At 44.4% G+C, this 115,798-nt stretch overlaps 2 protein-coding genes and 1 long non-coding RNA gene across 6 annotated transcripts; all 3 read right to left on the reverse strand.

The window, feature by feature from the left end:
• Positions 1-9,972: 9,972 nt before the first annotated feature.
• Positions 9,973-16,005, reverse strand: LOC139604578 (M-phase inducer phosphatase 2-like). The gene is made up of 14 exons (XM_071455707.1): positions 14,802-16,005; positions 14,514-14,626; positions 14,168-14,213; positions 13,915-13,956; positions 13,448-13,484; positions 13,244-13,333; positions 13,046-13,165; positions 12,695-12,784; positions 12,163-12,537; positions 11,761-11,823; positions 11,567-11,665; positions 11,003-11,136; positions 10,796-10,907; positions 9,973-10,639 (listed from the first exon to the last, which is right to left on the reverse strand). The coding sequence occupies exons 1-14, from the start codon at positions 14,903-14,905 to the stop codon at positions 10,526-10,528; spliced, it is 1,539 nt and encodes a 512-aa protein (XP_071311808.1). The 5' UTR covers positions 14,906-16,005; the 3' UTR covers positions 9,973-10,525.
• Positions 16,006-17,037: 1,032 nt separating this feature from the next.
• Positions 17,038-69,413, reverse strand: CAST (calpastatin). 4 transcript variants are annotated; one of them, XM_071455702.1, is made up of 30 exons: positions 69,203-69,413; positions 64,118-64,183; positions 56,502-56,573; positions 40,753-40,812; positions 36,398-36,448; positions 36,067-36,123; positions 35,720-35,836; positions 34,584-34,676; positions 33,945-34,046; positions 33,312-33,392; positions 33,168-33,221; positions 32,449-32,544; positions 32,208-32,303; positions 31,408-31,506; positions 30,175-30,258; positions 29,433-29,480; positions 27,275-27,379; positions 26,883-26,978; positions 26,346-26,447; positions 25,260-25,343; positions 24,725-24,772; positions 24,471-24,566; positions 23,845-23,943; positions 23,006-23,107; positions 21,873-21,965; positions 21,384-21,437; positions 20,865-20,954; positions 19,929-20,008; positions 18,737-18,803; positions 17,038-18,238 (listed from the first exon to the last, which is right to left on the reverse strand). In XM_071455702.1, exons 1-29 carry the CDS (start codon positions 69,236-69,238, stop codon positions 18,746-18,748), a joined length of 2,319 nt encoding a protein of 772 aa, XP_071311803.1. In that variant the 5' UTR covers positions 69,239-69,413; the 3' UTR covers positions 17,038-18,238; positions 18,737-18,745. The 4 variants fall into 4 exon arrangements, with proteins under 4 accessions (XP_071311803.1, XP_071311804.1, XP_071311805.1 ...); XM_071455703.1 differs by lacking the exon at positions 69,203-69,413 and adding an exon at positions 68,957-69,088; XM_071455704.1 differs by lacking the exons at positions 56,502-56,573; positions 64,118-64,183; positions 69,203-69,413 and adding an exon at positions 51,272-51,407.
• A 12,691-nt stretch (positions 69,414-82,104) lies between these two features.
• LOC139604604 (uncharacterized) lies at positions 82,105-89,867 on the reverse strand. The gene is made up of 2 exons (XR_011684021.1): positions 88,938-89,867; positions 82,105-83,325 (listed from the first exon to the last, which is right to left on the reverse strand). It is a non-coding gene; the product is annotated as an uncharacterized lncRNA (long non-coding RNA).
• Positions 89,868-115,798: the final 25,931 nt, after the last annotated feature.

Consider the following 115,798-nt stretch of genomic DNA (forward strand, 5'->3'; position numbering starts at 1 on the left):
AAACAAAGGAAAGTAAAATGTGTTCTGAGACTTGAGCAGCTGATTTTTCTCCCCTAGAATTCCCATTGAAATCCACTGCCTTTCTAGTTTAACATACATATTGTGGTTTTAACCCCACCTGGCAACCAGCCATCACACATGAGGAGAGAAAATCATGAGCCACACACTGACTGCCCCACCAGCTGGATGGGGGAGAGAATCGGAAGCATAAAAAGTGAGAACACTTGTGGGATGAGACAAAAAAAACCCACAAAGTCTGAGATTTGAACTGCTCTTCACTTAGTCCTCCCTTCATTCCCAGTATAAATACGGTGTCAAATGAGGGTTTGAATCTTTAAAAATAGTATTCTTAACATTTAAACCACTGTAAGTCAGTGGTGAAGCTGTCTCCAGTGGAACTGCAAGCAGGGAGGAAAAGAATTTAGTGAGATTGATGTAAAACCCACAGTCATCACTTAGTACATCATGAATCAGGATAGGTGGGATGAAATTTTTTTGTCCTCAACTCCAGCTCCACATCATCAACGTGACAGAAAAACTTGGGAGCCTGAGCCCTTTAAGGACACATCCTGTACCAGGTAGCAGAGTGGCTGTCCTAGCTCTCTCCCCAGCTGCTTCCTGCAGCCTGGAGTTCAAACTTTGGATATTTCTGAGGGAAAGAAAAAAAACCCAAAAAACAAACCAACCAACCAACCAAACAAAAACCAAAAAAAAAAAAAAAAAAAAAAAGAAAAAAAAAAGAAAAAAGAAAAAAAAAAACACCCCCTCAAAAAGAAAAACACCACAAAAAACCAACAAAACAAAAACCAACCAAAAAAAAAACCCAAAAAAACCAAAAACAAACAAACAAACAAAAAAACACAAAAAAAACCCACAAAAAACCAAATGTGGCATGGAGCACTTCCTTTGTCAGTCACAGCACTTGGGTTTGGAAATTTTGCTGTTTGCCTGGGTAGCAGCCTGATTCCGGCAAGCACAGTTAGCTGGACAGACAGTGGATGCAGGAGAGGCTGCCCCAGAGGGGCCCTGTAGCTCCTGGAGGAGAGAATTTCTGACCTGGTGTTGAACCACAGCCTCTTCCAGAGGACATAAACATCCCGCCCCTTGCAGGTTAATTTTGTGGGTTTTTGTTGAAAACACCTGTACATGCTCCTGGTACTCCTTATGCTCTTACAAATTGTTCTTACAATTAAAAATATTCCAGAAGAAATGACAGAGTTTAGATAGCTAAACTAATCAGTTAGACACCTTGTGCTCTGCAGAGCACATTTTACTGTTAAATTCCAGATTCCTTTTCTCTCCCACTTCCCTGGGTTTCACACTCTGGATATTGCCACCGTGCATGACTTTCCCTTGAGCACCACACACCATTTCACATCTGGTTTTTAGGACAGCTCCTTTGTCAGGGCCTGGTCCCCTTTAGAGACAAACTTCTGCCATGGCACCGGAGGTGTCACAGAGCCCCTCAGAGCTGTGCCTGGGTCACAGTCCTGTTCAGAGCACTAGGGTGCTAACAAAAACTGCATGTGGCTGCAGGGGAAATTGGTGCTGCTCATTTTGGGGACATCCAAGCCTGCAGGTAACAACCTTTCAGTGCCACAGGTTGGTACAGAGCTCATGATAGCCAGGACTGAAAGAAAATAGACATTCCCCATCCTTGAAAATTGGCCTGGCATTAAATCTCATGAGCTGTGGGGATAAAAGGGGATATCCAAGCCCAGTAAAATCAGTTCTGCTCATGCCATGCATTGCCCTGTGCTGCTGTGGTATCACAGCAGAGCCTTGACAAGGCCTGTGCCATGGCTGGGACACTGCCCTGCTGTGAATTTCATTTTCCTACTAATGATTCCATTGGGTGAGTTTCCAAAGGGACCTGGCTCGGTCGAGTTTGGCCTTCAATTTCACTTAACTACTGTGGGTTTCTTTCTTTTCTGGCCTCTCTCACTGTGTGCTCTGAAACAGCTTCAGTCCCAGCAGTCAAAGACTTGGGTACTGGGAGTGTGGCTCATCCCAGAGAGTCTGAGTAAAAATATTTGTATAAATATTTCCTCTATAAATAGGATGTACCTATTTCCTGTATAACTCGAATTAAGCAGAGCCAGAGGAGTTCATGAAAGCTGCTGGAAAGGAACAAAAAGACTCATTCCATGGACACTGGTCAGGAGCCACCCACCCGTGAAGCCGAAGTTTGAGTCCTTCAAATCGCATCATTTTGTCAGTTTCTGAAGCTTTATTTTGCTCTCATGCCAAAGCACCTCTTGGAATAAGCTTTGACCCACCTCAGAGGACAGGGAATAAGTGCATTTTCCTAGCCACTGCCTGTGAAGGCTTGGCTCAGAGCCACACAGTCAGAAAGTCACTTTACATTTTAAAACCAGGTTTGAGAAGCCCTGCAGCCAGCCAGCAGCAGAAAGACGACAGGCAGTGAGGAGATAAACTGCAGAGGAGCAGAGGTAACACAAAGAGGGGAAAAGAAGAGAAAGGGAGGTTTTTTTTTTTTCACCTGGCAAGCACACCGGGGGAAAAGGGTCTGCAGCTGCCTGGTTTTTTCATGTAGCAGAAGGCAAGAAGAGAAGAGAAAATAAGAGCTCTCCCCTTCAGGGAGAGATGTGCTGGCATACTCCAGTGGAGAGGCCAGTTGTGGTTTGGAAGACAAGGAGCATAATTAATGATGTTTCCAAGGCTGTCTGCACTTTTTGCTGGGCTATACACTCAGCTGCACTCCTCTGGCCATTAAGAATTAAGGAATACTGTTTCTCCAGCTTGTCACATGGACCTCCCATTTACTTTTCAGAGGTCCCAAAGCAAATTGTGGGCAGAAGCTTTTGCCTCCATGGCACACAGCTGCTAGGGCCAGGGCCACCACTGATGCCACTGATTGAACCCTGCCCAACAACTGCTCACTCACTGTCCCTGCCACAGGACTGGGGAGAGAATTAGAAGGGTAAAAGTGATAAAACTCATGGGACAAGATAAATACAGTTTAAGTTTAAAGAAGTTCAAAAGTTTAAAAAAAAAAAGTTAAAAAGTTTAAGATAAATACAGATTTTTTTTTTCTCCCCTGGAATTCCCATTAAAATCCATTTCCTTTCTAGTTTTATAGACATATTGTAGTTTCAACCCCACTTGGCAACCAACCATCACACAGCCATGTACCCACTGTCCCACCAGCTGGATGGGGGGAGAGAATCAAAAGTGTGAAAGTGAGAAAACTTGTGGGATGAGACAAAAACCCCACAAACCCTGAGATTTGATTTCCTCTTCACTTAGTCCTACCTTCATTCCCAGTATAAATATGGTGTCAAATGAGGATTTGAATCTTTAAAAATACACACAAGGAAAGCAAAACAAGGAATTCATTCACCATGGGCAGGGAGGTGCTTGGCCATGCCCGGGAAAGCCAGGCTCCATCAAGGTGCCTTGGGAAGACAAAGGCCATCCCTCCAAACACAGCCCCTTCCTCCTTCTCCCCCCAGCTCTGCCTGCTGACCCCGACGCCATATGGTCTGGAATATCCCTCTGGTCAGATGGGATCAGCTCTCCCAGCTGTGCCTCCTCCCAAATCCCTGTGCAACCCCCCCGTTGGCAAGCAGGAAAGGACCTGATGCTGTGCAAGTTCTCTTCAGCAGTAACAAATGGATCCCTGGGGATCCCCCTGATGGGGAGACCCCTAAAAAGTTCTGTGCCAGGACTGAGAGACGGATGGGACTTTTGGTTTTTTTTGGTCTCCGGGTTGTTGTTTATTTTTTCACTTATCAAGAGTTCAGCACTCCATCTGCACACCAGACTTAGTGTACAAAGAGAAAGGCACCAAAAGTCACAAGACACACAGGTTCAAGGTCTTTTAAAACTATTTTGTCCAATTAACTCTTAGAATATATTTTTTTTCTGCCTTTCTACCAATAACTAATTATTTCTCTGTTCATGCAACATTTGCATTGCGGCTCTTTCTAAGTAATAATTCTGTGCTCCCAACACAGCATAAAATGGAGTACATGAAGAATCTCGAGGTCTCTCGCTGGTCAGAGTGACCCCAAGATGAGTTAGAAAGTCTCTTTTCCCTGCCTGGCAGTCAAACAAAGAGCCAGAGCTCCTCATTTCTCATTCTCAAGGTTGTTTATTGTATCTTATCTATAAAATTCTTTCTCCTGTCCTGCCGAGATCCACTCAGCAAGACAGTCCAAGGCACTCTGCCTGCCCTGGGGTGGTGTTATCTTTTTATACTAAAATCTACATGTGGGCATTATTTACCATCACTTTCCAATACCTATCACCCATGTTAGACAGTGAGCCTCTACTCTAAACCAATCTAAAAGTGCCAACATCACAGCAGAAGATGGAGGCCAAGAAGAAGAAGGAGAAAGGCTGAACACGCCCAGATTCCCCAGTCTTGCCTCCTGAACCCCCATTCCAAAAACCCCCAAAATCTATTTTTCACCCTGTGATAAATTCACTATCATTCTACTTAAACTGTCATGGCTTGTAATTCTTCATACAAGGTTGGTAATGGTTTTTCCCAAGGTTAAAATCAAAGGCACAGGGGTCTTGGGCTCTGGGCCAAGGTCTCTGAGCTCCCTGACAGGGTCTCGAGTCTTCCAGGGCAGCCAGAGGAATTTCCTGAATTCCCACAGAAAAACAAGAAGGAGATCAGACAACACCCAAAATCCTCCATCCTGTCTTCTATCTACGTCCATATTAAAACCCCAAAGCTCTAAGTTTCTTCACCCTGTGATAACCTATACCACAATCTACTTCACACCCTCATAGATTTCAATTTATCCCAAAGTCTTGGAAGCTTTCTCCATGGATTATGGTTAAAAACAGTGTTCACCTGGGGATCAGGACTTCTCAGGACAGGCAAAGAAACGTTCCCTGTGCCCTGGTGTTCCAACACCCGGGCTATCAAGACTGTTTCCAGCACAGAGCCAAAACCAGCCCTGCCCAGCAGCCTAGAAGAAAATTAACTCAATCCCAGCCCAGACCAGGTAATAAATGCTGGTGCACCTTGCAGGACACAAGGTCCCTAAAGCTCCTTGCAGCAAGGATTAGCTGCTGTCCTCTTAACGGGCTCAGGAGCCGCTAATCCTGGTTTTGTGCTGGCTTGCCCTCCTCACCCAGGGCGGGCACAGGCTCTGCGTGTGCTGCTGTGTGTGCAAGGAGCTTCTCCAGGGAGGGGCGAGCTCCTGCCACCCTTCCTGGCTGGCAAAGCGCTTGGATGGTGGCTGCCAGCGCCCAGCTGATGGCACTGTGTCCCTTCGGTGGGCCCGGCCCGTGGAGAAGGCGATGGCAGCTTTTTCCCCTGGCTGGAAAAGCCGGCACGCCTTTTGCTGGCCGAACGAGTCGCAGGGTTTAATTCATCCGCCGGGCATTTTATTTTTAAAAGTGTTTTTACCCCATTCTCCTGGGGGCGTGTGTGGCTGCAGCGCTCTTCGCAAGAGAATTGCTGAGTCCTGAAACGGAGAACTGCTAAGGAAAGTTACTAACAACTGTTGGAAATTAATCAGGTGTGACAGTATTCAATTAACGGGTGCTATTGAGAAAATTTCTGGAATGCCTTGGCCACAGCCTTTAATTCAACGTACTCGGGGCCTGGCTTGTGGCCTTCCAGTACTCTGAGCTCTTCTGAAGCAGCTGCAGTTTTGCTCAGGCCAATAGAAGTTGTTGGGCACGTTTGGACAACTTTGTCAAAGGTCTGAGGAGCAAAGACCAGCCAGAAAGGTGGAGGGTGTCAATTTGCCAGCACTTCTGCTGGCTTTGACATGGCCTGCACCATCCCAGGGCTGCTGCCACATCACCACAAGACCTGAGTCTGGGTCTTGCCTCTGGGTGAAACAAAGTGCTGCTTCTATTTGTGTTTTTTGTTGTCTTGTGGAGAATGAAGTGCTAACAAGGGACCCTGCATCTTCCACTTCCACCTTACTGGTACCTAAGAGTGAAGTTCAAACCCACCCTACATAAGAGTTCCTTGTTTAATTAATTTTAAGGTGAGATGGTTAAAACTACTTGAAAGTGCCTTTCTGCCCTCCCCTTTATTTGCTGAGGGGGTCAGAGCCAAGAGCAGTTGAAAATCCCAACAAGACATTTTATGGAGTGGCACCCCTGGTTTCCTCCACAGAGAGAGGAACTGGAGCAGGGATGTTAAGGAAGTAGCAACACACCCACTTTAACTGTTGCCAGCAGAAAGCAAGGAGATTAAAGCTTAAAATAGCTGCAGAGCAGGTATTTTATCGTTTAAAACAACTGCAGAACAGGTCATCGACTGATCTCATAAAAGGCAGGACAGAGATTTCAATACATTTCCCCATCAGGGCAAGCCAGAGTTGGAGACAGCTTCCATTCTTTTTTCCCTTCTCTCAGGTGATGTTTAATCTGTGAGACAGATTTTATATCTGGCTTGACAAATGGCAGAGAGAAAGAGGGAGAGGTGCAAAGGGAGGAACTTTATCCCAGGTTTCAGGAGCAGAGTTGGGGTGTGCTGTGTGACACCTCAGGTCTGAGATGGAGGAGAAGTGACCTGGAGGGAAGGTCTGGGTGGAGGAGTGTCAGAACCCAGGAAATTCCTCTGGCTGCTCTAGAGGACTGCAGACCCTGTCAGGGAGCTCAGAGACCTTGGCCCAGAGCCCAAGACCCCTGTGCCTTTGATTTTCCCCTTGGAAAAAACCATTACTTAACCTTGTATGAGGAATTACAAGCCATGACAGTTTAAGTAGAATGATAGTGAATTTATCACAGGGTGAAAAATAGATATTTTGGGGGTTTTTGGAATGGGGGCTCAGGAGGCAAGACTGGGGAATCTGGGCGTGTCCAGCCTTTCTCCTTCTTCTTCTTGGCCTCCATCTTCTGCTGTGGTGTTGGCACTTTTAGATTGGTTTACAGTAGAAACTCACTGTCTAACATGGGTGATAGGTATTGGGAAGTGATGGTAAATAATCCACACACGTAGATTTTAGTATAAAAAGATAACACTGCCCAGGTGCAGGCAGAGTGCCTTGGACTGTCTTGCTGAGTGGATCTCGGCAGGACAGGAGAAAGAATTTTATAGATAAGATACAATAAACAACCTTGAGACCGAGAAATGAAGAGCTCTGACTCTTTGTTTGACTGCCAGGCTGGGAAAAGAGACTTTCTAACTCATCTCGGGGTCACTCTGACCAGCAGAGACCCCAAGAGAGGAGAGGTGTGGATCATATGTGGTGTGCAAGGCTGGGGCCATGGACTTGGTCTTGAGAATGATGGGCCAGCCAAAAAGAGAGGGAGGCACAACCAGCAGAGAGTGTGGGCGAGAGAAGGGGCTTAAGGCAGATGATGGAGAAGGAAACTGTCAGCAGAAGGCCAGGCTGAGTTTTTCATGTGGCATGAAGACCTCCTGTGTGTTCAAAGAAAAGAAAAAATTAGGACTACACTGATTGAGGTAAGGTACAAAGCGAAATGCAGGGTGTGTGAGCCTGGGGGACAATAAGAGGATTACAAAAAGGTTGAAAGTTGCATTTCTGCACCTCTGCAAAGGCAGTGTTGTGTGTTCTTGTGTGCCCTCTTAGAAGAGGAGCAGTGAATGATGGACCTGACCCCTCAGCTTCCCAGATCCTGAAGGGTTAAAGATTGGCAGCAAGAAGAAAACTCCACAGTATGGTTTGGGCATGATAAGGTAACACAAATCTGGGGAGCAGGAAATGGGTGTTCTGACCCTGTCCTACTCTTTATGTAAATGAAACAGGAAGAAGATGAGCTTTGTGCCAAAGGCTGATCCTCTGCCACCTCTTGGAGAGCAGGAGCCTCAATTTTGTCACACAGGAGCCTGGAGAGATCATCTCCTGACTCTGGAATAGCTGAGAAACAAACTTCTCTTCTATTCTTCCTATTTCTGGCAGCACTCCTGTATTGGAATTGATTACCAATATAGCCAGAAGGGACGTGCCTGGGCTCGCCTGGCCCTTGCTGCTTGACCAAAAGGAAGCAACTGTGGTGTTTTCACCTCAGACACACCTTTGGCTAAGCTGGATGCTGCAGCTGGGCACTAGAGACAACTTCAGACATGCAGGAGCTCAGGTTTTGCTTGGCAGAGAAGCTCTAAGGCGAGGATGAAGGAAAGGAGTCGGGTTCTGCTAGAGGTTTTCAATCCAGAGCTTTATTCCTGGCCCACAGGCCTCTGAATGCAGTAACAGCTCTAACAGAACCTGTCAAACCGCGTGGTTGCTGTTCCTTTTAACCCCGGGGAGAGGGGGAGGAAAGGGGTAGGGTTCCCACCAACCAGGTGCAGGGGGAGAAGTCTCAGGGGTCAAATGACACCAGGATGGCCCAATGTCCTCCAGGGGTGCAAGGCATCTTTTGAACTCTGCCAATCACTCAATGCCCTTCTGGAATGCCAAGATTGATGGACAGCAGTCAGCAGGGGGCAAGGGAGGGGAAGGGTGGGGGCACACCTGGGGAAAAGAACCGGGATACCTGAGAGAGGCTATTGCATCACACAGCAACGCTCCTGGGCTGCCTGCATACCGGGCACGCTGAGTCACACAGCCCAGCTCACTCAGAACAGGGCTGTCCCCAGCAGGAGCTGCTCCAGGAAATGCCTTTGGAGACTGGAGACTGATTATTGGGATTATTTTTTTGGTCAAAGATATCATGTCATGGGCTCTCAGGGCACCGACTGCCCTTTGCTGGTTTGTTAGAGGCCTAGAACAGATGTAAGAAAGAGCGGTGTGCTCTGGCAGGGGGAACCAGAGGAGGGAAAAAATGCCACCATTTCCTTTCAGAGAGTTGTACTCAGCCTACAGTTAGAATAGTGGGAGCAGCTGTGGGGCTTCCAAATCCAGGGACTGCTGTGTGTCCATGCATGCTGTGGGAAGCAGTTGTACACTGCCAGGAGGTTAAATTAGATTCACTAATGAGCTCTGAGCTGCTAGCAAGATCCAGCAGTCCCAGAAAACTCAATTTGCAAGGATCTACAGCAAAATGAGCAGGTCTGGTTTGGTTTCCTGATCATGCATAGGGTAAAGAGCAGGCCAGGAGTGTCCCAGAATAATAAGCATGGGTCAAAGGCAATTATTTATGGAGGATTTTACAGAGCTGAGCCTAACACTGGGTGGCTGCAGGTCCATGAGGGGAGCTGTGGGCAGCCTAAAACCTCTGCAGGTGGCTTTTATAGCCGTGCCATCCTGGCTGTGCAGGGACAAGGGTACCACACAGAAAGTTTACTCTTCATCACTGGTCTGAGCACAGCACCCTGCAGGGAAATCCCTCTTGCTGGCAGCCCACGATGAAAATTCCTTCCTGGCTTCTTTGTGACGCTGCTCAGATAAACACTCAGTGAGTTTCAGGGAATATGCATTTGCTGTCATGCTGTTTCCATGTCAAAGTTACTCAGCAGCCTGTTTAAAACGGGGTTATGATGAAGCATTATCATACTCATTGGTTTTACTTGCTATTCAGCCGTTGTTTCACAGCCACGTCACAACGAGTGGCAGTGTAGATTATATTTCCCATTTCGTGTGGTGTTAAATTCCTCTCTGTAATGAAAAATTACTTAGTGATATAATATTATGATCATTATTTTATGGTAGCTGGGGAGCACCAAAGCCCACTGAAGCTTTAGCTTCCTGGAGAACGAATCAGGCTTGGTGTTTTGTTACTATGACACAGATCCATAGCAAAGCAGGTACCATGGATACCAGCGGGCCTATGAGACTGTAAAGAGAAGAAGGCCAGCCTTTTAGCATTTCAAGGGAAATATAAAAGATATCAGCAATTAAATAAATAGTCCTTCATATTTACAAGTGAGGAAATGCATTGTGTGACAGGCAAACTGTTGCGGCAACCCTTTATATAAAGTTAATTTGCTTTGATATTATCTTTCCCCTCCCTCCCCCCAGCATATTTTAACAGGTCATTGGGAATTGTTTCTCTGAATTTGAGGGGTTGATGCTCCCGAGTGCCCCAATGAGCCCTGACCCCAAACTGGAGAGCTCAGGAGCCGCGTTTGTTCTCCTGCAAGAGGAGTTTATTAACAGAGACTGGAACAAACGGCCCCAACAACAGACAAACACAAAAATATTCATAACAGTCAACACAAAAGTGTTTATAATGAACAAACAAACAAATAAGCAAATATACCAATAACCAAAAATCAATATATCAATATACCAAATATATGAATATGCCAATAACCAAAATTTCATAGCAATAAACACAAAAATATTTATAACAAGTAACACAAAAATATTTATAACAACAAACAAACAATTATACCAACAACCAAAAAAAAGCGTAACAACAAACACAAAAATATTTATAACAATAGACAAAAATATTTATAACAATAAACAATTATACTAACAACCAAAAAATCATAACAACAAACACAAAAATATTTATAGCAATAAACAAACGCAAACCCAATCCTAACACTATATACCCAAACCTAACACTAAGTAACACCCCAAACTCATTGATAAGCCGGCCCAAGCTGAGGTGCATCCCCATCCAAGGGAGCCCTTCCCACAATCCCAGCTCCGGCGTTCTCCCGGGGCGCTCAGAGGATGGAGAGCGCCCGCCGCCCGCGCCGGCTCTGCCCGCGGAACTTGCGCAGCTCCTCCTTGAACGCCGGGTGCTCCATGGGCCGATAGTCCCGGGGCTCGCAGTGGCCCTGCAACCCACGGCTCCATCAGCGCCAAGATCCCCTCCCATGGCAGGGAAGATGCTCAGGGCCAGAGCCGCCCCTCCCCGCTGCCCTGCTGCCCCCCATCCATCCCCTCCCAATTCCTGCCCTCCTGGCACCGCGGGGGCACCGGCAGGAACTCACCGGGAACTGGGAGAAGAACTCGCGGTACCCCCCCTTCAAGACGTAGAGCTCGGGGTAGTGCAGCCGCGGGTACTCGTGGCAGGAGCGATCTCTCTCCCGCAGGAATTTGCACCTGTGGCCCGGCAAAGCCCACGGCATCAGCCCCGGCCGGGGCTCCGGGGGGCTGGCAGGCACACCCCTGTGCGCCCCCCGTGAGCCCTCACTCACATTTTGGGCCCCCGCTCAACAGAGAACTCGCAGTGGAAGATGAGGATCACCCTCTTGCCGCCCTCCTGGGGCACGATGGGGCGCTCCAGCAGGAATTCCTCCACGTCCCGCTGCAGCGGCAGGTTGACAGCGCCCTGGGGAGGGACACCAGGCGCCTTTTTCCCCTCTGCCTCCAACATCATTTTCTCCAGGGACCCAAGAACAACATTGCCCCCAGCCTCCCCCACCGTCATGCTCCTCTTTCCACTTGGGAATCAACCCTTTCTAGAGCGGCTTGGCGCTTTTCAGGGGCTGTTCCACCCCTCTGGGTGGCTCAGGACCCTTCACAGGGGGCTGCTCAACCCCTCCAGGGGCTCTGGAGAGGCTGCTTCACTCCCCTCTGAGAGCTCAGCATCTTTGGAGGGGCTGCTTAATCTCTCAGAGGTTACTCAACAGATCCCGGGGCATCCTGAATCCCTGTTTTCTCCACACTTCCCAGGGTGGGCTCAGCACCTCTGGGGCTGGTTGGGGCTCGGACACCCCCCTTTCCTCCCAGCCCCGGGGCCACGGTGAGGGCGTTCTGACCTTGACGTGGCCTCCCTCGTACTCGTAGGGGTACCGGCAATCCACAACGACGCTGCTCCCGATGAAGCTGCTGTAGCTCCCCGACAGCACCGCCACCAGCTGCAGGGGGAGCGGGTCACCAAGAGGGGACACACGGGGCCGGGAACAGGCAGGCAGCCCCTCGGGGGGCTGCGGAAGGGCCGCTGTCCTCTTACCGTCTCCGGGGAGATGTACTTCAGGCCCGGGTCCTTGCCCTCCACCGTGGGCAGCAGGTGAGGCTGGAGGAGACAAACCCTGGGCTCAGCTCTGTCCCGGGGGCACCTCCCGGGGCTGGTGGCACTGTCCCCCCAGCCCAGGAGCCCCCCGTGGCCAGTTCTGCTGCCCCGGGCAGGGAAGGGACAGACAAACGTGCCTGAGGCACGGGCACGGAGCAGAGGAGCAGTGATGGGGGCTCTTCACCCCCTGCAAGGTCACAGCCCCAAGGCCCCATGTGCCCAAGCAAGGGCCACCAGCTCGCTTTGGGCTCTCTTTGGTGGCACTGCGGGGCTCTGATGATGGTCCCTGCTCAGAACAACGGGGGCAGCGCCCTCAGAGCTGCCCCATCCTGGTGGCCCTACCTTGGAGAAGTCCCCAATGAGCTCCTGGTCATCGTTGGCCAGCAGGTTCTCGATCTCCTGGAGCTGGGCAGACCTGCAGGGCTCCAGCCACGCTCCCTGCGGAGGCACCGACCAGAAAGACCCCCAGATGTCAGCAGGGGCTCTGGCACAGTCCCGCCAGGGACAGGCTGGCTCTGCCCCCACACCTTCCCCATCACCCACCGGCTCCAGCGCCGCCTCCTGCTCAGGGCTACCGGCCATCCTGCTCTGCCGCTGGGCATTGGCAGGGCTGTCCCCGTCCGAGCGGAGCCCTCGCTTCGGGAGGCGCTCGGCGACACTGCCGGGCACCGAGGGCGAGCGGAAGAGCTGCCGGCCCTGGCCGCGCTTGCCTGGACGCTGTGGGGAGAGCCCGCGCTGCTGCCTGGGGGTTTGGCAAGCCTCCAGCTCCAGGGCTGGGGCTGCTCACCAAGCTGTCCCCAGCCCAGGGACCCCCCTTCGGAGCCCCCAGGAGAGGACTTTGGAGCTCCATCCACTGCCAAAGGTGGCCACGTACCAGCTTTGCCTCCTCCTTCTTTATCACTGGCGTGGTCACCGGCTTCTCCATGCCCTGGGGCACGGTGGCATCGCTCTGCCACAGCGGCAGCTGGGGGAACCGGGGAGAGGCAGAGGAGATCGTGAAGGGGATTCCAGCTGCTTCCCACCCTTCAGGCAGGGTCGGGTCCGGTACCTAAAGGTCCATCCACCTCCCAGTGCCTCGCAGCTTTGGAATCAGGGTGTCCCCAGGACTCCCCAGCCCGCCCATCTCCCACAGGCACACGCCTCCAGGGCAGGCTGGAGTGGCGGATGCCACTTTGCCCATGATCACCCATCCGTGGCTTCTCCTGATCGCTCCAGCCTCTCTCACCAGCAGCTCTGGGGCGCCGCTGGGGCTCTTGGCAAGGAGGTCCCTCCTGGCAGCCCCGTGGCCGGCGGGCAGGCGGCTCCGCTGGCCCAGCCTCTGCAGCTTCTTGGGGACAAAACCCTCCTGCAGCGGGGGGGACACGGCGTCAGCACCCCTGTGTCCCCTCCCTGACCCCCCCCCAGGTGTCACCGCGCCCCTCACCTCATCCTCGGGCTCGCTCTGCCGCACTCTGTCCCTGCGCACCTGGAGCTGGGAGATGTCCTTCAGCACCGGGCTGGCTTCCAGCTGGCCCTGCTGCGGGACAGCCAGGGGGTGAGCGGTGCTGCACAGCCCTGCCCTCTCTCCCGGCTCCATCCTCCTCGTCCCGGCTCGGCCGGACACCCGGCAGGATCCTGGAGCACTCACCGGCAAGGAGCTGATCCTCTGGCGAAGGAGCTTCCTGCTGCAAGAGCCGGGAAAGGAAAGCATCGAATGACTGCAGGTGTCCCCGACCGCTGTGTCCCACCCCTCTGCCATTGTCACCTCCGTCCCCCATGTCCTGAGGGTGGGGTAAGACCCCCCCAGGGCTGTCACAGCTTCCCAAAGGGACCTGGGGCAACAGCACTTCCAGGCAATGAGCGAACACCAATGGCCTGAGTGGGACCCCAGGAGGGACACGGGGACAGCCTGACTTTTAGGACAGGGACAGCCTGGACACGGGGACAGACTGGCTTTTGGGACAGGGACAGCCCAGACACGGGGACAGCCGGGCTTTTGGGACAGGGACAGGGACAGGGACAGCCCGAGTTCGAGGACAGCCTGGTTTTTGGGACAACGTGGGCACGGGGACAGCTGGCATTCATGTCCTGCAGGGACAGAGCCCCCTGACGTACTCTTTGAGAGCTCTCCCAAACTCCGCGATGGTTTTCTGGAAGCTGTGGGGAGAGCAGAGATGGGATTTAGGGGGCGTCCACCCGCGTCCCCCCCAAGCAGCCCAGGTTGTCACCCCCAGACACAGACTGGGGGTCACAGCCGGATGCGCAGCCCCCAGCCAGGCTGAGACCGGGCCCTGCTGCTCCGGAGAGGCGAGGCAGGGACAGCGGCTGTCTGTCTGTCCCCGGGGGACACAGGGATGGGGCCACTCACTCTTCCTGCGCGGGGCTCTGCTGCGTGTGGGAGTCCGGCCCCGATCCTGCGGGGGAACAAGGGACAGGGTGTGGGGATGGGGTCGCGGGCAGGATGAGGCCGGGCCGGGAGCCGCGGGTGGCAGCGCCGTTGGGAGCAGCGGTGCCGCACGGAATGTCGCGCGTCACCCTGCGCGGTGTCCCCGGCCGAGCGGCTCCCGCCTGAGCCCCAGGCACGGGCTCCTTGCCCAACGCTCCCCAGAAGCTGCCCCGCCACCACCCCCTCGGCCAAGCCCTGCCGAGACACCCCCGACACCCTCGGTGGGACTTTGGGGACGGCTGTGGGGCGGAGCGGCCGCATCCCTCACCTGCATCTCTGGGCTGCCAGGACACCGAGTGCCGGGGACGGTCCGAGGCCAGCGGCTCCGGGGCCAGGGGGTGCCACAGCCGCCCGCGTCCCCTCCTCGGGGTGTCCCGGTACCTGCGGGCGGTCGGGACGGGGAAGGGTCAGTGCCCCGCGTGCCCCGAGCCCCCTCCCCGGGGGCAGGAGGTGAACGGGAGCATCCCAAAAGCGCCCTCGGGCACTCTTGTGTCCCTTGTCCCATCCGGGGTGTCCCTGGACAAAGCCAGCCCAGTCCCCCCGGCCACCCCCTCACCTGTCCGGGCTCTCAGCGCCGTCCGGCGGCAGCGGCGTGAGCGGGGCCGTGCCCGGGGAGGGCAGCGGGGACACGGGCAGCCCGCGGCCGCCGCGCAGGGACATGGCCCGGACGAGCGAGGGTCGAGCTCCGGCAAGCGAGCGGCGACAAGGGACAAGGAGGTGACGAGGAGTGAGAGGTGAAAAGAGGTGACGGGCGAGAGGTGGGGGGGTGGTGAGAGGCGATAAGAGGCGATAAAAGGTGACCAGCGGTGACCAAAGATGGCCAGAGGTGACCAGCGGTGATCAGAAGTGACCAGAGGCGACCAAAGGTGCCCACACCTGACCAAAGGTGACCAAAGGTGACCAAAGGTGGCCAGAGGTGGCCAGAGCTGACCAGCGGTGACCAGAGCTGACCAGCGGTGACCAGAGGTGGCCAGAGGTGACCAAAGGTGACCAGAGGTGACCAAAGGTGACAGGTGACACCGCTCCGCTCCTGTTTACAGCAGTAACAGCAATAACAACAACAGCGGCACCCGCAGCCAATGGGAGGCCGCGGCGGGCACGAGGCGGTACCGCCGGCCAATGGGAGGTGCGCGGAGCGCTTGGGGGCGGAGCCGCAGCCGAGGGGGGCGGTTTCGGAGCGGAAAGGGGGCGTGGTCACGCGAGGGAGGCGGGGCCAGCGGGGAAAGGGGCGTGGCCAGGGCGTGCCACTGCAGGGGTCGCTCGGCCAATCCTGGTGGCTCTCGTGTGTCACCTGCAGGGCCATGGAATGCTGCCCATCCCTGACAGCCAGTGCCATATCCAGTCCCAAGAAAGCAAGGTTGAAACCCTGGAGGTTGAGTTTTTATTGGTGGAGTTTCTGTTTTTCAAGGCACCAGTGAGTGGCCTGCTCCGTTTTCCTGCTGAAAACTCTTATTTTTCTATTAAACTTAACCCAAATCTGTTAATTGGCACTTGCGCTTGAGGGCACTTGATTTCCTTGCTCTTGCAAATGCGCCCTTGAGATTGAGTCCCTGGTGTTTATTTCCTGTGTGGTTCCAGCCTGTCTCAGTTTCCTCATGGATGTGCCCAAACAGCTGGAATTTTAACAGAGGTAGAGACCGAAGAGGGAAAAAAAATATCATAATCTAGAAATAGTCCCAAGCATTTGACTTGACCATGCCTCCCTTTTCCCCCACCTGGAGATCAAGCCTGCCCAAGGAGTCCAAACCCTCTCCATGGGACTTTGGAAGGCACCCGGCTGCTCTGCTGAGAGCCAGCAGCTCTGACAAAACCCTGCAGAAAGCAACACTTCCTCCTGCTCACGTCAAATTCCATGTATTTTTAAATAGATACAGATATTTATATGTAAATCAGGAATTCTGAGAAAGCTCTGCGTCATGCCAGTGACATTTTGTGCTATTCAAGTATTGTCAACTGCTGCTTTTAAAACATCTTAAGAGCCTAATGGTGAATTTCACAGAAACTCAAATTGCAGGTGATTTTTCTGCAAGGTATTTTTTTGGTCCCCTTTTGTGCAGTCATTTCTTTTGTGAGCAGTAAATGGCATTTCTGCTTTCTGCTTTTAAATTCTCAGTTCTGAGGGCAAAATTAGGTGGCCTTCCTGGAACTCCAGTAACTCCCTCCCCACCCTTTAATTTTGGATGTGCCTGTTCTCCCAGGTGCACTGCAGCCCTCCTGCAGAAGAGATGGGACCTCACACACAGGTATTTCAGGACCTGTCAATTTACCGGGGCACAAACAACTTCAGTGAATTGCATCTTGCTCTTCCAGCTGCCTCCCAGCACAGCAGCAGCCAAAAAGTTAGATTTGCTCTCGGTCAGCTACGATGCAGCTTTGAAATACAAAGGGGCAAAAAAAAAAAATGTAGCAGGGTCACACTGAGCTTGTGAAGGCTTTCCTGGAGTCACCAACATGGGAAGTGTCACCAACATGTAAAGAAAGATGGATTGGGCAGTGGAAGGGGCTGTCCAGGGAGGTGGTGGAGTTGCAGGAGGTGATTAGGAAAAGGCTGGATGTGGCACCAAGTGCCATGGTGTGGTTGACAAGCTGGTGTTCAGTCATAGCTTGGACCCCATGATCTCAAAGGTCTTTCCCAACCTAGCTGATTCTGCAATTCTGTATTTTGCGGGGTTTTTTGAAACATTAGATTCAATTTTAATATGCCAATGTTTGTGTGGTTTTTAAAAAATTATTTCTAGGCTTTCTCCTGCCTGAGAGCAGCGGTGATAAATGAAAAGCCAGGAAGGGCACAGTGCATCCTTAAAAACTTTATTGGAGTGGCACGGTGCAGACTGCGAGTACAGTCACGAGTCTAAATATCCCCAACTTCAGTCCCTGCGCTGTCCCTGCCCGCAGAGCCCGGGCTCTGCTGCCAGTGGCCTCCCTTTGCCAGCCCAGGGCAGAGCCGTGCACGTGTCAGGATGAGCAGAAGGACATTCTGCAGGGCAGGGAGGCGGAGGAGAGCCCACGGAGGCCCGAGAGAGGTGCCTGGCCGTGCCTGTCCTCGCAGGGAACAGCAGGAATGGGGCTTTGCTCCCTGCAGCAACACCTTCAGCCCCTTCCCTGCGTTCCCTGCTGGAGTGCCAGGAACAGGAGGACTGGAAACAGTGCAAAATAAGATAAAAAGGAGCCTGACCCTGGACCTGAGCTTTGATCGCTGCTGGGGCTCACGTCCCTCCTTTCATTCCCCACCCTCTGTGTTACATTTGTGATTTGTCCAGTCCAGGAGACTCCTGAAATTATGAGATAACAGTACAGATACAATTGGAAATAATGGTAATAATAATAATTAAAAAAAAAAAAAAAGAAGTCCTGCCCTAGTGTGTTTTAACTACTGCTAAAGGCAGCATCCCAAATACCTGCTTGATGTCCAGACGTGCTGGAAGAAGCGGCTAATCCCCAATTTTCTCACTCTTTAGCCACCCCACAGCTGGCCTGCAGGTTCCCACCAGGAACTGGCCTGAGCAGATGGCTGCACAGCCCAGCTGAGGGTAACTAAAGCTTGCTATGTTCCAGAATACTTAATGCATCCACTGCAACATTAAAAAATGCTAGCACATATGAACTCTTCAGAGATTTACAGGCACTATGTGAAGATTATGTGCAAAAGTTTGCAGATATTTTTTCTCCTCTTTTTTTTTTTTTTTTTTTTTTGGCATAGCTCTTCATTGATGCAATATATTTCCTGCAAATAGAAAGCATTCTTTCCCCCTGAATGCTGAAGGAAATGACAAAAAAGTCAGACTATGTGAGTCCTAATAAACTGAATTGCTGGGGGAAAGAAACAAACCTGAGTCTACTACTGGGAAAAAAGAAAAGATGAGGAAAAGTCCAGCAAGTATCGCTGTACAAAAACCACCCAGAATAACTATGTGCTTTTGCCATCAGCTTTTGTTCTTCAGGAATAATCATCCACCCACAGAAAGGAGACATTTTACACAATGCAGCAGGATCCTGGTGCGGGGAGAAAACAAAACAAAAAAAATAAAGTCAGAGTGCTCATCTTCTGTTAATTGGAAATAAAACTCACAACATAAATCTGGGAAGAATTATGGGAACCAAGCCTCCAGATGGGTCCAGAGTAGAGGTAATGACACAAGGCCAAAATCCTAAAGATCAAAACCCCCAGCTGAGATGTGCTTGATCCTCATTACTCTGTGAAAATGTCTTAGGGAAGCAGCATGTTACACCTTGGAATGCTTGGAATTCCACCAGCCTAAAGGAGTTTAGCTACATGAAGTAGTTCTGTACATACTGAATGGATAAAGGGTGTGAAAAAACTTTCCTGCCTGGGAATCCTGAAGTGCAAAGTCATCCCAAGCATTTTGATTTAGCAGCAGTTTTAACCAAGTCTTGGTTTTGTTCAAGGACTGCCAGCAAAACTCAGCTTTAATTCACGAGCATGAAATTGTCTTTGTGGTAGCCGAGGGAGCAGGGAAGAAGAAATCTCACCTGGTAAGGCTAACGTTTAGCTTGTTTTCTGCTTCTCAGATTTGCTGCTGGAGGACTGTCCCTTTGCCTAAAGAGAGGATGAGACAATGAGAAACTGAACCAAACTAATACTCGAAATCAGGCTTTAGCAGACTCCTCAGAGTCACAGTTCAGACATAAATACAAACTGCACCTGAAATAGTTTAGCAAGAGTATTGGTGACTCCTGCTGTGTACAGATATTTTCACCTTTTCACCATCAATTGCTTTCTTTCAGACAGAGTGGGTTGTGCCTGACCTCATCATTCCCTGTTCCTAAACACCCTTTTACCCACACCAGTGATCAGGCCCAGCTCAGAACATCCTCCTGAAGAGGAGATAAAGACACCCCTCAGTTTTACACTGAGAGCTGCAAGTCAGTTCTGGGGTCTCAAAAAAGGCACCTGTGGTGATTTAATAATAACAACAACAACCAGAAATCCCATCACTGACATGTGAAATGTAAAACTCCCAGAGCAGATGCAATCGCCTGATTCAGGCATCTACTGCATATACCCTCTGTGAGAACAACATGATGGAACGAGCTTCCCCCTGACCTGAATCAATTTTCTCTCCTTCTGGATAAAAAAAGCCAAACAAGCCTTTTTACCTTCCCCTTCTCCCTCCCTGCCCCCTTTTTTTTCCCTTTTTCTTGAATATAGAAACAGCTGCTTGCCTTTCCCCACCCTGTTCATTCATACTCTTTTTATGAAAGTATGTAGGCCTTCATTAATTTAAAAAAATAATTTATGATTATGACTTGGAACCTGGCTGTGGTTGTTGGAGTACTTTTTTAATCATTTTTGAGATGCTGTTACTCAAAACTGTCAAGAAATGAGAGAAGTGGTGGGGATTCTGCCTGAGGCAGCTACAGGAATGCAAAGTGGGACTATTAGATCTACAAATCTGGGAAGGAGAAGCCTGTGGAGCACTGAACAGCCCCCTCTGAGGACAATACTCTGTCTGAAATATACATATACTTTTGCCCCTGTTTATTTCCCTTGAAATAGAAAGGGGCCTTTCTCCTATGTGCATGTTTACAAAAATGGATCAAATTCAACATATTGATGTAAAACTCCCCCCAAAATAACAACCCTGTAACATTAAGTCCAAAATCCAGCTGCCCCCCTGCCCCTCTTGTATGCCTGTCCATACTTCAATAAATGTGTTTGTACCGTTTTAGGGTCTCTGGGCTTTCCTTTATCCTTTGAGCTTGGTTTAGTGGTCGTAGATTCCTTCCCACTTTTGTCCTACACTCCAAATAAAAAAAAATAAATTACAGTTACAAGGAGAATAGAGCACTGGCGGCTCCTGCTTTGACATCTGCCAAAACACAATCTTTTGAGTGGGTCTGGCAGCAGCACAGGCCGTGCTGACAGGAGGCTGCATCAGAAAAACCTGGTAGAGACAGGGAGATTTTGTATTTACCACCGAGCAATAATGCTGCAGCAGCAGATTTAGCCCTGGATTTCACAAGCAGATGAAGCAGGACTTGAAACACCAGTGGTCCTGCCTTCAGCTGCCTGAGGGAAGCACTGCAGTGGCCAGCAAAGCTCTTTGGAAACAGCTCTTTCCTCCCAGGAATTCAGCTGGTTTGAACCTCAGTTTCAAAGCTGCTGCTCCTTTTCTCATTTGCAGGGCCTCTCCAGTCCATTCCTTCTCCTTTCTTCTTGTCAACTCTACTGTTTTCCCTAACACATCTGAAAGTCTTTGCTGCTCCCTGCTTTTCTCCCTACAAAACCCTCTGGGGCTGTGTCTCAGCTCCAGCCAACAACCATTGTTACACAGTGCCTGCTATCATTGAGCAAAGCTTTCTCTGCCTCTCTGCAGTTTATGAACACTCTTAAAAACTGTTACCACATTTCTCTGCTCAGCTTGCTTCTCCAAGCCTGTCTGAAAGGCTCTAATTGCCACAAACATTCCTTCTTCCAAATATTTAGTACACAAAAATACATTCAACAATATTTAGTACACAGCAAAGTACATCCAACTTCCACTGCAGAAGTGAGACAATCCCTGCATCTGGACAGGCTTCCTGTAAACCTAAAATGAGCTACTGCAAGGAGTGAAAACCTGTTTATTTTGCAAGTTATTAGCAGAAAATGTCCTACCTTTGAGTGCTGGGGTGTAGCAGGAGCCTTTGCACAAGTATCAAAGTCACCTGATAAGGCATCAATGGCTGCACTGTCATCCGTAGGTTTCTGCAATAATTTTAATTTTGAAGTCACAAAATGTGCAACCCAGCTTCCCACAGTCAAAATAGTGGTTCAGGAATGTATGTCTGCTTTAATTAATTATCCCTTTTCTTAAAGAAAAGCACAACTGAACTCCACACATATGTTAGAGACATCTATTTGAGGTTCCCAAGAGGCATGATTTCCTGACCATTCATAATGCAGTTGTACATAAAAACTGCATTTATTGCGAAGAGTTACTCCTCAAAAAAGTTTTACTGTCCACTACTGTTCCTGTTACTGGCTTCATTTATGAGTATTTGCAATTAATCACCCCTTAACCCTACAGTGAGGCAACTTTGAAACAAAATTAGAGCTCACAGCATGAAAAAACCCCACAGAATAAATACCATAAATATAAAAAAAGCACTCAATAAACCCCATCATAAATGTTACCTTCTTTCCTTTGTGTTTCACATCATCCTTTGCTGTTGGTTTTGCTGGTTTACTCTTGGGAAGAAAAAAAAGCAGATCCTCACTCGTTTTGAACCAGACAGATTAGTTTTAAAATACAAGTATTTACATATGGCACTACTGGGTGTTCAGAGATTGCCAATAAACCTGCACCATTCTGAATGGATTTCTTCAGTAGTTTAAAGTGATTTATTAGTTCAGACTGCCCAGGTGAAAAAGAAAAAAAAAAACCAACAAAACAAGATCAAAGATCAAAACTTCTTTTTTTTTTTTTTGTTTGTTTTGTTTTGTTTTTTTACTTATAAGCATGTGAGGATAGAGCTACTCTCACTGAAGGATATTTACATGTTTTTTACCATAATTCAGTACAGACACTCACTTATTCCACTTGTAATCCCAAAGAGGACAGACTGGCTCAAATAGACTCAATTTCCACTGTTGCAAATAAAAACCAGGAAAGTTTTTCCTTACCTGCTCACCTGACTCCAGAAGTTTCCGATAGTCAGGTGGGATTGTTTCATCCCTCTCTCCAAGCTTGTCTCTGTGTTCAGATTTAGCCTTTTCCTGAAAGTATTTAATTTAAAAAAAACTTTATTACCCATGTTAGAAATATTAGCAATCAACAAGGCAGAGGGCATATCAGACTCAGGACAGATATCCTTTTTCACTTTAAAATTTTAAAACTACTGAGAAAACCCCCATGTATTCATTTTACTATGAAACATGTTTCATACCTGAAAGTTTTTAAAATTACATTTATTTTTCAAGTTATGCTGCTCTGATTTTTGGCAGCATACCAGGAAGATGCCACACAGAACACCACAAGGAGGTTTTTAAGCAGACTGCTGAAGAGCATTTTTGTCATTCTTAATGCAGACATTTTAGTATGTCTTTTTTCTTTTTTCTCCAACTAAGATTCCAACCTAAACTTATTGATAGGCAGCATATGGTCATTTTGATTTTTCCCAGTAATGTACTTTACCTTAGCTATTTCAAATTACAATTTATTACTACTATTACTACTATAATGCAGAATTTTATTTTCTTGTTAGCAGAAGGGCCTTTATGGGATTTTATGAAAGACTAAATGAAGACAAAACCAGCAGAAACAAGGAAGTTTAAAAAGGTGCCCGATTAAGTGAACTTGTGGTTATAAAAGTCAAAGCTTGACAAAAAGAGGGCCAGAAAATCAATTTTAGAAACTGAGGCCCAAGAAGACACCTGAAAGATGATAAGAATAATGGCAATGAAAGGCAGTGAACTAAAATTATTTCAAATCTCCCATAACATTTCAACGCTTGCCCTCAAGTGGCTGAAGTATATTAACTAAATTATAATTTATATATATATAATATACAGAACACACAGGTAATCCAGATGACTGAAAAGTGCTTGATATACCTATATGTAAGAGCATGGATTTTTTTCTCCAGTGACCTTACTCTTACAACATCTAAAATCCCAATGCCATATACTCCTGTGAGCATATGGGAACCATTGCAGATTCTGGTTTTTGTTTTTTGTTGTTGTTGTTGGTTTGGTTTATTCCCTCCCACCCCTTCCTTCTTCCCAAACTGCTTAAGTTTCATAACGCCTTTTGTTACCTTCACTTTATCCACAACTGGTTTGTTCTCATCAGGGTCAGGTTCCCTCTGTCCCAGGGAATCAGACAGGAGATCCAAGGCTTCATCCATCTCTTTTCCTCCCTAACAAAGCAGAAACGCGTTTGTGAAAGCACATCTGCTGCAAAAATTATGTAATTCATCAATCTGCTGTAAGTACTGGCTAATGAGCTGTAGAACTTGAGTGAACAAAGAGCACTCCTGTTGTACTTGCAGTGTAGCACAATAGCTGGGGAAAAATACAGAATATTTCTGACCTGCAGAAAACATAATTTCAAGAAGGGCTTCTGGAATTATCTCGAATGGTTTTCTTTTTTTTATATAATAAGCCTAGCTGCTGTAATGAGAACAGATCTCTGAAATAACAGGCAATTGTGTGGCAATTATTGTTTGGCAGTTACCATGGATTTTGCAATTATATACAGAAGCTGGATAGAAAAAAAAAGCCCTTAAAGCCAACACAGGCAAGAGGAGCTTTATATTCCCCTCCCAAGCCAGCCTGGGAGCACTAGGGGAAGATCCCTCAGCATGGATCTACATTAAAATAAAAACCAGGATGGAAAGTTCCCCTGATATTCAAAGGGGCTCATGGTACTGCCTGTGGAACTCTGTTGAAAATGGAGTGTCCACTCATTCTTTTTTTCTCCATTTTTTTTTTCCCCAGGGGAACATTTTCCTTCTCTGCAGTAGCCATTTTTAGCAATTAATTATTAAATTCTGCAACAGTCCACACTGGTCACACTGTCCAGATCACGATGCTGCCTCTCCTCACTACTCAGCCCCTTGTTTTGGGGTAAGAACCTACAGGAGAGGTTTCTTACAGTGGCAGAAGGTGCAGGGGCTGCTGAGTGCACTGAGGAAACCGTAGCAGCAGAGATCACATCCGAGGAACTCGCGGGCTTGGCACCACCCTTGGATTTCTGGAAGAACAAGGCACACACGGGAACCAGAGAAAAACACTCATTAGACCCAAAACCACATCCAAAACACAGCACCCACACAGCTGATTTCTAGGATTTAATTTTCTCGAGGAGCTTTGCTTATTTCAGATTGAAACACACCCCCCCACACATTGCAACTGTTCCTCATCTCAGTTTGTTCTTCCATCTCAACCACTGGGTTAAACCTCACCACAGCTGAAGTTTAAACAGGTTTAACATGACTCCAAAAGAACTAAGATTTCACCAAGCCATCTAATATTCCCAAAGTACACTCAGCTGGAAAGCAGTACTCATGCAAGCAATTGGTAAAAAGGTCACATAACTAGTTTTTTGTTTGTTTGTTTGTTTTTTAAAGTCCTGCTCTTTTATTAACTTACTACAAGAAGGACTTTAAATTTTTAGTTATTGGGTTTCATTTAAGGAACTTTATATAAAAAAAACATAGATAATGTCATGATTATTCAAACAATTTGAAAATAAAACCAGATTTCAGAAATCTAACATACCTTTACTACAGTTGATGTAGGTAATGGTGCAGGTGGTGATGGAGAACAGGAGAATCCTTCTGTCAAACCCTCTAAAAGATCATTTTCACTCATAGGCTGTCATTGGAAAGAAAAAGAAGATTATAAGTCTCTTTATCTCTTAAAAAGTAAGCAGGTAACATAGCCCATTTTTCAACTGAACACTGGTAGCCCTGCTGACATTTGGTAAGTAAGTCATGAATGAAACAGTTATTTGAAGCAATCACTTTTTTTACCTGTGACTTCTCTTCTGGTTTTGGTAGGAGTGGTTTTCCATCTTTATCCTATAAAGAAAAAAATTCCCTTGTGTTAACCCTTAAACAGCCATGCAATTCAAGCATCCTGGGAGCATTCTCTGAGCAACAGAAAGTGTTACAGGGGACAGGGACATAACCAACAGCCTCTAGAGCATCTACTGCTGCTACTCAGAAATGCCACTTAAGACATCCAGGTCCTTAGGGTTTTCTTAACAGCTTTAACCAATCACAATGTATTTATTTCTAAAGTACCAGAAGCTACAGAAAGACTCCAGTGGACTAATCTCAGAATTATTAATCTGCAGGTACCTGCATCTAAACCACTTCCATGCCCATGCAGGCGTCCAATGATAGATGACAGATATTTGTGGGAACTACAAACCAGAATTTCTAGATATTATAAAAATGGCTGAACCAAAACATCAGCATTTCAAAATGAAATGGGAGTCTCAGTTTCACCCACAAATTCTGAGGAATGAAAGGGAAGTAAGACCAAGCACATTAAATAAATTACTTTGGTTTCTGTTAATCTGTACTCTGGAGGAATTGTTTCTTCTTCTTCACCCAGTTTTTTGTGTTGTTTCTTTTTGCTTTTCTCCTGTGAAGGAAAAGTAGGAATCACAGTAAGAAAAACAACTACCCATAGAAATTCACATGAGCAAGCTTCCAGCCTTCAGTCCTCTGATTCTAATTAGTCTTTCTCATTCAATCCAACCACCAGATACAACTCTCACAAAAGTTAAAAAAAAGCATTTTCTCATTCCCCTGCCTGTTTCTTCCTCTGTGTATTAAAAGTAGCTCTACCTATTTCAGTGAAGCTAGCGGAGGTAAGTGAATAGGCAAGGGTCAACCAAAATCAAAAGTACCTCTGAGTCTTAATTCTTGACACTTTTGCAAATTCACTCAACAGCTGTCTGGGCTGCATGCAAAGGAAGGCTGAAGAGAGAAATCAGTGGCCCACTTAAAAAATTATTATCCCCATTACAAGTTATGCTGGGAAAATGCCAACTAAGAGAAAGGACTAAAACCTACTTTGGGAACTTCTGCTAGACAGAATTCCAGCCTCTAGAGGGGCTGTTTCTGACTCCAGCCAATTCCATCTGGTTTAGGGCGGAACATGGGGGCATTCAGTCTGTGCCTATGAACAGCATTCCCTTGGACAGGATTTCAGTGACTTATTTATGGCTCCCTATTTAAATATATAAACCCTAAAATTTTTATGCATAATTCCTAATTTAAACCCCTCATCATGAAGTTGGTTCCTTCAGAAAAAGGACCATACTGTGTGCTACCCCTGATGTGCATCTTAATTCTGCTTCAGTTCAGCAGGACACAACAAACACAGTGTTCAGAAACTGAGGGAACTACTGCACTGCAATAGTCAGAATTATTAGGAAAGTGTACTCATTGTGCTGAAATCCTTCTAGTACTTCCTAAGCAGAACAGAACCACTTTCTGTTGTACTTTACAACAGTACATTTTGTTTGTAAAAAAAGTGAAAATGTAACATCTACTGTGTTTGTGACCTGAGGAAATGCAGTAGTGCTGAAGGTAATTACATTAACAGTCTATTTTTGGAGGTCTGTTTTTTTTTCTCTACCTTAACTTTGTCCACAGCAGGTTTTTTCTCATCTGGATCAGGCTCTCTCTTTCCTAGGCTACTGGACAAGGCTTCCAGTGCTTCATCTGACACAGGACCAACCTGCATAGGTGTTGATATAGGAAAAAACAATTTTTAGTTTGAAGAAACCTGGTTTTGTCTTCTCCTGCAGTCCCTATTAGGTTCACAAACAGCATCCCCTTTAGGGCAGTAAGAGCACAGGGCACCACAGAACTATCAGTTTGGCTTCCTCTCTGGGGAAGACCACTGACCATTCAGTTTGTGCTTGACTTTTTTTTTTTTTTTTTTGAGGTTTTGGTTTTTTGTTTGTTTGTTTGTTTTGGATTTTTTTGGTGAATTTTTTTGTTTTGTTTTGGTTTTGGTTTTATTTTGTGAACCACTCAGCCTTTGTGGCATACCACGATGGAGGAAGAACATGCAATACTGAAATGAGGATCCTGACAACATGCTCTACCATTTCATAAATAAAACACTGAATTTTGCTTCAGCTCCAGCTGAAGGGGCTCCACTACTTACTGAAGGCACAGGAGCTGCAGACTGCACAGTGCAAGCTGTGGCACGGGGTACCACCTTATCCTCAGTGGCTTTTGCAGAAACAGAACCTGATTGCTTCTGAAACAGAACAATTTAGACTGTATTTTAGTGAATATGCTTAGAAAACATAAATGTGCCCATTAAACGGTTAATTTTTTTCTAAATACAGTACTATATGAGAAAGAAAAGTCTAAATTTAAAGGCTGAAGATGCTCAATGAAGAGCTTAGTGCCAATACTCCTGTTCCACTAAAGGCAATGGGAAGGGTAAAGCAGGAAGAGAAGAAAATTGGTTTTTTTTGAAAGAACACAACCAATACCCAATCTTAGCAAAACTGCCAGTGTCAGCTTCTCCAGTGAACCAGAAAGACTTACTTTGGATATGTTGCTGGGCTTTGGTGCTTTGGGTTGTACTGCAGGCTGTGCAGGGCAGGCAAAGTCCTTTGAAAATTCATCAACAAGATCAGATTCACTCATAGGCTGCAGAAAAAAAAACCAACCAAAAAAAAAAAAAAACCAAACAAAAAACATGAGAGGCAGGTGACTCACTGCCTCTTTTTAATTTACTTTTTCAAGAACTCTATTACAGCTACTCATAAAGCAGGAAAACATCTGTAGTTTACTCTGAAATAACCTTTCACAATTATGTGCAACAAAACAGAATTAATTTTGCAGGGCATAAAATTAAGAAAAACACACTTCAGAATAAGTTTCTTTGTTATCATAAGTCAATATAATGTAGAGAATTGTACTTATAATATAAGACATAATATAGAGAACCAGATATATAATGTTCAAGACAGGGCTTGAACAGGAAAATGCAACCCCTTAATTAGGAAGAAAGTGCTAATATTTACTAGCAGAATTAGAGCTCCATGAAGGTTCCCTTAGCCGGTCCACTGACTGCTGAAACTCAGTTCTTTTCACTATGTGTGTTTTGGTGAATTAAAATTCAGTTTTAGTTTCCTGCTGTTTGTGATATATTACAATCTACTGATGCTATGTGAACTAGGCCTCTGCAATCCATGTATCTCTACATCCATACACCTGAAGTTCCTGGGATCCTCCAAATTGCTGTTCAAACCTAAATGTTTAAACCTTTGCTAGCAGTGATGGCCTGATTCACTTGCTACATGGAACTTAACAGCTTAAGGACAGACTCATAATGCATAAAAAGACATTTCTGAGAGAGAAATCCCTCCCTCATTCCCTTTCCCTAATTCTTTATCAAGTGTCTCAGACTTGATAAAGTCTGAGACACTTGATAAAGACATAAGGCCCTACTTGATAAAGACATAAGGCCCCACTTTTCATATTGCCTGAAATCCTCCTTCAGATACTGAATAAGAAAAGGCATTTAGGCAGTAAATTTTATTCACTAAGAGCAATGTCACTGCTTAAGGCTACACAGAGTGGAGGCCCAAAAAAAGAAAGACCAGCTGAACTCCTGAAGGAAGGAATTTGCCTTCACCAGAAATCATGGAAAAACAGCAAGTGGCTGGTGGTTCCCAGCTATTAGCACAGCTTTTAACACTGCTATTAACACAGCTTTTGGAATTTTGCTGACTTTGATTCACTGATCTCAGTATTAGTGGTGATCCCCTGGCAGCAGGGCCTAGTTCCCCCCACAGCACAGCTGCTCCCTTTTCCTCCTCATGACAGGCCCAACAGGAGTTCCCTTCTGTCCAGCTCTCAAACATCCACCACTCATGACAATCACATGTCTGAGACCTGAAATAACAATTTTTAGAGACCAGAAGTCTTTTTTTTCCAGCACTTTGCCCACACTTTAACTCCGAACTTCAGATTTCTGCCCAGAAGGGACTTGAACTGGTCCTGACCTTCACCCTCATTTCAGGGGAGCAGAGATTTCCTTTGCTTTTCCAAATTTTGGCAGGACTCCTCAGCTCTCAAAGTGAAGCCCTCAGTTTCTTCAGTGCACAGTTCCTTTGCTTTCTTCCTGTGCCTTTAAAACTAGTCTCTTTCAGTATTTTAATCCTCTCTTGCACTTTCTAGCCACGATGGATACTCTTTGCAAAGTCCAGGTTGTTCGTGATTAGGAAAATGTCCACAGCAGCTTTTTTTCCTTCTTTCCAGGAGGAAATATTCCTTTATATAAAGGAATATTCCTTTATTCCCTTATATTTGATCACTAGCAAGAGGAAACTGCCAGGAAAACAAAAGATTTTCCTGCTTCACCTCTCTCTATCCTTAACAGCTCCAACAGACCTCTAAAGAAGACTTTATACTAACTCCCCACACAGCCTTTTTTTGAGTCAGCAATAATTTTTGTAAATCTCTCCTGTCTTGAACTCTCTAAACCTTTTCCTTATATGAGCTCTTCAATCACAGGCAAGTGAATTTCAATAAAACCAACTTCCACCTGATGCTTCTCACCAGCAGGTTTTGTGCAAGGAAGTAAAACACACAAGCAGACCAAGAGACTTACATCATGGTACAGAGAGAAGTGATGACAGAGAGGGAGAAAACAGGATATCTAGCCACACTCCTACAATATTGTCAGTTTTCTAACCTTTGGTTTTTCTTCAGGCTTCGGCAATATTGGTTTTCCATCTTTATCCTAGAAGGAAATTAAGTATTATTTACATTTTTCTCTTGTTACAAGAAGCGCCATACTCTGTAATCACCAGCAAAATAAAGTAAAGTAAATTACATATTCAAGAATTAATCAGTGACAGGAATTCCCCTAACTGGGGAATTTTTACATGGCCAGATATGTAGATCAAAAAAAGCAAATGGGATGTCAGCACATTAAAAAGAGACCAAAAAGTGTTCTGCTGTTGTTTTGGTTAACTTTGAATCAATCTCCATCACTTTGGGTGACAATCCAAAAAACAAAACAAAAGAAAACAAAAAAAGTGCAAATTTCCCACCATTTTACATCAGTGTTTCAAGGTTACATTGCAAAGTGATACCAAAGAGCACTCCTGCAAAAGGATGGATTTTACAAGGCTGAGATTTAATGTCAGAAACACAAAATGTCACTCTTGGAGAAGGAATGGGTGGTTTTGCCATTTGACATTACTCACTCATCTCATGGATAAAATGAGATCTTTGCCCAGAGTGCCTGGAAAACACAGTGATACCCACAAAGGGAGACGAGAAAATAAGAAGTACAGGAATCACCAAGGAGAAAGCCATTGATTAAATACTAGTTTAATTTGTTTTCCCCATGTTCTTTCCCTCTCTGTAATGAAAGAAAGTGTCAGGCAGAGTGCCCTGCCTGCAAAGCAATGGAGATATGAAAAACTTACCAACTCTGGTGTTAACCTGTACTCTGGAGGTATTGTATCATCACGTTCTCCAGCCTTTTGTTCCTTTTTCTCTTTGGCTTTTGCCTTGAAAAGAAACAACATTAAAAAACTAAAACCACTGAAAGAAATTAAAATAAAAGCTCCCTTTACACAACTCCACTATCAGGATTCTCCTGCCTACTGTGTACAAAAGGACTGGCATCAGATGAAATTATTCTGTGTAGTAAGATACTAAAATCCCTCAATTTATTCCAATCAAATGTCTGTAGCAATATCATAATGGTTTAAGATTCAATGCCATATGTGAAAACAACTAAATTATTTTAAATCCTAAAAAACTCTGGACAGTATTCAGAGCTCTTTGTGGCAGGCACTTTTAGAATTTTTTTGTGTACAAAATTGTCAGGTTTTCTTGCACTTCAGCACTCTGATTACAGAACCCATAATTCTGTGTCTTTTTCCATCACTGCCACCAAAACAGTTTTTAATTCTCTGGGCCTCATTAATGAAGAAATGCATCTGCTAAGTTATCTGAAGGCCCAGAGTGACTAAATCTGCAACACAAGAAGCTCTTTTTTAGTCAAAATTTGGCTCAGCAACAGAAGATTTTTTTACTATTTCCCCATTGCTTGCTTGGTCTGAGCTATAAGTGAAGACAGGAAAAAACCTTCTCTAACTATTGTTATAGACAGAGTTTGCAAAATTAAACCAAAAAGTTAAAGCTTAACATGCAAACACAGGGCAACTGTTTAAATTCTATCTGTTGTGGAAAAACAAAACTCCCAAAAGATAGTGAAGGCAAGACTCAAATTAGAAAGATAATGGAGTTGAAGGAAAAAGGAGCACACACACTGGAAGTCAAAAATCAAACAGCAAATATGTGCAAAATGAAAGCTTGCTATAAATTGTACAGAGTGCAGGGAAAAAAAAAACCTAAAACAGAGCTGTATCTACCCATGAATGTATGTATGTATATATGTATGTTTGCTTGTTTAAGCAAACAAATTACATGATCATAATTTTCCAGACCACCTTACTATGTTCAACTCCACCTGTATCCACTTGGCATTCTGAATGTCTTAGATTTTCTTAATCACTGAAGGCTCACACATTCCTTAGGCCTTTGACATCAAAGTCCCTTTCTTGTTATTTTGCATATTTGTCCAGTCTAAGAAACTCAGGATTCCACAGCCAGAGCCTGGAAGCCAGGGTAAAAAAGGAGTGAGGTGTTACCTCTGACACCTCTACAATAGGGGTAGGATCTTCTTCAGGTTCAGGTTCAGGGCCTCCAAGAGTATCAAGAAGAGCATCCATTGCATCATTGTTCATTTCCTGTATTTTGAGAAAATGTTTAAACTACTTTGTAATTTCTTTAAACTGGCACGGGTTTTTACCTCAAGTATTTTTATGTTGTATATGAAGAAAACAGGCAGCACTAGATTGGTCATTTTAGTTTGGCTTTACCCAATTCACTTAACACCAAATTACGTGACAGAATTAGCACAACTTTAGTCAGACACAAGGCTTTTCTTAAGGAAAGAATGAAAAAGAAAAAGGAAATAAAAACCCCCCCCAAAAACCACAGTGTCACATGTTATCTAACACAATTCTCATATGCTTTGACTTGGCAAACTGAAAAAGTGCAAGGTCACACTTGCTCTGTTCAGAGGGAAAAAACAGAAGGTTCATAAACCATGAGAAAGTTACATCATATCCAAGTTTTAAACACAGATCACAGAGCTAAGAAAATTTTCCTACAAATATTTCTACTCTACTTCTTCTAGTGAGAAGAACCAAAGTTATTCCTCAGAATCCAGAAGGAAAATCATCTGATACACTAAAGTAAGATCTTTAAGGCACAATGGAATCTGGGCAATGGCTTTTCTTGTTATTCCTATATTTTCTATAACAAAGAGGATTTACAATTGCAAATGGGAATCTTCAAGATTTTACAAGAACAAAAACACATAAGAGCAGCATATGCCTGTAAATTTTAATTATAAGGTAACCAGTGAAAGAAGGATTATGCATACCTCTTTTGATTTTGTTTTCTTCTCCTTAGGAGGAACTGAAGTCTTAACTGAACTTGCTGCTTGTGCTTCCACAATTTCTTCTTCTTTATTTGGTTTCTGCAAGTGAGATGAAATTATAGGCAAATTTGCAAATATAGAAAAGAAGCAGGAAATTTTACCTACTTTAATATGAAATATTATGATGGCAGTGTCAATTTTTCCACACAATAAATGCATGCAGTGGCAAGGAAAGTGTCAGTACCTCTGTCAGATTTGTCTTCTTCTCCTGAGCAGAATCAGCACTGCAGGTGAAGTCAGATGACAGGGCCTCTGCAAGCTCATCATCCGTCATTGGCTTCTGAGCAAGGAATTGCAAACCAAGTTATGACCACAAGAAACTTCAAATATCATCATGGGCCAAGCTCAGTTTACAGCCTGAGTGTGTCCCACAATTACTCACACAGTGACCTCACTGGCACAAGTTCCTGACACAACAGAAAATAAAGGTGCTCGCCTCCACTGGTTGATTCATTCTCAGATAAGCTTTTATTTTTAGTATGTCAGACTTCCCAACCAGCAAAATTATGCTGGCTGACAGAAATCTCTGGCCAAGTGTAGAAATACAAGTAGTCTTTGCTGAAGTCATTAAGAGAGACTCCTCTTGCAGGAGTATCTCCCCTTTGTTATTTTAGGCCCAATATTTCTTTGTTATTTTATGCCCAATATTTCTGTAAACATTTATTTGACTCATTTCAGCTTCAGCATTGTGAAAATTCCTACAGCTTTATTAAAAACATCTGTGCCAAGCTCTATTTATTTTTATCAGTAGCTAGGTTATTTGGCATCCCACATCCCCCTGTCATTGCCTGAGACCTTTGGAGAACAGGCAACGTTTATATTTTCCTAGGAATTCAGTGATAACTGGGTTATTTTCACCTGGATTACTTTCACCTTCCAGTATATTAAAAAAAAAAGTCTTACTTCATCTTGCTCATTCGGTTTCGGTGGGACCACGTCTTTGCCATATCCTTTGCTCTAAAGTGAGAATTAATTTTGTAGTAAGTGGGAAGCAGAAATATCCAATATTACAGAAACACGTGAAGAATGTATTACTATTTAACTCACCTTCAACAGTTTAACATACTCTGGAGGGAGACTACCTTCCCGTTTGCCCAATTCTTCCAAGTATCTTGAATATATATCTTCCTGTGAAAATAATTCCCACATTAACGTTTGTGTACTGCTCTTTATCAGATATAAATTTTCTGATAGAGCCACCTACAGCGATACCACCAAAAAGAAAATGCAAACATTGACTGGGACACTATAGTGTCTTTCAGTACCTACTGTCATGCACATGCCTCCTCACCTGCTTCAACAGAGCTCATCATCCAGCAGAACATTCCCAGATTCCTAATTTAAGCTATTTCAGTGTCTCAGACCATAGGATGTATTGCTGAACCTAGACTGCTTTTTAAATATTTATGTATTCCAACATTTTTGCCATGTTTTACTGAGCCACTAAGCTTGTAATCTAATCCTTTTTATATGATTGTCCCATTCAGACTCAGAAAGTTATGCATTCTTCGACAAATTCCCTAAACTGTGTCATTTCTATATTTACAAAACCAACATTAATACGTAACTGTGCACACTCAGTTTTAACCCTTCACAGATCCTGGATCAACACAGTAAAGAGCAACTACAGATGTAATTTAGGGATGAATCTTCTAAGAAATAAGAAGAAGTGTAAAATACCGTAATTTCTGGGCCAGTGTAAACAGGAGTAGTAGGCACATCTTCCTCAGGTCCACCAAGGGTATCTATTAGGCTATCAAGTGCTGACTCATCCATACCAGGCTAAAAAAATAAGCAAACCATTACAGAGGTTACAAAGGTACACAGGGGAAAAAAAAAAAAACTGAAGCATTTGGTGAATCTGTAGAATACTCCTAGAAACAAACCTAAAAGCTTTCTTTCAGCAGGATGTGTACTTGCCAAATTTTTCAGTGAGAATGGTTCTAAACTCAGTTCTCCAGTGTCATTAACAAGGTGTTTTATTTATTTATTTTATTTATATTTTTATTTGTGTATCAGTGGATACACATATATATTCAAATATAACTGAAATAGGTAGTAACTGATTTTAAGCTTGTATAATTTTAAGGTAGCTTTTAAAGAAGTCCTATTTAACAAAACACAAATAACATACCAGTTGTTTTTCACTTCTTCCTGCAGATGGCTCTCCACCATCACACATAAACTGAGGATGTATCAGTACTTCAGCAGTTACCCACTCTTTTTATTTTTTCCCAAAATTGAAGTATTTCAGAGAGAAAAGCACCCTCTGAGACATTATTACAGGGGAACCCTTTGTCTGGGGCTATGTGTACTAACCTCAGTACTTGATTTGTCAGCAGCAGCAACCACACTTGCACCAGCTGTGCCTGTCCCAGCAGCTGCACCGGCCACCGTGGACATCTCCTTGGACTTTTGCCGGAGAAGAAAAAGAGAAAAATTAAGAGAATAGCTTATAACAGTGTTAAAAGAGAGACAAAACAGAATAAAACATCCAATGCTGAGGCTGTGCACAGTCAGTGTTTCTGACTCAGGAACTGGCTGGTTCTAATGCACAGCACCCAGATGTTTGGGTAGAGTGAGCTACCACCATAAAACCTCTGTTTCCAATGAGATTCTGCTATGGGAAAGAAAGCTTCCTATTTTAAGCACTCTACCTCCTTCTTTTATTCTGCCAGTGAAAGAAATCTGCAGGGCAGGAAAGACTTTGAGGCCCCTTCCAAGTCTCTTTGGAAAGCTGTCATTTACTTCTGGTAGCTCTCAGTGCACCATTAAACCCCAGCAGCCAAAGGTGCTCAAGCAAGTGGGGTGAAAACTGCTGCAGGCAGGGAGGTGGAGGGGCAACACCAGCACACAAAATGCAGACTTCTGCATTATGGACACTGCCATTTACTGCTAAAAATATGGGTGTTTTAGCAGAGCTGCAGGAGCCCTTGTGTTACCCCAGCCTTGACACGGGAAGTGTGCACACTAGAAGACCAAAACATCCACATCCTGATGCCACCACATGCTTTTCCTTCACATTTTCTCTTCATTTACCCTGTGGAAATGACCCCTCCTCAGCTTTTTCCCCCAGCCTTCCTCACTTTAATTTTTTCCAGAGTCTTGCATTCAGGGCTGACCTGCTAAATTTGGAGCCAACATTGCAGTGAGGGGGCAAGGGAAGAGCCTGACAAAGAACCAGTGACAGCTGTGAAGCTACAAGGAGCTTAAAAAAAAAGCTGAGAGAAAAACAGAAGAGCCCCAAACACGCAGAAACAGGCCTAAAACTGTGATGTTCTTACTGTTATTTCCTTGGCCAAAAGCTTAAGCTCACTGTGATTTTTGGGGGCCCAAAAGTCTCACTTGACAATACTCAGCTAAACAATCCATAGTGATGTGGATTCCTAACACTCCCTCAATAAAATATTAAAAATTAACTTAAATAATAAAAACTGGTTGTGTTTCTACAATACCTTTGCTGTTTCTGTGGAGGTTGCTGCTGGAGGCTGGCCAGCCTGAGTTGTAATTACTTTTCCTGTGTTATTTGGTTTAGAAGCTGTTGACACAGTAGGTGTGGTTTGGTTTTTTCCCTGTGTAAGAGATAAACTATTATCACTGGATACGGAGGACTAGCTTTTTGTTTTTTCAAACTTTTTTTTTTTTTTAATGAAAGACAGAAGTAAAGTACCAGAAGAAACCCTTATTAAAAGTAAGATTAAAATGCCAGAAGAAATGCTCATTAAAAAATTCAAAGAGAGATAGAAATACAGAGATACAGACAGAGAGAGACAGAGAGGAAGGTCGAAATTATACCACTTACATCACTGGGTTCCTTTTGCTTCTCTTCAGACAGCTGTTTATTTTGAGAGTCTGCTGGCTGTCATAAAATAAAGTATTGAGATAATTTACCATTTCCACCACTCAGTGCTAAAGAACATGACCCATGCTAGTCCAAACAAGCACAAGACAGATCTAACAAGATGGTTAAGAGGACACTTCTTGGGCTGTTCTGAAGTTTATGCACAGATATGTCACTGGTCATACACCAGTTTCATGTGACACAGAAATAGCCAAGAGTTAGGCCTCTTTTTTCAAAGTCAGTAAAAGACCAAAGTGCAGCAGTTCTGCAAAGGTGAAAGGTAGGTATTTACCTTGTCTGACTGGGTGTTTTTTTCAGTTCCCGCTTGGGTTGTCGGTGCAGACTGAAACATAAACATCATTTATGCAGAGATTAATATGCATGGTTATTTGCAGAGGATCAGATTATGTAAAGGAGAAGATCAGACAGGTTCACACTTGTCAGCACACATGCTGCCTAACTACTACACACTAATCTTGCAGTTCACAACATCCTAACATAGGCCACCAGTGATTTAAGAGCACTCAGATGTGTGCAAACATCCACATCCACCAACACACTCATTCCTCAGACAGGGGAAGATGTTAAAATACAATAACCAGTTTGAAACCAAACCCAAATTGCCAATAGCAATTTCTGAAATAGCCTCAAATATTATTTAGATTCTATGGATTAAATGCATTATTTTTCACTAATTTATCAATAAAATAATTATAATTGCAAAGTATGTAGTTATAAAAATACATGTAGTCTTGATGGAAAAGACATTAATTACTTAGATTCAACAGCACATACACAGGGTGAGGTATGTTCAGTTAATATCCTTATATTATACAGCCGAAATTTTGTATTTTTTCTTTCCTCTGTAACCTCCTCATGCTCTTATTTTACAACAGAGCTGGACAGCCTGGCTAGGATAATATTACACGACTGCACTTCCAGGGTTTACACCTGAAAACCTTCTGCAGCCATGCCACAGAACCAATTCCTGTGATTAATCCAGTCAAAGTACAGCAAGCAATAAATTACAACAGTAAGAAGTGAAAAAGAAAAATTATGGAATTGTTATGTCTGCTGAGAAGGGAGAAACCCAGCATCCTCATCATATTTTTCTCCCTATTTTTTCTTGCTGCTTCAGCTGCACGATGAGCAAGACAGAAAGAGCCTTTCATCTGCCAAACATTCATTACTACTTAGAATCACCCAGCTTCCGCTTTCTGGCTGACCACACAGAGAAATTTGCTAAGTTTGTTTACATTTTGTTACGCAAGTATTCACACCCCCACACTGAACTGCAGACACTTGGCTGGGAAACCCTGAGCACACATTAAATGCAGATGCCTGGGCATAATCCTGGCAAAGGTCTTGAAGCTTTGAGGGACACACCTCCACACACAAAAGGGGAAACATTGATGGAGAGGGAGAAGCAAAAATTCTCAAAGTGAGAAAAAGATATTAAAGGTAAATATTTCACTTAAGGTGACAGATTCCCACCTTCTCCCTAAATTCCCTGCTTTATATTTTGTCTCGATGCCTAAAGCCTGATTAAAGCACAGTAACTCCGGTTCAGTCATGCTTTATATGCTCCCATTTGTGTGTCCTTATTAATGACAACTGCTAACTCAAAGACACACATCCATGTTTGTACCTGTACAAGAAATAATCCTGTAATGAAAAGATAATCCAAAATTTTCGTAGTTTATAAGATAAATTAAGGTTGGGTGTGTTTCTGTAACATGTATAGCAAAGACTCAATCAGACACAAGGTGTCCTTCAGCAGCAAGATGCAAAAAATGTGACAGAAGTGCAGAGATGAAGCACAAAAAATACAGAGTTTGACTCTTCTTGCTCTGTGACTACTGTTTGCTCAGGATTCTAAGCACCCTGATGTCAGAGTACAAATTCGGGTTTTCTTATCTCCCTTTCAGAAGAAAACTAAATGCACCTTATTTTTGCAGGACCATAAAATACATGTACTTGCACTTCTGCCCACACCCAACAACACCTGTACAGAACATCGAATACAAAATCTCAACTTGCCAAACCGGTTATGAACAACTGTGAGTCTTCTTTTGAATACTGTAAATATTATTTTACTGAATACTTTATGCACGTTCTGTGTGAGGTATGCATCATTCACTATCCTTTTGTAATAAATTTTAAAATATGCAGAATTAACCATACTATAAATTTATGTTTGGTGAAGCTGAAGAATAAACAGACCCATATGGGCAAGGATTTGATTCAAGTCTTGCACACAAAAGCTGAGGCCACAATAAAACACATTATTATAAACACCTGCTCACACAAAGAGGCACATCAATTTAGATACACTTTTAGCAATCACAAAGTTCAAATATAATTTTTTAAAAAATCAGACTAAAAAACAGGTAATCAAACCAACAATTTTAGTATGAGACTATCCATTCAGAGGAATTGTTCAGCCATCCTTTAAACAGAGTCAGCTGTGAGCAGCCACAGACTGAAGCCATGGCATCAGCTGTTGGCGTGCACTGAATTCCTGTGGAGAAAAAGATGTTTTTCTCTGCCTTCAACTGCCTACTTCCACCTGCACTGTGCCAGGATCCAGCAGGATGCATTTCAAACTGACTGAAATGGTCTGGAAATGAAAAACAACAATTTTTTCACTGGTTCCCTGGTTCACAGTGCAGTTGCACAAACGTGTGCGAAAGGAAGGCAGCTGAAGGGGACGTGATGGTGACAGTGGCAGTGGCAGCACCCTGTTTGCTCCAACCCACTCTGCCAAATCCACAGAGTGCTGGCTCTACTCCCTGGTCCTCCAAAATGTCCACCTAACCTCAGGCTTTGCCCACAGAACAAGAAATTCCACATTCCTTCCCCTGCCACAGTGAACTCAGGGCTTTCTCAGAGAGGGCACAATTCTGAGGGTTCACTGGAGGCAAAGGATACACACACAGAGAGAACTGAAGGTTAAGGAGGGATCCAGAGCATGTTTAAGAGCAGTGGCACACTGGAGAGACTTCAGGAAGGACAAATGAGATGTGGTTATAGCAGGCAATTGGGAAAGATCTGTTAATTTGCAAGAAGTTTAGGACTAGAAAATTGAAGTGACTCAGCAACCTTACTTGTTTTGAAAGAAGTCTACTGTCAAAAATGCAAATGACTTGTTTAATCCAGCAGGAGAAAGACATTAATAATGCAACAGACATTAAGAGAAAACATTAATTATGTTACACATGCAAATGCAGGCCACTGTTTCAAAGGGATTTGTGTTTACCAGCCTTACAGTGCTGAAGCATGCCTCTGCTACTCTATTTTTGGCTCATTTACCACATTCTTCTGAGAGTTGTTTTAAATTTCAAGTAGGGAAAGACCATAGCTGTCTGGGTTAGACCATATGGAGAACCACAGCAGTAATGAACATGACACAAATGAGTTTGCCCACAAACACAACAGGGAGGAGAAACCAGATGTTGGCAGATGCCTTCATTTGTGAGTAATGATGATGGTGCACAAATGGAAAATTTGTTTAATTGCCATTCAGCTCTGAGATGTACGTGTGCATGGAGGAAAAGGGTTTTAAAAGGCTGAGTGAAATGTAATGGCTAATGCAGAGATGGGGATGCAGGCCAGAATGAACAAGAGGAAAAGGTTATCACAAAGAAACTTCCCATTTGACAAATGAAAAAAAAAAATCATCACTGTGAAGGTAACCAGACCTCAGCTCTGACTGTGCCAACACGCTGTAGATGCCCAAAAGGTGCCTGGCAGGGCCTCCAGCAGGGCCATTTACCTGCAGAGCTGTCTCTGCCTGCACCAGAGCACCCACAGGGACCTCTCCCACCCTCACCCCTCTATGCACCCCTTTTCTGGCATTTACACAAGGTTCAGGCAGCCCGAGCCTTTTCCACCACACAAGTCCCTGCTGGCCTGCTCTGGCATCCAGCTTTTGTTGGTTCTGCAGTTATGGCTGTGGAAAATGGAAGAGGTGGGGGGAGAAGCATTAATCATTTGTTTGAACAACACAGGTAACTCCTGTTAGGCAACGTGAGGACGATGACTCTCTCCTAACAAGCAAAGGACAGGACTGATGACACAGCCCTGACACTGAGGAAGCCCCAGTCACAAAACAAGACAGAACAAGCGTGAAGGGCAAAGGCAGGGGAGCTGTCAGACAGAGAAACACAGGAGATTAACGAGAAGATGCAACTCTACGTACAGAGAAAGCTGAGGCTCATCCTGGCTTGGTTGAGTATGTGAAAAATCATCACCAGGTAAATGACCCAGCAGTTACACTGGGGGGAGCTATACACATGTCACAAAACTGACAGAGCTAAAATTTAACATTGCAATTAATTTTCTTTTTATTGCTGTTGTAAAAACCTCTGGTTGCTTTGAATAGCACTTTTTTTAGGTTTGAGGTTTTTTTGTGGTTTTTTTTGGTTTTTTTTTTTTTTTTGGCAGATGAAACTAAGCTATGATAAGAAATATGGGTAAAGTTACTCAGTATCAAAGTGTTAAAAGTTAAATTTCATATGAAGCCATTCCATGGCATAAATTTAAGTTTGGTGGTGCTGAAGAATAAATAGACCCACATGTTAAAAATTAAATGCCATGGCTTTACACATGTGCCATGCAAGCATGATTCCCTCCTGAAATTCTTACCCTAGTTTCAGATGGCTTCATAATTTGTGGTTTTGATGCATCCACAGAAGGAGACTGCTTCTAAGAGGAAAATAAAAAAAAACAAACTTTACTTTTGTAATAAATACTTGTAGCAAGCAAGCATAAAGACTCTGAATTCACTTGTTATCTGGATGAAAATTAAGAACAAATTATTTCTGAAAATGAGAGTTATTATTTGAGATGTTTTGCCTGACCTGTATTTCTACAATACATCCATGTAGAACTTTGCTGATGCCCACAGACCTTCTTTAAACATTATATTTTCTCCTCTGACATGCACTGACAGCAAATTTTCTAGCAAGTACCAAGACAAACTCAAATCCTGCTCTCACACTGAAGCACATCTACTTACTTTGCAGGATTCATCCACACTTCCTTTTAAATTTTTTTAAACAAAAGTTGTGCCTTTGGATTTACTGTTTTCTTACAGAAAACATTTAATACATTTAAAGTATCAAACTCAGATATGTCAAGACAAAAAGGAGTAGTCAATATGTGAGCAGCACACATCCCCCTCAGTGTTCCTATATATCACCTGACCTTTTTGGAACCCCACAGAGGATATGGTCTGTTCTCCTGCCTTCAGGGATGCCAATCCAAAACCACCATGGTGTGTTGCTGTTGTGGCTGTATCAAACTTCAAAGCCCAGAACATTCCAGCTGTCTCATCAATACTTTATAAAGAAGTAACACTACTCCTCTATCCCTGCTTCATGCTCCTCTGCTTAAAGGTGTATTTTGTATTTTTGCATGTGCTCAAAGCTGTATTCTATGATTCTGTGATTTGCCATCTCTGTGACAGTAACACATTAATAGGTTTAATAGGTCACATTTAAATTTACAGCACAATTTATCAATTTTTTTAACTTTTTCTCTTTTCTATCCATTTTTTTACATTGTCTCTGTTTACTGTGCTACTTGAAGTATGAAAACACACACACACAGTTTGAATTAACAGAAGCCATATTACTACTCCTAGACCCCAGGGTGGCCCTTACTTCCATATGGAAAATTTTTTAATTTCCCTAATTTTTTGCAGCACAAGGATTTCTCAGCAATAAGAGAAAAGCTGTACAGAATTTAAAATACACACTATGATGACAACAGCATGGTCTCCCCACCAGCTTAGCTGGTGTTTCACACACCTCAGTAAGAGGTTTGATTGTTCCAAATATATATTATAGAGAATCTGCAGTTGTCACACTGCAGAAAAGTAAAGAAATAATTGCTGCTTCCCTATACCTACAGATTGACTACTTTTAAATGGGTGGAGATGAACATAGGAATGTAAAGAGCCTCCTACATCAGGGCAGAAAAATGAAGTTTTTAATAACCATTTAACCTATTTACACTACCACCATCAGGTATTTTTTCTTAATTTTCTCTTTAACAGTTTTCCTCTCCTTTTCTTTCCTCAGCAAGAAATTAATCTGAATTCCTTCTGCATGACTAACAAGTAGGTATCTGTTCTACACCTTCTTATTAGTCACCATAGTCCCTGTCTGTTTAATAATGAAAACATTTATCTGAGCCCTTCCCCCTTCCAGCCCTCAGAAAACTCCTACCAAGCCACTGTCTTAAAATGCACTGAAAAATTCTTTTTCCACATGTCCCAGCACAGTAGCATCACCACAACCTGCAAGGATGAATGAAAACTTCCCAAAATCCCATCTGCTTCTTCCTGCCCTGTCCAGCTGGAGGGCAGTGACCAGCAGAAGCAAAGAGGTGAAGAAGGGAGGTACTCATGGAGGAAGAGGAGCAGCCTGAAAATAGAAAGCAGCTCAATGCACAGCTGCTGACCAGGGGCTGTGGAGGACACCAAGCCACCCTCCCTGGGGACAATCTGGGGAACAAAGCCCTGAGGAGCCAGAGGAAAGCAGGACAGGTGGGAAGAGCACAGGGACCACCACAGAGCACGTTGCTTCACTTCCCCCACTATCCTACAATAAAGACCCACAATTTCCCACTCTCTCCCCAAAAAGAGCCACTCCAGGGAAGAAGCAGGGTCCTTGTTTAGCCAGCCCTTCAGCCAGCAGGGTTTGCAGCCAGACTGACAATGCCAAGAGCTCCAAGCCCTCTGTCTGGTGTGGTCACCACTGTGCAACCTTGTCACCACCAGCCTGGCTCTGGGATCAACCTCTTACCCCACGTTGCTCTGGTGCTCCTGTCCCCAGGACCCTGCTCTGCCACCAGCTGTGCCCAGATGTTTCTGCCACAGCTGCCCAGAGGGACTGCAGGAGGCGTGAAGCAACACCAGGACGTGTGTCAGCCGTGCAGGTAAATAGTGAAGTGCTGCCTGGCAACCTGGCAACAAAACCCTCCTGAGGCAGGAGGAGGTTTTTGTTGTGTGGCTGTGGCACACCCTGCTCGCACCCTGGCGTGCTCAGCCCCTCACAGCAAGGCTGGGGGGTCAAACAGTGAGGGTTTAACCAGAGCAGGAGGCAGAGAATGTCAGGAGATGCTGCAAAGGGAGAGTGGGGTGCCCTCTGAGCTGTCAGAGGAGGGGAGAACCAGCATAATCAGTGCTGGTTCCTCTCTTCCTGCAGCTGCTCCCCCCGTGGGTGATGCCTGAAACCAGGCATGGGTTCTGGATTCTCTTGCTGTTGTTAGTTGCTGCCCTGAGATGTGCAGGATGTCTCTGCTTCGGCCCACACCACTCAAGAACGAGTCTGGACTCTTCACTTTTCAGTCTTGATGTTGTTTATCAATTGTTACCTATAAAATTTTCTCTCTGCCCAGCCAAGATCTGCTCAGCAGGGCAGCCACAGGCACTCTGACTGCCCCTGAGGCGGTGTTGTCCTTTTATACTACAAACTACGTGTAACATATTTACACTCAATTCCCAATACCTATCACCTGTGTTAGACAGTGCACTTCTACTCTAAACCAATCCCAAAGTGCCAGCATCACTGCAGAAAATGGAGACCAAGAAGAAAGGCTGGACATGCCCAAGTTCCTCCATCTTGTCCCCATAACCCCCATACCAAAAATCCTAAAATCTACATTTTCACCCTGTGATCATTTTATTATTATACTAGTCAAACCGCTGTGACTTTCAGATCCTCATACAAAGTTGGCAACTTGCTCCAGGGGTCAAAATCAAATCCCCAGGTGTCCTGGGCTGCGTGCCAGGGTCTCTGAGCCCCCCGGCGGGGTCCTCAGCAGCTCTGGACACCCGGAGGGATGCACTGAGTTCTGACACTGGAGGGTGCTGTGCCAGCCCTGGTGCCCTTTGAGTGAGGTGCAGGAGGGATCCCAGCCTGGGGGACGGCTAACACACAGCTCTTGTGTCAGAACCCAGGAAATTCCTCTGGCTGCCCTGGAGGACTCCAGACCCTGGCAGGGGGCTCAGAGACCTTGGCACGGAGTCAAACACACCTGGGCCTCCCATTTCAGCCCATGGAAACAATTACCAACTTTGTGTGAGGAGTTACAGGCCACGAGGGTTTGAATAGAATGATGGTGAATTTATCACAGGGTGAAAAAGTAGAATTTTGGGGTTTTTAGAATGGGGCTTCAAGAAGCAAGATGGATGAATCTGGGCATGTTCTGTCTTTCTCCTTCTTCTTCTTAGCCTCCATCTTCTGCTGTGATGGTGGCACTTCTGGATTGGTTTAGAGTAGAGACAGACTGTCTAACATAGGTGATAGGTATTGGAAAATTATTGCAAATAATATACATGTAGTTTTTAGTATAAAAGGATAACACTGTCCTGAGGGTGGTCTGTGTGCCTCAACCCGACCTGCTGGACAGATCTCAGCGGGTCAGAAAGACAATGTATTAGATAAGAGTAAATAAACAACCTTGAGAACCAGAGCCAAGGAATCCTGTCCTCTTCTTTGGTCTCGGGGCTGGGAAAAAGAGACTTTCCAACACTTCAGGGTCATCTTGACACCAGAGATCTCATCACTCTTGTGTCAGCTGGGAGGGAAATCCACAGCATCCAGGACCACTGATGGCCCACCAGGAGCTGCTCCCTGCCTAAGACCACCAAGACCACAACAGCAGAGACTCAACATGCAGGGAAGAGGTTACAGGACAGTACTGATTAGGAAAAGACTGATCCCTGTTAACTACCCCTGCAGTGTGGGGTAATATCAGTATTTGCACAGGACCTGACCAAAGGACCTCAGGTGCTCTTGAGTAAAGAGAAGGGCTTTCCAGAAAGGACTGATTAAGAGAGATGGGATCTAATTTGACGGAATTAAGAGAAGGAATACCCTTGGAAACTCATTTGTCAAGTTAGCAGGGCAGTATTCGTGCTGGTTGAAAGAGAACTGTCACAGAAGCCAAGCAGTGGGTTAACAAAACAAAACAATCAAAAATTGGTTATCTGATCTCACTGTAAGTGTTACAGAAATCGGCATGAAAAATGGAAAGTGCAACAGGAGAAGAAGAAAATAACGGTGATAACATCAAAATTAAAAATTTGAACAGCTCAGAGAACTGGATGCAGATGCCCTCTGAAAAAATAAAACAACAGGTAAATAAATCCATGAGTGCCCTCAGTTTCACAGACCTAAAAATCATTGAAACTACCCCAAGTACAGTGAGAGCTAACACCAACTAATATCATAAATTCTGGAAATTTGTAAGATTCATCAGGTTGGGGAAGGTCATTGCCCAACCTCAGAAAAGAGCACAATGCACCAGGTGGGGCTCTTCAAAACCAGAAGAGATGCTGCAAACGTTTAGCAAGAAACCCATATAGAAATGCTGAGATGGCAGGCAACAAGAAGACAAATAAGAATCAACAAGAATAAAGCAACAAACCTCCAGAGGAGGACACACTGTCAGTGCAACTTTTCACTTTACTTGCGGTGACATTTTCTCGAATGAAATGGAGAAACTGGTCTGTAACACTGGGTTACAATCTTGCTCTCAGACAGCTGAACAAAGCAATGCTCCTGATCTCTGACACTGGTGGTAGGCTGAAGGCAGCAACACAAAAATCCAAAACAACACCAGACCCTTCTAGACAGGGTCAGCAATACTGAGAAAAACATGCAAAGGCCATAATGTCACAGACTGAGATTCTCCTACCAAAAACAAACAAGGGAAGAGTAATCTGGGGAAAAGCAATCTGTTGCTGTGACAACATAAATATGAATGTAAAATGTAACTTCCAACCTCTTTGGCTTAAGCTTCTCTAGGTCAAGTGCTAGCACAATTTTCGCCATCACACTGCAGCAGAGATGAATATTGAAAGATATGAGGACAGGTTTAGGGGGAAAAATTAAGGAAAAGTATGTATGAGGGGATTAGTGGCAGGAAAAGGTGAGTCAGGACCTGATGCTTTGTACTCTGGTCAGGGCCCCAAGAAAATGGGAAACAAAGAAGTGACTTAGCCTTTAATAAAGGATCTTTCAGGTCTGTGCTCAGAGATCTTCCTTCTGGAGAGAAGAGTCACTCTGAGGCAAAGGCTACCTGGATAAATGAGGCACCTCCAGCTCCAGCAGCTTTTGGGGGAGCTTGTACAAACATTTTTAGAGTGATCTAGCTGAACTCAGTCTAGAAGAGAGGACTGAAGAGCTACCCAAGTTCTCTTGTGGGATCACACCCTTTTGGTATGACTGAGCTGGGGCTGCTCCTCAGGCTGGGAGCTCACAACACCTATGATTTCACAACTACTAACTCAGAGGGTGTGTAATGCAAGGGAAAACCTAATCTACCTGCCTGTGAGTGGCTGCTTCTCTCCATGAATGGCCCTAATACCGAGCTTTAATTAATGGTGCTCGTAAGATGTGGGCCGCAAAAGCTCTTCAGAGAACCATTGTGAAAAATAATGGGTTATTTCGCTGAGGTGTGAAATACCACTTGAGCTGTTAAGAGGTTAAACCTCTCACTTGCTTTGATGGTGTGTGGCAAGGGCTGTGCAGCCCTCCCATCCCTGGACACACACACGGGAGGCAGAAAGTGGGACAGGGATAGCACCAAGGGGGTGTGTGTGCACAGGGACAAATAAATACATAAATCTATAAACATGTATATTTAAAGGTCCACATCATGTCAGACGTGCAGTGACTTAAAATGGGAAAAAAGATTAATAATCTTTTATTGCTACAGTATCTATAACAGCTGAGTTAAAATATTACAACTTTGAGTGCTCCTGTGTCATTTTCCATCCCAAGTAATTTTAGAACTATTCTACTATTTTGCAACCGCTGCTTTTATATGCAGCTCTGCTATTATATTTCTAAGAAAAACAACAGCTTTTTAAGAGAAAGATAAAAAATACCCACAACAATCAAGAAAACAATATTCTTCTCAAGATTTCAAGCTCTCAGAAAATTTTGTGGAGGCTTAATACTAAGAACCCAATTAAATGGGAGAGCAGGATGCAGGTTTCTAGTTAGTACCTGTGTATTATTCAGACACTGATGTAGTTGTCTGTAGAGATGCTTCCTTATGCTTTTAGCATTCATAAATTCAGCTGGTGTGAATATAACCAAAAAATATCTACAATCTATTACTACCATTATAGGTCAAATTTCTGCAGCTACTATCATGCAAAAGAATAACCCTAAAATTTCATTATTCTGCCATTTTCTCACCACGCGGAACAAGCATTTGCAACAATTATTAATCTATACCCAGAAGCAAGAACAATCACCATTTAAAGATGGTAAAAGACACAGAGGAAATACGGCCATTTCCTCATGAAACAAAAACATGACAATTTTTTAAAGGAATGGGCTTGAACCAGGAGACTGAGGTGCTGATCAGCTTGTAAAGACTCTTATATGGCCTCAGGTGCTGCTACATTTATTGATGCTTATGGAACATTGAGCCAGACAACTTCCATTACACAGATTCACTGGTTTCTTTCACCTTGAATATCAGAATAAAATTTCTGCCATTCTGGTACAGAGATGAAACTCTACAATACTTCACTACTGAATTTTATGCATCAGCTAAAGGTGGTTAACCACACCACTCAAATTTAATGCAACAGGTTTTTAAGCAGTGTTTTTAGAAGCAACCTGTTTGCATTTGAATTTGATCACACTAAATGAAATGTTAACATGCAAATCAGTGAGTAAGACCAGTATTATATTTACCACAGTGTAAAACAAGGCTTCACACCTCCTAGAAACTGCCAAACCACCTTTAGCTGAGATGTCTGTTTTAAGATGTCTGGATTGCAGCAACCTGATTCAAGGCTTAATACTGGCATGTTTGTTTTCCTTTATTTTAGCAACTCTTAAGACTCTGAAACAGCTTTATGCTGGAAAAAAACACAACTGAGGCCAGTGAATGACAATTCACTTTAAGTATTTTTTGTACTATTTCACTCTAACTTCCAATGCCTCAGTTTATGCTCACTTTTATGCAGGAAGTTAGAATTGTCAAAAAAATTTATAAGTATCCCAAGAAGCACTGTGCCTGTTTGCTTCTTCTGGAAGCAGAGGGAAAGAGTTTGCTAGCTGATCACAGGTCACACACAATATTTATACAGCAAGAACTTTACATACTCACAGTTCAGTTTGTGGCCATGAGGAATTAGACTCCAGCATGCAGCTTGGCTTACTGCTTTAAAGACTTTACTCTATACAAAGGCAATTTCTATTTAACATCCTTCCGCGATATTGGAAGTGATCTAGTCCAAACAGGGTAGCAGACTTCATCCACTGCCTTCACATTCTGTGTGTCTGCAAACAGACCACTTCAGTATCTCAGGCTGAACAATCCTTGGTTCTTTTAAAGTAATCAACTTTAAACTAACTAATCAACTTTAAATTAATCAGCTTTAAACTCCTCATTCTTATTTCTCCTTAAGACATGCTCTTCAATTACCTCCTCCTGGAAACTTCCTGTTTCTGTGTCAATAAACTACAAGCTGGCACACACTGAAATTTCACTTTCACTCAGTCATATTCAGATATTAGAAGCAGTGCCCCAGTCCTGTCAAGCCTCTTCTCAGGTTCCCACTCTGCACAAGAGAGGATTTACAGTAATGTCTGAGCTGGTCACTGCAGAAGAGCTCCCCTGCTTTTGTGGGCAGCTCAAAAATCCTCTTTTCAGTTTCACCTCATGTGAGCATTTAGCTGCAACTTCTCCAGCCAACAGTTTCCATTCTCTGCACGCTGTTTCAAACACCAGGAACATTCCACAGCTGTCTGCAGCAGCAATCTGCAGGCTGACAAATAAACACCAGGAAAACAGGAGATTAGGTGCCAGCCACATGCCACGCTGAGCTCAGCTAGGATTTGTGTCACTTGGTCTGCAGTGTCACGCCACACTCTGCTCTGCAGGGCTGGGATGCAGTGGGGAGCCACAAACAGAAGCAGGGAGCCACAAACAGAAGCAGGGAGTCACAAACAGAACCAGTGTTCCCTAAAGGGGGAGGCTGGAAAAGACACTGAAGTTACGTAAAACACAACTTCATCTTGAGGCTAAAAGTCTCTGAGGTTATGAACTTGATTATTTCCACTGAAGCAATCAAGCCAGGCAATACCCAATGTAAGAGCAGCACTCAGAAGAGGAAATTTGTTTTTCACTCCCAGAATGCAGAGAAAATGGAAAGAAAAAAAATATTCGTGAGTGGCTGTATGGACTGACACACACGTGGCTACCAGAATGAATGGAGAACACAGAAGAATAAATAAAAACTACCAAGTCAGGGAATCTTAATAGAGCTTGGCTGTTAAAATATCATCTAAGGGCAACACTGCATAACCAGGGGTGGTGGTGGGTCATTGGGCTTTGTTTTTAGATAATTTTAGAAAATTTCAACATTGTTTTATTATTTCCACTTAAAAAGAGGCAGATTGGGGCACTTCTTGCTTCAGCATTGGCTTCAACTTAAAATCACTTCAAAAGGGCCTTCAGCATGCTCTGGAGGAATAACTGCATTATGGTTCAGTTAAAAAATATGAAATCTCCACTTTGTTGAGGTTTTATCCTGCCTCACAGCGGTCTTCCCTCCTGGGGATCAAAAATGTTCATTTTCTAGGTGGTTCCAGCACTTGTGCTGAGCATGGCATAAAGGCAGGCACAGACCTGACTTCTTCCATAAAGCCAGCAGGGTTTCTGAGCCTTAAGGAGCTCCCAAAGAGTGCTGAAAGCTGCCACCCTCCCTATCTCCATGCCAGGTTCCCCCTTTGGCAGAAGAGACTCTGGACAAAGACCCAAAGTTTTAATGAGCACAAGCATCCTCCTCTCAGGGAAACAAAGGGCAGAAATGGTGACAGTGGAGAGGCTGGAGATCAACTCAGTGAAAAAAACAGCTCCTTTGCTTTCTGGAGATAGAGGTTTCTTCTCTACCCTCACTCCCAGTCCTCCATGGGGCACCGGGGCAGCACAGCCTTGCCCAGAACACAAACTGGGAGTGTCCCCCTAACGTGCAAAGCTGTACAACCAGAGCTGTGAGGAAAAACTGGTCATGGAACTCATGTCTGCAACTCCAAGATCAGAAACAGAATTTTCTGCAAGCTCTACATACCCCACGTATCTAATCACTCAAAGGAAACAAAAAAACCCCAAAACCCAAAAAACCCAAAGCCCCAAACCAAAAAACACTTAAGAAAGCACTGTTATATAAAAGACTGAGTGACTGAGTGTAACAAATGTTAGTCTAGAAAAGAGAATGTCTAATGCAGAAATGCAGAAGTAGCTATGTATTATATAAATATATATTAAAAAAAACCAACACTGAGGAAACTAGTTACCAAAAAAAAAAAAAAAAAGAAAAAGAAAAGAGATCAAGAACTCAACAGAGGTGTCTGCAATGTTTAAAAATTCTATTTATTTCATGCACTACTTTAACTGTGTCCAAAGGAGAGACAATATTACCATCAATAACCAAATAGTGGCATTAATTAGGCAATGTCTACCTATCTAATTTTCACTACTCCAGAAACAATACCATTCATTGAAAAGTATTATTTTTTTCCAGATGTTTTAGTATATTTTAGATATGCTAAAACATATCTAAAACATATATTTTCAAGTGCAATAAACCACTGATAACTGAGCACAGTTCAAACAAGAAGTTGCTCTTGCAGATCACCACACCCTGACTATGCAATACTCTGCACAGGCTTACAGGCTCTGCATTAGTATGCCAAAAAAAAAAAAAAATCACACAGGTCTTGGAAGCCAGAACAGCGTGGGCTGTGAGCAAGGAAGAAACACCAACCCCGCCCCAAAACAAAATGTAAATACAGAACAACTTAGACACTGCTTTCAAAGCTTGCTCTTCCTTGTCCCTCTCTTCTCCAAACCGCTGTGTCACGTGGTGAATGAAAAGGCTGTTTCCAGTATATTCAAGCAAATAAATTCAAAAGCTTACTAACTACACGCTGCTCTGGAATGCCTCAAGCCTGCTTGACAGGGGAGGCACGGCCAGAAAGCCCCGGAGCTGGCAGCTGGTGTTATCTCAGCCTGCAGAATTCCCAGAAGAGGGGGAGAAAGGGCAGAAAACGACCCAAAAAAAGAAAAAAAAAAAAAAAAAAGAAAAAAAAGAAAACTGCAACGTGAACAGAACAGAACAAACCTCACGCAGGGGCGGCAGGACAGCGAAGCAGGAACAGCTGACTCACTTGGTGGACGTGTGGCTCCTGTTCTGCTGCAGGGACACGGCTGCTCCTCGCTGGGGCTGGGGCTGTGGCTTCCGGGAGCTGCTGGCCAAGCCAAGCCCTTGGCAAGCCTGAGTGCTGAGCCACACAATCCCCACCCAGCAGCACGGGGAGGGCACCCAGACCTGCAGGTTTGGGCTCCCACACTCAGCCACGGTGAGCAGAGCCAATCCTGCTGCTCCTCCTGGAGCTGGCCGGACCAGGGTGCCCCAGCAGGGACAGCTGTCACTGAGCTGTCACCACGCAGCAAAAGCAAGGGGTGAGGCTAAATCCAGCATCCAAAATGCAGTATTTGCCTCCCACCTTTTGGTTTCTCAGCACTGGTGCCGAGGGGAGGAACCTGCTCATTTCCCCTCGGCCCCATTACAAGTTTACAGTCTCTAAATTTGGACTGATTACCCAGACTCTCTGAGTACATGGATGTTACTAATTGAAAGTAATTGAGATGGGTTTGGCCACTTAAGGCCTAAACCTGACTGAGTAGGGTTATTTTTAAGCATAACACAAACCCAAATGATCTCTATTAGTTTAGAAATTAATGGGTACTTCTTGAAATACTAATAGTGATCTGCTCTTGAATTTCTTTTTGCCATATAATCAAATTCTCAATACCTGTGGTATTATGGGAGAGTTTGTTTTCTTTTTTTTTTTAAAGAAAAAGCCCTGTGCCACTAACAAAACCTTCAGTCACTTTTTCATAATAGCCTCTGTATTGCCCTTTATCTAGAGCAAAAAATAAGAAATAAGTCAGACCTGCTAGGGAATTAGAAAGGGACAAGCATCTGCAGACTTTTGAAGGAGATATCCCATTTCTGAGTGAAGTATAGAATTTTTTCTTTGTGAAAGCGTTTGTGCTATTTTGACCACTGCACAGCTCTACAAGTTGCAAATCCTGTATCTTTACACAAAGCCAGCTCTTCCATGCACTACGCACCACCTTTTGTACTCCAGCAACTTCCAATTTTTAATGTTTAGGCCTATTTTTAGCGTGCCTCTGCCACCAAGAGAGCCAGCACTGTTCTCCACACAGGCACAGCCCTCCTGATTTTCACGTGCTGCCAGCAGCTCTGAGGGCAACTTCCAGGAAAAGCCCCATGATTTGCCACAGCCCTGCTGCAGGACACCTATAAATTGTGAATCTGTGTCATGAGACACTCCTACCCCGGAGAGAACATGGAAACTAAGTCCTCAGGTAGCCTGAATTGTTATTTTTCTGAATAATCTCAAATTTTAGAGGTAGCCTTTCCAACCTTCACAATATGACTGAGGATGTAAGAATAAATTTATGCATCTCTGTGGACATCCGCAAACAATCCTGTGACTTCAGATGCCTTCTGCTCAAAAATTTCTTCCTTCACAATAAGGTGCCTCTGCAAAGCTCACAAAATAAAAATTTGGTGGCAGTTAATAAGGTGTGTAGCAGAAATAAAACCACTGACAGTAGGTGTCACTTTTGATGATAAACTAGATAAATTTGCCTGCTGCAAAAATAGTAGGAATTTCACTCAAAGATACTTATCATCTTCTCTTCTTTTTCCTTGTTTTCTTGTTTGTTGCATGAGAAAACAGAAAGAATTCCTTTTTAAAACAATGTTAATTTGGGTGCCAGCTAAAAGTAACTAACCCTAAATTTCTTAAATCATTAAGGTCAAGAAGCTTCCTCTGAAAATTGGAAATAACAATAATTATTACTGCATTTCCACCACTGTTGTTGAGCTCTCCCAGCACTGCTTCAATAGGCCAGGAAAGTAATACAGATTCTCACTTCTCCAAGCCATAGCAGCCAGCCAGAAAAAGAAAATAATTACTCATTAGGAGCAATGCAAAAAATCTGCCACATAAAAAGCAGCAAAAACTCCATCTGTTATCAGCAGAAATACCACATAAGAACACAAAGATCCAGGAAGGGTGGCTGGATCCAGCTGTGTTCAAGTATTAGTGCCTTCTATTAATAGACACGATTGAACACTGAGGTGGAAATTGGCCTTCCTGGTGGCTGTGCAACTGGCAAAATCTTCATTAAAGGTTGTGAAAGAGAACACAGCAGCGCTGGCAGGAGAGGGAGGAGGTGAGTTCAGTTTTTCCTCCCCACTGCCGCCTGCTAATCCTGGCAGCCATGCCCTGGTTTGTGCACCTTGGCAGCCAGTGTGAGCATGGAAGGGGCTGCTCTTAGGCAACCCAGTAAACATTCCTGATGATGACAGCCTTACCTGACCCTCCCTTTTCACTCCATCTATCTGCCAAGCCAGGAGCTCACTGAAAACCCACCCTGGTGCAAAGCAGCAGTCCAACAGCACTCCCCCGCCAAAGAGGAAAGAAAGGTTTGTCACAGAAACAAAGGGGCCAGAACACCTGCCTCAGTGCTGCCTCTCTGAATTATCCATTCGGGTTTGAGTCACACAAAAACTGGGCACGTCCAGGCTGCTGACTGAGCCTCCTGAGTGGCCTTAGTGCAGAGGAGGAGGCAGGAGGGGCAGCACTTCTTGCGCCACAGGGACACTTAGGCTGACAATTAACACCCCTGCAAGAACACAGGGAGCAGAGGCAGTGACTAAACACTGCCTGCAATTCCAGGAACTCCAGAGTGACACAACGGAGAGCACGGGGGGGGGGGGGTTAAAATGAAGCCACGGAGAACTGCATTTCTGATGGACAGTGGATGAAAACAGAGCCAGGCAGCTGAGTGCCCTCCCTTGAACAATCAGACACAGTGACAATCCTTCACCACACACAAGCTCCTGCATCTGAAAGCCAGAAAGCTCAGAAGAAACAAGCCATCAGTTATTATGCCTTTCCAGCTGAAGGAAAAATTACTCAGGTCTGTTGTGGAGGCAGCAAACCCCTTCTTGGCTCTTCAGTTTAATTTCACCATAAGGTAGGAATTGGTTAAAAAAATAAAAAGCGTGAGCTGGAGTAACTTAACAATCCCACCTCCCTTGCCTCTGGTAAGGATTTAGAAATTTATCTGGGATAAGTAATGGCAAGTAAGTACTACTGACCAGCAGAATTATTAAAGCTACATCAGGGGGGAAATAAATAATAGGAGAAACAGCAGTCACAAACTGTCCAAAAACTGGGGGAGTATTTCTTACTGCACTAAAAGGTTTGATCTGGTTTTGCAGGAAAGCAGAAAGTACTGCCTTAACTTTTCAAGAAATACTTCCCTTCCTGCAAAATTCCTGTTTAAAAAAAAAAAAAACAAACCAAAACCCTGCAAAATTATTGTTTTCAATAGATATTTTTAGAGACAAAATTAAATGCAGAAAAGAAAACAGCCAGACAAATGGCTTGAAAAAAGGTACGGGTGGCAAAAACTACAATAAATCTCTGAGTTTTCCTGTATTTTAAGTAACACTAGAGGATCACAGGAGATTGTTGAGAGTAAAAGTTACAATTAACACATCATTTAGCCTAAGTGAAAAAAGGTGGAAATGGCTGAGTGGGAACTGAAAAGGCTGAACTTGAATTAGCTACTGATTAAAAGTCAATATTAGATAGTATGAGGTGAGTATTTTCATAGTACATAATCCTAGTACAAAATCATAGTACAGAATCCAGTAAGCATGCTGGAATGTCACAGAAAATGGAGAGTACTGCTAAAATACACAATCTAAGATGCCAAAACCTAATATAGAGCAATTCCTGGCAATTCCATTGCATTATTTTCATGACACTAACTTCCAGTTCCTAGGCTTAATAGGATGTATGAATTGTGCCTTCCACACATAAAACTTCTTTCTACTTACCATACAAAGAACATATACTGAAAAAAAAATAAGTTAAATGTGTTAGTCAGCAAATTAGATGTAAGCATCCCTGGGACTGTGGAGCTGGTGACATCCATGTTGACTAGGAGGAGTAAACCTTGGCAAAGTGCAAGGACTAGAAAGAAAAATAATTTAAAATGTTGGGCTGTCTTTAGTAATAGATAGAAACACTGAAACAAAGGGACAACAGAATTTATATCTTTGTCTCCTCCCTCACTGAGTATAAAGGAAAAATAAATTACTTAGGAAGCATGCAGATATCTTTAGGTGTATTATGCTACAAAAGCACTGATTGAGAAAGTAAAAAATCCCATTCAAAAGCAGAAACAACTTCCTGCTGTTAGGATCCTCCCAAGAACAGGCTCCCTCCACACATGGAACACTGTGGTGGATCTCTGGACCCCTCTCAGCCAGCTCCACATCTTGGGTGTGAACTGAGGAGCTGGAAAGCCCCTGGCTCACACATGGGAGTGAAGGTGGGTTGAGAAATATGTGAAAAGGTGCTTCTGAAACCCAGAATTTCAAGGTAACTAAAGTAAAGAACACGGTACCAGAAGCAAAAAAAGACATGAATATTGTCTGCACTGCTGACCAGCACCCAGCTGCCTCACTCTGGAATGCTGCCATCAAAATGGGCCCAGTCTGAGCTCTCCCTGGACTCCAGCTGGAGTTAAACTTCACTGTCAAACTTCACTAAGTTCCATCAAAAAATGTTTATTTACCTCAATAAAACACACTGCTGCTTCTCTTTTAAGTGATTTGCATCCCCTGTGACAATTATGCACCTAACAATGGCTATCAGGTGCAGCCCCAGCAAGAGCACTTTCAACACCCTCTTTCAATACCCTGCAAGACCTGAGCACCCTGCTTCCCCTCAGAGAATATCACCTGCACTCCTTTGCCATTCAGCTTTAAAATGCTTCTTGAATGCTCAGCTGGACTGCTCTGGGGCCACTGAAAGCAAAGACAAGCTGTCAGTTCTTCAAACTCACCAAGTTCAGAACAGAAGCCAAAAAAAAAAATATGAACACCTCAGAGTGAAAAAAGAAACACAGCACCCCCAAAAGTCAAATAATGAAGGTGTCCACTGGCATCAACAGGGCCAGGATTCTTTAAAATAACTCGGAGACTAACAAAGAACATGTGAAAAGGGAGAATGTTACCATTTATTTCCTCATGATGTCAACACTGGCATTCTGCTGCCTTGTGCTCCCCTTTCCTTTCAGTGGGTTACAATTTCTAGCAAGCCATGAGGAGCCACCCCTGTGGTGTTGAATGTGAGCAAACAAATAATTTTCCATCCCAGTGCAGGGGATGGAGTCACACCACAGTCTCTTCACTTGTAAAAAAAAAATATAATTTCCTTAAGTACACACATTACCTTAGCAGAAGCAGCTGCTCCACTTGTCTCTGTTTTGGGCGGCTGGCTGACATTAGCACTTGCTTGTTTCTTCTAGAAAAAAAAAAACAACATAATAAAGGTCAGAAATGTTGAGGAAGGAAAAGAAAAGCCAAGTAAAACTGTGAAACAAACAAACAAAAAAACCCACAAAAACCCAAATGAAATCAAAGAACTAAAAAAAGAAAAAGCACACTTAAAAAAGTGCCCTAGAACATTTTTGCAAGGCGAGTCATCAGAAAATGAATTCTCCTACGTAGCTTTAATTCACACAGGCACATTTCAGAGCTCAGAAATGTGCACACCCAGAACAGCCTGAGTTTTCCTGCAGTGTTTTATGAATAACACATAAATCTGTGCCATTTCCTGTGGCACGGCGACTCCATTTTATGCTAACAGTTAAAGCAACAGTATCTATACAAAAAGAATCACGAAAATAAGGGGGGCAAGATATTGCTGCCCAGACAGAATGTGAAAGACCATCCAGTAGGTAACACCCTCAGGCAGGGAAGTAAAGATACAAAGTTAAGGGCAAAATTATGGGGTTTTTTTCTAAGAAGCACAAGATTCACAATGCAATTAAAGATTTCACATTTCCACAAGCAGGGCAGGCTGCAGAAGGACCAGAGATTCAACCAGCAGAGTCAGAAGCACCGGTTTTCAATGGATGGGACACCAGAATGGTAACAATCTGGGAGATCCAGAGACCTCTGCCATTCAGGTAATTCCACCTTCTCTTCCTGGTTTTGTTTGAAAAAACAAAAAGCTTGAGCAAAGATGCACATTCAGCAGCCACATCCAGAGGTGAGGCAGAGGGCCACCTACACAAAATTTAAAAAATATGCCCCAAATCTGGAACCAACTGAGACTAAGAGAGATCTTACATCCAGGATCACACTGGAAAAAAAATGACATCCCAGTAAGACTCCACAGGATGCTGCAAAACCCGAGACTAACACTGTGTTTTGCCTGTTAAAAGGATGTTAGGAGTGTTCCAGCTCAGGACCTTCCTGCTCAGCCACTGAGCTCCAGTGGTGCTGCCCATTACAGACCCGCCCCAATCCTGGGGGCTCTGCCCAGGCTGAGGGGTGCAGTTGAAGGAAAAAGCAGCAGAGACACCCCAAACACACCCCAGAGACATCCAGGGGCCTCACCACAGCCCCCTCCATCATGTGCCAGTCAGGTTTGTCTCCGTATTTTCTCCACACATGCCTAAGGGAGCAGACAGCCTCCTTGCACATATTCTGCAGTTCTGGTTAAAATGAGCATTTTTAACTCCCTAAGGAAGGAAGCAGTGCTCCAGCTGAGGTGGTAATGATCCTGGAGGCAGGTGATGGAAGTGTGATACATTTCTAATTTTGTAGAGACAGTCCTGAGATGCAGAACACCTTTGGCTTTGTCTCTGACACAGTGCACTGAGGGCTGTAATGAGCATTACCCACAAATCCTTCAGCTTTTAATTAAGTTGTCCAAGTAGCTCAAAATCTGAAGTGCTTGCCTCCCCTTTTGAAAGAAAAAATTAAAAAAAAAAAAAGAAGTCACCATAAAAGAATCACCAAAAAAAAAAAAAAAGGCAATACTCTGAAGAGCAATCAGGATTGTGGGCACACCTTCAGCACCACAGGTCTTGACTGCCACCTCATGCTCAGCCTTTGGCTCAGGGTTTATGGCATTCAAGTTTTACCTTCAAGATGTCTGACAGAACTGTGATGCTCTGAAAATACCACAGAATCACAGAATTCCACAAATCCATAGACTACTGTTTTAGAGAAGGGAGTCTTTATGACACCTTACCAATATACTCAAAAATTTCAGGCACAAGGGTAGCTTTCCCCACCTCCCAGCAAGTTTGAGCTACAAAAAAAGTCCCCCCAAACCAAACCAAACTAACAATTAGAAAAAACAAAACAAAACCAAACAAATAAACATTCAAAAAGCCAAACAACCCCCTCAAAATTAGAACCAAAAAGAACACCTGAAACCAAAAAAACCCAAACTGAAAAACAGACCAAAAACCAGAAACAAAAAATCCCACCTTCCAAACCCCCACAAAAAAAAAAAAAGAAAAAAGCCACAATGTTCCCCCAAAAAACAATAAAAACAACCAAAGAAAAGCCTCCTCCAAAATCAGAACCAGCTAACAGAGTGAAATAAATCCTTGCTCAAAGTATGAAGTTGTGTTAATCAACAAAACAGAATAAAGAAAAAAATGTTAATGCCGATAATTATTTGGTGATAAACCAAACAGCAATAAAAGATAGAGAAGAAAAATTAACAAATAAATTCTCCTCTGCAACTGAGAAAGACTACTTGGAAAAGAGCCATGTGGAAGTTGAAGCCACCATATCAAATGAGTATCACTCAGTAAATACTGACCACAGCACATGGAGTAATATATATTTTAGTTCCCAGAGTCATCTTTCAACAGCAGCTTCTTTGGTATCCAGGTATCCCTTACTACATTTGTAAAGGCAGAAGAACTGGCCACATCATTCAATGTTTATCATTCAATTCAGGTTTATCCTTCTTTCACCCTTATTAAAATAAGGATGTTTGGGTGTTTCCCAAGATGTTCCCTCCATGCAAACCAGATCAGATATCCTTTATTGACAAATACATCAGAGCTGTTCTCATCTTCTCCCCCTCCAAGAACTGGAAGAGTATTTTTCTTCTGTGACATTCTCAGACACAAACAACTGAGGAATTACCTTGCATCTGTGCCCATACCTTTCTTCCCAACCTGGTATTAACAGAGACAATGGATTATCAAAACACAGCTTCTTTATGGAATGAATTAAATGGGTTATGGGCCTGTAAAGAATTGTGTGTGAAGGAATAAAAAGCTGTGGCACACAGATACTCAGAATCTACTCTTCACTGTTAGCAGTGGATTCCAAAAGGCAGAGCACTGTTTCAGAGTGGAATATTAATTCTGCAGGTTTAATAAGGGGGAGATGAAATATACATTTTTCTGCTAAATGGATTTGCAAAGGAAGACATGTGCTAAGACTGGTGTCCAGAAAAGTGGACTTATTGTTCATTTTGGACTACAACATTTAAGTGTTCATTGTGAGATTGCAGTAAGAATGCTTACAGTACACTTGTCTTGAGGGGAAAAAAAACCCACAAAAGGGAAGGATGTGCAATCTCTGTTCTGCAAATGCTTTTGACAACCATCAGCAGCATTTCAGCCTCCCCCTATCAATCTTTCATTCAAGAACAGCTTGAGGAGCAATCACCCTCTATTCCTTCTGAAGGCAGACACTCACATTGCAGCAGCTCTCAGCAAGTACCAGAATTTAACTGAAATAATGTTATTTTTCAACTACCTTTGGCATTTTAGCCAAAAGAAGCACCAAAATAGAAAAGGGAGAGAGATAAAGAAGCTGCAGTTGTGCTTCCCAGAACCTTCCTACTCCTCTACTGAAGACAAATTAAGGCCACAATCCCCTCTGCCAGTGCCAAGGTGCTGTGAGGCACAAAGGGGAAGGAAAACAAACAAACAATGCAGATATAAATAAATAATTTGGCACCAAAGTAAAAAGAAACCTCACAAACACCGCAGGTAAAACCTTCCCCTGCACTTCCACAACTCAGACCAGCAGTGGGCACCCCAACGAGATTTTCACCAGCCATTATGCCTTTACTCAGCATTCGTGCTTTTTCTGGACAAGGAATCCTAAGTGGCAAGCCCCAGGATTAAAAAGTAGCCCAGACACACTGATTTCAGAGCAAAGAATCAATTCTGGAAGGATGGAGATGCTTTAGCACCAATCATCACTGTCATCCTTTCAAAATAAAGAATATATTTCCTGATAAGTAAAGAACAATGAGCTGAAGAAGCAGCACAGGTTCCTGCCTACATTCCTGTAAAGAACAACTCATAATGCCAGGAGACGTTAAAGAGGGTCCTGTTTCACACCATACCTGGTGAAATATGGCTTCACTCTAAGCTGGGGCTTCCAATTCCTACAATATATGACTCTGTCTTCCTTTTTACCATCACATTTCCACATCCAGACAGCAGCCATGCACAGGCTGGGCTTTTGCACAGACACAGAATCTCTCCCTGGCATTTCCCTCTGCGACAGTAAAAAGAGAACAGATCTTTCTCCACATTATTAACATGGATCAGCACAGAGCAGGGGGGTTTCAGAGCACAGCCACACACAGTGTGAGCACTTGTTCTGCTCTATTTTTATGGATTTCATGTGGCTGTGCAGCAGAACACCCTGTGCCCCAAGGGCAGCCAAAGGCTGGGACAGGCAGCAAGGTTGGGACAGCAGGACCGTGTGCCTCACCACAGTGCAAGGCCTGCCTCCCTAAGTTTGGATAAGTTTTATCACTCCCCTGTCTCTAGTAGTGGTCAGCAGCAGATAGGAAAGAAAACAAAACCAGTGATGTAAAAACAGTTCAGGTCTATGTTGATGTCTCTTCTAAATACTCTTCCAGACTCAATCTCTGGGCCAGGGATTTCTTAGTTCAGTGTATTTTATAAACCATCCTGGGATTTTCTTCAGTGATTTTGTGCCACCTACTCTTGAAAGCATTTATATTTTAGCATCCAAGAGCTTCTACAGCACTCGAGCCCCAATGGCCTCAAAAGTGGAAGTGATCTGAAATTGGTAGAAAGGCACACACATAGGTAAGCTGAAGACAATGCCCAGATGGGGAATAAGATAAAACCACACCAGCTGTCCCTCACATGCTGACAAACTGCTAAAAGCTTTGGGACACCAGGAAGCAAGGGGAAGAAAGGAAATTTACCATTCCATGCCCTTTGCAATGGCATGCTGCAAACACCTTGGCTCAGGTCCACGATGTCCCATCACAGTGAGAGCACAGAGGGACAGATCTGGGAAACCTGCAGCACACCACTCACTTCTGCAGGGTGGCAGCTGCATCCCAGCTGCAGCAATATGCCACAGCTTCACCTGCATGAGCAACCAGCAATTGCAACAGCCACCATTTCTTTTCTGTTAACAGCTCCCCTATTATTATCGGTGCTTTTATTTGAAGGGATGGGACTACAGTTGGGCTAAGAACGATTTATTGCCCAGATAAACATCAGTCTCAAAGGCTGTGAGATTTTAAAGAGCAAGCAATTGGCCATAGCTCAAAGTAGTCACAAGTTTTTTGTTACAAGGCCATACATAACTTTCTAATCCAATGGGCATTTGCTACAAAGTTTATTTTGCTTTTTAACCTATCACTTTTACTTACTTCTGTTGCAACGAGTGTACTTTTATCCAATAGGCTACTATCACACCTACACACGTTTCTATTATAACTTAGTTTATATTATAACTCTTCTATTTTAACTTATCCTTCTTATTACAACTTAACTTCTTATATAACTATAACTACTTATTTTAACTTAGTTTATATTATAACTCTTCTATTATAACTTAGTTTAAACTTACAAAGTTTATTTTGCATTTTTAACCTATCCCTTTTACTTACTTCCGTTGCAACAAGTGTCCTTTTATCCAATGGGCTACTATCACACCTACAGATGTTTCTATTATAACTTCTAAACTCAGCTTACTCTATACAATTACATTACTACACTATAAACCCTTCACCATCTTATCAATACAGTTTCTTACTTACTCAAGGCACTTACAACTACAGAAACATAAGGTTATACTTTCACTGCTTAATGTCTGTGTACTTTATTTTTACATCAATCTAAGTTTATTCTAAGGCTGCAGATCAAATCCCTCATTGTCTGTGGAAGTTTCTATTTTTCCATTTTCCACTTTCCCCCATTCAAACACCCACAAGGAATAAAAACATTTCAGTACAGCTGAAATGAGATTCTCAGCTGGTTTTTTTTCCTGAGATTTTCAGCAATTGTCTGATTCTCCTCAGAAGGTGAACTCAATAAATGTAAGGTTCTAACAACCAAGACATCAAGATTTTAAGACAGATCCCTATGACTTGAGCTTTTGTCCTGGAGAAATGCCTAATACAATACAGCACATACACTTTTATTGACATCTACACTGATGAAGAACTGCACTTATCTTTTTCAATTACATAACTGTACAAGTTTCTATCTACAGCAAACCTGCTGTGTTCTCTTCAGTCTACTTATAAGACTCCCTTCTCTTTAAGAAGAAAGGGTTAAGAAGCCTCTTCCACACCCTGACAGTATTGATGCAGAGCTCCTCTTGGTGCTGTGGCTGACTGGCATCTCCCACTCAAAGCAGTGTCAGGCCCTTCCTAAACTTGCTTTTCAAAGCTCCACCCTCCTTCTCTCACCCCCTCAGCACTGTATACCCAAAGAATCTGAGAGACAAGAGTTGTCTGCTGTTACTTCTGGGTAAACAACAACCATACTGATTTTACTGTTTTCCGTTCAGTATGGATACAAACTCCTCAAAGACATCAATATTTTCTTGTAATTTCTCTAATGCCAAACCTTTTCTAGTAGGCAGGTGAACAATCTCAATATTCTAGACAACATTGCCCAAAGCTCTCTACAGATACATTATAAATTTATGCCTCAAGAATTGAAGACTATAGGCATTATCTCTGACTTTTAAACAAAAAATGTATTATTGCCGACTCTTGGGAAAACTGTTGAAAGCTTCTGAGTTGTTTCCTCAACTGCTTAACAAATCAGAGTGTTTTGGAGGTAGGTGTGAGTCACAGTGGAGTAAATGCCCCTCAGTAGGTCTCTGGAAGAGGTTTTTGATCTATTTCCACTTTGAAGGACTGCAGAGTGCATGGAACAAATAAAACACATGAAGAAATTCACAAGAGGAAACATACATGCAGTATTCTAAGGACTCAAAAAGCAGAAGTATCCGGACAATAAATTTTGTTAAGAGTCTTGTTTTTGCTAGAAACAGATCTTCTCAATAAGAGGTCAGAAACATTAACCCCAGAACTCTGAACTACAGGCCTCAACTCCCACCCTTCCCACAAGAAAATGTCAGCACTTCTCTAATAGGAAGAACAATGTGCAGTCAAAGAATATGGCATTAAACCAAGATTGTATAAATGCACAATGGTATTTGCACAAGTTGTCTGGAGAGGAAAGGTGGAACATATTCTCAGGCTGGAGAAGTTTTCCTTGCTTTCTGGACAGGAAAGAAAAGCAATTGCTTGAATCATCTACTTCAGAGGACTGTAACAAAAGCATTCACTGGCCCTGATTTGCAGTGCAGTCAAACAGGATCAGGCAAAGTTATTTCCCACACAGCTTCTGCTGAGGATGGATGAACCATCAGGTGGAAAGCATCAGAGTGCACTCCCTTCACCTGTGCTTCTGGGCAGCTGAAGTACCAGGGCCATCTGATGTGTCCCACACTGCACCAGCACTGCACAGCAGGCACCTCACTGAGGTAACTTCCATGGATACTAAGTATTAGGTAAAATATGAACAGAGCAAAAAAAAAACAAACCCATTTCCAGTAGGCTGCTCAGCAGCATGAGACAAAATTAAACATTCCTGGGATGAATAATGACTGTCTGAAGTCACCAGTTAATTGTCCAAAAACTACCACTTTGCTATCAAAAGGCAAAAATCAGCATAGGAGGAAATTCATTGCCAACTTTTCTTAATATATTCAAACACATGGATTTACCTCTTCCACTTCTGCTTTCTTCTCTCCTGCCTTGGAAGAAGCTTCATTTGCCTTCTTGTCGCCATGCTGTGAACAGAGAAAATAGATGTGTAGTTATTTAGACCTTAAGTCTTATCTTCCACACAAAGAAATTCTCAAACTTCTTAGTGCAAGGATGATTCCTTTCAGCTACCACAAAATGACAGCAGGGAACATTTAAAGTTTTTCTTCTCACTAATGGAGAGGATTTCTAAAATAGACTGCTGGATAACTTCAAGAGTAATCAGGCATAAGGTCATGACACTTAGGGCTGTACATGACTGTTCTTGTGAAAAGTTCTGGAAGATATTCACCTTATCACTCATCCCTCACCAGCAAAACACTCTCCAGTGCTTGTTCTGGAAATGTCCAAACCACAGGCTTCAAACAGCTCTCAGAGGCACCAACATGGTGTGTGCAATCCACTCCAACATCTGAATTCCCCTTAGACACACTGAAATGTTTGTTATGCCCAGCCCTCCTCGCCTGAAAGAAAGCTGTTACCATGATTGCTGTAATTCTGGTGCTGATACAGGAAAAAAAACAAATGCTCCAACAGCTCAGGCACAGGTGCACATTAGGAAATACAGTTTTTTGAGGACCCCTGAACCTCCTGCATCTTTTGTCAGCTCTTCCTTTCACTTAACCTGATGTATAATACCAGCAGCTTCCCATGTGCAGCAATGCAAAGAAAGACACATTTTGTTCACTGGTATCCAGCATGTTGGAACTGTCTGCATCTCTGAAAAGTGGTGAATATTGTCCCTCAAAACATGTCTTTTCAAAAATAATAGAAGCAAAAAAGCATAAATTAAAATAAAAGGCAACATAATACAGTTACCCTCTAGTATCTCAGCTGGTGCAACTTCCCACAGCAACTGAGACATCTGGGAGGGAGGATTCACGTCTGGTTTGTTTCGTTAAGTAAAGACAGGAGATGATTCAAGACCCATTTATTCCCTTCTGTTTTCGGGACTGAGCAGCAGGAGGTAGAGCCTGCTAATCCACTAAGTAATGAGTTCCTGCAGATTTTTCTTTACATGGCTATAGGGAGAAAGCAATGATCCATGTATCACTGCACTATCTTCAGCAGAAATCAGTTCCAGCACATCAGCAGGAGAAAACGCAGGCTGAAAAAAAATACTACAGCAACAAAAATTTCAGTAATTGTTTTGGACAACCTCTAACAATTCAAGTTTTTAAAATGAGTTTGGTTATGACTAAGACACTCAACGAGTTTTAAAATTGAAAATGCTACAGTCATGTTCCAAATGTGCCTCTTCAGAGGAAAAACAAGCCCCATTGGTTGTCTATTCAGGTAAGAGATTAATTGATTCACTGCTCCATAATAGCACTTCCAGTAGAGGCACAATTTACCCAGCTATCTGTGCTTTTTACTGCTACAATAAAAGCACATTGCACACATATCAGTAAGAGCAGTGCCAGTGAGTCTCCTGTTGCTCACAGAATAGGAATTTCAGAGCCAGCACTGCCATAAGGCTCAGGAGTTAAAGGAGAACTCTGCTGATCAGGCTCTCTTCTTGCATGGATACTCTCAGCATCAAAATGCTCCAAAATCAAGTATTATCCTGAATCCAGCTATTAAATAATAATAATAATTATAATAATCCAGCTATTATCTTGCTTGCATTTGTTTCCTTCTTCAAATTCAGACATGGCTTTAAAAGCAGCAACACCAATTGAAGTGTAGGGTCTCTAGTTGTGTTTTTTTTTTACTCTTACTAAACCAAGTAGGGAATGTAGGAACTAAATACTTGCTTCTTACTGAGCATGCCAGGCCTTTATCAGGGCTGAATCTGTGTTACCCTTCCTCCCTAAGTCCACCTCCTCATCTTCACACCAAAGAAACCCACAGCAGACAGGGCCTTGGCACCAAAGAGCATCCAGACCCAGGACTAGAAGGAGGGAGGGATGGAAGGGGACTGGCAGGATTTCCTCAGCCTCAGGCAGAACAACTCCTTGAGGGACCCCAGGGCAGCTTCAGTGCCCAGAGAGGATGCAGAACAGACCAGGACAAGGACCACAACCTTGCTACCTCTAAACTCAAGTCAGAGAGATGCTAAAAGCATGACATCTTCCCTCCAGAAGGCAATGCCAAACAGCATCTAAAATAAAGAGAGTTTGACTCAGAGGCCAAATATATTTATTCCAACTTAGGGAACAAAGCACATATGGTCAGACCAAAGTATTTTTGTTTTGGTTTGGGTCGGTTTTTTTTTTTTTTTTTTCCAGTAAGTTGAGTAATGCACTGTGTACACACAGAGCCTTGATAATTCATTCCCTGGCCTCAGACAATAAAACAGCCTATGAAGGTTCTGCCTTGCAGGAAAGTCTGTCCTGTTCTGTCCTGTCCTGAAGAGGTAACCTGGGAAAGCACAGCTTCACACTACACCTGAGGAAATCATGCTGGTTCCCTGAACAGTTGATGAATAGGGTGTGATGAGGGACCCCATTTAATAATGCCCTTTAACAGTTCTTTTCTTATCTGGATTTTCCAGCTTTGAGCCCTCCACTAACAAATTAAATATACAAAAATAAATAAAATAAAAACAAAAACAAACAAACAACCCTCAAAACAACAAAACCAAACCAAACAAAACCAAAACAAACAAAACAAAACTAAAAATAAAAAAACAAACAAAAAAAACACCAAACAAACACAAAGCCTCCAAAAAACAAACAACAAAAAACAACAACAAAAGAAACAGGCAGTAAATCAATCTGCTTAGTCAGAAGGCTAAGCTCAGGTTTTGTGGGACAGTGCACATCCACTGCTCATTCATATTCACAACTCATGATGACAAGCTGACTTTTTCTTTGGGCATTCTTTCCTTTTCCTCTCCCTCCCATCTTCCCTTAAAGTGCCAAAGATTCAGATTCATAACCAAGGCAGTGGATCAGAGCAGCTCCAGCTCTCTCACATCAACAGTGGGCGTACAGCTGAAGTGACAATTTTAGTTTAACTCATGAGCTAACAATTCCTTGTAGCTTTTAAGCTGGCTCAAAATATTTTCCAACCTTACTAACTAAAAAAAAAAAAACAAAACAAAAACAAAACCACACAATCCTACCCATAATCACATGTTCACAAAAATATGTGTCATGAGCAAGAAGGTTTACCCTGAGATCTTCATCCTGTTCTAAAGTGCACAAAAATGTCACCACACTATTAAGACACACCTTTAAACTTCTGACTCAAACAGCATTCACAAACTAGAGAGCAACTGGTGAAAAAGCACAGAGAAAATTACTAACAACTGAACAGACACCTATGTGCACAAAAAAACCAACCCTCACTGAAGGCTTTGCTTGCAAGAAATTCCTTCTAAACCTCAGGAGATTTAGAAGGCATTAACAAGCCTTTGGTTTAAGGCCACTGCACAGCATCTGGGAGGACGTGCAGTAACTGGGTGAGAAGTGAAGTCTTGCAAGATTCTCAGCTAAAGTCAATCAACTCAGCATTACAGACATTTGAGGAGATGGGAATCTGACTTTCGCTCTCAGCTGGAACTGGGAGGAAGACAGAGATCTTTGGCACTGCTTGGAAAACTGTCAGATGCAAGGAGTTGCCAGGGGAGTTACAATGAAGCCAGGTGAAGAATGGAAAGGTGAAATCCAGATTCTCATTGCATCCAACCCCAGCTTTAAATACACCAGCCAGTAAAAGCCTTAATCTCCTTTGTGTCTGTCCCTCTCACCCTCCTCTCCTGCCTCTCCTACCTCCCCATGCACGGAAGAGGACTCCAGTCCCAAGTGCCAACAACCACAGCCAGGGGTTCCCAAAGGAGCAGCTGTGGGAGCAGTTTTCTTACCCAATCACACACAGCCACATCTTGGTATCTTTTCTTCCCCTGGATGCAACGACACAGAGCTAAGGAGGCCTTTTAAATCCATTCCATAGCTTTGTGCAGTAATTCTCAAACTTTTCCCTTTGTGATTTTATGCCACCTCCACCACACTGATTTGACCTGACACAATGACTGATCCCTGAAAACTGATCCAAGCTGCATGGAGCTTAAAAGTCCAGTTATCACTTGAAGAGGTTTCATCTTCCTGAACACATATTTAGGAAATGCATTAAAGCGATATTTTCTCTGAAACCAACATTTCACAACACACGCTTTCTGTAAAACTTTAACAGAATGCAAACTTTTCTTTTTTTCCTTTCACCATTCCACACAGAGGCCAGCTGCTTCCTCCTATGTGCAACGTGTCATAAAAGTTTCTTAAAAGCTTTTAAAAGTCTTTTCAAGCAATCGCGGGTTCGTCAAAGTAACAAGCAGCGACCCAGGTCCACCCAAACCACACGGAGCCGTCAGAGCGCTGTGGTTTGCTCGGGGAGGATCAGGCAAGCGACGGCAGCCCCGCCGCCACCCACCTGCCGTGAAGAGCACGCTCCTGGGAAAAGGAGCAGCGCTTCCCAAAACAGGAACATTCCCACACAAAAATCCCGTCTTACTCTTTCTAGCGCGGTTTCATCACCCCGCGACCCTGCGTTACTCGGGAGACGAACAAAACTGCTAACAGCACCAACACCCCCAGTTTTCTGTGTCGCTTCCTGACAGCGGATGGGATGCTGGAGCGCACCGCTGACCCGAACCACTTTTTTTTTTTTTTTTTTTTTTTTTTAAGGCGCTGTCTCGCCTCCATCCGCACCACAGCCCCTTTCCATACCCCCTTCTCCATCCCGATCGCTGGGGAGCGGCGGGAGCGGCGGGAGCATCGGGAGCATCGGAGCATCCCGCCCGCCCCACCCCGCGGGGCTCCCGGCTCCCCACCGGGGCTTTCCCCCGCACTCACCATGGCGTACCACCAGCGGGCGAAAGCCATGGCGCTGCGGCTGCTCCTCCTGCCCGCCCTGCCCGGCACTGCCCGGCCCGGCCCGGCCCGGCCCGGCTCGGGACGCGCCCAGGGCGGTGCCGGCGCGGAGCCGCTCCCCCGCCGGGCCCGCGGGGCACCGGGGGCAGCCGGAGCGGCATCGCCGCCCTCCTCCTCCTCCTCCTCCTCCTCTGCAGAGCCCTCCCCGCATCCCCGAGCCCGCCTTACCGCCGCGGGCAGCGGCTGCCAGCCCGTCCCGGACATGCCGATCCCGGGCAGGAGCGGCCCCCGGTGTCCCGCAGCTCCACGGGCGGCTGGAGCGGCCGCGGGTCCCTCCCCTTCCTGCCGGGGCAGAGCCGGGACGGGGGAACCAGGGGGGCCGCCGTGGCGAGAGTGAGATTTCTCTAAAATAGCGTTGTTTTGAGAGGGCTGGCGGGAGGAGCGCGCAGATTTTCTTCTCCTCCTCACGAAAGTGATTCCCCTTGGGAAAGCGTTTGGGTGTCGACAGCCGAACCTAGGCGGCTTCAGGCTCCATGGTAGCCCCCAGCAAGGATTTTGTCCTTCCCCCGAGATGGAGCCGGGCGGAGGGTGCTTGGGGTTCCTCCGACACCCGGCTCCTCCACCGGCTCCTCTGCCAGCTTGCCTCCAAACTGGGCACCCTGTTCCTACGAGAGCCTCCTTCCCCACCCTTGGCATCCTGGCTCCTCCACCAGCCTCTGGCTCCTGTGCCAGCTCCCCTAGAGCTGTGCCACCCCAGCTTCTCGGCTCGTTCCCACCACAGAAACAAACACGGCTGGTTTGGAAGTTTGCCGCGCATCCCGTGGCTTGGTGTGGTGCTAACCCTCACATCCAGGTGTTGCAGGTCAGGTTATAAAATGGAAAACACAGGAATTGTGTGCAGGAATGGGCACGGTTTGGCGAGTTTGTCTTGCCAGGTTGTGTGCAGTAAATGGAGTCAGAGTTTGGGGTGTTCTGTGCCAGGGAACCCCAGGCTCAGGCTGGGTGGGTGGAACAGTCTCAGGGTCTCTAGCTGGTCACTGTGACCCTGAGATAAGTTAAAAAGTCTTTTCTCTCAGCTTGGCGGTTGAAGAAGGAGTCAGAAGTCTTCATTTCTCAGTCTCAAGGTTGTTTATTGAATCTTATTTATAAAATTTTTCTCCTTTCTTGCCGAGGTCCCCTCAGCAGGACAGGCAGAGGCACTCTGCCTCCCCTGGGGCGGTGTTATCTTTTATACTAAAAACTACATGTACAATATTTACGATTACTTTCCAATACTTATCACTTATGTTGAACAGTGAGCTTTTACTCTAAACCAATCTAAAAGTGTCAGCACCACAGCAGAAGATGGAGGCCAAGAAGAATAAGGAGAAAGGCTGGTCATGCCCTGATTCCTCCATCTTGCTCCGTGAACTCCCATTCTAAAAACCCCAAAATATCTATTTTTCACCCTGTGATAAATTCACTATCATTCTACCTAAACTTTTGTGGCTTGTAATTCTTCACACAAGGCTGGTAATTGTTTTTTTCCAAGGGCAAAATCAAAGGCACAGGGGTCTTGGGCTCTGTGCCAAGGTCTCCAAGGGGCTCAAGTCTTCCAGGGAATTTCCTGGGTTCCCACAGAACAGCTGTTGGAGGAGTTGCACTACTCTGAAGGGGCAACAGCAGCAGCTCCTGAGCACATCCGTGGGTCAGGAGGCCCTGTCTGAAGAAGAAAGAAGGAAAAGTGTCCCGGTCTTTAGGGAGTGCTCCTCAGCTGCTTCCCTGGGGAGCAGGCAGTAGGTTAATCTGCGTGGTTGGAAGCCTGTAAACCCAATTAGTGCCCACGCCCTCAGCTGTCAAACAAGTGGGTGAGGCCTCCCCTCAAGGTCTTGGGAAAGGACTTTGTTCTACAGAGAGAGGGGGAATGTTCAGAGGGATCTGCCTGAAACCACCCCTGCTTTTCCTTCCTGATTTCAGCCTGTGACACTCAGCCAAGGCGCTCCAGAGGAGGTGGAGGGGCTGATGTGAGCAGGTTTACCCCTGTGCAGGTTTACCTGGGGTCACTCTGACAGGTCCAACAGATTGTGCTGCATTCCTCCAGCTGGCTGCAGGCAGCCCTCAGGGAGCGTCACCCACCTCACTGCCTGATGACAAACAACTGGAGCTGACAGTAATTGGAGTGGTGGAGCTGCACAGGAGCAGGGCAGCAAGACAAGAAACCCTCAGTGATGTCAGCCTGCATCATGCTGGGCATCCAGGGCTCTGCTGACCCAGAAGTGCATCATTCCAGCTCTGCCAGTAGGTTCAGATTATAAATGAGGTCCTGAGCACTGCTGCAGGAAGGAGGGGAGCTGCCCAGACGCTTGCCCCAGGTCCTGCAGTTGTTGCAATGTTTTGTAAACTGGCTGGGCTCCATCCAGCCTTGCAAGGAAATCTTGCTTTAGGGCCAAGGGCTTGGCATTGTTGTTTCTATTAGAAGGCTCCTCTGGCTTGCCACTGCTTCAAGAAACCATTGTTTATTGGTAATTTCTTCCCAAGTTTATTCTTAGCTATATGTAGTTTATATGTAAAGGATGCAGGCAGCACACATTTACCTGGGGATGGAAAAGCAGGTTCTTGTTTGTCTGACAGAAGGGGAGTCAGCTGGAAGCCTGAGTCAGCTTTTTAAATACCGAAGGCCTAAACACCACTCCAACAGTTTGCTCATTTGGGTGAAGATTTGGATGTTTGAGTAGAGCAGTTGTAATTATCCAAGTCAGTCTGACACTTATTATGTCTAACTAGGAAAAAATAAGTTTTTCATGCAGCAAACAAGTGTATGGTATCAAAATCACGCTGTGTTTTCTGTCACGGTTTCTGCTCATTCCTTCAGAACACCTGCAAGTGAACAAAGCCACTGAGGCTTGCTGAGATTTTACATGGCATTAGCCATGGAGTTCTGCACAGGGCTGATCAGAAACAGATGCAAGAAGTGATGGACAGCACAAACATCATTTTTTTTCAATGTTTATTGGCTGGAAAAAGAGTAGGTGACCGCATCAGGAGCACACAGGTTGTTCTTTACTGCAGTGATGTGAAGAAGTACTCAAAAAGAGTTTGTGTGCTTTTAATAGTCATGGATACATTTCCTTGTAATTCAAGGTATTAGGAGTCTAAAATTGGAATGGAGAATCACAGACTCATTTTCCCCACCATGCCTCATCTCCAAAGGGCACCAGTTGACGTCAAATGCCTCCCAATAAAAAGGTGCTCTGAATTCTGGCAGGATGGGATGAAATTTTTGCCAGGCATACATATTTTATTAATATAACTTGCATAATGGTATGACTGCAAGCTTATGAGTCATTCACAAAATCTACAAAATAAAGTACAAAATCTCTTGTGTAACTGGATTTTTATCTAGGGTAGTTTAAAAGAAGTCTTAGTACAAAAACTAGTTAAAAAGGGGTTTTTTTAAATGTCTTTCATCCTGTTCCTGTGGTTTACAAAGAAACTCATTGGAAGCTTTTGTTTTCTTGTCTTCCTCTGAAACCCAAAACCATTAGGATTTACTTGTTTTTTTCTTTTTAATTTGATGCAGTCAGTCCCACCCTGTTTTATCACACCCAAAAGAACAAAGTACATTTCATTTCTTCTTCTACTGTTTTTGTTCACAGCACGTTCAGTAAATGGAAATTGTAATTTTTAAATAATGGAAATACTGTTTGTTGATAAGCCTAGTTTGATGACATCCTTGCTCTAGAAGGCAATAATGCCAGTCCTTATTATTGAAAAGAAAGGTTTATTTCCTTATCTATGGACACATGTATTTTTGCACATGTTATAAACATCCTATATCATATAAATTTTCTGTCCTCTGCTAGTTTAGTGCAGTGTGAAGATTTCCTGCTGGACTTTATCCCACTGCTGAGTGGAGATTTCCTCTCCTGAGACAAAAGACATAAACTTTGACACCAACCAAGAGAAAATTAGTCCTCCTTGAGATTTAATATTTTGTAATTCCCTAAATACTGAGCTGAACTTTGATTAAAAACCAAAACCATTTTGAAATTATTCTTGAATAATTTCTGTAGCCAGATTTGGGTGATACGTATGAAAGTTTTCATCTATGCAAATTTTCTCCTTTGTTACATTGAAATGCAGCAAATCCCAAAGTTTAGTACAATGTATCACATGCAACCATGAGGGGAAAAAAACCAAAATTGTAGCCTCCATCATCCAGGATTGTGTCCCACCCACCTGTGTTTGGTCCTCTCCTCTCTCCCCAGTTTCTACTGGGGAAGCCAAAGCGTGCTGTCAGTTCTGGGAGTCAGCAGAAATTCAAGGTAATTGACTTGAAAACCACACTGTAAATTAAGCTTTTAGCAAACCACAGGCATTTTTCTGGACTGGATACAGATCCAGATGAGGTTGTGACCCCAGAGTGAGTCCAAAAGGAAGAGCAGCATGATGAGTGAGGCGTTGCCCCAGTGAATGTCAAACATTGCAGCTATGCAGGAGTGGCCAGCCTGCAGCTCACTCTGTCTGCTGGCTTTATCTGAAAAGAACTTTCCCAGTGTGAGGTACGTTCTCTCAGGTGTAAACTGAATTATAAAAATAGAGAAAAGTGCATGGACTAGGCCTCATTAACTTTTATGAGCCTGATTTGTAAATATTTATGCATATGAAAATGACAATACCATTTGTCTTGGGTTCTTAAATTGTAGGATTAGAGTCGTAGGTAGAATTGTGCAGGTAGAAATTGCAGATTGGTGAGTCCTGTGAGAGGTGAGACAGAAAAGCCTTGTGCATTTAGAAATACACTTTAAACTCTTTATGCACTAGGGTTTCAAAATCAATGGAAATCCACGCTCACAAAATAAAACACATCGCTTTTAAGTAAAGCTTACACTGTCAAGGTGCAGGTTTTTGGAAAATGCTTTGATCTGTGCCAAATCATAAAATCCAAGCAAGAGATTAAAAATTCCACGTACTCCTTGGACATTTTCTCACTTAGTCTCCATTTGCTAGAGAAACAGTAATTTGCCTGAGACTGATAGCATTCCCTCCAGTGCCACAGTGCCCTTATCCTCAATCATCAAGGTGAACAATGGTCCCCCCAGGGCACTTCCCTTCTTCAGGTGAAATTAATCCTGAGATTCTTGGTATTAAAAGGCTCCCCAGAGGAAGGGCTGTGAAAAAGAGTATAGGTTTTCTGAAGTGCATCTGGTAAAAGAAGTCAAAAATTGTCTGCTTTGGTTTGCAGAGGGGGAGTGGGTGAGTTTTGATGCCAGGGTGATGAAGGTGAGGTTTTACATGTCATCACACCCCTGCTTATGTTTTGGTTTGTCTTTTCCTCGCTGTCTAACCCATGCTCAGATTCATGTGCAATCAAGGTTGAAAAAGCCCAAGCCAGATTAAAATAGAGTTTTTAACTAATCCAAAAGCAAAACTAAAGCTAATTCTCAACTACTTTAGTGTGCATATGCATTCATACATACATAAATATCTTGCAATTATTTTGTACAAGATGTGATGCAATGTACCACTAACCAATGCTCCCATGATTCACAGGTAGAATAAAAGACTAATGACTAAACACTGAAGAAGAATAACTCAAAACAGCACTGATAGATATAATAAAGTTGCAATGAAGTCACACACCAAAATGTTAGCATAAGGCAGAATTTTGACAGAAACCTTGGAGATCATCGCGGCTAGGAATGTGAGGAAAAAAATCTCTCCCACCTGCCTCCACTCAGCTTTTGCAAGGGTTATCCAGAGCTGCAGCCTGGATATCAGCTGTAGCTGTCAGTGACAGAAGCAGCACAGAGTGGCCATGACCCTGTAATGCAAAAAAAAATTTTTGCAGCTGTTCCTTGGGGGTTTTTAGGACTCTGCTTCTGGGAGAGACCTGGACAGGGCTGGTTGCTATAAAACACAAAATGCTCTTCTGTCAGGACTGTGAAATACCTCTTTTGCTTCCTCCTAGGGTTTGAAAATTCTTCCCTGATCCTATGTTGTTTGGAGAGTGATGCTGCCTAGGTGGAGTCACCATCCCTGAAGGGATTTGAAAGGCATGTAAATGTAAAAAGGCACTTGGGGACATGGTTTATAGTGTTGGGCTTGGCAGTGCTGGATTAACAGTTGGTCTCGATGATCTCAAGGGTCTTTTCCAACTTAAACTATTTTGTGATTCCATGATTCTTCTTGTATTCTTTCAGCAGCTGCCCATACTGAAACAAAATGTCAGTAATTACAAGAGTGCTGCCATAGTGTTTCCTTCTGCACTTGTGACAGGGTATGGGAAAGAAAAAACCTCTGGGAAACAAGAAATTCCTGTTGAGATGCAGGGAAATTACAATGCTGGGCTCTGTCTGCTCAATAATTGCAGACTGGCTGAATAGGGGCTGGTGGATGTGGAGCAATTATCAGCCTTGTTAGAGTCTGGTTCATCCTGTGTTTAACTTGGTTAACTAGGGCCTCATCTGAAAGTGACATTAATATGTTAAAAGCTGCATTAATATTGCCAACCATGTATCTGCTTACAGCCTGCCTCCCTGAATCCATTATATCCATTGCTCTGCCATTACTTCCCTCTTCATATCTTTTCTCAGTTGCATGGATCAAATTCTTCTCCGGAGTTGGCACCATGACTGCCTTCAGATAAAGTTTCACAGGTCTTTTCTTAGGTTAATACCACACTTGGTGCCTCTTAAGAAGCACAACTTCCAGTCAAAACAACAAAAAGGAAGCCAAACCAAGGACAGGCCAGCACAGGAATATTTTATGGGAAATTGCAACACTGCTTCGCAGTAAATAATTTCTTGTTTCAGAAGTGCGTGAAAACACGGAGCTGGGATTGCTTGGAAAGGAAACATGGGTAGCATAGAAAACATTTTACAGCTGTGTGTTGCTCTGAAGGCAGCAGACATTTTTAATTGTTAAAAAAAGCCAGCAGGTTGAACAAGCATTGGGCTGAAGCATGGATAAGTGAGCACCAGGGCCACAGCACTCGCTGGGTGAAAGGCCCTGCCTTGCACTGCCCGAGGACATCCCTGCTTGCAGCAGCTTCCCTTCCTGCTCATGCTCCTCTGAACGCAGGCATATGGCATTGATGGAGCCAAAGCACGGACAGCTTTCCCCTGGGAGCAATTCTCAGTTCCTCCTTTCTCTTTTAATCTGCTGGGTTTGTGTTTGCCCTGAGATGCGCAGTTGGGGCAGCCCTGCACTGCGGCAAAACCCGTTTCCGTGCATGCTCAGGAGCGAGGGGAGCTCAGGAGTGCAGAGAACTTGATTTGTGGTGAAAGCACTTGGTAGAGCAAGCCAGCACGATTTACATGCTGCTGACGTGCAAATCATCATGAGCTGTGATGGGGAGGGAGAGGGTTTTGCACACCACAAACCCACAAATCTGCCACTTCTATGCAGGGCCACACGCTGCTTCTCTGAGGCAGGCTGGTGGGGCCAGACAACTCTGTGAGCTGAGGTGGTGCTCTGCTCCCTGTGGACCATGCCAGAGCTGCCTGTGGGTGTCCAGTGCCCTGTGCTGTGTTGTGAAGGTGAGAAAACTCCATCTGCAGACACAGCAAATGTGTGCCACAAATGTGGGCGGGTGGGAAATGCACAGCGGTTCTGGGGGAACTTAGGTTTTGTGAACAGCAGCCCCAAATGTTGCAAAATCCGAAGTAATTCAAGTCACCACGGAGGAGGAGAGGAGTGACAGGAAATCCTCTGCTTAAGGAAATGAATTTGGTTTGTGTCGGGTGGCTTGTGATGGCACTGCAAGGGACAGAAACACCGTGCCCAGCCAGAACCAGCCTGGCCAGCCCTGCTCATGGTGATTCTCTGTCCTGGCACCAACAGAGCACCCCTGCCCTGTGTCCAAATTCCCAGGCAGCTTCTGGATGAGGAGCAGAGAAGCTTCCTGGAAGGGGAGAGGGGCTGGACCCCCAAGATCCATTCTGGGAGGTGGATGACAACCTCACCCCATGGCTGCTGCTCCCCTCACAGCTCTGCTGTGACTCACCCCAGTGAGCTCCGTGGCAGATCTGTCCTGCTCTGCTCTCCTCAGACACCAGGCCAGCAGCACAGCAGCTTTGGGGTGGAGTAATAAACTAAATAATTAATGTGCAATTATTAAATGTGGCAAAAACAACGGCCTTGATTGAGAAAATGAATGTATCCTGCTGTGTAGACCCTGAAAATCAGTATTTTTGCAAAGAACACAGTATGAGTGCAAGTGCCCACCTGCTAGGGACACCAGGAAGTCAAAATTCTCCTCCATTCCTCAGAATTTGCCACAGCTGGAGGAAATGTGTTCACTCGCTCTTGCCAGGGACTAGCTTCAAACCTCCCTGAAAGTATTGGGTTTCCACTGCCACTCAGTGAGTTTTAGATCAAGTAAAAAAACTATCATTTTTGCAACAGGAAAGTGTGGAGACACTATTTTGCATGAGCCAGGTTAAGATATCTACACCTGTGAAAATCCTCTCCCACTGTAGGGAAAATATTGATAAATCATGATAGCAAGTTTATCCTTTTAAAAAAAGCTCCAGAAGGCTCTACCAGCATTGTGCACTGTTGCCAGAAGATAACTGTGAAAAATGCATATTTTATGATTGGCTTTTCACAAATATTAAAATGAATATTATATGTGTTATGTTAGAAACTTATGCTGTATTAATTCTCTTAAGTAGTGTGTTAAGTATAGTTTTAGGTTATAACATAAGGTTAAAATAAGAAACTATGCTATGTAGGATACTTTTTTTTAAAGAAAGGACTCGCACCGAGAGAGCAGCCACAGGACACCTCAATCTTTCAGAGAAAAAGAATTTATTGCTCTATTATCAGGAGAAACGAACTTCTTCCCACCTCACTCAGTCAAGATGCCACAGTTAGGATTAAGAGGAAGAAGTTGACACTGACCAGACAGAATCCTGTGTTTGAATGGAATTTATGCATCATGTATGAGGTGTATGAATATGCAACAGGCTATTGTATTTAAGGGTTAATCCTTCGTTAATGAGTGTCCTTTTTCGGGTTTGTTTTCCCCAGGAAAAGCTACCCAGAGGTCCATAACTCTTTGTTTCTGTTGCCTCATATTGTCCTCATTCAAACTGTCCAAATTATTATTACTCTAATTGTATTGCTATTTCCATAACCATTTTATTATCATTAAATTTTAAAATTTTAAAAACAAGTGATTGGCATTTTTCACAGGAAGAACAAGGAGTTTGGAGAGTTCAGTACCAGTATCTGTGCAGTGATGCCAGCCCAGACATTTCCTCCACATCCTCTGCCCCTGCTGCCCAACCTGGGTTTGCAGCAAGAGCTGGGAGACTGGCTTCACCTTCCCAATGTGAGAAACAACTGCTCGCTTTGAAAATTTAAAAGGGTTTATTAAACCGTGACAAAAACACAACAAAAGGACTATGTGAAAAACGCCAATCACTTGTCTTTAAAATTTTAAAAGTTTAATAGTAATAAAATGGTTATAAAAATAGTAATACAATTAGAGTAATAATAATTTGGACAATTTGGATTAGGACAATATGAGACAATAGAAACAAAGAGTTACAGATGTCCAGGTACCTTTTCCTGGGTAGCATAAGTCTGAAAAAGGACCCACAGTAACAGAGGATTAACCCTTAAAAACAATAACCTGTTGCATATTCATGCATCTCATACATGATGCATAAACTCCATTCAAACACAGGATTCTGTCTGGTCAGTGTCAGCTTCTTCCTCTTAATCCTAACGGCATCTTTAGGGCTGAGCAAGGTGGGAAGAAGTTCGTTTCTTTTGATAATGGAGCAATAAATTCCCTTTCTCTGAAAGATTTAGGTGTCCTGTGGCTGCTATCTCGGTCTGAGTCCTTTCTTTAGGAAAAAAAGTATCCTACATAGCACAGTTTCTATTTTAACCTTATGTTATAACCTAACACTATATTTAACACACTACTTAAGAGAATTAATACAGCATAACTTTCTTACATAACACATATAATATTCAATTTAATATTTGCAAAAAGCCAATCATAAAATACACATTTTTCACAGACTACATAAGGAAGAATTTGCAGCACTGGAAACTGCCCCTCACGCAGAAGAAGTGGCTGGTTCTTCTTCAAGATGGGTGCTCAGTCTTTTAAACCCCTGGGGGTTACATCGGCCAGCCCTGTCCTCTCCCAAAGTCTGTCAGTCAGCTCTTCTTTGCCATTTATTGGTGGAAACTGCTTTCTTGTAACTGGCTTGGAGGTCAGGTGTTGCCATGCCACACCCCCTAAGCAACAAGCTTTTCCATCCCCAACTGCCCCATGTAAGGGACACGTGTGCACACCTTCTTTCTGCCTGTCCTAGACAGCCCTGGCTGTCTGATGGCAACAATACAGGGGGGAAAGGGAACCATGAGGAGAACAGAGGACGTCTAAACCACAATAACATAACTATACATCACCAAATCTTTTCTTAATATTCGCACAATAACTATCCCTTAATTGCCAGAGCCAATCATCTCATCAGCCGTCTGTAACACCAAGAAGGAATCCCTGGGGAGCCGGGACGCCTCTGGGGGTGGGAAATGTTAAGTACAGCCCACAAAGTGCCAAGGGGAGTTCCACAGCGCTGTCGGAAGGCTTGGTGGAGTGATGCGGCGGTCCGGGGCGGGGAGCAGCGCTTTGCTCGGACCGTGGTTCATCCCTGTTCCCAGGGCTGGGCTCAGTGGGTGCTGGGCTGCCGGGTGCTTTTCCTCCCCCTGATCGCAATCCTGCCATTCCCCGCTGCTCCTCGCTGCCTGCCGTGTTTACAGAGCAGCTCTTTATGGGATGCTCAAGGCGTGACTCACCCGCAGCAGTGCCCGGACCTTGGCGGAGCTGGGTTGTTAAAGCTGAAACTTTCCTTTCCCTTCCCTGACTCTGCAGATGAGCCGGGCTCCGCTGCACAGACCTGTTGACAAGACTGTGTTTGTACCCTTTGTTTTTCTTGCTTGTCTTGCCAGAAATCCTGTGCGGGAAAGTTCCTAAGTCATACTAGCCCGGATGTGAATTTCTGAGCAGAGAAACGACGAGTTTGGGACAAGTTGGGCACTATGCTTGTGCTGTTGGGAGAGTCTCCCGCCTGTCGGTGGGGCTGAACTGCTTCCCCCTCCTCTCCATCTCCTCACCGTGTGGACCAGAGCTCTGTAAAAAAACTCCAAAATGAGCTGTACCACACAGCCAGGAGGTAACAGACTTTACACCCTTGTCTTTCACAGCTGAAGATATGTGTTAGACATTTCTAGACCTTGTCCAATAAATTTCACCACAGTGCTTTTCACCTTTTTGTTTGTTTGGTTTGGTTTTGTTCTTGTTTTTAATGCCTACTGGATGCTTCAAATTGTCCTGCTGGCAGCGCAGGTTCAATCAAGGTAACTCATACCTGGGTTAATACTTGCTGTACACAGATTTTTGTGTCCTCAGCCCCAAGTCCTCCAGAAAGGATCCATGATGTGCCCTGGTTTCTACCACTCCTGGGAATCAAAACAGCATCAACCGTGCATCATTACTTAGGTTAAGTTATATTATTCATATCTTTTTACCCCATACTCTGATGACATTTGAGTCTCAAGCATCTCCCTGCTGTAGTGAGAAATACTGAAAGATGTGGCAGAAAGACAGAATCTGAGGAATTTAAGCTCTTAGACCTACACAGCCCTTTCACAGCTCAAAATGGCTCTGAGCATCAGTGGCATAATAGTGGTGACTTCTCCTGTGCTGTGGTACACTTTGTCCCAGCTGTGTCTCCTCTTCTTCAGGCTGCCCCAGGAGGATTTGATTTCTGCTGTCTCTTCTCTGGGGAACTCCCTTTGCCCCTCTGGGGCTGTGACTCATTTCCTCCCCGTGGCTCATCTCATCCTGTCTGCTGCCAGAGCTCACAGCTCCCTCTTCTCCTCTGCAGCAGCAAAACTTGTTACAAAAACAAGTGAAGCTATCACGTTGTTGGAAATATTTTGCCCTTCCCTGCAGCATGCACAGAGCCTTGTCTGTGGGGCTCTGTGATTGGTGTGACATGTAAGGAAAAGTGGGGAAAATATCCGGTTATTTGCATGTAAAGCCATTTTATGTTCCTGTTGTGCAATGTGGGGGGAGACACAGCCAGTCATAACTCAAGTAGTAAAGTAGCCTCAAGCTTCACTCTCCAATTTGTTAATGTAAATTAAAATCTTGAGTAGTGAATGAAGGCAGAAATAACCATGCTGGCAGTACCAGTTCTTGTGGTGAGAGGCACCTTGAGAGTGAGCTGGCCAGGAAATTGGGGTGCACCTTTCCCTGCCCTGTGGGTGGGACCCTTCCCTTGCATGTGCAGCATAACTTCTATCTTTATGTTGTTCAAGATAGGTGATCTCTCTTTGCCTAAGGAGCTGATCCTTTCTGAGACTGAAAACAGAAGAATTTTCATTGTTATCTTGCCTTGCCTAAATTTGTTTTCACCTCTCACTCAGATTGTTTGTGTCACTATTTCAAAAAATTTTGGAACAGGAGCTAAAGAAAACTGCATGGTAGGAATCTTAAAATGATGCAATCTCCTTTTAATAGAACTTAACTCTGGTTTTTGGCTTCCTACAGGAGAAAATAAGGACTTCTAAGGTCTATTTTTGGTCTATTTTTTTTTTTAATTCTTCATCTGGTTGTAAAGCCCACTGAGGAGGCGCCAGTGGTTTTTTTTACTTCTGTGAAGAGTTACTAGAGCTTACCACATCCAAGGAGCTGGGCTGAGGGATCCTACAGCTCGAAGTGAAGGATTGCCATCACGTTGGGCCTGAGACAGGATGCAGCAGGGCCGTGAAATGTGGAAAAAATGAAAACCATTCTGTGAAATCAGTGCCCAAGCTGTTATCAGATCTTGTGAAGAGAGACCCATGGGGAAAATATCAGTCCTCTTACAGCTGAGAGAGAACAATCTGCTGTGGACTCTGTCAGATGTATCCTGTTTTTTCAGATTTCAATTTAACAGGTAAAAGGCAGCACTGTAACAGTGATGGTTCACTGCTACAAATAAAGGCATCAGTTTTCTAAGCCCAGAACTGATTGCAATTAAAATTTGATGCACAGGGTATTCTGTCAGTATATACGTGAGGACACAGCTGAAATGCCAGTAACACAGAGCCTGTTTAATTTTTAATTTTTTTTTTAAAAATGCACTTGCTACTAATTCCAAACTGAAGCCAAAGAAGGCAGAAGACAGATTATAGTCATGGAGCATAGTCTGTTGATACATTCCTTATTTTCTCTTGAAACACTTAAAATATGTGCCACCTGGTGAAGGCATGGGATCCGCTTGATTTTTTAAAAAATTTTTACTGTTTCCTTTTCCTTCTTATTTTCCTTTTGTTTTCCTTTCCTTTCTCTTTTATTTCCTCTCTTCTCCTTCTCCTCCTTCTCCTTCTCCCTCTCCTTCTCCTTCTCCTTCTCCTTCTCCTTCTCCTTCTCCTTCTCCTTCTCCTTCTCCCTCTCCCTCTCCCTCTCCCTCTCCCTCTCCTTCTCCTTCTCCTTCTCCTTCTCCTTCTCCTTCTCCTTCTCCTTCTCCTTCTCCTTCTCCCTTCCTCTTCTTTCTTCTTTTTCCCTTCTTTGTTTTGCCCTTTGTTTTTTCTCTTTCCTTCCTTTTGGAGGCAGAACAAGCAGCTGGAAGCTAATCCAGGGCCAAGAGGTTTCTACATGCAGCTCTGTGCTCACACTTCACCCCTAACACATTGCTCTCAGTTCCTGGCTGCAATGAGCTAAAAAAAGCCTTCTCCAGGCAGGGGTGCACTTTGGAGAGTGCAAATGGAATGGTGAGCCTGCCAAGCCATGCTGGGGAGTGAGACAAAGCTCTGGACATGGTCCAAGGTCACCCTTGTTTTGTGTCAGCTCTGTGGTGCCCGGGAGATGGAGATGGTGGGGATGGACTCAGCTCTTCCCATGCCAGCAGCTGGCCAGGGAGTGGGGACAAGAGCCCTGCAACCACAGTGAAGTTGGAAAAAGTGCTCAGTTCTTCCTCCATTCCTGTAACAGCTCAGGATGACTTCCCTTTCCCATTCCAAAGCTGGCACACAGAACCTGGGAGCTGGGAGCCCTGGAATGGGCGGTGGCTTTTGGAGCTTCTCCAGCGCTGGTGCCCCCTGCACTGGTGCCCCACAAGGCACTGCCACGGCTCCCCCGGTGGCTGTGGACTGGCAGCCAGGCCAGATTTCATCTTTTCCCCCTCAAAGCAGCTCACTTGGTAGCCATGGCAACTCGCTGCCAAGCGCAGGCAGGCCCCGGGCCCTGCAGCAGCTCTGGGCCTGCTCGCTGTGGCTGGCCAAGAAAGGGGATTTCCAGGAGTCTCCTCATCAGCTTACAGTCAATTGATCTGATCTCCCAGAAGACACCTATGAGGCTGAAATCAGAATGAGAGTTTGTGAGTATCACTTCATGTGCCACTCTTTGTGAAGTGCAGCATCCCCTCAAGGGTCACAGCATCCCCTCCATGGTGACAATATCTCCTCAAGGGCCATAATATCCCCTGGAGGGCCCCAGCATCCCCTCAAGTGCCACAACATCCCCCCAAGAGCCACAGCATCCCCTCAAGGGCCACAGCATCCCCTCCATGGCCACAGCATCCCCTCATGGCATGCTCCCACATCCCTACCACGGTGTGGAGCTGCAGGCCTTGGGTGAGACTCCTCAGTAAATCTGAGCAGGTGAGCAGGGCTCAGAAAAGGGCTCAGTTCTCCTCAGAAAGGCTGTTTGGGTTTGCTGCCGTCACAAAGAGCCCTGTGCCACAGTGCACCTTCTCTCTGTCTCAAAAATTCACCCTTGAGATGTGCATTCTAGGGTGGAGCAGGGATTTGATCCTGCTCCAGCAGCAAGCTCTAAGGGGTTAAAGGATGGAGTCATACAGCCTGGGACTTTGCTCATCGACTTCTCGCTGTTGTTTGCTGTTGCAGACATTTGTTATACCCTGCATTAGTCAGACTGTCCTTTAAGACACCTTCCCTTTGCAACAGCAGCCCCCCTTAGAGGTGATTTCTTAATTAGAATTTCTTAATGAAAACCTTTAGGTTGCTCTTCTGTATTCATACAGGGGCAGCCCAAACCCTTTCTTTCCTTTGATTGGCTTGAGGAGTTCTCCTCCTGAGGGGAGAGAGGACATAAGAGAAAAACAAACCATCACATTCTCCTTGTCTCAGCAGCAAGTTTTTAGGGCTGGGAGGGGAGCTAGGGACAGCTCCCTCCAGACACCACTCTGAGGTGGTTAGGAGGAAATCATGGGCACATCTTGACCTTGGTGTGAGGCACTGGCTCCACCCTTGCTGCTCAGTTCCTGCAGCTCATCTCGTGCTACCAGAAACCATTGCTGTAATCAGGAGCTGCAGCTCCAGAAGTCTGGTATTGCTCCCTGGGGAGCCGTTCTGGCTCTGCTGGAAGAGGCAGCGTGGTGCCTGCGGAGCAACACGTTCCAAGAGCCAGGAAGAAGGTGGTGCTGGAGCCTCGGGTCTGCATTGCTCATATCTGCAGTGCTGATGTGTCTCTGTGCCCGAGTACCCATCCCTGGCTTTCACGCCAAGTGTTGTTTCTAATACAATGATTTCCCTGGAAAAGGGCAAAAATCTCCAGCTTTACACATCCGTTATGACAGGAGAGACGGGGACTGGCTGAAAAAAAATGACACTTGGAAAACAGAAAACAACTGATGGGATTTTGTTATACCAAAGAGCTGTTGGCAGATTGTCAGTGCCACCATATAGACACTCATTAGAATCTTTTGAGGATTCACAAATGAATCATAAATTGTTGACTGGAGGCTTCAGCACTGGCAAACACCACACAGTCAGCCTGATTCCAACTTCACAGGTGTCTTTGGGAGGCCAGAACAGTGTGAGCAGCTGAGGAGGTTCATGAGGCTTCCTTCTCTTGAACAGCCAGCAGCCCTTAGAGAGCAGAACCAGAACCAGGGCTGCTGCACTGACCCAAAGAAGCCACTGCTGCTGCAGTGCAGAAGGGAGCAGGGCTTCCATGGTGCCACTGCTCCCCTCTGTCTCCTGATGGAGATATTCCTCATGCTCCTGTGTCCCTTTGGCTGTGGACGCATCAGCCTGGTGTTTGAGGTTCAGGCTGGGCTAGATGCCCAGCAGAGCCAGGATGAGAGTTGTTGTTGGCCCCAAGGCCTGGAGGAGATGGGGGGAGAGGATATTCAGCACGTCTGACTGGGAAGGAGCAGGGGGCTGGTGACACCTGCAATGTCCCCAGGGCCTCTCTGGGCACCTGCCATGCTGAGAGCCCCAAGCCCCACTTCTCCCAGCCCTGGGGACAGTGCCCTGCCCTGGGGGCCCCAGCTCTCCCTCTGGCTTTAAACCCCCAGGGCACTTTTCCCAGCCCCTATCCAGCCCAACTTTCCCCTTGTGTGTGCACTCACTTGTCACAGACATGCTTTATGAAAAATCCTTTCCTTGGGATTTTTCTCCTGAGAAGCTGAGAGGCCTCAGGAACAAAATGTAAACATTGATTATCTGCTGCTGTGGAATGCAACAGGTGCATCTTTGATTGGTCTCGTGTGGCTGTTTCTAATTAATGGCCAATCACAGTCAGCTGGCTTGGACTGTCTGAGAGTCACAAAATTTTATTATCATTCCATTCTTTTTCCTTTGCTTGCAAGCCTTCTGATGAAATCCTTTCTTCTATTCTTTTAGTATAGTTTTAATATAATATATATCATAAAATAATAAATCAAGCCTTCTGAAACATGGAGTCAGATTCTCATCTCTTCCCCTCTTCCTGGGACCCCTGCAAACACCACCACACTCACTGGCTGCCAGAATCCAAATGTGCTGGGGCTGGGGCTGCCTGGTGATGTCCCTGGCACAGCTTCCAGTTTGACACACCCTCCATGATACTGAAACCCCCACAGCCACCCCTCCCAGCCCACAAGCCCCATCCTTGGTCCCCACTGCTGGGCTCAGGGGGTCCTGGGCATCCCCACCCTGGGCAAACCCAGCCACAGGAGCCCACTGGGGCTCTCTGGACTAAGGGGGTCCTTGACCAGACTCTCCAAAGCTGTAGCTGGAAGGAACATGGGGACTGTATGTGGATGCTGCTGGCTTAGGTGGAGAGGTGAGATGTTTTCTGGGCCTTGTCATCTTACTCTGAGTTTTATTGCAATGAAGACTTAAGTCCCCTAGCACAGAGACAAAATTCTCCTCCTCCCCCTCCTCTTGTACTGGTTTGCTTCTACTCCTGTAATTTGTTGCCTTGGAGTAGGGATCCATCCCCACTTTGCTGCCATCTGCTTCCAGGGCATTGTAGAGAGCAATAAGGTCTCCCCTGAGCCTCCTTTCCTCCAGGATAAACACTTCCAGCTTCCTCAGCCACTCATGGCTTAATCTCCAGACACTTCCCCAACTCCACTGAGCTTCTCTGAACACATTCCAGCACCTCAATGCCTTTCTTGCCAAAAGGGGCTTAAAACTGAATACAGGATTCTAGATATGACCTCAGCAGTGCTTTTCCTCCGCCCACTGTGAGTGGCTCACCTTGTCATAGAAGGAGATTGGGCTGGTGAAGCAAGGCTTGCCCTGTGGTCACAGTTCTCCTCCACAGTTTAGCTGCTTGTCAATGCATTGAAACTAAATCTGTATCTAGTTTGCATGATGAAACTGATTCTTTCATTCTGGTTGTTTTATGCTCGAACTGGAAGCACCAGTGTCAGCAAGTAACCCAGACTGCAGGCAAATCTTTTGGGTCATGCTCATATGCTAATGGTGTCTATATTTGCCCCTTTATTGCAATCTACAGTTTCTAATCTTTAGTACAAGCTACAGGTGGGGTTTTTTGGGTTTTTTTTCAAACGATTTAGATTTTTTGAGGACAAGGAAGGGCCATCATATGTAAGGACTTCAGAGCTCTTGCCCAGTGTTTCCATACTCTCCTGGAAAGAGGAAGAGCTGAATGAGAACAAGCCAGCCAGCAATGAGGAAGGTCAGATTCCAGCATGATAACTGCCCTCCTGCACTGCTGGTTCACCCACTTTTCAGCTCCTTACAAGTGCAACCCAGCAGAGCAACACGTGGAGCAAGGGTGACACGCTGTGATTATCCGGGAGAAGTACAGGGGCGTTGCTGCGGTTGTGCCCTCTGTGCTGAGGATGGTTCCAAATGCACAGTGGATGGACTTTGTTCAGTGTGGCTCAGGGCCGGCTGAATGTCCACCTCACAGGGTCTGTGAACACACAGGATCAGCAGTTCCACAGGAACAAGCTCTGTCCCAAAAGCTAGTGAGAAGGAAACACACTGGCCAAAGCACGAGCTCTGTTCACCTTAGCAAGGCTGCCCATCCTCTTAAAGAAGAGAAAAATAGTTTTAAACCTAAAGGTAAAGATTTCCCAAATAAAATCCTGTAAAACAGGTTGCTCCTTGATCCTGGGAGTGAATCAAGTTTGGATTCTCAGATTTGTGCCTTCTAGTTCTTTTCTACTGACTTTCAATAAGGTTGCAACAGAAGGGCCTGCCTTGCAAGATGTTAAGGGATGTGAAGGTGCCGTGAGATGAATCTAGAAAGGCTTCAGCCTATTAGATACAAAACCCTTCCTGACCATCAAAAATAGTTAGGTAAGAAACCAAGCAGAGTGTCCTCTGGTGCCTAATAAATTGTGAGCTCTGAAGGAAGCTTTCTTTTCAAATAATATCACTTATAAAAACAACTGGGAGAAGTTATTCCAAGTATGGACATACCTGCTGCCACTGGGTCTGTTGTATTTCTTGTACAAATAGAAAAAATAAAAAAGGTTTCACATGGTTCAAACCTCTTTAGGAAACTAGGGTAGAATGCAAGATAAGTTTTGTTTTAAGAAAATAACAGCCCAGGAAACAAACACATTTAGTAATGATGAGTATGCTGGGCAAGATTCAGCTGGTTTCCAGCATTGCTTTGGGTATTGTCTGTCTTTAAAAGGAGGCTTAAATTGGCTTTTTCACCATATCTGAATTCCCAGTGTCTTTAAAAACTGCATGTCATGGAGCATGGCTGCTGTGACCAGAGGTGTTGGGGTTAGAGCTGGAAATGAAGCAGCCTGAATTCCTGTGGGACCCTGAGAGCACAGACAGCATGTTCCCACCCCAGAAGGGCCATGCTTCTCTTCAGATTCCTGATGAAAAAGGCCCCCAAGCTGTTGCAGCTGGATGATGATAAAGTAGAGCTGCTCCTCTCTCAGAGCAACACAAGTCTGTCCTGGAGCTACAGCTGAATGATACTGCCTGATTTCCAGCATTTACTGAAATACAGAGCTCTTACAGACAGAAAAAGGCCATTGATATGTGACAGCTCCTTCCCTTGCATAAACTGAGTTTTCAGAAATTTTGCTCAAATCAGGATAAGAAACTTGATACCAGTTCTCATCATGCTGCCTTTGAAAAATAAAGGAAAATCATTCCTAGAAAAAATATCACATTCATAAAGCCTATATAAATTATTGCTGCATCTTCCGTCTGTGTCTGTTTTGCATTATTAACCAATCTAGGTTTTATTGTGAAGCTTCATTGATCATTTGCATCTTGCAGAGGCAACACAACTGGAAAGCAAATGAACTTCACCACTGCCTCTGCAAGTGATTTGCATTTTGGAGCTGTTGGGATGGTGGTACAGAATAAATTTCATCCTGAAATCCTTTCCTTATGGCTTCCCACTGTTAATGGAACCTTTTTCTCTTTCAGCACCAAGTATTTCCCTGCAGATGTTATGCTATATTTCTGTTTTAACTTCTCATATATTCATAATATATTCTGTCATATATGACCATCTCGACTGACTGATGCCAAACTGTAAAAATTTTTCTTTATCCTGCCCTGGACCTTTGCAGATGCTCCAGACTGTTGTTAGGAACACAGCTCAAACTATTCATGTTTTCTTAATAGAAAATGTTACCCTGGAAGATTGAAGCTATTACCACCCTGCTGTCATTCTCTGGAAAATCGATCAATTTGCTAAGTAGGAGGAAGAATAACCTGCTCTACTCACCAGATTTTTTAATCAGTGGGCATGTTCATGGCTTGTTTGCAGAGCCTTGGCTGCCTCTCTGCATGCTGCCAGCCTGACACAGCATCTTCTTGCCCAGACATTCCCTAAATCTTCATGGGAGAGCTGTTACTGGGAGAGGCTGGCTTGTCCTCGTGGTTGTGTGATGAATTTCTTTGCTGTGTGTGAGTCAAGGGATGTGGCTGTTTCAAAGGCTTGGCTTCAGCCTTGAGTACAGCCAGGATAATGTGAAAGCAGCTTTTCAGCTCAAAGCAGGACAGTTTTTGCTTTCCTCCCATTATGCTGGGAGGCAGACCTCTGAAAATAAATCAGAGGAATTCCAGCAGCTGGCACAGAAGGTTGGTAATGCTGACTTGTGGTCAGACTCTGAGGGCCAAGCTCCTCCTGGTGACAGCAGACACAGTGCTGATGGGTTTCCGTGGGTGTTGGAGGGACCTGGAGAAGCCCAGCATCCAGTGATGGGGATTTCGATCCTACCATCTTGTGTATAGGCACATTGTCTTGGTTTGGAAAGACAGGTGTCTGCTAAGGAAGGCAGGAGCCTCCCCCGAAATGGAAAAAGTAAACCCCCTCCCCCTAAATTGTTATAATTTTGAAATTAAGGGGCTCTCCAGGCAAAGATATGGGAGCAGGAATAACAGTTCTTTATTAGGGAAGAAAATAAATTTTAAAAAACAAACAAACAAACAAAAAGAAAAAAAAATTTAAAAACCCCAATGCATTAATACAAAACAACACTGACGGAGTCAGAACACAACCTGACACCCTGTTGGTCAGGGGGTTGGTAGCAATCCAATTGAAATGGTGGCTGCCATCCTCCTGGAGAGGCACACATGGTTCTGCGGAAGCAGTGATCCTGTAGAAGGGTGTGATCTTCCTCTGAAGATCCAGAGGTGATGAAGATGGGCCTGGTCTTCCTCTGGGAATCCAGTGGAAAAGGCTGTCCTGGTGTCCCAAAATCTCAGCTTCTATCCAGTTGGGAATGCTTGGCTCCTCCCTCTGGGCAGAGCTTCTCACCATGTGGGATGATGTAATTTTATCAGTCCTGCTGTGGCACTCAGTGGCACATTAACAGAAGATGTTTCCCTGGAGGGAGGACTGGTTGTGGAAGAAATGAAGAAAACTGCTCAATTAACAGAAGATAACTGCTCCACATATAGGAATAGAGTACACACACCTATTTCCAACCTAAGACACACATGAAGATGAGTGTGTGGCACTTGGGGACGTGGTTTAGTGATGGGCTAGGCTGTGCTGTGTTAACAGTTGGAGCTGATGATTTCAGAGGGCTTTTCCTACCTGAACTGTTCTGTGATTCCCTGTATTCTGTGAATACAGACACAGTGTGAGCATTCCTGCTGGCTACAGCTGCATCCAGCCCTGATAAAGGTATCACAAAACTCAGTTTCTCCATGCTGAGGTGACTTACTAAACCCCATTTTCACTATGGCTAAGCTTGGCTTAAAAAGGGACCCAACTGAACTTGGTGAAAAGGTTTGCTTCTAAATTTGTGGCAGTATTTTAACATCATGCTTCAGACCACTGAGATATGCCTTCCAGCACTGCCTGTCATCTCTGGTGATCTTCTGGTAATTCTCCTTTGAATCCACTTTCACTTAAGGTTTATTCCCCTCTCTGCTTCTTCCCAGTAATCCCATTTCATAATCCCTTCCATGACTGTTTGATTTGTATTGCCTCAAACCTCCCATAATCTTCTGCAAAGCAGCAATCAGACCTCTGCAGGCTTGTCCAACCCCGTTCTCTCTTCTGCCAAGCTGCAAACATCTCAAAAACACCCCTGTCCTTCCCTGCTCTTCCCAGACACGGTTCAGACAGAGCTGCACAGCCTGACGGAGGACAGCCAAATTGCACTGGTGCCGTGGAAAGGATTCCCAGCGCTGATTGCAGCATTGTAAACTTGAGGAAAGGTTTGGGAAACCTGTAACTGAAACCTGGCTCTGTGAAGCCTGTAACCCACACCCCATTGCCTTTAGGGAGATCAGGAGGACCTGACAGTAATTTCTGCTGCATTTCTGCTGATTTTTTCTCTATGTTGCCTCTGAGGCTCGGTAGTGAAAGACAGTTTTTAGTGTTTTATAGAAAAGTCTATACAAATTAGATTAGGGAAGTCCCTCTTCCACATGAGATGATGTGATGTACTCTCTGTACTCCCTCTTGGTGAAAATGGGGCTGCAGAATTTGAAGACCCTGACCAGAAGAGAATGAACTGTTTTACAAGCAGTAATTTTCCTGATTTGTGCCTCAGCAGCATGGATAAACCACTGGAGCTGTCTCTCTTTCCCAGGTTCTCCCAGGAGTGGGAAGAGCTGTGGCCAGGGGGCTGAACACCAGAATTTTGGCCACAGCCCTGGCCCTGTGTTCCCAGCCCAGGGAAGGGACTACAGATCCAGCCCCCATTGCTCCCCTGGAGCATCACTGTGCTCCCAACAGCAGTTAGGAAAGATTTCTGCCTCATTTGAATAATGGGTTAATTAGTGCTCCTCTGTTTAAAATTGCTCTGTTTCCTAGTCCATCAAAGTCTGTGAAAGCTTTTCATGTGTTTTATGAGGATTAGGAGGCGGCATAATTTATATAAGATATGGAAAAATGGTACAGGAAAAGGAAGAAATTATTCCAGAATAGAAGCCATTAGCACAAACAGTAAAAATTACTTTCTTTTTTTTTTTTAAATAATCTATTTTAAGAATTCATATATGTATTTCTGGGCCTCATTCTCTCTCGTGGCACCATGCAGTGCCATGGCAGGACCCAGCCCCATGACAGGATGCCCTGGGCTTGTTGTGTAAAGCCTGGGGTGACCTGGAAGCATTCTCCACCTGCAGGGCAGGTGAAAACTGTCAGGAAACATCTGTTGGTGGGGATGGTCAGCTCCATGAGTTTGTTCTGCAGCAGCTTCAGCAGAAGAGAGGAGGAGGAGCTCTGTTTGAAGGGACTCTGTAGGTGGTGCAGAGAGCGCATCTACATCTTTCTTTTTTTTTTTTTTTTTTTTTTTTCCCTGAGAAATAAGTGGAGATAAATAATTCATCAGGAGAAACAGCACAGAGAGTTGAATTTGTTGCCATTCCTCACAGAGCAGGCTGTTAAAACACATAGTACTTTCTGCCTGAGCCAGATGAAAACTTATTGTCTAAATGCACGAAAACATATTAGGAATCCAAGCAGGGTTTCTTTGCATGGAAACAACTGTGGGTGAAGACAATAAAATGTTATGTTGTAGGAAACAAATTCATGAGGTCTTTACATAAATGAGAATTAGCTGGTTGAGGCTGAGCACAGGCTGAATCCAAGCATTGCCCTCGGTCATCACTGTGAGTGCAGAGTCTCTGAACAGAGCAGGAGCCTCACTGCCTCTTCTGGCAGGGCAGGCTCTGCAAGGCAGGGAACAAACAGGAGAAGCACAGGATCAATCATTCAGGTCAGAAAAATCCTCTAAGATTAGGTTGGAAAAGCGCTCCAAAATCAACCCAGCACTGCCAAGTCCACCACTAAGCCATATTCCCAAGCCACATATACATGTCTTTTAAATCCCTTCAGGAATGGCAACTCCACCCTGGGAAGCCTGTTCCAGCACTTGACGACACTTTGAATTGAAGAAATTTTTCCTAACATCCAAACTAAACTCCCCTGGAGCAACTTGAGGCCCTTTCCTCTTGTCCTCTTACTTGCAACTTCGGAGAAGATGCCACGCAGGGGAAAGACCAAAAAGAGCAAAAGGCTCGTTGGAAGGCAGTGAGAACCCAGTATTGATAAGCACTGTTCTTTTTTAAAGTCTAGACACCGATATCACTAGAATTTCTATTAATTTGAACATTCATGATATGCATACTGGCCCTTCCCTGTAAAAAGTGATGCTTGTGGCAGACTCTTGGTGTGGGGCTATCACAGCTTCACCAGGACATGTGGGAGCCACTCGTGAAGACAAAAGAAGATGCTGGATGCTGATTTGCCTCTGGGGATCTTTTGAACCAAAGTCCAAGCCACCCAAGCACATGGGAGCATGGGCTGTCATGTTGTCTTGTTTTAAGCCAAAACTTTAAAACCTGATGTAAATTTGCCTCATCTTGCCCATCAATGACATTTCAGTCAAACAGAAGTTTGTGGAAGTACCCTGATGTTGTATTTGTGGGGTGCCCTGTGGCAGGAGGGAATGATGCATCTGACTCCATGTTCTTAGAAGGCTAATTTATTATTTTAATATAATCTCTATTATATTAAAGAATACTAAACTAAACTAAAGAATACTAAAAGGATACATACAGAAGGCTAGAAGATACTAATGAAAACCTGTGACTCTCCCTTCAGAGTCCAACACAGCTTGGCCCCAATTGGCCATAAAGTCAAAACAACTCACAGCAGAAACCAATTAAACAATCACCTGTTGGTAAACAATGCCCAAACACATTCCAAAGCAGCAAAACACAGGAGAAGCAAATCAGATAATTATTGTTTTCTTTTTTTCCCTGAGGCTTCTCAGCTTCTCAGGAGAAAATCCTGGGCAAAGAGATTTTTCAGAAAATATGATGGTGACACCCTGACACCAATTCCTATTTTTAAAATCGCTGTAGAGAAGCCGAATAACAAGAACATCTAGGGTCAGCTGGCAATTGCCTATGTTCCCAGGTATCCTTCAGCATCTGATCACCACCTTTGCAGCTGCTTTTCAGGCCAAGGCTACATACTGTTCTAACTACCCAGGGAGTTTGTCATGACAAGAGATGTCCCACTGGCAAAGAGATAAGCATATATGAATGCATTCTAGAAGTTTTCCTCATAGCTCAGGTCATTTGCAGGTAGCCATAAAAACCTGTTTTTGTGGTTACAGCTGCAGCTCTACTTACCATGGTTATATGTGGACTGGTTACAGTATGAGGAAACAGAAACAGCAAGGAAACATCTTGAGAATGCCCAGGTTTCATAGCTCCCTTTCTTGGCTTCGTGGTGGCTTGCAAAAACTGGTACCCTGCACTGAGCATCATCTGTGGGGCTTTGTGAGGTGGGACCCTGGGCTGGTGCCAGCTGCAGAGCTGGGAGGATCAGTCCATTCATCAGAGCAAGGGATGTGGGAGTGCATCAGTCATTCCACACCCTTGACACGGGGTCAGGGATGATCTCAGGCACCAGCAACTTTCATTACCTTGAAAACCCTGGCTGCCACTCCAAGGCATGATTCTTTGTTTGCAGAGATAATGTCAATGGCTGGAATAATCCATTGACCCGATCCAAACGGAAAAGTAAACACTTTATTTCCATCCAGAGCCCTGTTTGCTAGGCTGTAATGCTTGTGACACAGTGGAGGATGAGCTCATACTCATAAAATATTTCAGTTCCCACTTCTATTGTCCTTTGCAATGGAAGCTCTCACCTCTGTTTTAACTATAAAACCCTTGTAGGAGACAGATCATCCACAGTTCTGACTCAGACCATTAAGGGCATGTTGAGAAATAACTTTCATTTCCCAGAAGACTAATTTACGTCAGCAAGCAAGAGGATAATCAGAGTCATAAATCTTTGTCCGTGTCCATATCTCCTGATTGCTTTAAAAATATTGGGACAATACTTTCTATACCTTAACCAAATGCAGAAATTCAGCTTGGTTTTCCTAAGATCTGCAGAGCATGGTAGTTAGGCTTGTTTATATCTGCCTCATTTCCAGCAGGCTGGGATTAAGCATGGCCTGTAAATTATGCGCGGCTTTTTAACATTCATGAATCCCATAATTTTACTTCATTGATCAGTTCTTTACCATAATTGGCAACAACCCATGAGGAAATGGATGTTCTACATCAGGCAAATGGCAATTTTATTGATGTAGTATTGGGAAAGCAATAGGTATGATTAGCAAGCTTAAATGTTCCTATCCTTGATGTTTGTGTGAGAGTGGTGTTGGTGTCCTCCTCCTACCTGCATTTTACCTGGGGTCTTCATGGGAGTTAGAAAACCTGCTCTATTTAATATTTATAGGGAAGCTATCTTATCCATCTAGCCCTCTATTAATATTAATCAAGGTAACCATGTATGTTCTCTTTATTAAAATTAATGGCAAATGAACACAAGTGTTGGTGCAGGGATTCCAAAGTTTTTCCGTAGGACTAGCAGCCAATTTTTCCCTTCTCTGTCTCTCCAACTTCATTCCACACACTTCCTGAATGGGCACACACATGGCCAGCTGCAACACCAGGCTCTTCTGCTGATCCCCATGCTAGAGGAACAGCAATTCTTTTCACTTTAGTCGGAACAAACCCACCATGAATAATCTGGTTAATAAAGGCCATGTACTGAACTAGAGCTTTTGCCCTCGTGTCAGCTGTAAATCACAGAGGCACAGAGCCATTCAGGTTGGAAAGAGCTTTAAGACCACCAAGCCCAGCCCCAGCACTACCAAGGCTGTCACTAAATCCCGTCCTCAAGTGCCACTTCTACACATCTTTTAAATTCTCCCCTGGGATGGAGACTGCACCTCTTCCCTGTGCCAACACCTGACAACCCTTTCGGTGCAGAGTTTTTTCTTAATATCCAATCTAAACCTCCTCTGGAGCCACTTGAGGCCGTTTCCTCATCCTGTTGCTCACCTCCCTGTGAGGCCAACTTCCCTCTTACTTTGACCTTTTTTGGAGGGTGGTGAGATCCCCATTGAGTCTCATTTTCTCCAGGCCCAACAACCTCATCTCCCTCAGCCACTTCTCACTAGACTTGCACTCTAAACCCTTCTACAGCCCTGTTGCTCTTCTTTACACATGCACAAGATTTAAGACCCATCAGAAGCCAAAAAATGAGTCTCCAGAGAGGAGCCACAGCCATGTCTCTGCTGTCCTTATGTTCAGATCACAGAAAAGGAGAAACGGATCCATTTATTCCAAGGGTAAACACAGCCTTTAAAATAAAGATAAAATAGATCTCTTATAAAAATGGTTCCTGGTTGGACAGGGTGGCACCAACCCTTTTATTGTTTTTAAGAGGGAAGACAGCCCTCCTGATGGGCCATGTGGCAGATTTTAGATGGTCTCCCAAAGCTCCCAAAGAGCAATCACGGTAACGAAGCATTGATGGTGACTTTTCATAACTCCAATTGTACATCTGTAGAGGTAAAGATTCATAGTGTGAGGGCAGTTAAAGGAAATTTAATTGTCTATATGCCCCTCCTAAATAAATTTAATGTGCCATTTGCATTCCTTGCATTCTGCTTTGGGAAGACACCTGATTATGTTGATAAAGGTGATTCGGGCAAGAGAGTCAATCCTTTGTCAGTTTTTGGGTGTCCGTAATGAGATCAATTTTCTCATTTTATTTCCTGCTCATCAATCACCCTTATGCTTGTTGGGTGTAACTGAATTTGTGTCCAACAGCAAAATGAAGATATTTAGGTTTACTGTAATAAAATCCTGTACCAAGGTTATATTAAACTCCACAGAAAAATGGAAACTGCTCCAAAACATCTTAACTTGAGATCTGCATATAGGAAAAATGCTCATTGTTCAAGCAAAACTTGCCTTTAAGTCTTCATTTTTCTCCAGAGTGCACAATAACAGAAATAGAAAAATGGAATGACCTCAGGCTTTTCTTTTTTTTTTTTCTTTTTTTTTTTTGTTTTAAGGAAGGAGGAAGGGAGGGAAAGAACTGCAAAACAGTTGATAGAAACCCCTTAATTGTGATCTCAGAAGGTCTTGGATGGGCTTACACCTCATGCAAAGTACAAGTCTCTGTAGTCTGTGTTAAAATTAAGAAATGATGATTAGGAAGAGAAAAAGCCATTGCACACAAATAATCCTAAAAGTGAAATACAGAGTGCATTTAGTGTCCATACTGGCAGGGAAAGCTGGTGTAATGCATCAGGCAGGTAAAGATTTCTTCAAAGTTCCTGGAACCCAAGAGCAGATTATGGTAAAGTAAAATGGCAAGAGAAAATATGGTCTTCACCTGGTCCAGACATTTTTCAACTCTTTAGCAAATAAAACCTGTAAAGCAGAATACTCCCTGCACCAAAAAAACCCCCACAAAAATAAAAAAAAAAAAAACAAACAAACAAAAAAACCAAACCAAAAAACCCCAAACCAAACCAAACAAAAAAAAACCAAAAACAAAAACAAAAATACCCAAACCCAAGAAACAACCAAAAACAAAACCCCAAAACCAAAACCCAAAAATGTCCCCCAAAAAACCAACGAAAAAACACCAAACCAAACCAAAAACAGAGAAGGGGGTAGAAAGGAAACAAAACCCCCTAAAACAGAATGTATTCAGTTCTGGTCCAAGGGGATTTGTTGTCAAAACATCCTTGTGAAAGTATCATCAGCCTCCTTGGAGGGGCAGCGTTCACAGACAGCTTTTTTGGAGTAAAATCAACCATAATGTCCAATATTTTAACTTATTGGCCATTAATAAATGGTTTTTGAGAAAACCATTCTTTATTACACATCATATGAGAGAACATATGTCTGGATTTTTGAGTTTTTGGAAAGCAGGGAATGTAGTGAACATCTGATTGAATTACTGACCATTTTCATGGACATGGGGAAATAAAACACTTTGGTTTTTTCATAAATAGGACTTTTAGCATAGGACTACCTGATATTTCACAACCACAGCATTGGAGGGCACTTACCACACTTCTTCCAATGAGTTTGATCTTCCTTGTAAATTTGTGACTTTGCAGAACTCTTCATAAATATTTAATTCTTATTATTCTGCAGGCACAAGTGCCAGGGAAGAGTCAGAAAGTGACTCATTGTTTCTTAATAAGAGATGAGGGACAAAGGAGCTCTGGCGTCACAGTGGGAGAGGGTTCTCAGTGCTGATAAAATCATCCCAGGATTTAAAAAATCCTGTGGAATGAAAGAAAAGTATCTCTTACACTATCAATGAGGCAGAGGAAACACGCACAACTGGTATACTCTGTAATTAAAAAAAAAATGTTAGCAGTAAAATAATCATAAAAACAATAGCAGTAATTTCTTTCATTTTTCAAGAGCTTTAGCCATGATATCACGGATGGAAATAAGAAGTAAACAGTGTGATCACAGACTAAAAGAACTGATTTATCATTGAACACTTTATGCAAGGTAGAGCCATTCCTGTGCCCTTCTGGTACAATTTAATTGACTTGTGTTTATGCTCACATTTTTCTGGATGATTTGGTGGCCTACAGCAAATTTGCCATAAATGTTTAATTTCAGAATGGCTCTTAGAGAGTACCGAGCATTAGCTCCACCTTTTGAGTTTAGCTAGTTAAATAAGAGCAGGTGCACTGACAGCTATGAAGATCCTGCAGGAAAAATCAGTGAAAAGATATTTTCCTGAAGTGAAATGTGCATGAGGTTTCCCATTCCATCCTCTGGGTGAGAAGGTTACAACCCACATTCACTCGAGCCACACACAGAGATGGCTGAGCAGTCTTTGATACTGAATGGGAAATTCATTTACTATTCATTTTAAAGTCAGTAGGAACCCTTTTAGAAAACAAACACAAAATACCCCAACTGACAAAAAAACAAAAAACAAACAAAAAAAACCCCCAAAAAACTGAAACAACAAAATAAAAACAAAAACACCTTAACAAAAAGACCAAATATGTCTACAAATGGCAGCTGGTCAGTGACATCAGCCACCAGAGCAGGGACAGCAAGCTCTGCCTCCTCAATGCTGCCGCTTGTGAATTTAAATGTTCTTGAAGATGACTTCAAGAGGATTTTAGCTACCTTTTTTTTTCCCCAGAGTTTGTCACAGTTTCCACTCTATAAATCAATAGAGATTTTATTAAGAAATGGCTATGTAAAGGATATCTGAAAAATGACAAATCATCATTACGTCAGCCTCCTTGGCTTACTACCTGACACTTACTCTCCTTACATATGAAGGTTTTCCTCTGCTTTGCATACCCTGGTATTAAATTCTGCATTCAAGCAGAAGTTTGAGCAACAGCCCAGGAGATAAATGGTCAGGTGTACATTGCTAGAGTAGCCATATATTTCTATTTTTGGCTGGGCTACATTTTGAGTTGCAGCACCACCCCTGAAAGTGATGTCTGATGCACGACAGTTATTGTTATAAATTGCTTTTGCAAATCTTTCAAGCCTGCAGGATGCTATCAATCCTCAGGGAAAGCGCTGAAGGGTAAATTCCACATCAGTTCCCATTTTAATTTTAAATTAACAGTGCCTTGATTGTGTGGAGCTGCACACCAAATGAGCATCCACAATTTCATGAAAAATACCCTGTTGTTCCTGGCTTTTGTTGGTCCTGCTATCATTTTTCCTGCACCAAGAGGTCAGTGCTGGAGAGTTTAACTCATCTCTTGGGGATTTGCCGAGTGTTGCTCAGGGTGAAGGGAGGGTTGAACATGGAGATGCTCCTGCCTTCACATGGAAGGAGCAGGAATTTTCTTTTACAGCCTCACTGAGCCACTAAGAATGTTATCAGTCAGCCAAGAAAAATGTGAGTGCCTTCAGAAACAGATTCTTCCCTATTGTCCCCTACAAAACAGATCCAAAACTGTGATGCTACAGCTAATGCATGTATCTAGTGTTTCATGAACCTGGCATTATCACAAATAGTGTGTCCTCATGCTACTGGAACATCTCAGGTGCTGCATAAAGACAAGTGCAAATCCTTCAGGGTGGATTAATCCTTCACGTTCAAATCAATCCTTCATTTTTTTTTTAATATCTGCTAAAATCCTGATTAAGTTTTATGCTGTGATATCACCAAAACTCACTGGGTACTGCTGCTGCATGTCTTTGCCTTAGGCTGCTGTGTAACCTTGGAATCACCCCAAAAGTCAGAAGAAAGTTGTTCTTTTTTTTGGTCCATTGAAAATACAAACATTTCAGGGGGCAGAAAGGCCACAACAACAACAACAAAAACAACAAGATAAATTGCCTGAGCTGCTTTACCAGCCAAGAGGGTGGCAACTTTGGGGTCAGATCAGTAAAACCTGAAAGGCTGTGTCAGCGCAGTGGCTGAGTGCTGACAGCAGGGCCAGCCAGGCAGACACATTGCAGCCAATTTGTAAAACTCCTCTTTGGCTCAGAGAAGCTCAAATCCCAAGGAGAAGGTGGGGTTTGAGTGGTGCCTTTGGTCCTGCATGGCCTGGAGCTGGTGAGGGAAAGCATCCCCAAAAAGATCCTGGTGGCATCCCTGCCCTCCCTGCTGCCTGTGGCCTTGCTGCTGTCCAAGAGATGTAAATTGCCTTTATTGCCCCTGGATGAAGAGCACTGCCCTTTTTCTCTATCTCACAGCCATTCAGGCATCCAAACTTCTGCAAGAAGAAGCAGTAAAATAAGACATAAAGTCTAGACACTGCTGTTTTATTCCCTGAGCAATGCCAAAAGAGCTAAAAAAGGCATCATAAATATCTGCCTGCAAATGAGAAGGCTCCTGTGCTTGATGCCAGGTTTATGATGCCAAGGTGAAGCTGGTTTAAGTCACTGCTATAACTTACACAGGCATGGCACAGACTTTTGATGCTCATTATATTTTCACTCCACCAAAAGTTATAATCCTGAAAGTGTGGATCCCCTTTCTTTTCCTATCTTTTCTTGGAAATAAGCATATTATGTAAGAGTTCTCAAAAACAAGGTGCAGGAGAAAATCTGGGCTTGTTTCACCTGTAAAATTTGCTAATCTGGGCTTATTTCACCTGTAAAATTTGCTATATTTTCTGAGCCAAGTTTTGTGTCTTAAGGCTAGCACTGCCTAATATATAAATTGTACTCCCATAAATACATGAGAAAAAGCATTTTCCTTATTTGAAATGTGTGTTTACTTTGTAGGAGAGGTGTTTACTCAGTGTCAAGGAGATGGAGATTTGAGCTTTGTGAGCTCAGAATGAACTTCCCACTGCCTGCTGTGGGGGCAGAAGAGGGTCCTGGCACAGCTGGAGCACCCAGCTGCTACTTTCTTTCACAAGAAAATAGTAGAAAATGGACAACTGAAGAGGACAGTTGCTTTTTACGATATAAATAAATATAATAAATCTGGAAATATGGAATATTTCACTTATCTTGACAGTTTTGAGGACTAAGATTTCCAACAGGAAGTTATCACTGGTCATGAGGCAGTGTGATTACCAGCAAATTGCATGTAGGTAGCCCATGCTCAAAAACAATCTAAATTTCATTTTATATATATATATATATATATATATATGTAGGCATATATACACATATATATACTTAGCACACGGAACAGCATCAGCTGGTTCTCTTTCAGTGAAGGCAAATGCAACATTAATAAGTGATGAAGACATTTCTATCCCGGTGGACAGAACTTGCAAGATGGACAGCCTGCAGGATGGGCTTTGGAAAATCAGTTTAATTTTCCCAACCCCTTTATTTTTGAGTGATGGATTAAGAAATAAAGCTAATTTGTAAAATGTCTTGCAGTATTGATTACTAGTCCTGCTGTAAAATGCACCATGATAAAGATGGTGTGCTGTTTTCTGGAGGGTTTTTGGGTTTTGTTTGTTTGTTTGTTCTCTGTTCTGTTTTTTTTGGGGGGGGGGGAGGGTTGTTTGTTTTGCTTTGGTTTTTGTTTTTTTGCGTAGTCCTGTCATAATAATTTTGATTCAAAATAATGCTGCCCATTTTAAAGAGTATTTGAAAGCTTTTTTTTCCCCCCTCATTCTCTACAAAACCATCATTTTAAAATTCCTCTCCCCTTAAAGCAGGCGACCAGAGTGCTTTGCACATGAAGGATACTATTGACATATTCAGTGGGATATTTTTAGCATGGTGGGAAAAATAAAATCTTGGGAAAGGTCAGCTCTTTCAGTGCGCTAATTAAATTTCTGCGGAAGGAGATCCTGTCACGATGGTGACACGCGGGCTCGCGGGGACGTCAGGCAGCAGCCTGCAGCAAGCAGCCTGGCTGAGAGGGGCTGGCAGGGCTGGACCTGCACGCCTGGCAGATCATCCCTGAGTCAGGCAGCACCAGATTTCCTCCCCTGGTGTTTTCATCGTGGCAGGGATCTCGCAAAAAGAGGTTTCCCGTTGGTTAATGGCAGCTCTGAGCATCCTCTCGGGGAGCAGGATGTGCTAAGGTGCTGGAACCCAGGGCATCCCTCTGGCTGTCCTGGATGGCTCAGAGACCATGGCGCAGAGCCCAAGACACCTGTGACTTTGATTTGGACCCATGGAGCAAATTACCACCTTGGTACAAAGAATTACCAGTCAGGAGAGTTTAAGTAGAATAATAGTTAGTTGTCACAGTGTGAGAAAGTAGAATTTTGGGGCGTTTAGAATGAGGGCTCGGGGTCTCAAGATGGAGGAATTTGGGCGTGCCTTGTCCTTCTTTCTCCTTCTTCCTAGCCTCCATCTTCTGGGTGATGCTGGTACTTTGGATTGGTTTAAGGTAGGAACACACTGTCTAACATAGGTAATGGGAATTGGGAAATTATTGTAAATAATGTACACATGGTTTTTAATACAAAAAAACAACACCACCCTGAAGGCAGGCAGTGTGCCATGGACTGACCTGCTGAATGGACCTCAGATAATAGAAAATAAACAACCTTGAAAACCACAGGTGAAGGATTCTGACTCCTTCTTTGACTACCAGGCTGGGAAAAGAGACTTTCTAAAGCATCTTGCGGTCACTCTGACCATCTCTCAGACTGAGAGATTCTGAGACTAAGGGAGGGATGGGGGTGAGGTGGGGCCTTCAGTGAAACTCTGTTGTCCTGTCTGTGCTTCTAGCCCAGCCTGGGATAAAAATCCCAAGGATTCAGACTGGAGAAAAGCAGCAAATTTTCAACAATGAGAGTGGTGAGGCACTGACACAGGTTAGCAGAGGAGCTGTGCATATCCCATCTCTGGAAATGCTGCAGGCCAAGCTGGACAGGGCTTTGACCAACCTGGTCTAGGGAAAGATGTCCCTGCCAGTGGCAACTGGATGGTCTTTAAGGTCCCTTCCAACACAAACCATTCTATGATTTTATGATTTTGGAGGAGGGATTCAAATCTAAGGTCACTTCTAAACCAAAATGATGCCAGCATGACCACAGGCAGAGTTGGCATTTGACACATCTTGGTATCAGCAAAGTTCTCTGTAGAGCCTGGAGTTTCAAAGCTCTGAACAGTGGTGATTATTGCTTGTCAGTAAACAGCCACCTTCTCCTCCCTTCAGGGGGCAAAACCAACTTGCTCCAGCGGAAAAATTAAAAACATGCTAAATAAGATATTTCAAATAACTAAGCTTTTTGAAAACTGAATTCCAATGGATACGGAGAATGAAAACTGCTTTGTGTTTTCTGTGGTAACTCACTGTCTGGACAAAGCAAGGCATAGAATATCTGCATCAGGAGGTGATTTGTGTCCTTCAGAAGAGCAAGAGGAGCATCCTGGCAGCAAAGTCAGTGGCTCCACAGTCACCTGCACTCTGACAGGTCTTCCCAGGCTCTGGATCCCTGTCTGCACCTGCCAGGGCAGAAAGAATGCCATCAATTTGCCTCAAAGCACTGTCAGGGGAGGGCATTCCTGCAAGATGAGCTGCCACAACAGGCACAGATGGAAAGTGGGAAGGCGTCAATGTCAGACCTACACGGAGGTAAAAGGTTTGGAATTAGCACGCAGGACAAGATTCCACTGAGCAGCCTTGTGGAAAAAGCAGGGAGGGAACAAGAGGAAGATACCAGGCCTGGTGAGGCAGATCTGGGTAACTCATCCAGACAAAAATTCCCACCGTGGCAAACTGTGGGAAAGGAAGCAACTGTTTACACATATTCCATCCCAAGCTGTGGGAGCAGCTCGTATGGCTCGTGGGTACCTTGGAATTGGTCTGTATAAAAGTGACACCTCCGGAAGAGCACTCAGGGACCCCCTCCACTGAGCAGAGGAAGAGGGGCCAGCAGGACATCACAGGAATCTGTGTGGTGGTGGCTATCTACTTCATCTGTCTCTCCCTCTCTTTCTCTCCCCCTCTGTCCCTTTCTCTACCTACATTTACTGATAAATAAAATCCATACTATTGTCTCCAACCTATGGTCTTGTTTGCACCTTAATTCTGACAGAGGCATCTTTTAGTAATCAGATCCTAACACTGCTCCAGAAATGGGATCCTCACATTATTCCAGGGGGTTATAACAGCATAGCAGCACCCCTGCCATGCAGGATCCCTTCCCCAGCTTGCCACCCCTGCACCCTCCAGTGCTTGCTGCCTCATTCATCCCCCAGCCCTGCTGTGGCCACTGGAGCCAGCACAGCTCCATCCACCATTCCTGGCCAGGGACGAGCAGAGACTTATTTTTCCAAACATGTTCACTGATCTCCTGCAGAGCCCTGTGGTAGTTCAGCAAAACCTTCGTGGCTGGAGACAGTTTTGGTTGGTTACCAGCTGATGGCACAGGGGCTGCTCACCCTCCCAGCCGAGTCACTGTCACTTCCCAGCAAGTGTGAACCCGTCTTCACGCTCCCACAGGCAGGCAGGGCAAGTTGCCTGCGTTGCTTCTGTTCGGTGGGGGATCCATCCTCCAGGGTGGAACTGTCACCGTCTTTCAAGACTCAGATTTTAATAAAAAAAATTCTGCACAAAGCGTCTTAACTCTGAGCTGAATGACTGCTTTGAGCAGAGCAATTAAGAAGATGAAAGGCGGGGGGAGGGTTGCCCTGTGCATCGTGTTTTCATGTGCTTCAGGAGAGCTCCTGGGGTGGGTGTGAGGAATCCATGAGCAAATAAGTCTGTGCAAGAAGATCAACAGAGTTAAACCTGGGTGCTGCAGCCCTGGGCCCAGCAATGGGAGGTTGTGGCAATGGGATCCCGGAGGAATTTGCTGGGGCTTCATTTGGGAAGATTATATTTAGGATCATTAACTGCCTATGAAATCCTTGAACGCATTGTGTTTAAATTCAGATTAATTGCTCCAATCTGCAGTTAATTTCAGAGCTGCTGTCAGCGTGTTCTCACTGACACAGACATGAAGGAGGCTTCTGAATAAAATGTCTGTGGCTGAGCTTTTGCCCCACAAATGAGTGAGCAATGCTCCCAGCATCACGTCATTGGCCTCTGCCCCATTTTCCGCAGTCTTTTCAGGTTGGATGTGCAGAGGAATAGCAGCCCAGCATTTCTGAGAATGCTTCATGGCAGAGATAATTACATGGTGAAATGCAAACTAACAAGCTGCATCTACTTACTATTAAGGATTAATGATCTCAGCTTTAGTCTTTGCTCTCCTGCAGGGTGGAACATCTCATGAAAATCATGCTTCAATAAATACAAAAATTGTGGTGTGCAGCCTATGCAGAGTGTATGTATAGAAATAAGATTCTTACTCTTCTCACCCATCATCAGAAGCTGGGCCTAATGTTCTGCAGCTTCACTTGCCTGAGGCAAAACAAAGATGCAGACTAAAGAATCATGTCATCACAGCATGGTTTGGGTTGGAAGGGACAAGAGAGACCATCCAGTTCCACCCCTGCCATGGGCAAGGGGACACCTTCCAATAGACCAGGTTGCTCCAAAGCCGGGCTTTGAACACTTCCAGGGACAGGGCAGCCGCAGCTTCTCTGAGAAACCTGTTCCACTGTTTCATCGCTCCCACAGTTAAGATTTATTTTCCCCCAATTTCTAACCTAACCCTTCTGTCAGTTCAAAGCCATTCTTCCTTGTCCTTTCACTCCAGGACCTTGTTCAAAGTCCCCCTCCAGCTCTCTTGGAGCTCCTTTAGGCACTGGAAGGAACTCTAAAATCTCCTCAGAGCCTTTTCTTCTCCAGGCTGAACAACCCCAGCTCTCTCAGCCATCACCAGACTTGCCATCTGCTGTGATAAACCCTGCTCTGCTCTCCAGGACTATTTATCCCCATTTCCAATCTGCTCTTTGTGCATATTTCAAATGGGGAGATGATGGGCACTGTGGGGCACACCACACACCCAGTGCTTTCCTCTTAAGTGCTCCCCACATTTTATAGCCAAGTCGTGGTGTTTCACCCACCCTTGGCTGTGACCAGCTGTGTCTGGAGCTTTCCTCTGAACCAGAAAATACTGAATAGCCTGTCTGGTGGCTCCTTTGATCTCACTGGCATCCATTTCCCAGCCACCTCCTGATGGTGGGCTCCTCTGGAGCACCCTGGAACACGCTGGATGAGGGGCAGGAGGCAACAAGCTCGAATGGCAGACAGAGGCTGGGACTTTGCTGGCCAGCCTGCTTCAATCTAGCTCAGTTTGTCTCCACATCCAGGTTTTCAGTCTTCTCCAAAGCTACGCTACAGGGGGAATGTTACAGAAGGGAAAATGTGGTTTAATAGAGCATGTGCAACACGGGTTATGAAAACATCTGCCATCCCCATGGAGTTTCTGGTGTATCCCACATTCCCTCTGGCAGGCAATGTGTGTGTAAAGGCTGCTTCAGATTATCATCTCCCACAACCAGAGGAGGGAGATCCTGTCCCTCACTCAGTTTGATTTCAGTTTAAAGAGATTTGACTCTCCAAAGCGAGCCTCAGTCTCCATGTGGGGTGGTTTGTGTCAGACACTTACCAGAGACAGCACATCCATCAGTGTTCCACACAGTTGTGAGCTGGAAAAAACCCTTCAGAGTGTCAGCTAGGGCCAGAAATGAAACCAAACCCTTCAGGTAGGGTTTTTCCATCTTTTATTTTTTTTTGTAGAAGCTACTTAAAAACACTCTTCTTTCTTACCTCCCTTTAGTAGCTACTGCATGGAGCATTTAATTTCCCTGAGTGTGGCCCTGAAGTAGTGCCCCCATGGCAGACTGTACACGCATCCAACTGGCAGAGCTTCCCTCCACCAGCTCTTTGGGAAATGGTACAAGCTCTCAGACATACTGACACATCCAGCTTAATCATCTCAAGTCTGTCTGAGCAGAAAAGAACCCCAGGTGGGATAAAAGAAAAAAAAACAATATTTCTGTGTGCAGAGAAAGAAGGGTTGATACAGGCATGAAACACCGGATCTGCCTGGGATGCCAGATTTTGGATTCCCTAAATGAGTACCTACAGCAGAAGTGGATCCTTCCTCTCCTGGAGCACAAACCACCTTGTCAGGCTGGCTCCCCAGCCAGGATATCTGTATTCTGGAAATATGCTGAAGGTTTCTTATTATGTCGTTTCTGTGGCTGGTTGTGTGAGTAAATCTTGTAGTCAGGCGAAGCGTGAATAGTTTGGCACATATAATTTACTCAATGTATTCAGATGTGGTGCCCTGAATACTAAGCACTGCTCTCCCATCAGTGAAAAAGACTGATTTTAAATGTTGGGGGCTTTTTTTTTTCTCTTTCTTGGCAGTCAGAAGGGGTTATATGTTAATCCTGCACTTCTGTGTATGTTTAAAATAAATAGATCTGGGTTGGGTGCTTTTGTTGTTTTTTTTTTTTTTTTGGTTGGTTGGTTTTTTGTGGGTTTTAAATTTTTTGTTGGTTTTTTTTTGTTTTTTGTAGGTTTTGTTTGTTTGTTTGTTTGTTTGTTTTGTTGTTTTTTGGTTTTTAATTTTTTTTTATTTTAGGAAAAGAAATTATCCAGCCTTGCAGTGACACAACTGGCCTGTTGAGTCAGACTCCAAGGGGAAATATGGGAGGAAGAAAGAAGGCAGGCCTGGACTGAAATGGAAGGGTAGTCCCTTGAGGAAGGCTGGAGGGAGCATGCCCTGTCCTCCCAGCCCTTGGAGACAGGACATCCAAGCTTTTCCAGCCCCTGGAAGGCAATGCCCAATCTCTATCACCCATGCCCAGCACTGTTAGCCATCATCAGTGACTTCAGAAAGGTTCTGCTCCCATGGCCATTTCTGGCAACACTTCTGCTCCCTGTCCCTGGGGAACAACTGGAAACACATCTGTGCATCCGTGCTGACAAGTGGAGGGTGTTTAGTATGCAGAAAGCTTCCCTTCTATTTTCTTCTTTTTTTTTTTTTATTCTTGCCTTTTTCCTTTTTTTTTTTTTAAATTAGAGAGCACTGTAACAGTGAGCAGCTATTATGGCACAGCCTGTCAGCTGTAGTGCTGGCAGGTGGGTATCTGCAGGTTGTGTCTTGGGCTTGCTGATAGGGACCTTACACAAATAATATCTCCTGCCTTCATCAGTCCCTCTGAACCAGCCTGTCAGCTCAGGAGACAGGGAACAAGGCTCAAGCTTGATTGCAAGCCACCAGCTCCCTGCTGGGGAGCTGAGAGGACAGGAATCAGACCCCGGGGCTGATTTCTAATTGGTAAGATAAGGAGACGTTTTAAATGAGATAGCTGCAATTAGGATGAGAGGCACTACAGAGATCAAGAGAAATGCTTCTTCATAAGAACAAGCTGTTGCTTCTCTCAAGGGGAGCAAGCAGGGGAAAGGTAGCCTGCCTGAAATGGGTTAGCTGCAGCAATTACGCAGGAAGACTCAGTAGACAGAAAGAAATATCTTCCTTCAAGCTTGCAACTGATTTCAAAGGAATCAGGGCTCATTGAAAAGCAGATGAATGTTATTAATCTGACGGCTTAGCTTGGTTACTTTGCTCTTACCTTCATGTTGCGGACATTATTTTTAATTACTTCTATTATTTTAAAGCATGCATGGAGGAGCATGGGGCTACTGCAATGTTTGAGAAGAATGAGAAAATATTTATGAATCCAGCAGGGAAAGGTAATGGTCTGCCAGGCCAGTGGTGGCCATGGGGCAGTGGAGATGTTGGCAGTGACCCCATGTCCTATGGATTGTGACCACCACTGGCTTATTCCTTCATCCACACCCTTTCTTTCAAAAACCCATCAATCAGCTCTGAAACCAGAAGGGCTCAGAAATGCTTTTTACCCCTAGAAACAGGGCTAGGAGGACAACTGCAAACTGTTCAGCAGTGGCAGATGACAGCTGAGATCAGAGCTAACACCAAAATTCGTGGTAAACACACCTCCCTGAAGTAGTGACAGAAGGTATCCTCCACTACCACGATGCTTTTACCACAAATCTCTCTTCACCTTCTCTATTTTCTTCAGTGCCCTTTTTAGTCTTCCGTATTTAACACAGTCTGCAGGTTTCTGATACCTATAATTTTCCGGTGCCACTTCAGTTATGACACAGTTTAGATGTGACCTGTTCATCCACAGGAAGCTGGAGATAAAATTTCAAGCATTTGAAGAACTGCTTGAGCATATGCTGAATGCAGAGCAGCTGACTTTTCCCTAAAAGTTACTTACAAGCAGCACTAATTATCTTATTTTTCTGAAATTTTACGAGTGGCGTCAGCGCTTAAAAAAAAACCATCAAGACAGTCTGGAGAATAAGGTTTTGCTGGAAATGTTGAGCAGAGCTCAGAGCTGTAGATGATAAGGTCACAGCAAAAGGGAGCTCAGAAACTGAATTTCCTCTGACAGCCCTCTCGGTGCAGCAATGCTGAGTACCAGAGAGAAGCAGAGGTTTCCATATCTAAAAATAAATTGAAACAAGAGCATCTTGTGGCCTGCTCAGTGGCATAGAGCAGCAGCAGCAGCTGTGGCACTTCCCTTGGTCTCCCCAAGGCTCCAACTGGGAGGATTCAGGCCACTGCCTTTTGTATATTGTTCAAATCCAAGCACTCCAAACAAGCAGCCAACAAGTGTTTTGACATGAAAAACTTGCCTTTAGGGCTTCTTCTTTTTCTCATGCACTTTTTTTTTCTTTTTTCTTTTTTTTTTTTTTTAATCCTTCCCGCCTGCTTGTGCCTTGTGCTGCAGCCACCTCATTAGCACAGCAGAAAAGGAGCCAGAGGTAGTCTTGAGTCTCATCTATTTCAGATCAAAGGGAAGAGAAAAACAGGGCAGAACCAGCACTTGCCTGACAGAGCACAATGGATCCTTAAAAATAAAAAAGAAAAAGCCAGGATCAAGCACTTCTTTATGTCACAGAAGTGCAGCAGATAAAAATGAGTTCACAATGACCCAAACGCCTTGAGCTGAGACCTCTGTCCCGGTGCTGCCCTGGCCCTTTGCTGCATCCAGCAGCAGACCTGGGGGCCACATGGGCTTACCACTGGCAGGTGAGGGGCCACAAATCCCCAAAAACCTGCTGGCACCCCTGCTGCTGTATTCCAAGGGTCTCTGTGCTCTTCTCAGGGCATGAACCCACGCATGTGGGCATCCCCTGGAGCCACACAAGGAAAAACCAGCCAGGGTTGCCATAAAGCAACATAGCAATGGATTTCCCTGGTTTTAGATAAAAACTTGGTTTAAGAGGAATAAACATTTGAGGAAATTGTTCACTGTGATGGTGGTGAGGCACTGGCACAGGTTTCCAGAGGAACTGTGCATATCCCATCTCTGGGAATGCTGCAGGCCAGGCTGGACAGGGCTCTGACCAGCCTGGTCTAGGGGAAGATGTCCCTGCCAGTGACAGACAGAGTACAACTGGATGGTCTTTAAGGTCCCTTCCAACCCAAACCATTCCATGATTCTATGATTTTATTACTCTATGATTCTATGATTTGATGTTTCAATGCTTCTTTAATTCCATGGTTTTATGATTTTGGAGGGGGAATTCAAATCTAATGAGCCACATTTTAACCAAAATGATGCCAACATGATCAGAGATGGGACTTGACATATCTGCATTATTTTACCTCTGCTGTCAGTATAGTTTGAAGAGGATTTTGAAGGAAATCCTAGAAATTAGATATCGGTGGATACCAATGTTTGCTGTTTGCTGGTTTGTTTTTTTTTTTCCCAATGTTGAATATATTGCTGCTGTTTGGTTGGCTCTTGATGGTATCAGCAAATTATGAGTAGAGCCTGGGATATCAGAGCTCTGCACAGTGGTGATTGTTGCTTGTCAGTAAACATCCACCTTCTCCTCCCTTCAGGGGGGCAAAGCCAACTTGCTTCAGTGGAAAAATTAGGAGATAACTAAGCAACTTCAATGCTTGAAAACTGGCTTCCAATGGATATGAGGAATGAAACTGATTTTTTAAGTTAACTCAGTGTCTGGATAAAGCACTGGCTTGTCCCCTGAGTGCTGAGATTTCATCTGTCTGGCTGCATGGTCCCTGAAAAGTCATGGCATCTCCCTGTCCCTGCAGTTTCCCTCTGAACAAAAGAGAAATAACAAATCTGTTCCTCGTAAAGAGTAAGTTGATGAATCATGCTGTCTTAGTATTTTATCTCTGTACTTGCCACTCTCCCAAAAGGAATTATGGGACACTGTCAGATTATGTATTAAAAAAAGCATTGGGATTTCTCCTCAAGATATTCTTAGCATTTGTAAAACCAGAACGTATGTCATTGTTTATTCAGTTGAAAGAGATCTATGATTTTTGGCTTTCTTTCCAAACTAAGAGCTGGTCCTAGCAATGCTGGTGAAACCTCATGTGCGAATAGATTTGGGAGTTTTGTTACCTTGCAGCAGTGAGAAAATTCTGCTTTGCAGCTCTGTGTTTGTGCTTAGTCCTCTTCCATTGCTTGCACAAGCCAAAAGAAGAGGCAGAAAGGAGGAGTGACAGCCTCTCCCACCTTTCCAAGGACCATCACTGCCCTGCATCTGCAGCCAGGGAGGCACCCAGAGAGATGGACACCATGGTGTGGCACACGTGCACCTGATGGGCACGGAACAGATAAATGAGATACCAGGCTGCCTGCCTGGAACATCCATTGCTCTGGCAACCCAGATGGGTTTCTGTTCAAGGAAGCAACCTGAAAGAAACACCAAGATGCTGACACAACACCTCTTAGACTTTGTCAGTTGAAGGAGGGAAGGCAAAGCAAGGCAAGGCAAGAGACGAAGTAGCACATGGACAGAGGAGCAGACACACAAGTGCCCCAAAATCCAGAAGGGGAGCTGGATGCCAGCAAGGCCAGAGAATTGCACCAGAGACAATCTCCTAAACCTACTAAAGCCCACAGAAGTCATTAGAAAACTATCAGGTGTCTGACTCCATGTTCAGTATATTTTTTGTCTCTCTTTTCCCCTACACTCCCTTCCTCCCGACCTTTTTTTTAGCTCTCAGAAAAATATCAGCACAAAAGCTTCCACTCAGGAAACAGGGTTAGAATTTTCTTCTCTCTCTCTCTTCCTCTCTCTCTCTTTCTCTCTATCTCTCATTGGCATTTTGTTCTGAAATTTTCTTCAAGAGCTGTTTATTCTGAGAAGTGCAATGTTCAAATGAATGTCACGGTCACTTTGAATACTGCAGAGCCATTTAACCACCCCTCTCATCTCTGAAATCAGTTGTGTAGGTGATACATGACACTCTGATAGTGCAAACAAACATCTGCTCCTGTGGGCGTGGGCTTGCTCACTCCAACATGCTCTTGAATCTAATTGGGAATTTCCAGGCATATATTGCTCACGCTCTTTCCAAAATAACTTGTAAGTATAAAGTGTATGAATTAATCATCCTTTTAATCTGGCAAAAGCTGTGCTATATCTGCTCAATCACGAGACATTTATTTCTGTTCTGGGTATTCAGGAGGAATATTTTTGGTTTGGTTGTTGGGTTTGGCTTTTTTTTTTTTTTTTCAGAAGTGCTGAGAGGAATTTCCAGCTTAAAGAAGTAAAGCAGTTGATTTCTGCAACAGAAAAGAGATTTAGCAGCATGGCTGTCAATCCTACTGTCTGAAGGCAGAGGGTGAACCAAGGCTGTTTGTCTGATTGGGTTTGTCCAGAGCTTCAGACCATGTAGGAGTGCATGTGCAGTGTGGTATCATGAATGTCCTCATAGCTCAAGAGTCTGGACAGGCAGCCAACAACATTTGTCTGTCCAATCTCCTCCTTCTTGTGGCTAAGGATGAGTGTGTGGCCACTCAGGCACCAGCCCAGGTGTCACATGGGATGTCACTGACCATTCTGGTCATGCCCATTGTCCTAGGTTGACTATATGATGCTTTTATCCCCAACTGTCTTGTTCTGTTTCTGCTGAATAATAAGTTTTGCACCTTTAAGACGTGTTCCAAGAGTGAAGGGGGGAGAGAAGAAGCACGGAGTTTCTTTGCAGAAACTGCACTCACTGCTCCACATTCCTGCTCCTGGACTGTGATGTCTGAGGATGGACAGACAGCAGGACAGAGCTCTCCTTTGCTTTTAGTTAGTTTTAGCTAGCTGAGACAAACAAGTTCTCTGGACTGTGGGGAGGTTTTTCCTCTTTTCTTTGGACCTGTTTAGACCTTCTCCAGACTGAACAACAGAAGAGCACTGGCAGCTCACACCTGTGACCCACCGGGCTGGGCCTGGGCCGCGGCATTTCCAGCACCACAGGGACTGATCAGAGACTGAGTGAGCTGAGCCACAGCCCACGGAGGAGACTTTGTGAGATTGTCTCTCTTTTGGAGCAGCAAGAGGTTTCATTGTTTAATATTGTTTAGGTTTTATTGCTTAATAAACAGGTTTTTCCACTTTTCTCCAAGGAGGTATTTTCTCCCAAACCAGATGAGAGAGGGGCCTATTGACTCTGCTTTCTAGAGGAGCCCCTTTGGGGGTTCTCTCCCAAATTTGCCCTCAACCAGGACACCCATGCTGGACTGTGGAGTGGGCTGTGCTGGCATCAGTTTGGGCTGTTCATTCCAGACACGTGCACAGCTCAGAGCACAGAGCAGAGAGCAGTGGGCAGAGATGATCCATGCAGCACCACGAGGCACAGACAGGGCTGCCAGAGGGCCCTGGTCCCTGGCCATGAGCAGGAGGGGCTCACCCTCCCAAGAGAACTTCTGGGGGAGCACTGAGGGAATGCTCTGGGTTCCAGCTATGGAACTGTGCCCAGGCAGCAGCCAAATTGTCAGAGGGAGGTCCTGCCCTCCTGCCAGCCTGGTGGGGAGACAGAAAATGAGGCCTGGAGACCAATTTTGGACACTGGGGCAGAGAATCTGCACATTGCAGAGATTGATGACACAGTTCAGGAGGGGTTCAGCACAACCAGAGCTCAGGATTCCTTTCCCTCACACCTGGCAGGAGAAACCTCCAGAGTCTGAGGGCTCATGTCATTTTCCCAAAGGCTTTGTCAATGCCTGTCTCCTCAGGGAAGGATAAAGATGGAGGAAGATGCTTCCACTAGATGACTCATGAAGTATGAAGGGGATTGGAGTACTGAACACATAGAAAAGATGAGTTTCACAACCAGCAACACTGTCATATCAAAAGCCAATACCACACAGTGCACCAAAACAACAATCTTAGTCCAGAATAAATATCTGGAAGCAATAGGACAGGAGGAAATGGCTTCAAATTGTGCCAGGGAGGTTTTAATTTGGAATTAATTAGGAAATTTCTTCACCAAAGGGGTTGGAATAGGCTTCCTAGGGCAGTGATGGGGTCACCATTCCTGGGAGGATTTAAAAGACATGTAGATGTGAGACTAAGGGAAATGGTTCTGTGGTGGGCTTTGCAGCACTGGGTTGAGTTGAACCTGATGATCTAATAGGGCTTTTCCAATCCCAATGATTCTATGACTCTAAAGGAAACATGGCTAAAATTACTGGGACTATAACATACATACATCCTGTATATCTACAACATCTTGAACAGGACCAGGACTTCTGTCAGACCCATGAGAAGGAGAAAGGATGAGTTACAAAGGAAGAGCTCCATTCCCATGCATGAACCTTCCTGGCAGCTGTGGCACAGGGGATTGATTGTTCAATGACTGTATCCTGTTAGAAAAATAAAATATACTTTTTATTTACTTGACATGGAGAGCAAGCTTTTAAGTGGTTCTTGTCACTGAAAATAAGGAATTGTCTGCAACACATAATTTCAGCAAAAGTTGCTGTGATTTGGATGGAGGAGAAAGAGACATAAAGATACTGGCAGAATAGCTGAAGGAGTGTCTAATTAAAATTTATCCCATTTCACTCCTTAGTTAGAGAAGGTCATTTACTAATGAAGGCTGTCTTAGCAGCTTCATCAAAGTGGTACATTGAAACCAAATAGTACAATGTCTTATGTGATATATTCTAGGATATGGTGAACTATAAAATAGTAGTCACAAAGTCAAGCCAGATTTTTATGGGAGAAAACCATTAGAAGAGAAGCAGTTGCAAGAAAGTGAAATGTCTACAGCAATTCAAAGAGGAGCTGGTATGGTTTGCCTTCTATATTGATTTTGCTTTCTGCTTAGCAACAGGATCTCATGTGGGTTATATAAAAACACAAAACCACCCAATAATAGGATTCAGGATAACCTTTTCTGGAAATATTGCTGGTATTAATCTTGGATGGAACTGTTTTACCTTGGTAGATTTGAACAATAAAATACAGAAGTATCTGATCTATGGGGAGCTAACTGGGAGTGCTTGCTTGCATCTAAACAAAGGCTTTGATTTTAATGTGACTAAATACATCTTTATGTGACATCTGTTCAAACACATCAGGAGCAACTGAAGACAAAGGAAATGGGTTGATGGAAAGCAGCTTAGATAAAAGCAGGCTGTCCATGATACCTTATTGCAGAGAATGGGGCTTGTTAAGTTCTGTAAAATTCCAAGAAACCCCAAGTATTTCTATTTATGTAGGTCCATTCAATTCCCCAGCAAATTATGGTGGGATACCTTTTGTTCTGCACTCAGTCTGGTGGCTTTTGCAGGACTACTGAAACATTTGTGTGAGATGACTGAAATTTGAAATGCATGTGCTTTGATTTTCCTAACCTTTTACATCTCTTTTCTGATGATACTCGAGTGACTGTATTCCCCAGAAAGGACATTTTTGCCTGTGGCTAGACACCATCATCTTGGAAGATGCTTAATGTTTTCAACTGTCACTGGAATTAATTTTAGCTTGTTGGGAGCTGAATTTTCTCTGCTTACATGGTTGGCTTTGTTTGTCCTGCAAGGTCCTCCCCAATCCTTTGGCTCTGTGCTCTGCCTGAATTGTCTTTTCCTAGAGGAAAGGATGACAGATTGCTCTTCCCTGGATCCAGCAGTGGCAGCTGGGGAAATTCCAACATG

This window comes from Agelaius tricolor, unplaced genomic scaffold (assembly GCF_023055355.1).
Source record: "Agelaius tricolor isolate 1412-34295 unplaced genomic scaffold, bAgeTri1.0.p SCAF_53, whole genome shotgun sequence".
NCBI lineage: Eukaryota > Metazoa > Chordata > Aves > Passeriformes > Icteridae > Agelaius > Agelaius tricolor.

Coding starts and splice junctions, on each gene's coding strand:
- LOC139604578 (XM_071455707.1), bottom strand. CDS start 14,905: ATGTCCCTGCGCGGCGGCCGCGGGCTGCCCGTGTCCCCGCTGCCCTCC. Junction 14,214..14,513: donor CTGGCAGCCCAGAGATGCAG/GTGAGGGATGCG, acceptor GTTCCCCCGCAG/GATCGGGGCCGGACTCCCAC. Junction 12,785..13,045: donor GCGGCGCCCCAGAGCTGCTG/GTGAGAGAGGCT, acceptor CGGTTCCCCCAG/CTGCCGCTGTGGCAGAGCGA.
- CAST (XM_071455702.1), bottom strand. CDS start 69,238: ATGTCCGGGACGGGCTGGCAGCCGCTGCCCGCGGCG. Junction 31,507..32,207: donor AGAAAACAAAATCAAAAGAG/GTATGCATAATC, acceptor CTCAAAATACAG/GAAATGAACAATGATGCAAT. Junction 20,009..20,864: donor CTACACCCCAGCACTCAAAG/GTAGGACATTTT, acceptor TTTTATTTGGAG/TGTAGGACAAAAGTGGGAAG.